Source organism: Agelaius tricolor, unplaced genomic scaffold (assembly GCF_023055355.1).
Source record: "Agelaius tricolor isolate 1412-34295 unplaced genomic scaffold, bAgeTri1.0.p SCAF_3, whole genome shotgun sequence".
Classification (NCBI taxonomy): Eukaryota; Metazoa; Chordata; class Aves; order Passeriformes; family Icteridae; genus Agelaius; species Agelaius tricolor.
The window spans coordinates 45,321,242-45,465,420 of NW_027269263.1; the positions used below are offsets into that span (position 1 = coordinate 45,321,242).

At 40.5% G+C, this 144,179-nt stretch overlaps 2 protein-coding genes and 1 long non-coding RNA gene across 4 annotated transcripts; 2 read left to right on the forward strand and 1 right to left on the reverse strand.

Annotated features, from left to right (window-relative positions):
* Positions 1-25,427: 25,427 nt before the first annotated feature.
* LOC139588715 (uncharacterized) lies at positions 25,428-65,070 on the reverse strand. 2 transcript variants are annotated; one of them, XR_011678783.1, is made up of 3 exons: positions 64,626-65,070; positions 34,653-34,791; positions 25,428-25,637 (listed from the first exon to the last, which is right to left on the reverse strand). It is a non-coding gene; the product is annotated as an uncharacterized lncRNA (long non-coding RNA). The 2 variants fall into 2 exon arrangements; XR_011678782.1 differs by lacking the exon at positions 64,626-65,070 and adding an exon at positions 37,664-38,123.
* A 749-nt stretch (positions 65,071-65,819) lies between these two features.
* On the forward strand, positions 65,820-75,661 carry CAV2 (caveolin 2). Its single transcript, XM_071423691.1, has 3 exons — positions 65,820-66,277; positions 66,416-66,603; positions 73,503-75,661. Exons 1-3 carry the CDS (start codon positions 66,125-66,127, stop codon positions 73,651-73,653), a joined length of 492 nt encoding a protein of 163 aa, XP_071279792.1. The 5' UTR covers positions 65,820-66,124; the 3' UTR covers positions 73,654-75,661.
* Positions 75,662-81,939: 6,278 nt separating this feature from the next.
* On the forward strand, positions 81,940-101,338 carry CAV1 (caveolin 1). Its single transcript, XM_071423690.1, has 3 exons — positions 81,940-82,138; positions 82,892-83,056; positions 98,990-101,338. Exons 1-3 carry the CDS (start codon positions 82,109-82,111, stop codon positions 99,329-99,331), a joined length of 537 nt encoding a protein of 178 aa, XP_071279791.1. The 5' UTR covers positions 81,940-82,108; the 3' UTR covers positions 99,332-101,338.
* Positions 101,339-144,179: the final 42,841 nt, after the last annotated feature.

A 144,179-nucleotide genomic window follows, 5' to 3' on the forward strand; every position in this document is an offset into this window, starting at 1 on the left:
GGAACAAGGAAAAAGAAGATATATCACTGAAATGCATTCTCACCCTTGAGTAATTTTCAAATAAAAGTAAACCCTAAGATCAATATGGGCATGTTGTAGGCTTCAGATTGGTTTTGTTGGGTGTTTTTTAATTTGGTGCTATTTACTGATTTCTTACCCATGGGCTTGTCCAGTTTCCTTTTAATGCTCTGTAAACTTTTACCATTCACAGAACCCTGTGGCAAGCAGTTCCCAAGCTGAACTATTTAATGAAGAACAATAATTATGCTCTTTGTTTCTCATCTATGTCCCTTAACCTAGAGACAAAAACACGGACAATTGTGGCAGTCCATTGAGATTTTTCAGAGTGACACTCATTAAGAAAGTGCTAAGCTCTGCAGCTGTTTTATCATCCTTGGGTCTTGTTTGTTTTTTTTTTACTGATGCCACTTGTGTCCCCTCCTGAGGAGTAGCTGGGGCCAGTTCCCAGCTCTCCTGCAGGCTGCCTCTTGGGTCTGTGACCTCATCTGTATAGCCAAGTGTTGAAAGTACTGGCAGTTTAATCCCTTAAGCTTAATTTCCACATTCTCAACAATAGTTTGCTTCCCCCACCCTTTGCTTATCTTGTATATATACACAGAATGGTTCACTGGAAGGGAGACTGCTTTTTTCTTAGTATACAGAGACCCCAAATCCAGAGGAAGGACAAATAAACTTTTAGATTGACTTTGAAATTGAAATACTTAAATGAAAAAGAAAAAAAATCTGTGTTCTTTCTATTCTGCATCTGGTTATGAACTCTAAAGGTCTTTCTTCACCTTATGTGGATTAGAATCTTTTTTTTATGAAGCAATAGTAGAGCCTCTCACATGGCACAAGAAAAATTGGGGAAAAGAAGGCCTGAAGAACACTAAAAATCTTGAAAGCTATAATCAAATCATGAATATCACTAACTACAATCATGTTATCTTTACAGGAAAATGGTGTGTTATTTTTCTGTTTTATTTTTGACAGTTTCTGGTCTGAGGAGGATTATGCTTCTGAGGAAAAGAAACTGGAAGAATAAAGTAAACTTATGTGTCTGCAAGTAATTTTCTCCTTGGTCTAATTGTATTCATGATCATTTTATTGCAAGATAGCTCATGCTGTGAAATTCAAAAGCATTTGCTTTGGGAGTATTTCAGGTGAAGTCACACTAAAATTGTGGTCACAGTGGTGTGTCAAGGTATTATCAGGGTCAGAGTAAAGAATCTTGGAATGTGCTCTAAGTACATTCTTCAAGATAAGCACTTTATGTCTTCTCTTAAGTCAATAACACTATAGCTTTGAGAATGAATCGGGGTCTATTCAAAGATGCACTGACTTCCAACAGAAATTAAATCAATCTTCTTTCATGTCAAATAATGCATCTCTGAATTCAGACCAACAAACATGGTTTCCATCATTTTATCTTTCCCTTAATAGTTAAAAACAAAGTGATGAAAGAGCTGTCAAGATATCCCTGACTCACCTTCCACTGAAACCACTCCCCACAGGTGATTGTTTATCCTGTCTGCAGATCCCAGTGAGGAAGAACCTGTAGCATCCCTTGGTCCTCTGATGGCACTCATTGACCATACACTGCTAAGCAAAGCACTGACAAACTCTCTCAGTTTGGTAATTTGGAGATCTGTTAATTAGGGAAGATCTTTCTTAAGAAAGAAATTGTTCATGGAAGCTCTTATTGTAATGCCTCCAACCCAGCTAAACCGATTGTCATGCTTTATTTAAAACTAATGCACATCTTTTCCCTTCTCATACTTGAAAACTTTTAATACCCTAGAAAGTGCTGATTTGAAAGAAGTGTGGGTTACTTTGGATTGTACCTTTTCAAGTACTTAGCTTGAGGAACTACTGTTTTTCTACCTTTTCTCCCTAGTATACCCTTCCTTAGCCGAGGCTCTTAATAAGCCAGCACATTTATAACCTTCACAGCGTGGCAGCACAGAAATGCAGTGAGGACAAGAAGTGTCTGCCCATGGGTGGAATGCCCACTGCCCCAGCAGCACCAGGGAGGCCAGTGTCCCCCCATGGTTAGGGCACTGCCAGCCCACCCTGCAGGGCCCCCTTGGGGCCGAGGCACCGAGGCTTTTCACGGCATGTGAAACCTTCTGCTGGCTCAATGCAGAAGGGAAAAACCTTTAGAAATAGCCAGCTTAGAAAAGTATGTAACAAATGCAGCTCTAGTGAGGAATAATGTTTGTTGGCATTCCCTGAACATATTGCAGATCATTTACAGGTCTCAGCAAAATTCCTACAGAGCGCCAGGCCCAGGAGTGAATTAGTGTGCTTCATGCTGGTGAAGCCATTTTCTTTAAACAAAATACAAAGTTTAGGAATGGCAGGAACTTTCCAAACTGTGCTTTCTCCTTATCTGGATAAGGAGCAGTAACCAATTCATAATTTCTGGTAGTTATGCTTAGCTTATTCTAATTTCTTTCAGCTCAAATATCATTGAGCAATTTCTAAATGTATTTTAGGTCTGTTACCCAAATTACTGTCCTTGAGTTGCTTACCAGAGTCCCTGACTGCCATCTGAATTTTTTTTTTCCTTGTAATTTGCATGAGATATGACTGTAATCTGGCAGGATGTACTCTATCCAATAACCAGGCATGTTGCAAAAGCCTCTTGTTATTTTTGTCCAGCTTAGTAAAGTTATTCGAGGAACTTTCAGTGCCTTAATGTTAAATGGTTATCTTGGTATCTGGTAAAAGGCAACAATGTTTCCTGACTGATTCTAAAGCATATAGATCCTACTTTATTTGTCATAAATAGCTTATTTCTGCTCATGCAAAAGAGTTCCTCAGACCAACTGCAATAATAATGTGGCATGCAGCTACAGTCCAAGCAGCCAGCCAACCAGAGCATGATTCTTTATCATAGTTTTGCATTGTTCTGCTAACTGCATGATGCCAAAAAATAATAATAATAAAGAGAAATCCTTTGTTCCCTTTCACTAACCTAGAAGGTCACAAAACAGACAGTTCCTTCTTGATTACACTAAATAAATAAAAGTCTGATTCATAGAGGGGAAACAATCATCTGCCAACTGCCAAACCCTATAAAGGGTAAATCTGTTTTTACTTTGTGAGCCAGATTGATGAGTCACCGAGGCTATGACTACTACCAGCAAGAATTAAAATGTACCCAAAAATATAACCTCCCTTTGTGCTACCCAAGGGTACCTCAGCAGCTCCAGAGCAGGGACCACCCCAGCATTTGCTCTCCACAACCAGGGGCCCTCCCTTTCACAGCTACTGACATACTTTTGCTTTATTCACAGGCATAAACTCGCCAAGGGAGATGAATAATTAGGCTCTTCATTTGGGAAATCAGCCACTATGGAAACAAACAGCCACCTCTCCTCCCTCCTGGCTGCCCTGGGCCAGCTGCCCTCAGAGCAGCCATGGCAGAGGTTCCTCCAGAGCCCAGTGACGTGCACTCAGATGCTGACAGGAGGGCTCTCAGTAGGGAAACCCTGGCAAGCTCATCCAGAGAAAGACAGAGGTAAAGACTGGGGAGATTTTTTGAATCTTCTTGCAAAGAGTACTGCCCGAGAGGCTGGAGAAAATGGGATGAAATTAACTGGTCACTTAGTATTTTGAACATTATGTAGCAAAAATGTTAAAATAATAGCAACAAGAACAAAAAGGATTTGTTCATTCATTTCATTTCTTTAAATGGGTGAATTTGCAAGTCCATTATAGTCTCTGACAAAATTCCTGTTGATGGTAACTGTGCCAGAATTTCGCCACCTGCACTTATCCCCTAAATGCATGTTTTAGTAACTTATCAAAACTAATGCTGTAAGACTCTTGTTTTTAGGTACAGCTCTTTCCACCAGGACACATCACAACTCATCAGAAAGAGTCTTCAAAGAGATAAGGTAAATCTTTGTCATTCCTTAATTCAGCTATGTTTTACTTCAAAAATTAACTCCTGCATCCTCAGTCATGCATGCTCAGGGTCCACAGATAATCCTTAGAAATTACACAAAAGAGTCACCTAAAGTAAACTAAAATGTAATGATTGAAAAACAACTCTTGCCTAGGGATGAAAGTAATTGTCAATTCTCAGGTAAACATCTGTATTGTCAGCCTGGCATTTGAGACCCTTTGCAGCAAGACCTATCATGGAAAATCATAGAAATCGTTTTGGTGAGGATGTACCAATGAGAAAAATAGAAATAATGACACTGTATCCAAACACTGAACCATTAACAAGGAAGAATGCAAATACCTGTATACTTTTTTTAGGCTTTACATGAATCTAAACAGCAGAATAGTTTCAACCTGTACCAGAGTGGAAGAGCTGCAATTGGTATTCAAAGCTGGTTAGAGCAGGTACTTTTATGTACTCTACTGCACCATAATTGAATGGTGTAACCTTTGGAGAGCAAGGTTACAAGTGCTGAACTGGAAAAGAGTACCCTATTTTTATTGAATTTTATTTTGTTTTATTTAAAATTCTATATATTATTATTTTTTTCTAATCCAACAAAGTTTTTACTTTTATTTAAATATTTTAAATTAATTTTATTTTTATTCCCACTTAAACCATGAGCCTTTTAAAGAGAGTGGGGTTTTATGATTAAATTTTGTAATTCAGCACTTAAAAAAATTCTATGCACAGCTCCATACATTTGGTAGATTCTTCTTGAGACACTTTTCGTGGGAATCCAGAAACTTAATATTAGAGCTACTTTATAATTTTTTTAGTGCTTTCATCTTTAAACTGAGGGGAATGGAGTTCCATGTGTAGATCATTCCATGTTTCTTCTACAATTTTAATCTTTCACAGTTACTATAACAGTGACAACTGGATATGTAATTAAATATAAAGAAATATGCAAAAAATAAACATATTTGGCCTATGTAGCCACAAAAAGGTAGGAGAAGTTCAGATATCAAATCCACCTGCCTTGCCAGCATCAGTTCAGATATAAATAACTACTTTTTTTTCCTGGTGGTTCCATCAGAACAAATTAGCATAAATCCCTTGGGAGAGCAGGGTTATAAACTGCAGTCATATTCCTGTCTATGAAACCTCTGAATAATACATGTAATTTGTGACTCATATGCCAAGAATCTCAATTCAATATATCAGCAGTATCTATCAGCTGTACTAACAGTTCTATTTTATTTATAAATGAATGAAATGTTATTATCTATATATATATATATATCTAAAAATGGGGGAGGAAAGCCAGTGAAATGGAAATAGGGTGGAGTCTGAAAATCCTTCCCTAACCTTGTGCAAGTGGTTAATTTTGCTGTATCTCAGTTTTCCAGACACAATAAGCTCATAATCATTCTCTGCCTTGGAGAAGTGTTGTGATGGCAAATCATGTTTATCTGAGAGGTTTATATATACAATGATGAAAGCAGCCATAAAAATAAGTAGGCTGATAAAAGTGATTCACTGACTGAAATAAAATGATGCTTGTTAAATTAATTTAAATCTTCTCATCTGTGTATAGAGCCCTATGGTATGGGAAATAAACCATGGGTTTACTGCTGAGGAACTGACCTGAAAAGCAACCTTATTCTGGTTTCCATTATTCTGTTCATCTTTCTTAATCTCAATACTTGATTTAGTTTTCCTATGTCTCTTTAGAAATTTCAAAATTGTTTCCACCTCATCCTCTCCTCCCAAACTAAATTCTGGACAGATGTGTGGGCACACATTGCTCAGAGAGCTGGGTGACAGAGCAGGATGGGGCATGACAAGGCTGTGAGTCTTTAAAGGAGCGGGGCTGTGCCCCAGACTCAGAGTGTTTGCAGGGGCAAGATCACAGATGCATAGAGGAACCTGACTTGAACTCAGAAAAGGCCTGGGAATGGGGAGAGATACTGCCCAAAATGCCAGTAACAGAGAAAGTTGTGTTCAATCTTACAGCTTTGTATGAATGGTGACACACTCCTATGTCACAGCTGAGAAGCCACAAAACACAGAGCTTCACCACACAATTTCAGAAAGCTTTAAGCATCCAACCACACAAAGCAACACCAAACCACATCAGAAGGCTCCAGGTGTCTGCCCACACAGAACCACATCACTTCAGAAGGCTGCAAATACCCATTCCTCTTGTTCTTTAGCCCAACCTTTTATAGCCCTCATGTTCATGCATTGCCCCTGTGTGCCCTCTGTTCCCTTTGGTGTTGGTCAGTGCCCCTGGGCACTCCATGGCTCTCTGCTGTCAATGCTGCTCACCTGCTGCTCACAGCTGTGCCCACTGGGGATGAGGCTGGCAGCAGCCCCACTCCCAATTACCACAAACTGTGTGCATACACTTCTATGTTATTTATAATGAGGAATAAATCATATTATTTACTTTAGATAAATAGAAATATAACTTTTTTGGCTACTACTTGTTTCAGATATCAGAAGCCTCTAAAGAGCTGCACTATAAATCCAGATAATGCACAAAGCTGGGGACCTTCAAGCTCTATGCTAAATTTGACACCTGAATAACATTGAGTTTCTGTGGCTCAGGAGCCCCCACCTTCCACCAAGAAGAAGCAAACAGAAAGCAGTACATGCAACCAATGTACAAATGAGAAGAGCAGGAGAGCAGTGTGGGTCAAGGGAAGCTGAGGAGTGATCTCTGCATCCAATAACCACAGAAGCAGCCTAAAGGGAAATATAAGCAGAATGATGGTTACTGCAGAATATATAAAGAAAAAAGGAACAAATGGGGACACACACAGACAAAAAGAAAAAAAAAAAAAAAGAACATGAAGTCCCCACTGAAATTGTGCCAAACAAAATTTAGCTAGATTAGTCTTCTCTCTGCAGAACTGCAAATTGCACCTCTGTAAGTGTGACACAGCAAGGCCCCATAAACCTTAATAAAGCCAATAATCAGAGAGGAGAGCTTGGAGTAACATTCACAGTGGTAACAGTATAAAATGTACAGCTAGCGCTGGTTTTGTCCAGGCCAAGAGAGATTGTAAAGATGACAAGCTTTTATGTTCCTCCAGCTTTATGCAGAGGTGGAATAGAGACTTTGAGAGCTGCCTCCAAGACAGAGGGCAAGGTGCAGAAGGCAGCAACAGTACTGCTATTGTGCATACAACAGCCAAAGCTGATGAGAAAATTGCTATCTTAGCATTTTGTGAATATCTCCCACAAAGTTACCAGCTCTCCCTACTGTCTGGTCTCACTTAGGAAAAGGATTAAACCAGGACAATGCCTTGAAGTTCCTTTGTCTTTTTTCTTGCCTTTGTTTCTCCCTTGCCTTTGAACAGTATGTTGAGACAAGAGGATTCTTTTGGGATGCTTAGAAAATGAAATAGGGACAAAAAGGGGGAAACATAGTGTGGCTTAAGCAAATGAAATGGAAAGGGGGACATTGGCTTTCTGAATTGTTCTGTACCACAAATTTGTGAAACTGCATGGAAATGAAAAGAAACATAACAAAATGAAGAGCTGTCACACCTTTGTTGAAGGGTCTAGCAGGAGAGAAAACCCATATGTCCTTCATGTGTTCTTAAAAAAATTAAATGCAAACTCTTTCATGAGAAGTCTCCTACATATGTAGTGAAGAACCCAGAGATCAGCATGACACCAAACTGTATCAAACTATTTCTATAAGCAGCCATTACATTCTTTTTTTTTTGTAATGTAACAGTAGTGGGATGAAAGTTAAAGAACATTTAGAGGAAAAATTGAGCTGTAGCTGTAGGCAAAGAGAGTGGAAAAGAATATGGAGTATTCAAATCACAGTCCTCATGTGAGAAAACATGAGAACTGGAAACATATTGCAAGGGCTTATTTGAACGGACACTACCAGAGACATAATGCTGAAAAAGGATTGATTAATAAGGCTCAGATTAGGCCCTGGCAGAAGGAGAGGGCAGTGGCAAGGAAAGAAAAAGGAAATTATAAAGCAAACAGAAGGAGCAGCAATAGCAGTTGAAATACTAACAATTTTCCTTGAGCAATACTCAAGAGAAAAAAATTAAATTAATTAAATTTGCCAAATTTGAATAATAGTATGACAAAGCCAATTACTAATAGAACAAAATAAACTTACATATTTCTGTTTTTATTGCTATTTTTAATTGGGCTGCCTCCTACCAACTATATTTTCCTACTTGATATTGGATTTTTGCAGATTTGATCCATACTATAATTTTCAAGTCCAGATAATAGTGGTAGGGGGAAAAGAGCAGAAGGAAGATCAGATTCTGAGCATATTTCTGCTTTTCACTCTGACAAGCACTTTTTAGAATGAAACCAGGTTCTGAACAAGGGCAAGTAACTGCTGGGGAAAGAAACCAGGTGACAGGTTTCTGCAGGGGAAACACAGCCATTGGTTATTGGAGCCATATGTGTTCAAAAACCATGTCTGTATAGCAGAAATAGCCAGCATGAGAGAGGTGAGCAAGTGAGTAGAGTGTGACATAAGGGAAAGGCCAGAAGAGGCTTCTTTTAGAAAAGTTGCACTTCAAAGAGAGAAAACTGTTCCCTCTTGTTCCTCACTGATTTCAGGATAATAGGATTTTTCATGCATTCTTTGCAACCAAACCAGATTTCCATTAGTAGGTACCTAAATTTCCAAAGGCAGTAACTAGAGAGCTCTCTAAATACATAAAGTCTGGACCAATGCAATTTATTGGCCCAAATGCTGCATGTAATCCTGGAAAACATTGTATAAACACATTAGAAGACCATCTAGATGGAATTTATTCTCTGCAAGGAACATCTTTCAGCTATGTGTGTTTTACAGTTTTAACAGTATCATGCCAGTTTTGAAGACTTATGCACAGTTTATAAACTCACGTGTGAGTGCTCAGCCTCTGCCCACTATAAACCATAGACCTATACCAAAATCAGGGTAATAATCTGGAGTTCCTGATTAATGGGAATCATATTTCAATTTTTTTTTTTCATTTGTGTAAGCCACTGGTACAAGTATGTGTAACTGCTCCAAAATAACAGAGGATGAGAGCCTGGAAAAATTATTAATGTACCAGTTCTTCAGTTTAAGGAATAAATATTTCTGGTTTTAGTTGAAAAAGACACAGGCTTATTTGCCGACATTAATCAAGGTAAGATTCATCAGCCCTGTCTGAAATCTAGTGTTCTTTGCAGAGGAGAACAACAAATCACTGGAGATGGATTATACATGAAAAGCCAGAGCCTTCAACCCATTATGAAAAGTGTTCTGAGGAATGAGCCTTGTCACAAGCACTTCACAGAAATCTCACCCTGCTGAAAAATGACACTGCCAGCCTTTTGCCACTCTTTGAAGAACTTTGTTCTCTATGTGTTTTATTTCAATAACCTCTAAATGTGAATAAAGCCATAGACAGTCAGTCTGAGGCATACATTCGCCCACATATTGTGTGGAGAAGAGAAAAATTAGGTGCTGATCAAAAAAGGCAACATGGAGAATGGAAGTAAATATTCTGCAAAGGAAGGACACTGCAGTGTGGGAATCCCAGCAACAGTTTTTATTCTTTGCCTTCATCTTCAAGTTATTATTTGATTTTTATTGGAGGAAATTTTCCCCCAGTCTCACCATGTGCTTTCTGTTCTGTTTCAGAACAAGAGAGACTCAAACCTTGGCAAAGAAGGACAAGGATAGTGCAAGAGCTTAGACAACAATGAAAACTTTTATTCTAGGACAAGAAATAGAACAGGCTCAACTGCTTTAGCATTTGTTGTAAAACTCTGGCCTAAAAGTATTTTTCCTATTAGTCCATCTGTCAGCCTTCAGTAACAGTTCCTGCCCCTTGGCTCAGCCAGCTGGGGTGAGTCAGTGACCCACAGAGCGGGAGCGCGAGCGAGGAGCACCAAGAGCACTCGGAGCCAGAACTGAACTGAAACCAGGCAGAAGAGAAAAGCTGTTCACCTAACATGGTCTTCTCCTTTCAGCACATTTAAACATCTCTGTGGGAAAAGCTCTACCTGTGAGTCAGCAAAATGCCATAAGCACAGTTCACTGGAGAAGCCCTATTTAAGTAACAACTGAAGAAATACACACAGGTATTGGAAAATTATGTATATAAGAGTGATGGTGGAAATTCTGTGTTTAGGGACACAAGATGAGTGGAGAAGTGTCGCTGTCGAGGCGGTCGCGACATAAAGTAGAGATCACAAGTAGTCTCAGTTGGCAACACTTTATTATTGAACATGGCTGATTTTTATACACTTTCTAATTGTTTATGCTTCTTCTATCTTTACTATTGGCTACAATAAATCAACATAATACTATTGGTGAGAAGTTATAGTGGCTTAACTAACTTTCTAAAAATGCTTCATCTAGCTGCAAAGTTCTATCTTTTTTCTCTCGGTCTCCTTGGTTACAGCCTTGGAGAGAGCTCTTTATCAGCTTCTTCTTACTTCTCAGCTTCTTCTCTAACAGGCCCGCTGTTAGCCCCTTCTACAGAGAAGAATGGGTTTGTTCTCCTAACTGATAGGGTTATAAGGCTGCAGCCAGCAAAGCCAGCCTTGGGATCAGTGAGGGCCCAAGCTACTGGTGGTGGACTAAATCCTGAGCTGTCTCCTGTGGTCTTTGGCTACTGATGGGACAGTCATAAAGAAAACTTCTTTCAGCTCTATCTCAGCTGTCAGATAGCGAGCTCAGTTGGCAACCTGCATCCCCTGACCATGGTTATTTGTTAAATTGTGTAGTAGTCAGACCATGTCCTCCATGAGAACTAGCTGCTGCAGCTTCATTGCTGCCACTTACAGCAGCTTGGGATATAGCACTTATTTACAAAGTACCACTACTTTCAGATATTTTAACAATCACCCCAGATGGAGTTTCAATAGAATTATAAAAATTCTCTGAGAAGATGAAAATTAATCTCAAGAGCCAAGTGTTAATGTGTGTTTCTTATGGAGAGATGCATGATTTCTTGCCAGGTGCCATAAAACTAAACTGTCCTCTAGATTGCAACATATATATTCAAATAATATAGTCTAATTCATGGCACAGAAATAAAAAAAAAAAAAAGGACAAGTAGTAACAGAGACAGATGAATTAATAAATCCCTAATTATGGGTATCAGAAAAATTCTTAAGGGAAGAAACATCCTAGCAGTCCCTGAGGCCCCTTTCTTCCTCAGGATATGGCTTACAGGGCTCTGGCAACACCTCAGGTGCCCTTCAGCCCCTCCATTTATCATGGTCAGCACAAAGGACCTGAGCACCTACTGACCAAGCCTTCCCTGAACACAGGGCAGTGCCTTCCTGGCTGGGGATTTGTGTGAGCAAAGCACTTGTGTTCTACTCCCACCCAAACCCCACCTTCAAGGACACTGGATGGAGATGGAGAGGACAAAAGAGACAGCCAGTGCCCTAAGCACATCTATAAATCCTGGTCACACCAGAGGAGAGAGAACATTTCTACTTTATCACCAAAGAGACTTGGTATTTTGAGAGATAAAAATTTTTTAAAGCTCTGAAAGGGCAAACCCTGCAACATTTTCATTTTCCTATTTTTCATTAAATCTCCTCCACTTTCTGATCACATTCCAAATTATCAGAAACAAGAAGATATTAGTAAACAATATCTTTAACCAAAATGCAATTTCCTCTCATGTCAAAATGAAAGATAATCTGTGTAACTTCAGGGATTTGGAGGCCTTTCTATCAGAAAACATCTTTTCCTCACATTAGCTAATTCAAGAGAACCTTCTAAATAGTCCTCCAGAGACAGCAGTTCCCTTTTATTGCATTCATCTGTCTTTTATGGCTTTGCTCTCATGAAAGATTAATAGCTGCAAAGGTCAAGGGTCAGTGTGAACATTTAGTCTGACCTGCATAGCATAGGCTATCAAATTTTACCCCGTAATTCTCGCACCGAATCCCATTAATTGGAGATAAAGCACCATATATCTTTTAGTAAGAAATATTTTCTTGATTTAAAGGCTGCAAATTATGAGAAGCCTGCTCCATAAATTCGTTTCATGGTTTATTTACCCTGACCTGCAAATTTTCTCTAAAGCTTATTAAGATTTTTTTCAATGAAATATTTTACACTGAAGAAATTTGGGTACTATCAAAGGAGAGTAGTCCTTGAGCTTTATCTCACCATTTTAATTCCACAAAAGAAATAAAACAGTAAACAGAAAGTGTCGTATTTCTCAACACACTAGACTCTTTGTTTTGATTTGCTTTCTGGATGATCCTTTTTCCTCAGTATCAGGACACCTGGGGAACCAGGCTACTCATGTTACCTGTGTAGTGCTAGGCAGTGGCAATGCTTCTTGTGATGTCTCAGCCAGACCAGATGATCTTGGACACACTGAGCTGGAAACCCCATCCTCATCACGTGCATGTTCCCAAACACCAGCAAAACCCCACAATTTCCATCAGTCCCGTGATCCTATTTAAAAGAGCCATAAATCCCATTTGTGCCTCCTGTGTTTGGACTGTGGCTCTTGCCTCAGGAAACTCATCCATTGCTTTCAAATAAACCACACCAAGTCAATTAATCTGGTTACAGGCTCGCAGGGGCAATCCCTTTCTCTTTCTGGAGGAGGGTTTGGTCTCAGCCTGTTGACAGATGGATGGCAAGCCTGAGAGCCTCTGGTGATGTACAGCCTGAGCTACACAGATTAGTCTGACCTGCAAAACAGTGGAACACATAGACACTGAAGTGATGATAGTACTGTCACAGGTTTGGATTACTTACATCCTTTCCCAACAGATTTCCTTTCCCATGGACTAAAATTCAGTAACAGGAATTTATCAGAGCAGCTCTGACATGGTTCTCTAACTAATTTCTTTCCTCTCTGTAATATAAGCCATAAGCTTCTAGATATAAGAAGCTGAAAGTCTTGAACAAAACTTTTTTCCAACAGATAATTTAGATTCTATAAGCTGAAGTTTCCAATAAAAAATATGTTTTGCATCAAATAATTTTCAAAAAAATAGCATAATTTCCTCTTTTAAAATAGCATAATTTGTTTGGTTTTTTTTAAGATTTTTAATTTTGTAAATATATTTTTATATATAGTCAACAATACAAAATACTTTTTTAAAGAAATATACCAAGCAGCTTTGCACTAAAACATTTTTATTGAAAATTTTTTAAAATTTCTAGTTTATGCAGCAATGTCAAAGTTCCAAATATTACAATCACAATTTCTGACCTCACTATGACGATATTTACATATTGGTAGTAGAAATCCGGACAACATAAATCTCACAAACTATATATCACTGTGGTAGAGGACAGTGGAGGCCATTTCCTCAGATTCTTGCTCAGAGACCTTTGGACAGACATGAGAACTCAAGCACACTCCCCACCTCTCCCCCTTGTACAAGGATCTCAGGGAAGATATTCTCCTTATCTTGTCACCTCTGCTCATTGGCTTAGCAGAGGGAGAATGAGCCCAGGTCCAAGTGCCCATGGTAACACAGGAAGCATCAGCAGAATGAGACACAGAACCCGTGAGTTCAGGAGCACAGGCACAAAATTAGAAAGTCCACATTTAAAAATACCAATTTTAAGCAATGCTTCATTTTGGCACTTTATGCAATATGTCTTTTTCTTCTTTCTCTGGTAATAAAATATTGGGAAACAAAAGGTTTTGTGAAGTGCTGTGAAAACATGATAAATGAAAGTACTGTGCCAAAAGTGTTCACAGCTCAATCCCATAGAGCAAAAGCAGATTACACATGATGACAGCAAGACCACAAGAGTGAGGTCTGGTGAGCCAGTAAACACATTTTGGTTACAGCCACAAACACACACAACTTGTTTAGCCTTTCAGTCACATTGGCTCCTCAGATGACTTAGAATGGGAATGTTCCTTTATGACAGAGGTGTCAATAGCAAGGAAACTATGTTCACTGTTTCTTAGATTGGAAGATAGAAGGTGATCCTTGCAGATGTCAAGCAATGGTGACCAAATAGTGAGCAAAACTGAACACGGAAATTAATTCTCTGACATGCTGAAAATTGCTGGGATAGACCTCCCATTCAGCAGCAGATTTTTCCTTTCTGTGTCTGATACTCCTAAGAGCTATTATACTGGGCACATTCTCGCAGTCCATTGTTAATTTTGAATAGTAGTTACAAACACAAGCATTTTCAAGAACTTCCTGTTTTTTGGCAGTTCATTTTTTTCCTTTTGTTAATGAGTTCTGTGGTTATTTTTACAGTGCTTATTGTCTTAACTTTTTAGCATCCTATTTGAAGACAGTAAATGGTTAGACTTCATGGCCCATTCTAAAAACTTATCATTCATGTATCTGTGCTGTGGGATCTGGAATCCATAACATTCTGTTGGAAGAGCAAAAGCCCATGTAGCTGCCATCAATTTATTGAGAAGGCAGTGTGTGGCTCAACCAGAAAAAGTCTCCTTTTGATTCTCAAAGTACCAGAGGGAAGGCTGCTTCACTCCAGAAACACAATTTTGAATCACAGTGCCTTGGCATAGGTCTTGGAGGAGGTTTAATAATGGGCACCACATGGCAATAAGACTCCAGAACCATCTCTGAATATTTCACCTTACTGACACATGGTGTTTTGCACAAATAATATCAGGGTAGCCCTGGCACAGACCTGCTGGGCACAGCTGTAGGCACACAGTTTTTGGTAATTGGGAGTGGGGCTGCTGCCCAGCCTCGTCCCCAGTGGGCACAGCTGTGAGCAGCAGGTGAGCAGCATTGACAGCCATGAGCCATGGAGTGCCCAGGTGCACTGCCCAACACCAAAGGGAACAGAGGGCACACAGGGGCAATGCATGAACATGAGGGGTATAAAAGGTTGGGCTAAAGAACAAGAAGGGCAGATGCTTGCAGCCTTCTGAAGTGATGTGGTGTTGCTCTGGATGGGCAGACACCTGAAGCCTTCTGATGTGTTTTGGTGTTACTCTGTATGGGTGAATGCTTAAAGCTTTCTGAAATTGTATGATGCTGCTCTGTGTTTTGTGGCTGTCTGGACTGCAGCTTATGCTGTGACAGATAGACTAGGGATATTGCAGCAGAGTCTGCTCTCGTTTACTCAGTTTGATTTTGGGAGCTTTTTACATCATTTCCTACAAACTTGGCTTTCTAATGTAATCCAAGAATTTGAAGCTAGGAGGTGAGGGTGCTGTTGAAATGTACTGTTTATCCATAGAAATCACTGCGTTAGTCACAAAGATGACAATTAGAAATCAAAACTAACGATTTGACTTACATATCTTACCAGTTTATTACAATTACTTAGGAGATAACTGTTTGACATTTTTTCTCTAATATCCAGATCAGTGTTTCACTTATCCTGAGTCAAATACCATTTTTGTAAGTGCAATAGTGACAGCCTATAATAAAAACACCATTTTCTTAGTCTTTCTTAATGATACTTAGACTTATACCATCCATAAGATTTTTATTTCTACGACTGCAACTTAGAGCACTAAATAGCAGCACTGGCTCAAAGCTTGATGATGCTTCTCTGTGCTGTGCCATGGACTGTTTCTATTTAAGGCTACATCACATCCTCATTGCAATTTCTTGTACAAAGAAATACTATTCAAAATTGTTCCACTCTTTTCAGTTGACTTTTAACATGTTTTTAGATCTGTAGGACTGCTTGACACTGGGTTGTTAAACACCTACATTTAAAATAATGAGGCTCCATGCAACATTTGATTTGAGAACATTGGTTGAATAGCAGAAAAAATATAAAAAACCTGTCTACTTAAACACAACAATTTTGTTTGTTTGTTCAGCCTACAGAAGACGAGGCTTCATTACTGTCTTCAGCACCTTCACAAGGTGAAGTGGAGGGGCAGGTACCAATCTCTTCACTCTCATAACCAGTGACAGGACTCAAGGAGAAGGCATGAAGCTGAGTTAGGAGAGGTTTAAATAGGATATCCACAAAAGGTTTTCACACAGAGGGTGGTTGAGTACCGGAACAGGGTGCCCAGGGAAGTGGTCACAGCCTGATGGAGCTCAGATTTGGACAATGCTCTCAGACACATGGTGTGATTCTTGGGGTTGTTCTGTGCAGGGCCAGGAGTTCAACTTTGATGATTCTTGTGAGTCCACTCCAACTCAGCATCTTCTGTGGTTCGATACATCTGACAAGCTGGCAATTTGGTCAACAGATCTGTCTTGTAGAAGGCATTTAATCTGTTTCAGTCCATGAAGACACAGGTTCTGAATGATACAGCCACTGACTGGATAATAACCACACACATCTTCTGTGTTAAATCTTTAGGGTTTAAATTTTCTAGAGCTGAAAGAAGCAGAAAGATGATTATTCATACACATGACACAGAAGGCTCCTCACAGCAGGTTAGTTCAATCCACTACAAAATTACTTATTTTCTATTTTTTTCCCTGAGAAAAACACTAGCCTTTAAAAAACAGCATGTTTTTGCCACACATGGGCATAAACATCTTACTGAAAGACATTCCTGATACTAAGAGGCCAAACACAACAAGAGCCAACAGAAGAAGGTCAGACAAGTCAAAAGAAAAATGTAGCTTTTGAAAAAAATAGTCTAAAATCAGGACACATAATTATTTAAAGAAGTCATCACATCAAGTGATAAATTATCTGTAATCAAGATTGTATCCCTTTCAGTACATGCTTCAACCAAAGACCAGCTCTAGGATCAGTAGCAAAACAATGAGACAAAACACTTCAGCCTGTGTTAAGGAGGACAGTTTTTCCAGGGCTTTCTTCTGTCCCTGAATACTTGTTATTCCTTTAAAACAGTGTTTTATTTTCTAATTTTAAACAGAAAGGTGCTTGTTCAAAACTTTGGGTACCAGCCATCACTCATAAACAATATTGCACAATAAATAAATAAAACACCCAACTTAAATGCAACCACATAAAGCTGTAAACTGTCTCATCCTTTTTTGATTTTATGAATACAGTCGTTTATTTGCCTTGTGCTCATGTCTCTTGGGTTGGTAATACAGCACTGTTTAACACCTAGCTGGTGACATGACAGTGGGATTGAGTGACTGTTCAGTAAATTTGCTGATGACATCAAGCTGTGGCTGTGTGGTGTTACTGACACACTGGAAGGAAAGGATGCTGTGCAGGGAGACCTGGATAGGCTTGAGAGGTGCTCCCATGTGAAGACCATGAAGATCAACAAGGCCAAGTGTAAGGTGTTGCACCTGGGTTGGTGCAATCCCAAGAACAAGTAAAGGCTGAGCAGAGAAGGAATTAGGAGTAGTCCTGAAGAGAAGGACTTGGGGGGTTGATGGACAAGCAGCTCAGTGTGACCCAGCAACGTGCAGGAGATCAGAATGCCAACCTTATCCTGGTCTGCATCAGAAGCATTGTGGCCAGCAGGCTGGGGATTCTGGGATTCTGTCCACTGCTCCACTCTGGTGAGAACCCACCTGGAGTGCTGTATCCACCTCTGGTCCCCCAGCTTAAAAATGACATGGACCTGTCAGAGCAAGTCCAGAGGAGGCCACAAAGATAATCAGAGGGCTGGAAAATGAAAAGAGGGCAAGAGGGTTGGGACTGTTTAGACTGAGGAAGAGAAAGCTCCAGAGAGAACTTAGAGCACTTTCCAGTATGTAAAGACAGCCTTCAGGAGCAATGGAGAGGGACTTTTTACAAGGGCATGTAGTGATTGGACAGGAGGAACGGCTTTGGACTGAAAGAGGGGGGTTTAGATTCCATATTAGGAGGAAATTCTTTACCGTGAGGGTGCTTAGGCACTGGGACAGGTTTCCAAGAGAAGTTGTGGATTCCCAATTCCTGGAAGAGTTCAAGGCCAGGCTGGTTGGGACTTTTAAGCAGCCTTGCCCAGTGAGTGGCATCCCTGCTCATGGCAGGTGGGTTGGAACTAGATGGTGCTTAAAGTCCCTTCCAACTCAAACCATTCCATGATTCTATGATAAATATTTTTTTCTATTTTCCTAACTTTCATAGGGTTTCTTCTTTATTGACTGACTTTTGCTAGTTGTAGTAAGTGGTGATTATCTCTTCCTGCTTCATTTCTGCACATGGCAGCTTCATATAGAAAGGATTCTATTCCCTTGCTATGGGACTGGCAGTATACAAGTCTTATTTGTTCTCCATCACAGCTTGCAGTTGGGAAAATCAATCCAAACTGACTTGTAACAAACTGAAAATGGGTTATTGCTCCTGACATCAGTGCTTCAATGTCAGCTTTTTTTTTTTTTTTTTTTTTTACATTTATCTGGAGAGTCCTAGCTTCCAGAACTACATAGTTTGTCCATAAGACACTGAATTCAATTTTAAGAGGAGGTTTAGGACTAGAGAGGTCTGACAACTTGACCTAAAGCCTGAAAATGCCAGCTGAAAAAAAAAAAAAAATCCAAAACAAAACAACAAACCAGCACTGCTTTAGTTTCAAGCCAGTCTGCTGCTTTTTGCTGCTTAACTCACATTTTTCTAACTCCAAGTATGGATAATACTTTACATTGTGCTTTCTGGTTAAGAACAATATCTGATTTTGCACTGGGCTCTTCTCCTTAGTGTCATTTTGACTATAGACTACACAAGTGCTTTTTGAGTGTGAAAAACATAGCTCTTTGTGGGCAGGAGGTAGATTGAAGCAATGATGAGCAAAGGATAAATTCTTGTCTTTATATATCCAGGCCATTTATGGAGAAGCAAACAGAAATGCTGAGGCATATGCAGGAACCAAGGCTGTCCTGGCTGGGAGGAGTGCTGCAAAGAGCACAGTGTACACTGCTTCCTCTGTGGAGGTGGCTGCAATCTGGGGGTGGAACAGCCCATGTCAGCCTTCCAGGACAAATCCTCCAGAAGCAGGCAGCTGTAGGCATGCTGTCCCTGCTCCTGCTGTCCCTGCTCCTGCTGGACACTGGCACAGCTGGGCAGGCACAGAATCAGCTTTCAAGTCCTGCTCGCTGAGAGGGGGTCTCTGGGCAAAGGCAGGGATGTGTTTGCCCAGCTGATCGTTGTCTTCACAGAGACAATGTGATTTTATAAACAAGGTGCATATCTGTTAGACTGTTTGTGGCAGTGAGACATTTCCTATTCCTTTTCTATTTGCTCCCCTGAACAGAGATTTTTGTTGTTGTGACTAATTGGATAGTAAGTCAGTAAATAAATATGAGCTTGTGACTCAAGCTCTACTAGCCCTCTGCAATGGGAAATAGGAGCTCTGAGCACTGAAGAGTCTATCACTCCTCCAACAGTCAGGACAGCCTCTAAGTCACAGTAACTAATGGTATTTTTGACCATAGCCCTTCTTTTTATAAATGCATCGGGGCTGTTTATCCCAGGCTAATCCCACCCTGGATCTGAGGAGTGCTGCAGTCCAGCTACATGCTGCTAATCCTCCAAGGGAAAGCGTCCCTACAAGTGTTTAAGATAACTCCTCACACTAGATTCTGACACTAGTGAGTGAGATGCTTTTAGGGAACTTTACAATGCTGTATCCCCTGGGACAGAGCAGGGACAGCCTGTGCAGGATGAATCAGCGCCATACGTCAAGCACTGTTTGTGTGTTTCAGAGTAACCAGGCAAACTCTTTTAACTTTCCATCCTACAGCCCGAGCAGTACTTTCCTGAATGTCAGCCAGGAAAATTTTGTAGATTTGGCAGTAGGACTGTGGGAAGCCTGGTTGAAGACCAGCCCAAAGTGCTGGAGCAGAGGCTTTATATAAAGAGAGAGAATCCAAACACCTTCCTTTGTTTCATGCTACAAATGAATACAAATGGAGCCCTGAGATTGCAATCAGGCTCCATTGTATAAGCACAGGCCTTTCCATTACTCCATTACAGCTTTTTGGCATGTAGAGCTTCATTATTTTTCAGCTGGAAAACTAATTAAAATGAATTCTTTCTTATTTATCGTAGTGTTAATGCTTCAGTTCTCAAGTCTCTGCTGGCTTCCAGCCATTTAATTTTGGTCCCTAGGGCAAAGCCTGACAAATTAAGATAAAGCCATTACTTAATGTTCCCCTCCTGAGAGAAAACAAGAAGTATTTCCTTTTCTTATTAGTTGCACAAAGTCAATTTCCATGGTAAAATTTCAGCGTGATCAGAGCTTTTGCACCCAACATCTCTCTCCTCCCGTGCTCCCCCCTCAGCTGCAGTGGCTGAGGCAGGGAGCGCTGTCAGGCTCCACCTGGGCTTTACTCAACACCCTGAAAACCACCAGGTGAACAAAGGCTTTGCTCAGGTGCTTGCCTTTTGACATTTGGAAACACCCTCTCCAGTACCTCCAAGGTACTTTTGTTTCAAGAGCGCTGTGCTTTACCTCCAAGGAGAACCCAGCCCTGGGGATCCTGGCCATGCCAAATGGGTTAGTCAGAGCTGTGGTATGGGCACTGCCCAGTTCAAGTGCATTCAAAGCTGCCAAAATCCGCCTTCTTTTTTTTTTTTTTCCCCAGAGTGCATATCACAAAAGTTCATGCACTTTTCCAGCAGCGTGTTGACTTAACCGGGACCTGTCCGCCCCAGCTTGGGAGCCTGGTGCAACAGGTAACAAACAGCCCCTTCCCATGGCAACACAGCTCAATGCCTGTGCACCAGGGCACAGGGGACTCCAGAGAGCAAACGAGCTGCTGAGCCTCAGCTCGGGAAAGCAGCCAGGATGATGCAAAAAGTTTGGAGGGGAAGCAGAAAAACAAACAGAAAGGAAACACAGCAAAGTATCGGCAGTTGTGAGGGGACAGGCAGAGAGCAGCAGCACTGCTGTGTTTCCTTCCCATCAGTGTCCCTGGTACACACCTCACACCCCTTGGCCACCAGAGCTTGGCCCAGCATTGCTCTTCAATGCTCCCTTTATAACATTCTTACATTTAAAGAAAGCTGACACCATTGAAGCCCAACTCCATAGCAGAAGTTCACCCAAATATTTTCATAAAGCCAGCTTGTTTAGGGAAAGACTTGGCCAGACAAGGACACAGCTTGCTGAGTGCTGTTGGATTGCAGTATCCAAGATGTGTTGCCATGTTTGGGACTGAGTAGATATTGCAAAATGTCTGTTGACTCCCTGGTACAGCACAGGGCTGGCACACTGGGCCAGGCTGTGCCAGTGCCCTGGAGGAATGAATTTATTCTGTGACTCCCTGCAGGGTTGGGACACATTGCTTCACAGGCCATGCTGGTGCAAGCCCTCACAGGAGCCAGAAGCATCTCATGCAGGTGCCAGCACACCTCTGCTGTGCTGACTGTGCCAGGGCCAGCACCTCCATGCCATGCAGGGACAGGCTCTGCCATTCAGCCTTCTCCCGTCTGAGTCAATGCCAGATCCTGCTGCCTGGCTGGAGGGGGCAGGAAAACACAGCCCTGAGATGCTCCCAGCCAGGGCCACCATGGGGGCTATCAGGTCCCCAGCGCTGAGAGCAGGAGGGGAGGCAGGGAGGAGATGGCTGTGCCACAACAGCTCGGACTCGGGAGGGGACAGCGCTGGAAGCTCCGTGCTCCCGCGTTCCTGGGGCAGGCACAAACAAAAACATCCTCGAGGGCAGATGTTTGGAAAGGAAGCAAAGCACGCAGCTCCACTTCTGCTAACTTATGCCAGACCAGGAAAGCAGCTGAGTGAGGCATGCAAGGAACAAAACCTATTCATCAAAGACCTTCACACAGCCCCAGTGAACAGCAATACACTCCCTGTTCACCTTACCCTCTCTCAAAAATCAGCTATTGTTTGCTGATTTTTTTTAAAGTGTTACTAATTAAAAATACACATAGGATTTGAAGATGTCCTTTTAACTACTTTTTTAAAACTTCAGCATTTTCACCTGAATTATTATTGTGTATTTACAGTTTTGCACAGAAATTCACTGCATAATCTCAGTTTTTCTAATCTCGGCACAAATCTCTGTTGGGTCACCTTGTCCTACCACCTATTCCTGAATTCCATACAGCTTGAACTGTGCTGGGGCACATATGCTGTTAAAGCAGCAGGCAAATTTATGAAGATTTCAAAAAATGCATCCTGATACCGTGTGAGATGATTCAATGGATTGAAACTCAGAAGTGAGCAATAGGGACAGTCTGGCACACATTTTGTGCTAAAGTGCTTTGGATAGGTTGCTACACACCATTACAGAAAAATTCATAACAGCCAGTGCTATGTGACAAACACTTCTTAAATCAACATGATTCAAGTAGTCATTTTCACTAACCATACTGAGAATGATATTAAAAAGCATTATCATTTTGAAATGTTTTTGAGGAAGATATGAGAGGCCAGTTTTGCCAATAGCTTCAGCAGATGCAGTTACTGTGCACTTTTAAGTCAATAGGGAATTGGATCCCTTTTTAATTTTCCACATGCAAGCTTTAAAGTCCCAGCTGTGGCTGTTGTCCAGGATAAGGTCAAGGGAAAATACATGTTCTCCCTATGTTAAAGAATTTTTAAAGATATTTGTATTGAGAAATTCTTTTGCTTGCTTAGTAGGAAGGAGGGACTTGAATTTAGCAGAAAGGTAAGATGTAGGATGTACTTTTTGAAGTCCCTTAGAAAATCGCTAGTACACCGTGTTACAATCCCCTGACAAATTCCATTTCCCATAAGTCCACAGAGTTTTATTGGGACTTACTGTAGTTTCTTCATTGGCTCTTTACCCTCTCAAGGTGCTCTGTAGCAAAAAGGAACTGCTCTCGTAGGTCTGGATGTGAAAGCTGTGTGCATGTTAAGATCCCACTGCTCACATGCTTGGGATCTGAAGGCAGGGTGGAAGCAGTGAGCTGATGAAAGAGAGCTGATAATGTAAGAGCAGTAATAAAGAATTATGTGAGAAGGAGAGCTGTAGTGCAGCAGGCAGGAGCAGAGACGGGCATGGGAAAATAAAGGAGGAAAGAGGGAAATGAGCTGTCAGCAAGATGACTCATCCGGAGTGCAGGAAATAGGGAAAACCTCATTTCTGGTCCTCATGGCTTCTCACACACTGTGTTGCACAGATTCTTAGTGCTTCCTCACCCCCACCCCTCTGTGCAGTAACACAGTTTAAAGAAGAAAGGTAAAATGCACTCCTGCCTTCTCCCATCTCACATAGCACATGGATTGGCTGTAAAGATGGCCTCCTGGGAGTACTCAGCAGAGAAACACCATTAGGTATTTCTCTATACATAATTCCTAATTACTCAGTCCTGAGACAAGATGCCAAGATGTTTTGCATTTGCACAGAAAGCCCCTGGGGAACCTTGGAGTAAAAAAAAATCAGCAGTCAGTGGTGTTTGGGCATCCAGAGTTTAGGCAGAGTTCAGGCAGCTGAACAGGAGAATTCAGAATCTGCTTTTCATCTTCCACATCTAGGGTCCATGTTAGAACTTCCCTGAAACTGCTCCAAGCTTCCAAGTGTTTCACTTTGCACTGCTCGCTGGTATTCCATTAACTCGGGTGTTTATATAACATTAATAGGAAACCATGCCATTTCAAGCTGAGTTTAATAAAGACAGGTATTATTAACACTGGCATTATTTTGCTTCTATTTACAGTTGTGATAAGAGAAGAGGCAAGGCCTGCTGGACTGATAAAAAGGTAAAAGCTTTTCTACCATCAAAATGCCACTTAAAGTCCCTCTTAAATATATTAATCTTATGTTTTTATTCTATTGGAAAATGAGCAAAAAAGGGTTGGGAATTCTGACGAGTACATCCAAAGTCACAAGGGAACTGGAGAAGAGACAGCACCTCTGTTTTGCAATCTTGGGAAACCTTATAGCCTCGAGGGACACAATCTTCAGTAGGATCCAACATTTTGTCAGAGGACCGGGTGTTTAAATGAATCATTTTGTCTGGATTGTTGCTAGCCATAAAAGTTGAGATAATAAAACATATGAAAAATATATCTGCCTTACAGGAATTATGGTAAGACATGTAAACTGGATCCAGTTTTCACAGGCAACCATAGGAGGAAAGACATAGTAAATACCTTTGGGTGACAGAAAATTGTTTAAGCACGTTAACATGTACTCAGCCTTGGATTCTCTTCTGTGGTTAACTGCACTTGATTTTTATAGGGAAAGACAGCTAAAAGCTTTCACCACAGGCCTCTATTTCCTCCATTTGGGGAAAGGCAGGCTCCTAACATGGACAGATGTGATGTTAAAAGTGTACAATCACACTGTAAATTGCCCTACAGATTTAAAAAAAAGCTGGCAAACAAAAACTACAACAAAAAAAACACCGAACAACACCAAAATAAAACAAATAGGCAGGCCCGATGTGCCTCTTTCTTGAAAGAGGTTAACTTACAGGAAAAGACATCTAAGGTCACAATGTGTGATTTATTGCTGAATAGTTTGTGGTCAACAGAAAAATGCACACATGAAAACATAAAGACATAAAATATGACACTGTCAAGTTCACTTTCTTAATTCATTTTGTTTCAGTACTTATTTTCCACAGGAGAGTTAGAAGTGAGTGGTTTTGTGGGTGATTTAGAACATTTAGAAATTATCTGACCACACAAACTCAGGTTTCAAATAATTTTCTCAAAGACACAGTGTTTTTCCTCATGATGCTTCTTTCTTTATGTGAGGGATGCTTCTCTTTTTTTAGGTTGTAGTGTGGAGCTTACCATGGAGCAGGATCTGCAGCAGTGACCCTGACATGTAAGGGCACTGTGAGAAGAAGGTGGGTTAAACACCTTTCTGGACCTGCCAGGTTGCTCCATGAGCAGCACAGGGTGTGCCCCCTGAGCAGAGCACGAGTACTCAGGTGATCATAGTGCTCTGTGTGTCCCAGGTATAAAACCTTCAACACTTGGACACAAGGTATAAAACCTTGTGGACACTTCTGATTTCCCAATCTTAAAAAGGTACAGCAGAATGAAAAACAAGCAAAGCAATGCAACATGTATGATCCTAGCCATAAGGAATATCTCCTGTATCAGGAATAAAGACAGTTAAACACACAAGTACAATTCACCTTGAGAACAGAGAATACTGGTGGAGATTTGATAATTGTTCTACAGTCACCAGTGATGGAGAGGATAACAGGAAAGTGCCTTCCTGAGCTATGAAAATGCTACTGCAGCTACAAGTTTTCAGGGGATTAGAAAGGAACTTGACAGATCACTGGAAGACCTCCAGAAGAAAAGGCCACCCATTTCCGAGTCCAGTCTGTCTCCATAGCTATTTTGTGCACTTCAAGTACTCCAGAAAACCCTTTTTTCTATATAGGGCCCCAAAAAGCTTTATAGGCCTTATTATTTCAACATGCAAGACAGAACTTTTCCTACTCTTTGCATCTTCCAAAGCAAGGCCAGCAGAGGAGTGTCAAGATTGTGCCCTTTTCCTTTGCTAAATGGCAAGGAGGGCAATGTGTTAACTGCAGGAGCTGCAGTAAGCATCCAAAGCAATTCAGGGAGCAGGAATTGACGACAGCTGGAAGCATCTGGGCTTGCTCCAGCTTCTAAATCCAAAACTGTACCTGCAGCTGCAGGATCCAAATACTTCAGTGGTGAATTCCTCCCTCTGGAAAATCCCCATCACATACACACAGAGGGACACACCAGCAGAGGAATGATGAGATACTCATAAATGTATTTGGAAATCTTTCTCCTTACATTTTTTAGGGGTACAATCATTTTCCTCAGAATAAACCATTTGACAGTGTCAAATCTAACTTCTACTGTATGTTGCAGCAGTGTCCATGCAGCTGCTGTCTTTGAACATTGGGTGTTTCCACAAGGGTCATATTTTCTGTCTTGTTCTTCTCTGCTTATAAAGAATCCTAGAAAAACATCACATGAGAAAGTGAGTAGGTTTTATTCCCGTGTGGGCTCTGCAATACATTTTCATGCATTTAAGCTAAATCAGGCCAGTTGATAAAATCATAGAGTGCTGATGAGAAGGATAACAGGATATTATTTTAATATTATGGATAAAATGAATGGCTGTAGAAAATGAAGGCATTTAAAAGTGTTCTTATACCTTAATTGAAATCCCAGGAAGTAGCAGAGAATAGCTGTAGTAACTCTTCCTCTAACCCTGATACTATTTTCTGAATGGTTGATTTAGATATCCACATAGCCAAACCGGGCTCTATAATCATTAAATTAAGAATAAGCACACACTCTTGAAGCAAGAGTTCATCACCCCCAAAAAGGACAAATTGGAGTGTGTTTTTGGGGTTTTTTTAATACATAATAATAATGGGTCCTTTGTTAAGATTTTAATTAATAAGTTCTATTCGTGGATCACCCTAGTGCTATAAAATTGCTCAAAGCTTGTGTGTTTGTCAAGTACAAACCCATAATGTTCTGGCACGAGCTATTTTGTCTCCAAACCAGCCCAGTATTTGCTTGAAAATCCCTACCAATGAAATGCCCCTGTCCCTCAGGGCTCACTGAACAGCTGTGTGCAGGAACAGGACACTGAGCTTCTAGGGAAAGCTCCAGCTGAATGCTCTCTGCAAAACTGAGGCAGCTTTAAAAGGAAACTGGGAAGTCCCTGGAAGGGTGATTCCCACCAGCAGCTCCTCCAAACACACAAACACAGCTTCAACAAAACTCACTCACTGCTGTCACCCCTCCAACAGTGCTGGAAGTCCTGCCATGGCTCCCACCATCCTGCAGCAGGAACCCAGGCAGAAAAATATAATTACAAATGATCACATGCATTTTAAGGGGAGCAAAAATATGAAACATAAGAAAAAGCACCTTGAAGACAGACATTTCACAGTGATGGGAAAAAATGATCGCAACCCATGAATCATTTTGAGATCTTCAGTCAGATAGATAAAATATTATTATTATTATTATTATTATTTCATGTAAGTAATGATTACATTGCATTGGAAATGGCTTTGTAATTTCCTGTCTGATGCTACCCTTAGGTCTCTTCTATATTACTGCTTTTCAATTATCTTTTATTTTTCTTCTTGAATATATATGTTTTGAATTATTTTTTCATCTGATGTATCAGCCTACTCTTCAGATTGAATCTTATTTTTATATTTCCTGCCCACATTTCTACAGTTAGGAGCTTATTGCTTTGTAAAGCTGAAAAAAAAAGGAAATAATAACAGAAATAAAATAAAATAATGTTCATGTCATGTGTTTGTATTTATATCTGAAAACACATAGTCCTTGATACAAGCACTTTTAAAATACCTTAGGGCCCCAATTCACTATTGTGCACATATCTGTGCATTCAGATTGGAAAGGAAACCAAACATACCCAGACTTTATAATCATATAATGCTGTCTAAAAACCCTTTGAATTGCAAGGCATATTCATGCAGAAAGGAGGTGGGTAAAATCCAGCTCTGCCAGGTTAAGAGATGGAGAATTTCAAGGTCAGTGTTGCTCCAGGAAAATTTTCCAGCATTGCTCTTTACTCATTGCAAAATTAAAGCACAGTTGTGGAGCACAACCATGAAGTTTAGAGGGATGAACTCGTACAAAAACCAGAAGCAAGACAAGAAACCCCTCAAGAGGAAGGTCAGACCTCAGAGCAGAATCCAGGCATGGAACAGGCAAGTGTCCCAGGTAGCACCAGCAACCAAGGGAGCTCCTGGGCCATCACCTCTCACATCATCTCGAGCAAAACCAACCTGAGTGAGCGCACGGCTTGACTGCTCTAAACCTGCAGATTCAGCACACAGGAGATTTCACCTAATGAGCTTCCCTCAGCTGCAGGACACATGACAATTATTGCATGGAAAAGCCAGGAACATCCTTACCTCTTCATGCAGCACCTTCATTTGGACTTCAGTGAGGTTGTACACAACCAAACCTGATCACAAATCTTACAGGGACTTCTCCATTGCTTGATGCACTTGGCATTGTCATCACATCATCATCAGGCTTGTGGTGTGACTCTTGGGACTGTCGTGTGCAAGGTCAGGAGTTGGACTCAATGATCTTTGTGGGTCTCTCTCAACTCAGAATATTCTATGATTCTGTGACCCTGTGGTCTATCCCTTTGGTCACTTTGCAGGCTGAGCTATACTGCTCATCTCAGCAAAAAATTAACATTTAAAAAAATCATTTCCATTTAACTGGTAGTGACTGACGGTACAGTTGTAACTTGAATTGTTTTAATATTTCTATTAGTGAAAAAGACAAACAAAAAGAATTATTTTTTTCCTCTGCACGGTTTATTTTTATCTGATTTTTTTAATTAAAACTAAAAACATGTACTATAACATTTACATAGATTTAAAAACCTTTAATTTTTCTAAAATGCATACCATTGCAAGCAGATGGTAAATAGCACTTAGGAGCAGAAAATGTATTAAATAATTTCAGAGGCTATTAAACTGACTGTCACACTCTCCTGTCTGTGCAAGGATGATGAGCTATATAATGAACTGCCTTCCTGCCTGCTTCTCAGTCATTTGAAATGAACTGAGGCTGGGATGGGCTATTTGCCTTTCCCAGGTTTATTTTTGCTTTGTTTTCATCAATCCAAAAATTTCTGTGTATTCTTCCATTTTCAAGGCCACAGGTTCCGTAAAGTAGGGTACCAATTTAGTAGCACCAGAAAGAAGTTCTAAAAATCCAACTGGCTAGCCTGGGAATCACTGTAGAAGTTTAGTAAGTCTCAGTTTTCTCTTACTAATCTAAAATAAGACTTGGCACATGATATTTGCCAGCTGTTGTACATTTACTGCCTTAAATACATTTTTTATTGTCAATGAAGTGCTATGGAGAGCCCATTCATAGCCTTATTTGGATTAAACTTTACACCATGCCATATCAGATCTCTTTTTTATTTGCATGTCTATTTGCCTTGTTCACTTACTTTTATTGGACCCAGATATGAGCAGTGTTCTTTAATCAGTACAAGTCATTATATGCCTGGAAAAATCAGATTTAGTTCTTCTGTGGTGGGAGACATTTTAGAATATTTGCAAGTCAAAATGTTGACACAAGACCACCTCCCCACCCCAAAAGAATTGCAAATCCTGTTTGTAATTAATTTCCATATCTCACAGGCTATAAAACCTGCCACACACTGCAGCTCCAGGATTTCTGAGGTGAACATTATTTGGCTTTGCATGGAAAACTTGCAGCTGCAAATCAGTCACATTTTAGCCATAAAAAATTCAACTGCTCAGCTTTATACCAGGCTAAATCCCTACCCCTTTCAGAAAGCTTTTATAACAAAACTCTGCACACTTTCCCTTGTCTTCCATCAACCTGCAGCAGATGCAGCAGCTCTGGGAGAAGCTTCCTCCTCACTTAAGGACTGAGCACCTGCCCACTCCTGGGCTGCAGTGTCCTGCTCTGCACCCTCAGCTGATGCCAATATCCTGCTTCTGCCACAAGAAGCAAGACCTCAGGCCTTGATCATGTCACTTTCCCTGATATTCATCTCCAGTAATCCACAGGAGGGGCTCAGGTGTCCTGTGTCCCCTGGGAATGGCTCCTGCCCCAGCCACCTGGAGCTGCCTGGCTGCCACTGGCATGGCACAGGGGGAGCCCAGCATCTGTTTGCCCCGCTTCTGCCAGTGTTTCAGGGGCAAAGCTGCTCATTCATGTCCTCCTCATGTTTGTTAGAAATGTCTGTGACAGTAAACCCTCAGTAACTGGGAAGACACTGGGAGCACACACTGTACAGTAGGAGGAAGAGGCTGATGTTGGAGTGTTTGTAGACTTATAAACACAACAGTCCCACAGGTCTGAACAGAAGTACCAAGGCCACCAAATCTGCAGGTTTTGAGATTCCAGGTCTAGCATCCTAGATGAGTTTCTTTCCATTAGTGATGACTGATTGATGAGTGATTAGAAGATGATGAGAAGAAAACCAAATGTGTTCTTTTAGTTCAGTTCAGATCCCAAACCATCACAGAGCAAAGGCCTAAAGAGAAGTACAGAATTCAGAGTACATTCTCCAGTGTACACAAAAATACAGTGTACACAAAAATAACATTCAACCAAAACAAAGAAGGAAGCAACTGAAAGAGTGCTTGGCGAACTTCACGGTACCATATTCTTTATTTTCAGTCTAGGGGCTTATAATTTTATAAACAAGGCTTATTCATGTGAATGCAACTGCAATTATTCATTCACAGTGAAACATCTGTAAGAACATCAGGCCTTTTCCAGAAAGGCTGCATCAGTCAAGGTAAGTGTAACATGTTGTTAATAAGAGTCAGACAAGTCCTGTTGTCCTGTGGTTGTTAGAGAATCTGGACTATGGACTAACCATATTTATTCCATACAGTTACTGTTGATCTCAGAGCACAGCGGGAAGAATGTGAGCTGCTGTAGCAGTGTGGCCTGAAATCAAAGTCAAGATGACCTGGTAAAAGACAGAGTCCTCCTCATTCCCTTGACCAAAATCCTAAGCTGGTTTGCCATTGGCCTTGCAGTGACAGTCACAGGGGAAATTCTCAGTTGCCAGCCATCTGAGGCCATCATAATATAAAAAAATTACTTTTCACAATGATCATTTCTGGTACACTCTTCCAGACCTTCCCAAGATATAAATGATATCTCCCGAGAATAAGGAATCATAAATTTTCATCTTCTCTGTCACTAAGCAGAGAATTGTTAGCAGCCCTGCCCAGCCCCCCAGCACCTGTTTTACTGGTCCCCTTGCCACCAGGTCCCATGACATCTGAGAAGGCTGATGAGAAACTGGGTGGGAAGTCCATATGTCAGCCCACCAGTCTGATGTTCCTATCAGTGCCAAATCTTATTTCCTTGAAGTTTCCTTCAGAAAGTTCAAACGGGAGAATCTGAACTATTTCTAAATTACAATTTTCTGAATCAAGGCCTGGAAAAGCAGTGACCTTTAGCATTGCTGGTTGTTGGATGTGCCTTCCTCTTCCCTTTTTGAGTGGTCTATTTGGGAATGTGACAGACCCATGGGAGATACATATGCAAAGAGCCTTTAGAAGGCAAGCTGTGAGAGCAAGGGATATGACTGATGAAGTGTCATGTGTGAAAACCAAGTAGTTCTTTAAAACTGGCTCTTTCTAACACCAGATATGATCTAAATGTAAAAAATGTAGAACAGAATCTTTCTCTTGTTGAAGGCTTTCCAAGAGATAGGATTTTAAAAGCCTACCAGTATCTTCTTCTCAAAATGTTCCAGACTGGGATCCAAGCCTAATGGCTCAATCTGATCTGCACTGTGTAAACATTTCAAACTGATTGAAACTGAGGAACAGTGATCTAGGACAGTTTAGGCAGCCTATAAAGTAGTTGTCAGATAACTCATCCTTTATAAGCTGGTAAAATGTTCCCTCACATAAGTCTTGCTTTATTCTCTTTCCTTTTCCCTTAAGTAGCAGTGACAGAATTCCAACAGCAATTCATGTCTGCAGAGTCAAAGAATTATTTGGGTTGGAAAAGGAGGAGGATTGTGGAAAGTGGTGCTGAACAGTGTGGGGCTTTAGAGGGATGGCATGTGTCTGGCCATATCAGCTGTGCATGGCAGCATGGCCACATCAGAGACCCAGCTCAGGTGGAACTGTACAGTCACCAGGGTGTGCTGAAAACACGGGGTGTAGCCCACTTGAGTTCCCATTTCCTGTCTAAGAGGAAAGAAGTATTGAAGTAAAGGGAGGGTAAAATAGCAAATTATAGATATATTTGCCAGATTAGAAGAAATTTCTTAATTTAGTAAACGCATTTGTCTATAATCCACAATTTGGGTGACTCGACAAAAATATAATACAGTATTCAAGAGCATCTGTTGTATGTTCTGCCTCTCTTTCTGGTATATTTTTTCAGAAATGCAGGTTTAAAGATGGACAGCTTAAGATATATAGTAGCATTCCCTTGGCTGCTTAGTTGTGCTTGGTACATGCAGTGTGCTATACGGAAATGCACACAAAACCAACACATGAGGCTCTCCACCATCTGCAGTCTGGCACCAATTTTTTTCATTCTTTCTCAGTATTGAAAAGGAAACTGGAAAATCTGCTCCATCTTTTTGCTCCATACAGTGACGCATGCTGATCCTTGTCGAGTATATCAGTAGAACTGGCTCAAATGATTGAGTGATTTTTGTTATTAAAACTAAGATGAAGCTTTCTAATTTTTCCTTTATCTTCCAGTTCATTAATAAAACTGGGTAAGGCTTCTTGTGGTTTTGGCAAGAAAATGAAGCACAATGAAACCTTCTATTTACTTGCAATACATTTTGCAACTAATGGTCTTGAAGCCCCAGACTGACATGAAGCTTGGATAGCAAAGGAAGGTTTTTTATTCATTCACATGGAATTCACAGTCCTAAGGATTACTCATGATTTGTAGTGCACCCCATAGAAATGAGAGCTTCAGTTGGAGCAGTATCTTCCTTTGCTTACTGCTATCACTAAACCAGTGCCATATTTTTGCCCATGCTGATAAAGGGAGTTAAAGCAAAACCTGAATGTGCTTTTAGTCCCTAGTTGCCCCTGTAGCACCCTGGAAAATTGGGCAAGCAGCCTGGAGAGGCAGCCTGCTGCCAGAGCTCAGTCATCTTGCAAAGACTTTCTCCAAATCCTCCCAGTCTGCTTATCTCAACTGCATCTTTCCTGTGCCAGGACCCCTTTCAGCCAACCAGCCAGCTAGGGACAGCCTCAGGAGAAGCATTTCAGAATTATTAAGAGTGCAAGGAAACCAAAATAATGCAGCAAACTTTCTGTGAGCTTTAAATCCAAAAATATGTTAGACCTGGTCTGGTGCTACAGATCCTTCACCTGCAATACTGCATCCAGCTCTGGGGCCCTCAACAAAACAAGGACAGGGACCTGTTGGAACAAGCTCAGAGGAGGGACACAAAGATGATCAAATGTCTCTAGAATAGGAACTCCTCTCCTATGAAGACAGGCTGAGAGAGTTGGAGCTGTTCATCCTCGAGCAGAGAAGGCTTCAGTGAGACCTTAGAGTAGACTGTCAGTCCCTAAATAGATCCTGCAAGAGAGCTGGAGAGGGACTTCCTGCAAGGGCATGTAGGGATAGGACAGGGGAGAATGGCCTAAATCTGAAAGAGGGGAAGTTTAGATTAGATATGGAGAATAAATTGTTATTTAGAAAACAGTGAGACACTGGAATAATTTGCCCAGAGAAGTTTTGGATGACCCATCACTGCAATGTTCATGGCCAGGCTCAACTGGGCTCTGAGCAACCTCCTCTAGTGGAAGGTGTCCCTGCCCATGGCAGAGGGGAACTAGATGATCTGCAAAGTCCCTTTCAACCCAAGCCATTCCATGATTCCTTGATTCCATGATTCCATGAGTGTATGATTCTATGATTTTCTGAGCAAGGCATGTAACCCCCTGTGCTTTGAGATAGATGGATGTTGCTATTCCTGATAATACTGCTTGGAGTCTTCCATAACTTTTTTTTTTTTTAATATAACTAAAACAAAGTGAGAAACCAGTAATTCTGAGCTCCTTAAGGGAAAAGAAATCATCAAACCCCCTCTGCTGCCATTGGAGTGTTTACAAGGAAGTGGTTTAAGTGAAGACTGGTATCCAGGCACACAGATGGAGCCTCCAGCCACTACTAATGACAGGGATTGTGTTGCAAGCAAGTGCACACACATTTAGCAAAAGCAAAACATTACCCTTGAGTAATACTGTACTTAGAAAATAAATGTGTCACAGGCATCACTAATTTTAAAGCAGGAAGGAATTCCATGTATTTCTCAAAATTGCAACAGAGGATCTGTGTTCATGGATACACATAGACACAGATACACATACAAGTTATGAAATGCACTTAATTCTGCCCTTACTCATTACTAGACTAAATAACACTGATATATTCGATCCACATTCAGAAAATTCTCATCCATTACCTTAACTTTTTAAAATTCACTTATTCAACTTAAAATGAAATGCAATATTTCCTCCTCCTCATTTGGCAGACATTTTGAGAGCAAACAGCTATATATAATAGGGTTATTTAATTTCTTTTGTGAGAAAATTGTAGTTTAACAGCAGTCAATGCTAAAAATGGCAATAAGTCAAAATATTAAGATGTAATGTGTGATCAGCACTCAGTGTATTAAGATTCTCCATAGAGTTTATGTGTTTTACTTTACTCTGCTTCACAGTAATGTTAACCACTAGCATTCTGCTATTGAATCTGGGACACTGACTCTGCCAGAAGAATTTCTGTTTTACACTGCTGTACAAGGAAATCATATTATCTGTTTTTTCAGCAGTTGCTATGCATGACTATATACCCCTTTCTGATAAAGCCATTCTTCAGCCAAGAATTTTTTCCCTTCTCTGCTCCAAATAATTTTTCCGATACTATTTCTGCTGATTCCTTTAAAATTTATGTTCATTGATGACAAAAATACCCGAGAGGACCTTTCCAAGAAGTTGGCCAAGAGAAAACCCAAAAATCTGCTGTGGTACAGAGGGCAGCAGCTGGAGATGTGCAGCAGCTGTGTTCTGCATGGGCTCTGCAGGGGCACTGGAAGAGTGAGCTGCTATTGCTGTTTTTGCGGTGGAATTTTGTGAAGTCTCCTTTTTAAATGGTTTTGCTAGTCACTGATGCTAAGGAAAGAAAGTTGAAACTTTCTTTAATTTACACATCTTCCCTACCAGAAAAAAGATTTTAAAGCTATGGACTAAACAGAGAGCCTCCCATTGGAAAGTAATATCTTACTGGAACAAACAGTTGTAACAGCTTATTTATTCTACTTTCATAAGGCAAACCCATTAATTAAAATCCCAAAGAGTTTAGGGAACATTTTACTGAGAAGTAGGAAGAAAGTAAATTCAGCAGCAGAATCTGTGGGCCATATTCTCAAGCAAGTACTTTGAAGCAAAAAGCATATGACTCACCTCCTGCTGAAACACTGGTCCTTCCCTCCTGGGACACCACCACCAATGTTGTTGCAGCTGCTTCCGTGTGGCATTTTCTGGACCATTGCTTTACTCCTGATAGAACAGTTCTGCTGCATTTGTGGTCAGGCTGAAGTGCCTGCAATTTAAAATGTGAGAGCAACAGAGATGAGTCTTTGCAAACTGTGTCACCCAGCCTGGGGCACCAGGAGGAATCCAGCCAGAGAACTTGGAAAGATCTCATTCATGTGTCTGGGCTGGCAGGGCAAGTGCAGGAAGACTTCTCTCCAGGAGGAGGCTCCCAGCTCTTTTTGTCCTAACACAGATTTTACCTACACACTAATTTTCTATCAATCTTACCAAGCTCAACAGATTTTTTACCAGCATCTCATGAAGAGATGCTTAAATTACCATATTTACTGCAGATAGAGAGGAAAAAGTGGAAATATTTGGATCTGTGTTGGAAGGCTGGCAATCGGCAAACTCTCGTAACTTAACAGAAGGGAAGAAAGAAATTCACCTTTCTGAGACTTGAAATGTCAGTGGAAATTGAAAATTAGTGGAAATATTGACAATTTTTGGCAACAAAATAAATTGATTTTTTAGATCCTTTTTCACTTTTTTCTTGGGGACACTAGCTGAAAGATGGATTTCCAGAAATTAAAAAGAATAATTAAAAAGAATAATTAAAAAGAAGTAATAATCATGGAATTACAGAATGGTTTGGGTTGGGAAGGGCATTAAAGATAATTGGTTCCAAACCACCTGCCATGGGCAAGGATGCCATTTACTAGTTCAGATAGCTCAGGGTCCCATCCATACTGGCCTTGAACACTTCCAGGGGTGGGGCATCCACAGCTTCTCTGGTCAACCTGTTCCTGTCTCACCACCCTCTGGGTAAAAAAACTCTTCCTTACATCTAACCTAAACCTGCCCCTTTTCAGTTTAAAACCACTGTCCCTTGTCCTGTCACCATCTGCCCATATAAAAAGTCTCTTTCCCTCCTTCCTATAAGCCCCCTCCAGGTACTGGAAGGCCACATGAGGTCTCCCTGAAGCCTTCTCTATTGCTGGCTGAACAACCCCAGCTCTTATGGTCTGTCCTCATAGAGGAGGTGCTCCAGCCCTTGGATCATCTGTGTGTCCCTCCTCTGTCTCCCAAAGTAATTAATGCATATTGTCTTTCCACCTCTAAAGTTACAGGCCTTCAGGAGAACAAATGATCAGCCCTTCCAGTTGGATTTGGAACCAGATAATGTATCACACAGCATGAGAAAAAGCTGTATTTGTTAGATGTCCTGTCTCATACATGATTGATTTGATACATTCTGCAAGACAGAATATCCAATTAAAAATTTCTGTCCTGTGAGAACAATTGCCACTGCAGGAATACAGACAGGAAAATCTGAAGACAGGCAAGATTTCTTCATTCTCACACAACATTTCTGTGCAGATGATCTGGCTGATGACACTGAGTGCTTGCTCTGCAAATCTGGAGCAGGAGACCCACAGGGTGACCAGCTGCACCTTCCTTCTGTTTGTCACAGAACGAGTGACAAAGGGTCATTTCAGATCACTTGCTGAGAGTACCAAACCAAGGCAGAAATGATGACCAAATAAAGGACTTAGGAACAGTCTGAACATGGTCCAAATATTCAGGTAAGAACATCTAGCAAATGGTTGTTACTTGAAACCCTAAAGTAATCTTTCATCTCACAGGGAAAAAAAAAATCAAAAACCCCAAAAAAATCCCAACAAACAAACAAACAAACAAACAAAACAAAAAAAAAAAAAAGAGAAAAAATATTTAAAATATTTCAATTCTTAGCAGGCACGAGCAGCAGCATACAAACCAAGAAGTCATTATTCCATCAAATTGTCAACTGCCATAAACTTATTTGGTCCCTGAAGCAACTCTATTGCCATCAACATAAGCCAACCAAGGATCTAAACTTCATTCCATGGCTTCTTTTAGCAATTTAAACTAGTAGAAGTCCCAAATATTTTACAGGATTGCATCTAAAGTGGACTTCTGAAAAATAAACTGAGATCAGACTAACAATACTACTGTTCAAGAAGGAGAAGTGCAAAGAGGAAGGTTTCCAACAAGGGTACAAGAATTTCAAACCACACCTCTGGGTTTTGCAAGGGCATAATAATTGTCACCATGAGGCTGGATTCCTCACCTTCAGGGCTTGCTTGCTGGCCACTTCAGATTATAGTAAATTTTGGCCAAAGTCCCGACTTTGCCTCCTCTTACAGCTGTGATTCAGATGGAAAATAGATAAAACCTGCTAGATTTATCTAGTCTTTGTTCATTAAGATACTGTACAACAGTCACTAATGTTTTTAAAGATATGCCTGCTGTGAAATGTTGCCAAAACAAACCTATACAGCACACAAAGGCAGGTAAATAACTCCAAATTTTATCTTGCTGATAATCAAATTAGGAAGGATGTTTAAACAGTAAATGTACCTAGAACAAATTTAAATGGCAGTGGCAGTAACACAGGAAACTTTTGTTAGATTTACAGTCTTATTTGACCCTTTATTTTCCTCAGCCAGCGGAATACTGATTCAGGTTATCTGCTGGTTAAGATAATATAAACCAAATAAATGATCAGATGAATGACGTATAATTAACCTGGGAACAAAACAAGGATTATATATTTGGGGATTTTGCTTGGCTTTGATGCTGCTTCCAAGTGATGATTACTTACACAAATGTATGGAACTCAGGTGACATTGGCTGAATGACTGGAAGGTGTTGCACTCCTCCTGCACAACATGCAAAATCCCCTGCAGGGAACTGGAAAACTGCAATTTACACATTTATATATTTATAGGAGCCATTTCTTATTCATTATAAAGATAAGATTTTTCCTGGTTGCATATTGTATTGAACAAAAGTTGACAATTTTATATAATGTCAAATGTGAATAATAAGAAGCAACTATACAAAAAAATGGCAGAAGGAAATTACTACAAATTTAGGAAACAGGTACATAATACCTATATGAGCACTAAAATCCCAGGCAGAGGTTTGCTGGCTTTATTTCATGTTTTGTCTCTTATGTGGGGAAGGAGTTGCTGCCATGAGCCACCCAGTTTCATGGAGCCTGCTGCTCATTTCCTTGTAGATGAGAATTCCCCTGCTACTTTTCAGTTTTGGTTTTGAGCTGAAGTTCCAGTCTTCTCTGCAGTCTGTGTATAGCTCCAGGTCAGGCCACACTGCTAAAATAACAAGAAAAGTGTAATGCCTATACTTTGCTACAGATGAAATGCTGTCCCCCTAAACCCCTTGGTATGGCAAAGCTTCCAGGCCACTGAGACAAACAAACAAACAAAAACTCAAGTAAAATAAACCCAGTAAACAGAAACCTGTGGGAGGAGACATATGGAACAGTCAGCTACAGAACAGAGGGAGGTAGAACGGTAAAACCACAGTTGCTGCTGTCCTTGCAGGGAACACCAGAACAGCCAGACCCTCTCAGGAGCCACATCAAAAAGAAGGGGGAAAAATATATATATTTATATAATGGTAAATAGCAGTGAGAAACCCAGGAGAAGTGTAGCTTAAGACTGTAAATAGAATTACCTATTGAGAGAGCTTAGAAGTGCAAAAAGACACGGAGCATTGCAGTTGGGCTTTTTTGTGTAAGTGTTGGCATCTTAATAAAGCTACAAACTTCACAGTAGCTCTGTAATTCTCCTGTTCTGCTTATCACCTTCATTCTGCAGTGTTTGCTCATGTCAGTGATCCTCTGAGTGTGCAGGACATGAAAGCTTCACTCATCTCTGCTCTGCTGTTAAACTTCAAAGAGTTGGCTCTGAGTATAATTTAAAATCACTTTCTGCAGTAAAGCACTGTTATTACCTCAAGCAAAGGGAATGAACATCCAGAAAAAAAAAGGAAAAAAAAAAAGGAAACCTCTCCATAACTTGGTTTAGAATCAGCAGGTTAATTTTCTCTTATATGGATTTTTTTCCCAAAAATATTTTAGGGATGTTGATGTTTTTACTAAGCTTTTCATTTGGAATGACTCACAGCTGTGGTTTCCTATAACAGAAGGGATTCCTATTTGGCCTCCCTACAAGCCACCTCCTTACCATTTACATATAAATCAGATGCAGGAAGAGATTAGCAGCGTCATTCCAGTAAGTGGGAACAGTCCAGGTTCTCTGACATTCACATTTTGCAGGTTTGTACGGAATTATGATCTGTATAAAAGTCTTGGAGAGGGGGGAAAATAGTCTGTTTACCCTTTCCAGAAAAAAAAAAGAAAAAAAAAAGAGCTGCTGCCTGAGCCAGGGGTTATGACAGAAAAACCTAGTGGAAATCCCAGAAATAAAAGCAACCTGTTTTGACTTGAAATGCAACTGTGCTAGAGGTAATGGGTGTTTCTGATTTTTCTTTTTTGGATATAAGGAAAAAAACCAAAGTCAATCTGCCAGGCTTTAATAGGAATGAGCAGCCCTATTAAAGGACTGATTTAAACCTAATAAAAGCCACTGAACTTCATGGACCAGGGTCATGCTGTTAACAATCTGGACTAGAAGGTAAACAGAACATTAATTCAGCATGGAGTAGGTGGGAGTGCTGCAAGAACAAGAAAATAACCTAGAGGACCAAGAGAGAAAAAGGGATGGGGAATAAGATTGATTTTGGAGTAACATGAACTATTATGCACATGTTAAATATTAGAGATGTTTGAAAAGCAGCCATGGCGAGCTCCCTCAGACTGGCTGGCATGGATTCGGCTCAAGGGCAGAAAATGGCTTAATTCTTTCCAAGTCTGGGCCAGGCAGGGGCAGCTGCCCCCGAGGCAGGAGGGCAGGCAGGAATCAGTGGAGTAGATCACGGGGATGGATGGATGGATGGATGGATGGATGGATGGATGGATGGATGGATGGATGGATGGATGGATGGGGTCCTGCCAGGAGCGGCAGGGCTGCGCAGCTGGACCCTGCCCCGGGGCCGGAGCACGGAGCCCGCCAGGCTGCCAGGAGAAGGGAAAACCCTCCTGAGCCCACTGCTTCCAGCTAATCTCAGCCTGGAGCCGAGCTGCCAGAAGCGAGCTTCCACACAAGATAAATGCACAGTGCTTCAACTGTATGGATATAGGATCTCTCTACATAAATCCTATATACCTCATAAACACACACAGAGTACTATATAAATACCTTATTAAACACATACACCATTACAAACACCATGATCACATTTTCTCTCCATTTCAACTCCCCAGGGACTGACTGTGTGTTCTCTGCCATTGTTGCTCATCTGGAGCCAGCAGTATAAAGCTGCTATAAATGTGCATCAGAACGAAGCTATTATAAACTGTTCCCACTGAAACATCATTTGTATTTGACTGCATAGTTTTGCTGCAAGTTTTGCTCAAAAAACTGGGGAAGCAAAAAGCTCTTCCAAAACAATTTCATTTGATTATCCTCCAAGTTATACACTCCAGCACTATAAACAAGGTTTGCTTATGAAAGTATATTTAAGTGTCTTTCCAGGAGGTCAACATTTAATACAGGTGAATTTGCAATTCAAACTTTACTTTACAGATTTTTGTCAGTATAAACATTTACAAGGCAGATATTAAGATCATTTGATCTGTTTAGGAACTGAACCTGAAAGAATGTTATTTTTAATCTGCAAATTTACTTACAGGCTCTTAACCACAAAGGCACTTGCCCCAGAGTTTTCCAAATACCCTGATGCTACCAAAATTTGCCAGAGACCTTGCCTATATAAAGATTGTTTTTTCTTGGATCATTTTCTTAGAAGGTGGGAGGAGAGATGAAGGGACACAAAATCTAGCTGGTGTTTATAGGTGTCAGACTGGTTCCACACAGTGCTTTTAGACTTTTTGTATGGCTCCCAAATGCCACCTCTGTGCTTACATTTCCCTTCTTTGGAATTAGGGTGCCACTACTCCTCACTTTCCAGGTAAGCTGCCCTGGTGAAGAGAATTTTTTCCCATGCATCAATAGTAATTCACATGCAGGGGCTTCAGGAACAGGGCAGAAGCAATGGGAGCACTCCAAAGGCAGGGGAAAGGGGCAGGTAGGAAGCATAGAGGGGCAAAAAAGGCAAAAGAATCACAGGACAAGTGAGTAAAAAAGCTGCTGAGCTGCTGGTGGTAAAAAGAGGCTTGACAATTTCAAAAATCCCACTTAATTTTAAAAAAAATATTATTTCTTTAAAAAATTAATTTGAATAGCATTTTTATGAAATGCATAATCATTCAATCTTCAATAGATTACAAAAAAATCTTACAGCTGCAGTTAAAAGGTATTTATATGCAAATCATTAATTTGCAGAAGGCAGATGTCAAAAGAAGATGAAACTGAAGGCTCATTATTTACTTCTCTGTTCTGCCTGCTGTTTTCAGGGCATTAAAAAAAAATTACCAGGTTATTAATAATTAAAATTTTAATAATCAATGGCAATCAATTGTAAAAAAAATAGAAGACTAAATAAACTAAGACAAAAATACACCAAGTTATCAAAGGGTGTAGGCTACCCTACTGGTAAAAACCCAGATAAGGCTTTTGTTTCATTTTCTGCCACAAGTCAGGGAAGGAGAAAAATGCATAAAATTCAGCCATGGACAAGGAACTTTTTGTAAATAATATCTATAACATTTAATTAATGAATAACAGAAAACTCAGCACATCTTTTTATGTGAATGAAGGATATCCAATCTGCATATTTTTTGCTTTTATATTATGAAAAGGAAACGGTAACAAATATCCAAGTTAATACCTTTCCTGTAGACAAAATGTGCCTCTTCAGGAACTGTGCAATAGGATACAATATATCATCATTCATCATCTTAGGTACTCAATACAACTTCACCCATATCACAGGGTCATTTCTTCCAATGGTCATTTAAAAAGAGACAACTTGTATTAAAAAAACCTGATGCTGGTTTCAGAAAAAAAGTGTCTTATCATAAGAGTGCTAGGTCATGGTATCTTGGGGACACTCAGATTCCTGCATTTGTCACTGCTGTCCCACGTGAATGCAAGGACTTCACAGAGAAATATTTACAGTTTTTCTTCCTCTTCGCCAAGGTCAAAGAGATTTAAAAGTGCTCAGGAACTCACAAAAGCAGGATCCTTATTTATAATCTTCTCAGTGCCAGAGCAAGTGTCAGCTGGTCTTCGATCCTGTAAACAGAAAGATCTCCCCATGCACTCATTAATAAGGGCTGGGAACTGCCATTTTTCCTGGCCCTGTGCCTTTCTGACTCAGAAAGAGCCCCAGGCTCAGCACCTACCACTGTGGTCCCTGGAGACAAAAGCTCAAAGATAACAGATATTTCAGACTGACATTACAAAACAACACTGAATTTCAGAGTTAAGTTTTTATTATTTAGTATGCATCATTTTAAAGTTACAGACTTTTCCCCCAACACATCTTGAGGTTCCATCCAGTTGTAAGAGGTACCCTGGTTTTTCAGGATAAACAGTTGACTGTGGGTGGTGCAATGGATGCAGGACCAGATGGTCTGATCTCTTTGCCTGCATGGGGCCAGAGGGAAGTAAAGACTGTGCTTGTAGAGACAAGCCCTAAAATTGAAATCTCCCAGTCCCCAGAGGAGAAAAGTAGGATGCAATTCTCATTTGGGTGGGACAGCACATTTTGAAAGTGATTGCATCAGGAACAGGAGAGCATTTGTGTGCAGAAAAATGTGTCTTACCCTCCTCAAGAACAAAAGGAGGAAATACCATCACTCCTTTCTTTGGAGGTATTTTGTCAGCATCAGATGGAATATTGTACAAGTGCATTAATACTCACAGGCACACATGCATAAACACATAGAGGCATTGAAGATGGAAGTTGCTCCATATTCTGGACTAATCACAATATCACTCCACCTCCTGCTCCACTCCAATGAGGAAGATGGAATAGAAGGGAAGAAGGACAAGGATAAAAAAAATAATAGGGATCCCAACAAATAAATTGCCTCCAAAAATGACATCCTTTTGATACTTTATTTCTCTCTTCTTCAGCATGGGTTTCCTTCATCTCATTAACTTAGAAATATGGACTTTTCAGACCCTCTGTTCTGCAATAAGCATTAAAGTGTTTTCTTTTTCACTTGCCTTAGCACTGCCCTTTACTGGCAGTCCAGAGGCTTATTACATTTCTTATATTTAAAAAATGTTTAATGCCTTTTGACATCCTTGCCAAAAAAAATTTCAACTGATTAGTCATCGCATGTTTTTGTATTATGGCCATTATTCAAAGCTTTTGCTAATTTGCTAAATGGGCCAAAATGGACATACGTATTCATCCCCCGATAACAAAGATGTATTCAGAAGAGTGCACACTGCAGATGTCACACTGAATCATTCATATCAGCCCAAAACACAGGTGGTGGCATTGCCCAGAAAACATATTACTCATTTAGAGGTAGCTTAGAATGCCCACTTCCCAAGCTGTTTTAATATTCACAGCTAATCAGAGGTTTCCCAAGCTGTTTACATGTTCACTCCCAAGAGGGAAGCCAAGTTTCCCTGCAGCTCACACGCTACAAGTCACAGGGGGGTCCTCTTGCCTGCCTGTTCTTTGGGTTCATGCTTGCTTCATCTGGACTATCAGCAGTCTTTCTGCAATAGGAAGGATGGAGTGTGACCCCATACCTGTCTAGGGAAAAGACTGGGAAATGGGAGAGGGCTGTCCCTTCCTCAGGATGTGGAGGAAACTGAATCAGATCTTCCACTTCCCAGGGAAGTGCTTTCCCCCAGGTCTCCAGAACAACATGGCCACTGCCTTTCCTTCTTCCCTTGCAGACCTGAGTGCTCAAACCACTTCTAGCAAATCAAGCCCTTTCAGATAAAAGCCCTGAACTGATTCATTTGACCACAAACAGAGGCCCTATCATCTGTTGTAATGCCACTAAAAGTATCCAAATAACTTTGGGGTCTAAGATAAGTGATGGAGTACCTACATGCTCCAACATGCTTTACATTAATTTTTACAATTAACTTTTAATTTTAACAATTAAATTTTACATTAACTAGACATTAATTGTCTAGGGAAGTCTAGTTCCTTAAAGTGGGCTTACAAAGAAACATTGCTGCCTGATTTGTGACTCTGCCATTAATTTCTTTGACTTCATCCATGTGTTGTGCAAAAGCATGAGCCTGAGCCCATATGGAATCCAGACCCAGAAATGGCTTTAAGGTAACACTTGGGGAATGCTAGAGGAGAAGGTTGGAAATCATCAGCAAAATGCATCTGCAATAGGAATCTTACCATGTGAACTTATTTTTCATGGACCACATGTAGGGTGAGAGCCTTGGTGTGCTCCAGCCTTGCTGTGGGAGCCAGTGAAGAGGCAGTGTCTCCATTAATGTTAATAGCTGGTTCACTTTCACAGAAAGCTAAAAGTAGCCACAAATTCAACTATCTTGTGATAATTTTCTAGAATTTCTGTAATCATTTACTTGCCAGATTAAATGCTAATACAGATTTCTGTGCTTATATCCCTTTCTAATTTCTAAAGGCACATTATAACAGTTTCTCTAAAAAAATATTTGTATCAAGAAGCCACACAGTTACACCAGTTTCTAGGTAGGGTGGTGTAATTGCACTGATACCAAACCTGAGGTTAAAAAGTTAAGACTACAGAGCTTTAGTTACTGACACTAACATTCCTTTCTTATCTCCTTCCAAATTTTAACCTGAGATTAAAAGCCAAGGTTGGATGGAGGTTCAGAATGTCCTGGCTCTCCTTAATCTGGGTCTTCTTAAAATTCTGAATTATCAAATATTTTCATGTAGGATCTTAATTTTCCTTTCTGAAAAAAAAAAAAACAAACAAAAAAAAAAAAAAAAAAAAAAAAACCAACTCCCTAAAGCTAAATATAAAATATCTCCTTTTTCTTCCCTGTGTTATATTAAAATATGAAAGGAAATTTTTTTCTTAATGGCAAAGTTTTTCAGTTGGTTTGGCTTTGGTTTGTTTTTGGTTTTTTTTTGTAAGGTTTGGCTTTGTGGCTTTGGTTTGTTGTTTTTTTTTTTTTTTTAATTGCAGCTCAATAGAGCTGCTGAAGCTTAGTGAATAGTATAAAGTAAATGGGACAAAAAGGATAAAAATCTGGAAGCCAGTCTAGCTTCCATTAGCATTTTCAACTAAAAATAATCTTCTCAGATATTTTTTAATTTCATTACATCACATTTTATCTTGGAAATAATTCTTCAGATCATTTCAGTCCACTCCTAATCAGAACAAAATAGTTAATGAGAAATTTCTCAACTGTTCTTTAAAAATATCTGGAAATCTAACAGAAAATAAATTTAGAATTCCATTAAAAATTAAATAGTTTCTTTTTTTTTGACTGTTTAACAAATACTGTACTAGGGATCTTTTCATTTTTTAATGACTCAGTGCTTGCAGAACATTGTATTTCATAACAAGAAGAAAACTAAGTGTAGAGAAGACTGACTCATGGTGTTTTATCCCCTTCTACACAGTAATAAAACATGTCTTCATGTCTTAGACATGGGGACTTTTCCAAGATAATGTGCTAAAAGCAAAGGATATTGCCTGTGTGTCCTTGAAGTCATTGAGTTTTTGAATTCATGTCGAGGACTGGAAAAAGAATGAAAATATTTAAATGAATTCTGTGAAGACCATATATTTAGAGGTCATTTAATTTCCATCAAGTCTTTTCTTTCTTATATCCTCGCCATCTACAGTCCTGTTTAGGCCAACCACCACTAGAAATCTAGTTATAGGTGTAAACTATGTACTTTATGTTGAATTTTTAATGTCTAAACTAGAATGCACTGTTCCCAAAGAGCAATAAAAATGTCTACATCTTAAGGGCATTTTAATATTTGCATTTGGAAGGTATTCCCCTCTTCAAAGCTGATACTCAGCCAAAAAAACAATGCACAAGCACAGCCAGCAGCTTGGAGTGGAAAGGAGCTATTTCTTTCCTTGCTATGGTCCAAGGTGTTTTCAGGATTGCAGAATACAGTTTCCTGTTTTCAGACTGTTCTTAAAAGTGGACCATTGGGGAAGCAGCTTATTCCAAAAGTTGTACTAACTTCAGAGTGATCTTGTTGGTTTCCCTAAATTAGGCCTGGTTTATGTCACCGTGGCCCAGTTTCTTTTATATTTTATGAAACAACACAAAGTAACTGGATGCACGTTGAAGTATGGATGCACCCATACTGCTGATATGCAACACTGGGAACAACTTCAGGTTTGTGAAGTCTTTGGAGTGATCAGTGCCACTGCAGGTGACACTTGAGACAGAAGTAGGTGTCCAAACATGTGTCTTCATCTTTTGTGCTGCTCCCTGTCATGCCAAGAAAGCACTCTTTAACACTTGGCAGGTGCCTTACTGCAGCACAACTTTCAGTAGACTATTGGTAAGCTCTTGGAAGCCAATTTGTTATATGCTCTTCATTGATGGCCCTTTAGTTTATTGATAGTCTTTTAGGTGCTTGTACGAAGCAGCTTTCTCAAAATATCTCAGTAAATTGAAGGATTTCTGAAAACTTACAATGCACAGGTCCCTTTAAAATGAACTCAAGACAAATATGAATATATTGCCTTATTGAAGAGTTTTAAGCAATTCTTTTCTTCAGGCAAGTATACAGCTTGAAAGAATCCTAAATCATTAAGTGATATTTATCCTCATAGTCAATATTCTGATCTCTTCAAATGTAACATGGAGTTATTATGTCCCTTTCCACATTGTTTACACAAGCATTTTGTCACTCTATATTATAGAAGTGCCCTGGGCTGGGGGGGCATAAAATTTCGTTTCTGTACTAAAACAGCCCACAGATTAACAGGACTACAGACTTCAGATTCTTTTTCAGGTACTATGCAATTTAGGGCTGAATATAGCTCCAAATGAGAGTTAGAAATCCTATTCTTGATGTTTTTCCACCTAGTTGCTTTATTTGTGGTACCACATAGCTGCTGTCACGCTTACAGGATGACATTCTTGCAGGCTCAGCACTACAGCTGGACTATAGCCCATCTTTCTTTGTGTAACTTGTACCTGAACTAGATTTTGAGTCCTTATGACTTCAGTACTGCCCAAAATTCACATAACTTCAATTGTAGCATGTCTAATCATTAATAATGACACTTGCTGTAAACAAAATCTAAGTATTATCCAGTAGATTAAACTACACAAATTATCTTGAATAATGATCAGGTTTAAATTTCACTAGACCCAGGGGAATCTCTGCTCTTTAAGATTTACTGGTGAATAAGTTTGATTCCTGTGTTTGAGACACTCTCTTGTGTCTTTATCTAGAAACCATTCTCAAAAATGTGTTTATTCACTAGGTCAACATTTATTTGGAATGTATTTTAAGACCAAACAGGGACCGATACTAGGATGTAGTATTTTTGAAAATACAATCCAAGGAAAGGTGTCCTTGAAAGATCTTGTCTCGCCTCTTTTACTCTTCAGGATACAAGAATTCATTCATAATTCAAATTTTACCTTTCCTGAAGGATTTTTTAGCATTTTAGAAATTTGTAAAATTACCAGATTGTGAAAAACTGCAGAGTAAATGTCAGTTTTCAACTATTTTTCATACTGTGTCATTTCGTTCTGTAAATACTCAGTATCTCATGGACATCTGGAGACAGTGCTGTCCCTGCAGAGATTCCCCTTTCCTGCTTTCCCTACTAACTTGTCCAAGCTTAGCAGGCTTTTTTTCCCCTGAGGAACGAGGGCTGTCTTCCTATTGACAGATCCAGAATCAGAGTGCAGAACAGCACCCTAAAAAGGATGATCAAAACATGACATTCAGAATGTCTCATGTTAACTACTTTTTTTGAGAAAAATACATAAAGTTTGCATGCATAAACATACAGATAGATAGATAGATAGATAGATAGATAGATAGATAGATACATACATACATACATACATACATACATAGGAAAAGAGTTTACTGTAGCAATGTCTGTATTTAAGAAAAGTGCACAAAGCTGAAGAGTTCAGTGTATCGGACAAGAAAAGGTTCACAAATTTATCATTAAAATGAACTATTGAGGAGATTACTGATTGAACAGCTGCTCTGCTTTAGCTGCTATCAGACTGGAAAAAATTCTAAAGTTACCTATATAAATTTGAATTATATTCTTGTCTGCTTTCAAGCACATATTTTTCTAATCACACGTCTAATCAGTGATGCCACACAAGATTTTAGGGTAAAATATATTTCCATATATGTACTAATAATCATCATTAATACTCAACACATATTTCAATTTTTTAATAATACTGTTTATTATTATTACTGTTGTTGTTGTGTAATTATGTTCTGAAAATACCATCCTAATGGTTTCTCATCCCACTTGCAGTAAAAATGTGTTTCTACTTCTGGATTGATTCTTAAAATGAGAAAACAATTATGTTACTAAGAAAAAAGTTTTTTTAAAAAAAGGGTTCATGAATAACGCTACTACCATAACACACTTTTATAAGAAAATTAATCTTTTCTTATTTTATCAATCTGTAGTTTTATAATAATAGTCTACACATCACATATTCTGAGGAAATGATAGAACTTCCTGTTCTTTTACATCTGGAACATTAGTAAGCTCAATCTCCAAAAAAATAGAGTCTAAATAATTTACCACCCTGTTTATTTCAAAGACCTCCTTCCAGAATTAAAGGAAATCTATTTGCATGTTTCTAAAGGCATTGTTCCTTCAGTCTGTGATGTTCATCAGTCAGGCTTGCTGCTTTTGTTTTTGTAATCTAAATAAATATAGTTCAATGGTTTGGAGCTCCATGGTTATCCCAGTGGATTCCTTTATATCTATTGTGTAAGGCAAAAGTAGGGGAAGCAAATGATGACTAATTTTATGAACACAAGATGATAGAAACAAGTGGAACCTCTACATTCTGCTGCAATCTGCCACTTCTTAACACTTTTCTAATGCCTAATAATCCAATAGCTCCTGAATCTCTCACAGATAAGTTTGTATTTTCCATTTTTACTCACTTCTAAAATTTTCTTTAACAAATTAATTTAATAGGTATTGCTAGAAATTTAATAAAACAGCGCTCATTTACTTGTGGTCGGTATTTTCATGCAGGTATCCACCAAAAAAATAACTCTTGAGTGTAAATTGACATCTAGTTTGCAATATTTTGTTCACAAAATCATGACCTAAATAAGAAACAAATGTTGAGGTAAGGAGAAACAACCACCAAGAAACACAGGTGGAAAAGTGAAAGCCAATGGAAATGCAACACACACTGATCGGTGTTCTAATTCAAATGGGTTACATCTTTTTTCTGATATACTCTAAATTTTAAAAGTATTTGTAAAATTGGAAGAGTTATGCAAAGCAACTACAGCTTAACTAAAGTAACCTGTACCAATTTCTGTGTCTTTACTTGCTAATGGTTTTCACAGTAAAGCAAACATTTAAGAAGGGCTTTACATTAATGAAGTTTACCATTTGGTGGAAAATCTTATAAAATGTGTTTAGAAGTGTAAACACAGACCCTTAAAATTTCCTGTTATTTCCCATGAATCAGGATGCTCCTGCATATCCAAATAAAATAGTATTAAAATTCCTTTATACTTGCTTTAAGCAAAATACAGGGGAAAAAAGATAATTTGGTTGATGCAACCTGGATTGTGACCCTCCCCCCTAGCTGCTCTTCCATTGAAATCAGGATCACACCCAGAGAACTGAGAACTGAGCTAAGGCTGTGCAGACGAAACCATGAAAGACAAGGCAAAAGTGAAAACTGCTCTACAACAGCTGGGTTTTGTTCTGAGTCTGCCCCTTACACTGTCTACAGTAAGAAGAGATAAATTAGCTGCTAAGGATATTATAACTATAAAACACACATCTAAAATAACTAGCCAAATCTCCTTGTGTAAGAGCCTCTCTTTCTGCTAACTGTAAAAGTACTAACTTAGGTTAAATGTTTAGATTATAGCATTTCCACTTTTACAATAGGCAAATTTGGAAAAGATAAATGTAGTATTGTAAAAAAAAATAAATGTATAATTCACTAATTATATTGAATTATAATGTTTTATTACTGAGTCGGAGATGGCCCAATTTTTCCCAATATATTTGTTTGAAATGGCTGTGTATATTTAAATATGTAGCTGCTGCCACCAAGAGAATCTCAGAATTTTATAATACCACTGAAAACTAAATTCTTGAGGGATTTCCAGATGATATCTGGAGTTCATTGCCATCCTGAAAACCATGTGTAGAAGACAATGTTCACAGACCCCTTGGGAACTCCTTCTCACAATGATGCCTAATGCAATACTTGTAGTTCATGGGAACTTTTTATTTACAATTAACATATGAAATGTGGTAGCACAGAGCCCCTTTGATCATCATGCATTAAAAGTCACCATCAGAGTATTCACAGACATCAGAGTGTTTCAGCTTATAGAGGAAAGGTTTGAAAGACAAAGGGCAAAGTCTGAATTGTCCTTAAGTTGTGTAGAGCACCAGCGTACAGTGAATGAGAAGGGTGGAACCATTTCCTTGAGTGAATTCATGATTTAGCCCCTGAACTTTGGACACTCTGAAGCTCTGAGACTTAAGAGCACTAAAGTGGCAGCAGAAATAGTTAAGATGGGAAGTGATTAAGTCACGAACAATGAGAGGTTGGAAAGTACTGCAACAGGCCATTGGGAAATAATGATTACAGTGTCAGCACTGAACTGCCAGATGTGTTTTCTACTGGCTAAAGTGGGACCCAGGATTTCTTCATTGCAATGCAAGACATTGATAAAAATGTAATATTTGTCTCAATCATTGAACAAATCTAAACAAAGTGGTGTTGCCACCCACCTTCTTGGTGGAGACATTTGTGCTACAGGTGCTCATGGAGAGCGGCTCATTGGTACTGGATCAATCAGCAGCCCATGTTTCTCAAAGTAATTTGCCTTGTGTACAGTGAAGCATTGGCCAAATGGTGAACACAAAACAGGATAGTGTGTCTTAGCAACTTGTTTCAAGAAGAAACATACTGAAACTTCACTGTTCAATCTACACAATATTATTAGAAACAGGGGACTCACTCAAGGGAATGTTTCTCAAGACCGAAGCTTGTGCAATCTAAAACTTGGAAAGAGGCTTTGACTGAGCAATCTGCTGACCTTTCTGAGAGATGCTCTTGGTAAATTCTTGTGTGCCAAAGGTACTGGAGCTGATTTACCGTGAAGCAAGGCAATGTCTGCTCAAGAGACATCCAAATTTCATTAAAAATATGAATTTGCTATTTTTACAGGACCCTAGGAAAGTTACACAAGCATCTCACATTGTAGAACCCCAAGGCTGTTTCCTATCGAACAATTTAAAATGTTCCATAGATACAAATTAGCATTACAGATGCTATAACCTTACCAGTGTTCAATCAGTGAACATGTCCTAGGCAAAATGTTAAATTAAATATATGCTTATAGGGAATGTTGGCTCTGGAGAGGTATCCATGTCATAGTTCTCCAGATGCTCCAGAAATCATTGCATGGAAACAGACACGCACTCTACAATAAGGGCATTTGATAAAGCCCTCTCTTTTCTCCTGTAAATGGAATTTTTATCTTTCATTTTCTCACCAGAAGACAAATTTTAAGCCACTGTTCACACTCTAGGATTCACTAGTTCAATATTTTACTTTAATGTTGTCATCTCAATAAAATTATTCTCAGATGTGGCTATGTGCATTCTTAGGGAATATCACGTATACCACCACTTGAAAATGCTTTCCTATTATTCAGGTGTCTCCAATTAAAAACTTTGCCTGGTAAAAGCAGGTTCTTTAGAATAGATAGCACCACTTAAGCACAGCCATGGCTCTTATGGTAAATCCAGACAGTTCCATCACAGGACATTTCATGAAGCAATGCACTTTTTCTTCTGAATTTTAACGCAAGCATATTACATTAAATTAGGGAATAGTCCCTGGCTTCATTTCAATGCAAGAACTCTAATTCAAACCATTTCTCTTGTTGGCCCCTATACAGGACGGAAACATCTTCACTGTCTGCATCAGCACTGCCTCCCACATAGAGTCCTGTTGTGTCCAGCTCACAAGGGTTATGTTTCATCCATGGGAGCAAGAAGAGCTTCTAAGCTGCAGGATCCACACACCCAGTGCCCACTCAGGAGGATGCTGTGGCTGCCCTGTCCCTCCCACCACAATGCTGCTCCCACGGGAAGGCAGCCTACCTAAGCTGGCTAGATAGGGGTTGCAGCACATTCCTGAGAGATCCAAGATATAAAAGATATAAACAGAATATAAGGGCAGTATAGCCCTTGTTCTATTCTCAGTTACCCAGACATTAAACAACACCTGGGCTCCATTGTGTAGGGATTGTATCTTGATGGGTACAAGAACAAAGAAATGTGTCAAAACATACAGGAATACTTCTCCTGACAGGTTCATATTTTTCAGAGTGTTAATTAAATAAGCTCAGGTGGCTTTCACTGATTGTTTACCCTTGAGGTTTTCATTGGCTTATTATTCCATAAACCCAACAACATATCTATTCATTCATAGATTTTTTTAAAATGGGTGTGCTTTGTTTCAAGGTACAGATGTTAGTATAATAAAATACTAACAGATATCCCAGTATGAATAAACAGGAATCAGTGTTTATTCATGATACAGAAGATTGTGTAGGGAGTTCTCCTCATTAAAATGGTAAACTAAGCCAAACTTAACTACAGCTTGAAAGCCAAAGGGAAGTATGTTACTATCTTATCCTGCAGGACACAAGGTATTTTAAAAAAACAGTGGCATGCCAGTGATAAAGTAAACAGAAATACAAAATCAGACTAGGCATTAGTATTTGGCATGCTTCATACCTATAGAAATCCATTTCCATTTCTAGTTATGATTTGCTGGCTTGGCTAATTTAAAAAAAAAAAAAGAAAAAAGAAAAAGATAGGTCACTTTTTAAAAGCTGTCTGTCCTAAAACACACTTCATGTACCTCTACTTTATAAAACTGGAAAACAGAATGACACACATTTAATATACATTTTTGCTGTGAGACAACAAAGTTCTAGATTGATACTCTGCAATGAAACAGAGGGAAAGTCCTTGTAAAAACAATTACGTTTTCTTCCTTCTAACAAGGAATTAGGAACAACAAGCTTTCTCTTTTTCCTTGCATGGTGATAAAAGGCTGTAAAACAAGATACTAAGAAACTGGGCAAGAGGAAATATTGGCACCCAGGTGTAAAAGTCATAGTACTGACAACTCTGCTGATACTTTGAAAGGCAGAATTTTGAACACATATTTGGTTTAGTTCATTTTTTAAATTATCATTGTTTCTGAAGATATTTCAAATCAGGAGCTGAGCAGTTTGTCTCCTGTTTTTTTAGAAGGAAGACAAATTCCCAGTCAAAGCAAATTCTTCTGCTAAATTTTTAAACAAAAAAGTATAGTAAGCTGCCTCTGTAAGTTAAAATAATGCACTATATGATTAGAATACTTTTGGTTTCTATCTTTTCCTATTCACTTATTCTCACCCAAAAATACTATTATCTGGCTTAGCTGAGCTGGTATATATCCAGCTAAAATATCCACAATTTGCAAAGTAGATATCCTTGCAGGCAGTACATATTAATAGTTCTGAGACTAGAACATGCTGCCTACCTTTGTACAATGCCACTGTGGTTAGCAGAACCACTCCATAAATAAGCTGTGGGTTCTGTGTTCTCAGCTTTTTCAGCCTCAGGCTGGAAATTAAAGCCTGAAAATCACAGGGAAATACACTAACCAGCCAACACAGGGGAAGAAGCAGGATATTGTGGTTTTTACTGGCACAAAAGACAAATAATCTTGTTGTTACCACCTCACTGAAAATTTTAAGGACACCTAGTTTTATCACAAGTATATAAGATGCCGATTTTTCACCCAAAATGGCTCAGACAAATAAAAGCAACTGGAGGTAACAAGAAACCAATATCCAAGAAGCCTGTGAGTACAGCAATCTATCAAACCCACATAAGGCAAACTTCAGGTGTGAATGGTGTCATACAATCACATGAAAAAAATAACAAACATTTTTACATTCCACAAAATGACATTTCAACCCCACCACTAAAAATAAGGGATCCCTTAAATGAGTGCAGAGGAAGCAGAAACCACAACAGCCACCCCTGAATCTGCCACTCTGATTTCCTGGCAGTGACTGAACACTTCTGTTAAGTCCTTGGAGTTAATCCTAATTAACAACCGTGCTGCAGGTCAGCATTTGGCCAGCTCCCATCCAACAACATTTACATTTACGTCTCTCTTATCTGGTCATAAATTGTTAAATTTTTATCTATTGGCATACCCAAAGCAATTACCTGCCGGTCACAAAAGTGTGCAGTGCACTGCTAGAGTCATAAAAGGGCTTCTATTCTGGTTGCAAAATTGAGCTGGTAGATGGGGTCTGTAGACAGAGGGACTGCCTTTCCTCAATGAATGGACTGAGTTCCCAATCTTGAATTCTGATCTGTGAATGGAATTGAAATTCTCAACCAACCACCCACACAGATGTTAGCGTAATTGTTATTTAACCTGAGCTCTACATCCAGAGCTCTTTAAAACCAGCAGTATCCTTGAGCAGTGAGAATAGTTAGTAGCAAGGGAACTGGACTTTGGTAGATCACTAATTCCAAAGTCCATCTACTAGACTGTTAACCTAGGTGACCTAGATTAATTGTCTCTACTAGACTATTAACCTAATTCCAAAGTGCATCTACTAGACTGTTAACCTAGGTGGGCACACTTAGGCACATTTTGATGGGAAAAGTGCTTAATGCTTTTTCCCTTTCTCCTACAGTCCAAAACCATAATTCAGTGATAGGTGTTTCTCTTGTAATGCAGGACTTCACTGCTGCCATATGCCCAGCACCCACCTGGGCTCCAGTGCCTGCTTTAGTTACCCTACATGTCTCCCTGGTTCTCCTCCATTCAAATTGTAAAGAGGTGCTGCACAGGAACAGGTATTCAATGGCTGTAATTGATGTGCTGGCAGAACTGACACCCTGCTTTGAAAGTCAGTGTGAATATAAGGAACTTTAAGCAATGACTTTCCAGCTTTTTTCACTACCAAACTCTTTTACCATTAACAGAGGAACAAATATTGTTTCAGTAGTTAACCTCAATTACTGCATTACACAACTAATAAACCACAAACAACTTCTTTCACAAAAAGCCTTTACCATATGGATCTCTACTTCAGTATCTTTAAAATCCCCCTCACAGAGAAATCAGACCAAATAAGTCTGTCTCATATAGCAAAGAATAGGGATATGTGCAATCTCTCCATTCTGCAGGCTTTCAAAAGAATGAGCCACCCTGATTTCCACCTGCAAAAGGTCAGCCCCAGAATGCAAACACTTTCTTTTGTGCTGAATGTCTCTCTTTGCTTTCCCTGAACTTGAGTTGACATGAAGTATTTGGCTTAGCTATGTGCAGACTCCAAAGGCCAGGACCCCTTCTCTCTTCCAAGTATGCTGAGACAAAAAGCACAGATAAGATTCATAGTTCCTGTAACTTCTGTACCTGGGAAACATAAAACTTGGGCAGTGCTCAACTTCTTTTTGGACATTGTGTATAAAAGCCACTGGAGATAGAGTATATAATTGGCAAACTCCTCTCCATCGAGATTGTGTTCTAAAAATTCCTGTTGTAGAGGTTTTTAGTGGAGATTTCTATGATATTCAAAGGGAAAAAGCAACACTTTCAATATGAAGCTTTTTTTCTTTTCCTTTCTTTCATTCTTACCCATTCTCTACCACTCCAGCTTGAGTTGTGCTGCTTACCTTCTTTTGCTATATTGTCAGCTTTCTTGCAGCCATCAGGACTTGGATGCCCAGAGCACAGATGCTGCCAGGGCGGATAAGAGAGAGTGAGTTTGTCAGTGGGAAGAATGGCATAGCCAGCACTGTACTCTTCTGATTCATTATTTGTTAGTCATAGTTTGCAGATGCTACAGGGACAATAACTTTGCAATATCTTCAAACATTGCACATAGAGAAGGCATGTGGCACTTCTCTGCAAACCAGGAATGTTTGGGCACTGTTACCCACTGCCAAACTGGCTTGTACAGAGCACTTACTAAGCAGCAAATTATTTTGGCTATTAAGGGCATACTTATTACAAAAACATGCTTTTGTTCATCATGTCAGGCTGCAGCTCTGTTCCTGAATTTTCTTTATTTTTTTGCCCACCGCCCACTCCTTGGTGAGCTCTGGGTTAATGCACTCATTGTCTATTGTTAATCATTCTTGCCTACATGATGACAGCTGGTTTTTGATTAGTGTCTGAACAAAACCACCTTTTCTGGATGGGTCATGAAATGGGATGGAATTTATGAGGCATCTTTCTCCATATTACATTGCCCTCAGCTATGTTCTGTCAGAGGCACTATGTACTACTGTGTAAACACATTCTCTTTCATGTCACAGTGATCTGGAAATAATGTCTCTGAATGGAACAAAATGGAAAGACATTTTCTTACAGGCCTGTCTCAAAATGGTATTTTTAAAAATATCAGAATAATCCACTGTACAACTGGCAAAAGTGAAATTCTTTTCCTTCTGACACTTCTTAGAGGCACAGTTAGACTGCACAGCCCCTGTTCTGCAACTGCATTATTTTATTTTTTGCAAAGATCCCTCCTTGTCAGCCTATCACAAGAGGTCTTCTGATGCATACCGAGCATTTTCAATGAAATACATCCCAGTCACTCTGCAGAATTCCTGGTCCTTTGGGTTTCCCTGCTATTTCTACTTTTAACAGTTCTCGGCAGGTTTGTGCTTAATCCTGTGCCCTCATTGTGGGTAGTAATGGACTCTCCCATGTCCCTTTACACATCAGCTTTCTTTTCAGCAGTGACAATTATCATAGGAAACAACTCAGCACTGAAACCAGTCATCTGCTTCCTATCAAGGGGATGGGCAGGCAGCAAGTTAGGAAAAGTGTGATGGTTTTTATGATTCCACCTATATCATTGACCTGATCAACTGCAAATCAAGGACTGGGCACAATATACCTCTAGTGGAGCAAGAGAAGAAACATCCTGCCATACTGCTTTCTCATGAGACTTTTGGTGATCTTGAACCTGTCTGTACTGTATTTTCAAACTCACTGTGTAAATACAGGTTGCATCCATTTCATCACATGCAACAAGCAGAGTCTATTTAAAACAGCTTTCACACTTCTAATAGCTTTTCCTACCAAATGTGCTGAACTGTGCTTTTCCTTATTACACATCAGTTCAAGAAGCAAACTAAGTGGCTAAAAAGATTTCATTTACTCTTCCTGAGGATTTGGATACTCATAAAATGTCACCAGGATGTGGACTATAAAATTAATTTGAGAGAAGAGTCTTTTTAAAAGTTTTGAATTTTTATGATACAGCCAGAAGTGATGTATACAATATTGTGCAGCACATGCTAACCAGATTTTCAGTGGTACACTGGGCACTTATAAAGGCAAATGAGTTCCCTGATATGCTTCACAGGATTAATAAACATGAGCTTGACAAAACTGCGTTTCATTCCCACAAAAAAAAAAAAGGTAATGAGTTAGACAGATGAAGACAATATAGCACAAAAAGCCCAGTTGTCTTGCCAGAAATTATATACAGAGAAAAACAACCCTGGTCTACCAGGTCTCAGTGTTCAGACAACCATAGTGATACTTTAATATTTATGTCAAGAGATGTCTCTTATATCAAAAGATGTACTCTTTTACTAGAACATTTGAAGTAAACTAGAAAGCTTATAATTAAGAGAGTTAAACAAATCTAAAATCTTTGGTTAAGGCACCAATATAAACCTGGAGCTGCTGAAATGGAAAACAGAATGAGTCACAATCCAAGAAGCGCCTCGGGCTTGCCATTCTCTCAGTATATGCCAATATTCTCTAATAAACCTGATATGCAAACATTCACAGTACCCAGCACGTGTTTTATACAGTTACTAACATGAAAACAAGTGTAGATATATATGCACCTTTGCTGTCCTTGTGCTTTGCTGGGACATTAGTTGTCTCTGCTTCCTGGGTGCTTCCTTAGAAGGGCCCCAGGAACATTCTCAGAGCATTTCTTGGCCCACTATGAGCAGGATTTTCTAGGAACCAGAGCTCATGTCGAGGGAATACTACCTCAAAGGGCAAGAGTGGGCTAAGCCTCAGGAGTGGCCTAGAATTCAGAGTATTGCCTGGGTTGTTTTACCATATATAGCCAGGATACAGCCTTTAAATACTTTGACATTCAAGTCTCTGATTTTGCCCTTGTTCCCAAAGGTTCTGTTGGAAAAGGTGGAGCTCTGACTTATTCCAGCTGTATTATTTACAGGTTTCCATCTGAATGATAGAGATCTTTACATGGAATTCTTTCTCAAAGAGAAAAATAAGAGAATCATAGAAAGAGTCATAGAAAAATTATAATTAGACTCAATGAACAAACAAGAACACACAGGCACACAGAGAAAACAATAAAAACAGCTATAAATTAAAATAAAAGGGGCAGACCTTCAGCTGGTATAAAGAGAAGTGCTGATTAATCTTAAAGCTATAATGAATGAGAGAGCATGCACTAATGAAATAAATGCATTGCTAGCAGTACAAATAAAACAGTTTTGAGCTGTTTTCACAAACACAACAAGACAAAAAAAAGGAAGGTTGAAATCTATCTGTAGATTACTTTATTCCCTCTGCGCCTGCCAGGAATTTTACATGCAGTTATAGCAGTCTAACTATCAAAAAAGACCGAGTGAGAAAATGGAAGGAGTCCAGAGAGTCCAGAAAACAGCAAAAATGATCAGAGAGCTGGAGAGACTGATACGTAGTGAGTGACTAAAATAGAAATGAATTTTTAAGACATTGGCTGTATGACAATTAAAGAAATACAGCAACCTACAGTCTGAAAGCACAAACACAAAAAAAGAGGGACTTTTACAGGAAAATAGAAAGGGAAATTGAATAAGAAAAAAAAGCTTTCTGGATTTCCAAAGTAGACTGAACTAGACTTCCAAGCATGGAATGTGTAAAAGATCTGCTAGTCTAGGACTAAAAATGTTCTCTTCCCCCACACCTGTCTACAGTAGGCCTCTTAAAATTTTCTTATTCCCATTCCCATTAATTCATCTGCATAGTTTAGTGTTCTTTACTACTAAAACAGAGTAGTAGCTAGCATTTTATTCAAGGACCATCTAGCCCTCATCAAAAGTTTTTGAGAACAAACCAATCCTTAATCTAGTCCCTGTTCTCTGCTATGTCTTCTACCACTGCTACCACAAGCACAACCACTGAAGGAGATTTTGAGATGCAAGCAGAGCATACATATACTTGCTTTCAGCACGTGTCGAACCCACTGGCTGCTGCTGACTCTTTAGACAAGAGTTTCCCTGTTCCCCCTGGATTTAATAAAAAGACAGAAGAGGAAGAGCACATAGCCTTGGGAGGGAGTGGCCTGCAGGGAAAAACCCCAGAAGTAGCCAATTGAAGGTTAATCACAATTTGCTAGACTTTGACTATTGAGAATGTACCTCCTCTCTAGAAAGTAACTTTGCATTCTATCTGCTCCAATCTCCTTTCCTGAGATAACCTGGACAGAACAAACACTGTAACAGACATACATTCATATATATAATGTGCATGTATATCACACATACCTGTGTTGTAATACATGGACCAGTTGTACTGACACCACAGGGGCAGGCCAAGTCATACTAGAGATGTCTTACAGAGAGAAGGAATGTAATCCAAGTGCACCTCCAAGAGTCGTACATTCTTCAACTACACCTCTTTGACTCAAAATAATTAGAAAAAAATATCGGTTGCTCACAAGGGCATTTGTGTTCTGTTGTCATCTCTTCTCAGTGGAGTTTTCCAAGTAGAAATTTTTTAAATTGCATGCCCTTTGAAAAAGTATCCTGCAAATTCTGCTTTTCTCAGAGAAGCATCCTTTTTCATAAAGGAAGGATTTTACCTCAGAGATTACCTTACTTACCTAAAGAAGTTAAGATTTAACCAAACTATCAGATTATAAAAAGATAATAAAGTTAAGTTTAAGGGAAAAACATCCAAAGAATAGCATATGTGTGGCACTCCTTGGGCAAGTGAAAGTCAGACCCTTACAAGTCCCAAGTGTAGGAATGGCCAAATCTTGGAAAAGAAAAATTCTTCATTCTGTGTTCAGCTGACTTATACATATTTCTGGCTTTCCAGTAAGATATTTGAAAACTATATGATGAATAAGAATGGAAAATATTTTTTCTACATTACAGGAACAAGAAATAAAAAATTTTGTTGTCTACTTTATGGATGAGAATGTACTAAACACCTCAGAGATTTTCTGGGTCATTAACATACTGCAATCAGACCAAAAATGCAGTCTTAGCAAAAGTAGTTTATCAGACCCTAAGTATTTTTGTAAAGGAACTACAGCAAAGAATGACAAAATTCAAGCATAATATGTTCAGTATTCCTCTCCTGTACACATAGCATGAAAAGAGCAGAAACTGTTGAAAAGATCAAAGAGATTTTCACATAGAGAGTTGTTAAACAGCAAGTTGCAGAAAACATCTGGAAAACTTAGTGGCAGCAAACCCCTGAAATGTAGCTTAGTCTATGAAATGCAAATGAACCAGTCCTAGTCTCAATCTAGAGACTTTCACATTTTTCCAGATAGATGGCTTTTAAAAACAGACCGAAGAAGTATTTGATTCATCTGCTGAATGGATAAAAATCTGCATCTTCATTTAAAAAAAGGGTTTTTTAATATCAAAAGCACCTAAGCTTGTGGTAACTATTGAAAACAAGAGTTTGATTTTTATCTTTATAGAAGCCATCAGTCAATGACAGCACACTGCTTCACATCCCCAGTCGTCACCTGCTTCCCACCAGACATAGTTTCCTGCAAAGCAACACTTCATCGACAGAAGAAAGAAAAAACAACCATTAGCAGAGTCCTAATTAAAAGGGAACATTCAGCAATCTCCAAAAAATACAGTGTGGTCCAAGGTAAAGGATCCTCCATCACTGACGACTAATGACAGAACATTTGCCACAAAAACCATCCAAGAAGAGTTACTGCTTTTATAATGATTTTTCATCAGAATCTGGTTTAACTTGGATGCTCATAGAGAAATCACCTGGTCCTTCCTGCAAATCCCGCAAGCACCCAAGCTGTTTCCATATTTCTTCCACAATATCCCTTTTCCTTTCAGAGGACAAAGAGACCAAGCTCTGAAGCTCTGATGAGCTTCTAGGTTCTGATTTCATGCTACACTGCTTTAATGCCTTTCTTTACTCTGTTTATTTAAGTAAACAGCCATAAACACTGGAGTTACACATTTTAACAAGCTGCCACCAGTCAGCTGAACAGTAGCAGCTGTTGGACCATGATGCTGCGAGGCTAAAGCAGATAGTTCTGCTCCCCAGCTCTGGCAGGGCTGGGGCATGAACAGGCTCAGGAGTTGCCACTCAGTGCTGAGTCGCTTTCCATACCCTACATCCCTTTCTCAACCTTTCATAACATTCAGCTGGCCCACTGAGCAGGAGCCTCATTGGGGAGTCTTATACTTTGCTTAAGTCTTATGCTTAAACAGAGAGGAAACATTGATTATATCAGCCCCTGTAATGCTGTAAACATTGAAGTGGCCAGCAGATCTGGGAAAGTGATTGTCCTGTACTCGGCACTGGTGAGGCCACACCTCAAGTTCTGTGTCCAGTTCTGGGCCCCTCATTACAAGAAGAACATTGAGGTGCTGGAAGATGTCCAAAGAAGGAAAACAAAGCTGGTGAGAGGTCTTGAGAGTAAGTCCTTTGTGGAGCAGCTGTGGGATCTGGGTGGTTTAGCCTTACCACTCTTTGCAACCATCAGGAAGGAGGCTGTGGCCAGGTGAGGGTCAGCCTCTTCTCCCAGGCAACCAGAGACAGAACAAGAGGAAATGGCCTCAAGCTGCACCCAGGGAGGGTTCATATTGGGCATCAGGAAGAATTTCTTCCCTGAAAATGTGGTCCAGCACTGGAACAGGCTACCCAGGGAGGTGGTGGAATTACCATCCCTGGAAGTGTTCAAGAAATGACTGGATGTGGCACTAAGTGCTATAGTGTAGTTAACATGGTGGTGATCAGTCAAAGGCTGGACTTGATCTTGGGGGTCTTTCCAACCTTAATGATTCTATGATTTAATACATGCCATACATACAGATAGCCTCCTAATCCCAACCTGGGAACTTTTCACTAGATCACCACTGCTTTCAGCATTCAAATCCAAGTCTCAGGGAATCATTGTGAGTTTCACCCTGTAACACATGCTGACATATTAATAACAGCTCTGATGATGCACCCTATAAACTGCTGGTAGAAGCAAAATTTTTAAAAAACTGAAAGCTCACAAGAATGAATTATGAAAACACACTGAAAACATTTCCAAACTTCTGTTGGTGGGAGAAAAGAAAAAAGAAGTAGCTAAAACTGTCTGAGCCCAGCCCCTTTGCTGCTCCCTGGGCTCTCTATCTGCTCACTAGGAACCATATTCCCACTGTTGGTATTAAACAGCAAACTCTCTCATCCCTCAGTGGAGACTATTTGAGCACTATTAAATCCTCAAAACAGCAACTCAGAAGACCTCATGGGAGTACTTGCTTTCTTCCTTTCTCATATTAGAAATCAGAAGCTATTCTGAAAGCTACTATAAACATATCAATTGCCACTAACTTTGCTTGGCTAAAAAAGATCCAGAAAGTCCTAAAATAATTTCCACAACCAGTTTTTGGCCTGAACATATTCATCATGTCAACTCTATTCTGCTCTCAAAGCAGCTTTCACCTCAACACATAGAAAATCTTCATCGAAGCATTTGGCTAAATTTAGCAGCAATGGATATAATTCAGCAAATTAAATATAAATGTTTTTATTTTAAATAAATGGCTTACATTTATTTGCGTTGATTGGCCATTAAAAACACTGAATTTCACACTCCACAGGACAAAAAATGACAAGAAAAGCATAAGAGAGTTTCCATACACAGAGACAGGATCTCATTATCCTTTTAATGGACCAAGTCAAAGGTCACCACTTCAGTAGTAACAAAGTAGGATACATATGATTTGCACATTTTTCCAAAAGTCTCCCATCAGGTTTTCCTATGCAAACTCCTCAAACATGCAATTTATTTTACTTTTTAATTTTTTTTTTTTAGCTTATAAAGATATGGCTATATCAAGACAATGTGTTAGCATTTGCAGTTTAAACCTCTCTGTGTATCAAATCTGAATATTTAAACTGCCCACTGTGTAAATAAGAAAATGTAGCTTCTAATCAATATCTTTAATTTGTAAGGCCCTTCAGGGTTGGTTTCATTTTAACACATCTCACCTATCCCTGAATGCCACACAATTTTTTTGGTTCTCTACAACTGCTTCCTTCAAATGGATTTACATCCAAGCATAAATTTATTTTCCATAGAAGGAAAATTGGGAAAAGAAGCTGCAACTTTTCCACTAACACTGCCTGGTTCACTTCTTGAAATCTCAGCAGTGAAGCTGACTCTCCCCTACACCCATGCTGCAGGGCCAGGGGACAGCTGCAACCACTGTTTTACACCTCATTTCTAATGTAAACAAATATTGAGAGCCCATCTGACCTTTTGTATCCCAGTATACTGCCTGTCTGTGAAATGGTAGTAACAGAAATTCCTCGGGTATGTCATAGAGATATGAGGGTAAAATAAAAGATTATTTCCACAGCTCCTCTGAAATAATTACATTTTTCAATACTGATCTTGAAAAGAAAATAACATATTTGAAGTACACATCTGTAAAAATCCCAGTAAAACCATAAGAGAAATTAATAGGACTCCTGGTGATTTATGTCTTTGAAAACATGAAGTTTTTTTTGTATTATAATCATTATATGATACTTTTAGATTAAAATACAAATATTTTTAAAAGGGAAAAGAGAGAGAAAACAGGAAAAGGATACCCTGAGAGCTGAACTCATCCTGACAAGCAAAATAGAATGGATGAGGCCCAACTGGCCATTGCCTATGGTCTTGTTGCAAATACAGGCACTTTTCTCAAATGCTAAATAAAACTGTGAAAGCTGTTGCCAAAAGATATATAACTGACATGCCTGCCCTGGTCAAGAAAGAAGGTTTGTATCTGTTTATAAAATGCTACAATAATCAAAGTAATACTCAAAGCTTAAACAGGAACATCCTTATAAAACAAATATAGAATTAAATGAACACCACATTTTTCAATAAAATGACACATTAATTAGAGTCTAAATGTAACATTTTTTTTTCAAGGACAGATATGAAAACTTTTTTGCCAAGATCTTCACTCTCCAAAAATCTGTTTGTGAACTGAGATGTTTCTCCTTATGCTGCACTTCACACCTCAGAGGAATTGCAGTGAACATGCAAGACAATCCTTCTCCAAACCAGTTTGTAAAAGTGCTTTTCCAACAATGTGTATGAAAACAGTAATAAAACTATTGAGCCTACCACAGCCTTGCTTGCTTTTTTGGATACCCCATCTATATGTCTGCATCCATTGTTCATCCCTGGACCTGTACTTTTGATTACAAGCTTTTGGGGAGACTGTTTGTTCAATAGCTATGTAGTCTGTACCACAATACATTCTGAGACTCTTCTAATACAAAGAATTCATAATAATGAACAATGTCACCATTTCACTTGTTAAAAACATAGCAGCAAAAGGGGTCATGGTTAGAAAATGTAGATATATTTCTTCAACAGCTGATGTTACCTTCAAGCAGAAGTTTAGCACATAAAAAACTACACCTGGGCCAAAGCATAGAAACACTCACATACATATGTATTTCATGTCACATGATAGAATTCCTTGGCTGCTTACCAACACAGAAATTAAAAAAAAAAAATCTGTCCAAAGGTTATTAGAGAATATCATGTAAGATTGGAGAAGATTTGTACCTGGTTAATGGTCCTTTTTCTCTGCTCTTACTTTTGTACTTCAAAGTGTTCTCTCCAGCAGTGGAGAAAAAGCAGAAAGCTGAGCCTGGTGTCCCTGAACATGGACACTGGAAAAATCCCCCTTATTCAACATGGTATATACCTCCTCTTATTCTGGGCATTAGCCAGGGATTATAACTTGATGCTGCTCTGACTTTACTCTCACCTCACTTGATAAGTCATATATGAATATTTTCCAAAATAACTACCAAAGTTATTGAAGACAGCATGATTTAATAACCAACATCCTCAGTCATATGCAGACTTGAGCTTTTATTACTGTTTCTTTGCTTGCCTTTGAACCTATTGTAAACTTGGGTTTGCAGGCTTTTTAGACCTAGTCCAAAACATTTACGTGAGTATCACTAAGCTCACTAATATGGGAGGGAAAAGCTCATCAATACGAATTACACATTGATGCAAAGCTTTTCTGCAGAAGTTTCCAACAAGAACAATGCAATATGAACCAGAGCATTGGAACAGGTGATATCCTACCCAAATTTTGAATACTTGTTTTTATATCACTTTCTTGTGGGATTTTTAAAGCTTAAAGTTCTCCATAACTTAATGTAGCAGCGAAAATTAAAGGAAGTTAAAATTAGCAACTTCCTCTGTAATTTAACAGGTCTGGACGAGAAGTAATATCACTTCTCTCTGAGACTGACAGGTGACTGTGGTTATTGAATGCAGCAAGAAAGAACTCCTGGCAGCTCATGAGATCACTCTGCGTATCAATATTATCAGGTACTTTTAGCAGTCATTATAATAGCTTTGTGACTTTATACAGATCACTCTTAGGTTTAAAACATGTTCTCAAATAAAATAGAGGAAATAATTTGTATGGACTGAAGCTAAAACCCAAAGAAGGCATGAAAATACTGTATTTGTATTGTAATGGCAGATGCAGTATTTTATTGCAGCAAAAGTTAGGCAGTTTAAGCAGCACAAGTCAAGTCAATCCCGCTGGAGTGTGACGGGCCAGTGGGGCCGGGCACGGGAACCCCGGCGGGCAGTGGCGACCCACCCCTCCTTCCCCCTTCTGTCCCTTTTCCCCTACAGCTGCAGAGGGGCACGGACACGGCCCAGCACGGCCCAGAGCGCAATCCCCTCCGCTTTTTGTTTCTACTGCCTGTGGTTGCGATGCCACAAGCACTGACAAAGGCCAGCCGGGCGGGAGCCCGCGGTGACAGCCGGGCACCGCACACGGACGGGGGGACACCCAGCGCGGCCGGGCCGGCTCAGCGCCCACCGAGCGGCTGCCGAGCCGAGGGCAGGGGCTGCCGGCGGGGGCACACCCCGAGCCCGGCCCGCGGGTCCCCAGGGCCCGGTAGGGCTCCCGCCGCCGGCGCGGCCCGCGGGGCGTGTCCCGGGCAGCCCCGCTCCGCCCCGGCCCGGCCCGGCGGGGCAGCGGCGGCGGACGGGGCAGGGCCGGGCCGGAGCCGCGCAGCGGCGGCAGCGCCATGGGGCTGGAGACGGAGAAAGTGGACACCCGCATCTTCATGGACGACGACGACAACTTCCCGCGGAGCGGCGGCCCCGCGCTGTCGGACGCGGAGAAGTGCGCGGAGGACGAGCTGGACCGCGACCCCCACGGGCTGAACTCCCACCTGCAGGTGCGGGCCGGGCCGGGCCGGGCCGGGGGCGGGCGGGGCCGGGGCCGGGGCCGGTGCTCGGGTGCCCGGCGAGGGGGGTCCCCCGCGGGGTCCCCGCGTCCCTGCTCCCCGTGACGGTAGAGCCTCCTCTTGTTCCAGCTGGGGTTCGAGGATGTGATCGCGGAGCCCGAGCTCACCCACTCCTTCGACAAGGTGTGGATCTGCAGCCACGCTCTGTTTGAGCTCAGCAAGTACGTGATCTACAAGGTCCTGACTCTGGTCCTCGCCATTCCGATGGCCCTGGTTGTGGGGATCGTCTTCGCCACGCTCAGCTGCCTCCACATCTGGTAAGGGCGAGCTATGTCCGGGCTCTGCCGACAGCTCCGCAGAACTCCTCTCCTCTAGCTTTCATTATTGCCCAACCACCGGGCGCCGACTTTACACAGCTAGCCAGATATGTTAATATTAACTGCTTTATTTCTAAAGGGACAGAAAAGGAAACAGTGCTTTCTCTGTGATTCAGTTCCCTGCCTTGGTTTTACTAGCGGTCTGCTTGGACAGCACCTACAGCAGTGCATTCCAACCTTGGCTGGCTTCTGGAGTGATAATGGTGACAGAATTTGTTTTTTAAAGTGAAGTGCAGAATTTGTTCAAACGTGTATTTTAAATGAATTATCTAGGCAGAAGTATTACTAACACCTGAAGTTATTACTAACTTTTTAGTACCGTTGCCTCTTTCATTTTTTCCTCACAGACTGAAGAAAGCTTTTGAGGCCCAAGCTGGCTCTGTGTTACTGACATAGAATGTAACACCAGTGCCTTGCATCTGGTGCATAACCATCTCTAGATGCAGTGCTCCAAAGCCCTTCCACCTAAGCAAAAAACCCTGCTGAGCTCAGGAAAGCTGCTTCTGGCCATGGCACAAGTTCACAGGCAGATACACTGGCCATCCAAGTCACAGCAAACCTGTGTACTTTAAGCATAATATGATCACAAAATACTAGGAAGAGTACTTTGAGACCAGAAAGGGAGATGATGGTGGAGAAGGGGGAAAGGTGGGGAGTATAATGAGGTTGAGGAAAGAACTGACAAATCCAAAAGGCTGTAGAGGAAGACATGAATGCAGATTATTGACATATTTCTGCAAACCAAGATTTTCCGTATGCATGAGTTTTGGGCAAAGTCTAATTTGATTTGGGTAACACTGGAATCCTTTTCCTTTTATCAAGGAAAACAGAATACAGAAACTGGAAGTGAACTCAAAACCCTAGGAATACACTGATTATCTGAACTTATGGTGGCAATCTCATGGGTGCAGATTTCAGTTTTTGAAAGTACAATGGAAGCTTGTGTTGGTGACATTGTCAAGCCCCTTTGAAAACTGATTAACTTGAATTGTGGAACATAGTGTTTGCATAATATCCAAAGGAGTTGCAGTGCATTTCAGGGAGGCCCACTTGCTGTATCTCTTGTTCCCAAATTGTTACAAACAAACAGTTCATAGGCATAGTGTTGCCCAGATTTTTAGATTTGTCAGCTGTCACTCCACCATAGTGTGCAGTGTGACTGCAAAAGGGTATAGTGAGTATATATAGATTTCCAGTAGTGAAATATCTGTGGAAAAATTCATCAGTGCCAAATTTATTAAAACTGTAGTATTTTTCTTGTCCTTCACAAGGATCTTGTATCTGGATTTCACAGACTGGATACAGGGTTTCACTGATCCAGGACTCAGAGGTCAGTTACTATTTATGCACGTAGTCCCTAGTGACTGTCTCAGGAACTGTGGGTTCTCAGTACATGTGAAATAGGACTGTCTGAATGTAGCACTTCACTTGAAAAGTTTCTCTCGATTTTCTATGAACACACTTGCTTCCCCAACAAATCAGTTCCTTGCCCAGGTTCATTGTCACAATAGAAATGATCTTTCATTTTGATCTTCCTTGCACCTGGGATGGATGTGAAAGAATCACGTAACCCAGTAGTGCTATCTGCATCCCCTTGGACTCCATCCAGTGTTACCATCCAAAGGCAATACTGCCTCTTATTCCCACAGACTTCAGCTGGGTTTGTTCCAACACAAAGGTGGAACACACTGAGACTAATTTGGCATCTCAAAGTTGGCACCTCTTCATGTTCCAGATGCCATGCGAGTGAGGAGTTCAACGTTGCTGCATTTGAGAGGGTGGTGCAAAAGCAGTGCATGTGTAAAGGCTGTAAATACAGGGTACAAGGTAGTTCCCTGGTAGGCCCACTCGGTCTGAAAAAAAAGTAACTCCTTGTTTTGTACATGAAAGAAAGGCAATTCCATTATAACTCTGTCTTCAGCTGTTTAAATGTCATGGGAAGACCCTGGGGCAAACCCACCCAGAAGTCTGCCACTAAGAGTCTCTGTGCTTCACATTTATCATCCAAACCAGTGAGGTGATGATGTTGATATGTTGTAAGGGAGTCTTTTCTGGGGCTAAATTCAAAAATGTTTCAACAACTTCTGGAGGTGCTCAAGCAGAAAGGTCTGTTGATGTCACACATGTTGTTGCAGTTTTATCAGCATGTTAAAAATCCACATAAGTCTAACTCAGCATTTCTCATGCCCAAGAGCATCTTGTGAATTGCACAATCACACCCCATCACACCTGAGAGTAAATGTTGTCTTTCACCTGTAAAAAGAAAGCTAAGTAAGAAATATATAGTAATACACCTCATTTTCATTTTTAACCGTAAAGATGGAGCATATTGTGTGCCCCAACCAGCTGCTTGAGCCAAAATCTGGTTTCATACTACCTGGTAAAAGATACTGATGGGCTGAACCTGGGCCAGCTAGCAGGCTGGTGATCCACATTCAAGCCAGTTCAAGGAAGTCAACTTCACCTTTTTTCTGTACTGATGACTGTCATTCTCACCAGAGTACACAGGCCACACTGAGTTGTGATATCTTTCTGTGAAATTAGCAAGCTTTTAAATATGTCCTCAGATTGTAGCTCTTAAGGTTGTTGATTTTTGAACATGAACAGAACACTTCTGGTTTTACACACAGCTCATGCAAAATTGTTGTATTTCTTGTAGATCAGTGACTGATTCTTGTTCCAAGCCACATGTTTGCAACCTCTTGGAAATTAACACTTAAATTGCATGTATGGTGTTTTGTAGTTTTATCAGAATAGCCTTCTGGTACATTGCATATTTACACTAAGAATCCATAATTTGTGGATTATTGTGATCCATAATATGAGTCTTGGATCTGAGATGGGCTCACTCAGCTCTATAAATCATAGGCTAAAGCAGTAGGTATTCACAGCACTTCTCTGCTTGAGTTTCCATTCACAGTGCTAAGACAGAGCCATGGACTTACATGAAAAGCAGATATGGACATGCATTATTTCTTACCTTTTTTTATTCCACAACTTCATTTACAAAACTGCTGCTATCACACTCAACCCTAAAACTGTGTCCCTACTGACTGCTTGAAATCTAAATAAATTACACTACAGCTAGGAAGGCCTACCTTGTAATCTGGTGGTGCTGTCTTGATGCCTCTTCTTTGATGTCCAGTACATATTGGTTTAGAAAAAAAAGTATGTGGATGTTGCCTTGCTTCTTTTGTAGTAGTTTTGTCATTTCCAGTCTATGCAGGTCCTGGAATACATAATACTTGATTTTAATGCACTTCAAATACTGTGTATGAGATGTGAAAGACTTTGGTGGTTATCCATTGCCTCACTTGTCCCAATGGTTAATGGCATGCAACAAGCTGTAGAACTGCTAGGTAATTTTTAGCTTTTTCACAATGCTTGCTGGTATTGTAGAGCTATACAAGACTTTTCATTCACAATCATGATATAGTACGTGGAGTTAGATAATTTAAGCACAGAAACATAGAGCATTTGAAAAATAGTATTAAGACATTTCTGAGATTCTATTTTGAAAAACATTACAGGAGAAGGCATGATTCTTCACTTTGAAGCCAGAATCTCAATTAATGGTGCATGACTGCTCCAACATTGTTGCCTATGTCTGTAAAAAGTTGACTCTCATTATCAGTGGGAATTAAACTGTGCTCTGCCATTTCCAAGAGGTGTTTGCTTCTTGACAGTGTTCGTTCAGGGCTTAGCAAGAAGAAAAAGTAACATGAGCAAACGTGAGAAACGTTGAGGGGTATAATTTTGTAGATGCCGTGCCTTGAACAGCATAAAGAGAAAATAGGATAGGAGGGAAAAAATGGGGCAACTGGCGCTTTTCAGTTCAACAGTTCCCAAAAGACACAATTCATCCCATTTGGTCAAAGGAGGGGTATTTTATAATACATATTCATAGCAAGATACAGTGAGAGGTCATATAGGTAGCTGTTTTCAGCTTAGATGACAAATTCAACAGACCTTTCATTTTCTTCCCAATGTGGTACTACATGGTAACACTAGTAGTACCAATATGGCACCAGTGTTGATATCCTTGGGATATGCTACTTTAATTTTACTGTTAGACATTACTCAAGCTACTTTAATTTTACTGTTAGACATTACTCAAGCAGCTACCTACCATGTCTGTGTACAAAAGTGCAGACCGGGCTAAATCCACAGCAAAGGATGGGTTTGTTATATTTGTCAGGTCACAAAAATGAATACATGGCTTCTCATGGCATTTGATGATTAATTTTTAAGTGTGACTGGTCACTCCATGGAACGCACATTGCAGCCTCTGATAATCTGGAAGTATTGCACTGTCAGATGATATCCTGTGCAGCACAGGATGCAGGCTGGTACACATGTAAATACACATGTAATTTAAAACTTAGAAAATACCTTTTATGACTCTCCTTGGTGTAAAGGATTTTCTTCTCTGAGGAAGGAGGTTTGAGTAATTGTTCTATGAGTAGATGGACTTTTATTTTAAAATTGAAAGTTATTTATATTAATTAGCTTTGGTTGCTATTATGTTTCATGTATCCTCCTATGAGTTCAGCCTACATTGGGTTTTGCATGCATTTACCAGAAATTAAAAAATTTAATAAGTGTGTAAAGATTATAAAACATTACCAAAACATTTTAATGTTTATTTTCCATAAGATTATCAAAATAGGTTGAGTTCCAGTACTGTGTGAATGACCTCTACAGCAATTTCAAGTACTATGATCACTGTTTTTCCAGCCTTCTACATCTTTCTGTGAATCTTCTGCATACTGTGATACTTGTTTCATTTGTACTTTGTGTGATCCTGTCAACAAAGAGTCCAAAAGAAATGTCTTTTCTGCTTCTCTCCAGTTCAGTTAGGTTTTAAAAAAATGGGTCAAATTAATTATAGGTGGCATCAAAGAAACAATTACATTGTCCTTATAAACTATCTGAAATGGGAAAGTGGTGAAGTCAGCACAAACAAAATAGCCATTTCGGGTGCGTTCCCTGTATTGCTTGAAAAATAGCAAATTTTTTTTTCCCTTTGCATTATTGATGTTTATCAGCTGTATTCTAACAGCTTAAGGCCTAGTTTTTTATTCTATAAATGATATATTCTATATGCAGTGATATTATAGGTGGTTATAAACACATAGTTTACAGGGTTCAGTTTAAAACTAGAGGCACAACTTTCCAGTAATGCTCACAGTCCTATATGGGCTGTTTCAGCAGAGACAAAAGAGAAGGTTTTAGAAAAACTATTCTTGTTTAAATCCATCTGGGCTAGCTTTGAGTAGAGCATTGATGTATTAGTATATGGCTTGCATTGTACGACAAAAGCTGTTAGATAAACACTGAAAGTAATTAATTGTGATTCTGTACATTTCTAACCTTCAAAATTTTTTAAACGTGGTAGGTATTTTCTACTTTGTTAATATGAGGAGTATGCATTGTAAATACACAGCAACTTTTTTTCAGACTTAGGATGAAATATTAAATTAGGTATTTTCTGTCATTCCAGTCAGAGTGAATATTCTGCAGTGGAATTATGCAAATGCAAGACTGGGAATTAAATTTTGAATCCAACAGTAAATTAGGACAGAGTTTTTTATCATTGACAAAAGAATCTATAACTTCTTTTACCTAATTTAGGAAGTAAACACATTCAGTATGGCAGAGAGATTTTTTTAAAACCTTGCACTAGTAGAACTTCAGTATTATTTATGTATACATTTAGTTTGTCTGCACCCAAGTAAGAACAGCTTAGTGAAATGACCAGAGGTTTAGGCCAGTAAATGATTAAGGAAGGAGAATAACTTAAAATATTGTGGTCAGTTGTCATGTATGCCCTGGCCCTCGTGAGCTGCCCGTATGTGCACTTCTGGCTCTCCTCCACTGTTAGCATGCTTGGCTCAAGACACCAGTAATGACATTGCTTTGGAATTGGCACACATGGAGAGCAATCCCCAGATGCTTACCAAAGCTCAGGAGATGAAAGCACAATACTTTCTAGTATGCACCCTGAGTGAATAGAAAGATCTTATCCCCTGACAACCATATTCTAATGTTAATTTCTTACTCACAAATTAAGAACTTCACAGGATCAGCCCATTTTTCTGAGATGTGGCATGTACCTGTATTGTAACAATCTGATGTAACTGGATATTGCCTCCCCATTTCCGGTCTACTGTAGCATCTTGGAACAGGGATGGGTAGGAATGAGACACCAATGGTGTGATGTGCATGCGTGTCTGTGCACTTGTGTGTGCCTGTGAGACAGACAGGTAAAAGAAACACCAGAAGAGGCAGCAGAGCAACAACAGATTGTAAAGGCTGTTTCCAGTAAATCAAACTGGGGAACATAGTGTTTCTGTCAACCCCTAAAGACCCACATTCAGATATGACCACAGCACAAGTGAGTCCTTAGGGGATGACTGCTCTTCAGCCATGGTGAGTGGCAGCAGGGCTATGGCAGATCATGTACACCAGCCCTGCCAGGAGTAGGGAGACACAGCAAAAGTTCAGCATTCTAAATGGCATGTAAACAAATTGCCAGTTAATAAACAGAGACACAACAAAAAGAAAGATGGTGTCTACACTCCCATGTTGCGTACAAATGATACTGGCCAGAGGACCACATGCCTATGCAGGTGTGAGGCCTTGAACAAACAAAATTGATGGAGAATGACTGCAAGAGTCAACTTGCTTGAATATTTATGTTTATGTTTATATTATGAAGTTGTAAAAGGTGAGGAGCCACTGCTCTTCCATAAGATGTCACGCCTGTGTTTCGCTGTCCTGATTTCCCTGTGCTGTAGCAGCACCAATCTTCAAATTGTTCATTTTCTCTTTTGCAGGGTTGTGGTGCCTTTTGTGAAAACCTGTCTCATGGTCCTGCCTTCAGTGCAAACTGTATGGAAGAGCCTGACAGAGGTTTTTGTTGTACCATTCTTTCAGAGCCTAGGCCGGTGCTTTGCCATGGTTAATATACGCCTGGACCAAGAGTAAACATCAGAGATGTGACACTGCTGTAGTTGTAGCTGGTGTTATACTTCTTTGCTAACCTAACGTACAAGCACTTACCATTCATTCCAAACTTAAATTACAATGACTGGTTTAAGTGGGAACATGCTGTTTTTATTAAAACTCATTTATTATCAGGGAGATCCATTTAAGAATTAGTAGGCAATTTTCATAGCTCACTATTTTAACAACAGAGTGATCGTGGAGTATATTGGCAACACTTTATTTTAATGGTAGATTGATTGGTAGATTATGGGAGAATTCTCATGGAGGACTAAAAGCCACCACAGTGATAATGATTGGTGTTATTGCTTTAAATAAATAAATGAATAGGCTGTGATACCTTAGACAAAACTGATCTCTAGGGTTTCACACTGACTTTAGTGCAGTTCCACCAGGGATCATTTTTGGCCTTGCTATGCAGAATGATAAACCCAGTGCTCTGTTATCAGCAGTTAAAGTGAACGTGACTCATTGCATAAACATACAGGGAAAGGAACTGTTGTGTAATTCTCCTATATTGGGGGGGAGAGAAGAAGCTCCCTAGAAGTTTATCCCTTAAAATAAGGTGTTAGTTAATGATCTGTAACATTAGCTAATCTGTATATTTTATTTAATGAGAGATTAACTTTGCTGTATATTTTGTACCTTTGTAAATGACAGTTGATCAGGTTTCTATGAAGCATAGTTTCTCTAGTATTTGAATTCTAACCAACTTATTAAGCAGCAAGAGTGAGACACTGCAAAAATTCTTTTAGATAACTAAAATTTCCTTTTCTAAATTAAATAGATTTTGAGTGTTGCTGTGCAATTCTAATATATTAATTATATATGATTGTGTGTAAAAGCAAAGATTATAAGTGTTTTTATACACAATTATGCAAAAGACTTGGAAATATCTGTTTATGAGAAATGGTTTTTATTAAAAATTGGGTGTAATAAATGCTACCCTGCCTATTTCTGTATATTATTGGTGTGAACATTGTGATATTTAAAGCAATAGACATTATGCTAGCACTTTAACTAGGTAGCAAGCTCTTATAGAAGGCAAGTGAGTGTACTTGGTATCCTTGTCTAATTCTCCTAACCTATTGACTTGACTCTCTCTGCTGCTTTTTTACTATTTCAAAACCTAACCCCTGAAAAAGACCTTTCTTTCTTCTGCACCTAATATGACTTTTTAAACCAGAATAACAGAAAATGTGCAGAGGTACATTAAAATTACATTTGCCTTCTGGTGGGCTTATGCTGCTGTTTTATTTAAATACAGATGGTAAATTGCAATTGTAAAATGTTTGTATGATTTAGAATGTTATTTTCTAAAATGTATCAAATTTCTTATCAAACAAGAGGTATCTAATAAAACAATAAAATGTCAGCTGTTTCCCATTTTCAACTTCATTTCTTTTCAGATTTTTCAGCTTCTAAACAAACTCTTAAAATGCCAAATTGCATAGAATACTATGCAGTTCTTCCAAATATCTGAGAGGTAAAGAAATGGATGAGTATTGATACAGATCCCCTATTATCAACTGCATTTAGTGTATTTGTAGTAGAAAATGACATATCTCTGTGTGCAGTTAAGCCCATACAGAATGATTGCTATCTCTGAAGTATGTGTCTCTGCAGAATTTCGGCAACATTCAAAATAATGCTTAATTCTTTTTACAGGCGCACGCTTTCTTTACAGATGAGCTGCAGAATTTTCCTTTTCTTGTCTGTTGGCCTATTAAAGATACCTGGATATTCTTTGTGCATTAGGAACATCTTTGTATAGCAAAAGTATTTTTAGCATTTGGGCCATTTAGAGAGGGATTCATATAGTTTTAAAAAACTGGATCTTAATGATTAGTGCCCATGGAAACTGCTCTTGTTCTTTTTTATTCTGCAAGAAGTTAGCTTGTTTTTCAGATGTGTTCTTCAAAATACCTTTCTTGTGTTAAAAATGGAAATAACTCTTTTGAAAATAAAAATTGGCCAGGCTAGGCTTGAACTCTTTTGAGAGTTATTTTCTTTTACAGCGTCCAAGGACTTTTACAAAGATATTTTCCACTGAAAAATATCCCCTTGATGAATTCATTTAAAAGAGAAAAAGAAAATAAATCAATCAGTACTAGTTCTTGTGTCTAAAAGGAGTCTTATAAAAGCCTAAGCTTTAAAGGAACCCAAGTCTGCAATTCAAGTTTTGAGAATGAGACCATTCCCCAGAGAAAGATGTATAATTTTATGGTATGCATTCCTGGATATATTCACTCTTAAATAGCTTACTAAAGTCAACCGGCTCTAGCTACCACAATTAAGTAGAGTGGTTTGGTTTGTTCTTATTTTGATTTAGACTTGTCATTGATTAGTTCTTTTCTCCATTTCTCTAGCTGCTACAAGACTCAAGAAAGCTTGTAATTAAAGCTCTTAGTTTCTTAGATATTTACAGCAATATCTTTCTCTGTAACAGGTGTACCTTTACTATAAGAAAATAAAAAGTGCACTCTCAGACTTGGGAAAATATTAGAAGCTTGGCATATACTCTTACTTTGTCCATAAAAGGAGTGGAAGGAAGTAGAAATATTTACAGACTCTTCAATACTCAGGTGTGAATCTGCCCCAGGCAACTCTGGCTGGCAAGTATTCTCAGGGTTTTATGGTTCTGACATACATCCTGAAGGTCTGGCACAGCATATACCGTGAATACCTCGCAGCACTGTTGGACAGTGGACTGAATAGGAGCTGGCTCTGAACTGTGTTCTTCGATGTAGGAGCAGGTCTGTCTCCAATTTGTTTGAAATGTGGACAAACCGTTCCAGCTAATCCCTTAAAAGCAACTTACAAATGAGAATTTAGGCAAAGGAGTCCAGAAATTGAGTCTCATTGTCTACAACAAATGCAAGAAAATTTACGCCCGATTGAGATTGCTTTGATGCATCTTCGTGTCCATGGAATGGGGAAAATGTTACTGCTCATAACAAGAGTAGATTTTCCATCATCATGGTGGAGCCATTACAAATAACAAGTGTGACGTGTTACGATTCCAGCCTGTCTCTTGTTACTGCAGACCTTAGGTCTACAACCATGAGCTGGAAACTCAGTTCTGACTTGCAAAATATTTCAGCATCTTGTTTTTCCTGAAGATCACAGCTAACATACAGAGCTCACCCTGGATTTGTGTTTATGGACTTCTTAATTTTAATTCACAGAGAAGTTTAACCTACCTACTTACAAGAGCTGTTTCCTAAAATGCTCCTAATCTGATTCTGAAACTTTTATATTTGTATCTTATCTTTCACCACTGTAGTAGTTCACCATATAAATTGAAAGAAATTCTTAACAGAATCTTTGATGTATTAGTAAATGAAAAGTCTGTTCCCACCTATCCAAAAAGTTCACTTAAGCACTCACTAAAAAGTTCAGAACATCCCTGCAGCTCTGGGACCTCAGACCACACACTTGTATAAAGTGGAAGCCAAAGAATGGTAAGTCCTTTATTTTTACAGGGTGTGATCATTCCCCTGCATTCTCCTGCAGAGATAAAACTATTGCTGTTATTACCTCTTTATAAAAAAAAAAACATGGAAAAGTACATCTGTTTGGTTTTTTTAAAGAAATAAAAATGCAAATGGAACAAGGTCAAACACCAGACACTTCACCAGTGTTGTCTATTGTCTATGCTCGTGAAATTTAGAGTTGAAGGCCTCCAGAGATACTCAATCAGCAGTTAGGCATTAAAATTGGAGGTTCTTTCTTCATGCAGGGATTTACAAATTAGGCTAATTAATAAAGGCTAACTGTAGCTTGGTGACACTAATCTTCGTAAGCTTATTGTAAAAAAGGAAAACATCTTCTGAGAGGCAATTCAGAGGAGCTAATCATTTGAATCATCCTCTAGAGAAAAGAGTCTGTACTGATGAGTGTAAAATATTGGGCTGGGCTTGGCTTGTCTTCTTTGCTCTGCTACATAAAAAGTTGTATTTGCTGCAGAAATTGGGAAGGCTGATGGAAGCAACTAGAGTTTCAGAAAAGTAGTGAGGCAGGTTCTTCTCTACACCCTTCTCTTACAACTTGATGCCAGGGGTGAGTGTCACCTGTGTTAGATGTTCAGTTTTGGCTGTTGTATAGCTTCCCCTTCCAACTGCAAGTGGGAGAAAGGACTCCTTCACATAGAACTGAATCAGACCCTACTTAAGACACTCAGATGGAATAAAATATAGAGATTGACTTTTATTTCAAACCCTGAGGAAAGTTTCTCTATTTTTTCAACTGTCTTAGCTCAATAAGAGCTGCCTTTTCACCCCATGTATCTGGTTTTGCTTTTATATTTTACACTATTAGAGTTATCACAATGATACACTATCAGCAAGGGTTTACTAAGCAATGCTTAGGTAGAGGAGCATTGTAGAGAAGTAGAAGTGACAAAAGAGAACTGACAAAAGAGAAGTGACAAAAAGCCCATCCTACATAAGCCTTAAGGAGTGGGTATTTAAGTCCCATTAAAGAGACAAGTTCTCATAGTCTGGTATTTTCTATAAAACACATGAACATTTAATAATGCAGTAGAACTGGAAGAATGGTACAGAACAGCATTGACATAGACCACTGTTCATGGTCCAGCTCAGTTTTCAAGGTATCTGATACTGCAAAGGATACCAAAAGAGGGATTTGGTTTGCACCAGGTCTTGCAGAATTAAAGCTTTCAATCTGTTTGCCTCTCCAGTCAAGGCAGTTACAACCTATCTTGATAAAGACCTACAGGAGCTAGCTCTAATAAAAGATATACACACCTACTACAGGACTGAGATGAGGAAAAGTAATGCATTTTGATCCAAAACTGTAATCCCTGCCCAGCTGCCACCCACCAGGAACATGTCTGAACTCAGAAGGCGCCTCCCTTTCCCATAATCCCTCACAATACCTACAGTTTTACCTTTGTCATGCCCAGAACTGCCCTTATTTGAGCAACTTGGCATCTTACTCATATCTAGGCCCAGTCAGAACCCCAAAAGAAGGGGGGCCTTAGACTTCTCAAAAGATACTTAACTGCATATCAGCAGACTAAGGTACTTCCCAAAATACACTTTCCCAGGAGTCAAAATGCAGTGGCACACCTCTGGCAAAAATTGATTTCAGGTTTCTGAGGTGTTGGTTTGAGTTTTCTAGCCCTTAGGCTATTGTGAAATGTTTTATGGCAACATCACTTTCACATAAAATGAAATCACTCCTGTCTAGAAGTTGTGAGAAGGAAGGAATGTCTGTATACTATTTCTCCTGGTATAACTAATCCTTGGATTCAAGGCACAAACAGGCCAAATACCAAATGTGTATGTGAACCTGCAGCCTTGTATGCTGGGGCGAGGAGAACCTATCTCTATGGAAAAATTCTGCTCCAGTGACTTACATTTTAAAATACAGAAACCCCCCAGAGAGTGGGGACAGGATGACCACCATGAACCCTGCCAGGACTACAAGTCTTTAAATAATGGAATGAGGAAAACCTTGGCCTGCATGTTTACCCTATCCTAATGCTTGTTATCATACAACAGGGTGAGAACAGTAGCATGACTGCTAAAAATTCAATACCAACAGTTTTGGCAGCTAAGGCTTTCGTCCAGCAAAGCATACAAAACTCCATATAAAATGATGTGGTAAAGCAATTGAACAGTAGACACACAAAAAAGCAATGATCTTTCAGTCCTAAGCCTCAGGTTTTTAAGTGCTCTGCATAAGGCAGGCTGCTCATGGACAGCCTCTGTTACCTGCCTTGTTGGTGTTGACACGACACATAAAGAAAACAGTTTCCCAGGGCTGATTTTGATCTTGCTGACACTGGAATATATCAGGAGTATTGCTAATACCATAACTGGAATAACTACACAAGCTTAAAATGAAAAGGGGGGTGAGGAGTGGAGGAAGGAGGAGTGTTTGATACCAGAAAAAGACACTCAGTGAGTAGTCATCCACATTCAGTTCAGTTTCATGACTCATTTTCTGACAGTTTTTGAGGGATATTTTGTCCATTCTTCCCCCCCCCCCCCCCCCCCCCACTGTTTCTGGGAATCCTACCCTTAACAAAATCATAAATTGAACATTATTTGCTCCAGGTTTACAGCAAGTTTTCAACTAAGGTAATGCTGAGGTTTGAAATTTCAGTTAAGGCAAGATTTTGGAGCAATAAAAACTTTTTAAAATTAGGTATGAAATGCCTAAGGCTGGTGTGAGGAAGAAAGGCAGTGAGGCAACCAACCAAGGTGGCATGTAGTCCTACCTAGCAACTGACCTGCACTACAAAAGACACAGCTAAGCTCCATGAGAAGACTGGGTGGCATTTCCAAGGCCAGCTTGAGTGTCTACAATTTCTGGTAATTTCTGGCCACCCCTGGATAATCCATTCATAGTAACTGAGAAGGGGAATGGAGCCTTTGCACTTTCAGAAGATTTCTGCAGGCTTTTACCTGGCCCTTTCCCATTGAGCTATTACTCTTCCTCTGAGTGTAACAGGAGATCCTTGCAGAACTCCTGGGTGCATCCATGCCAGATCTCTGGCTGTTGAGTTTGTGTGCATTTCTCATACAGCACTGCTAGAGGCCATGGCTCCATCCCTCTCCATCTCTGCAGATGTAACTTGCTCACTCTTGCTGCTTGGTAGTACCCATGCCTTTTTCTGACTAGGCTGTTTTCTTGGTATTCCAGCTCAAGAAAGCACTGCTAATGTTCATTCCGTTTTGCGTGCAGCCTATTCTGGAATTCATCTCATAAAACTTTTAAATTCCACTAGTTTATGATATTATTCTAGCTGCAGTAGTGTTGTGTGATTCAGAAATATTTTTTAAAGGGGACTGTGGTTCTGAAAAACTATTCCAGGATCAAGTCAGCATATCAAATGGACAAGTATCTCTCTTTTTTAAGTCATTCTTGAGATAGAGAGTCATATTGAATGATGGATCAACATGTTCTGATTCATGTGGAGGATAGTGACTAATTCAAAAATTTTCCTAGATGTGAATACAAAGAACTGTCTTGGAGATTTTTTCAGATGGACAGAAAAATTGCAGTCTATGTCCTTTGATACACTCATTTGGCTCCATATTCACACTCAAAAGCTTGGACAGGCAAAAATATTCTAATGATGGCGTAAGTGAATTATTGCATCAATAAAAATGTTACTTTCATAAATTACAACTAACTTGGAAAGTTGGAAATCTTCCATCCAAGGCATTTGTTCTAAAGTTTACGAGTATAAAGTAAAAAAGTTGACTGCTAACCACTGTATCAGCAACACACATCCATGTGGACTGCATTTTCAACAGGTACAGTTATTTACATCTGTGGTGCCTACATCCATCTTAGCCAGGGGCTTCTCTGAGGTCATTTCTCTGCTATATACTGTAGTCAGGAACTTTCTACTTCTGGGGCTGCAATTCTGTGCTAAATGGCATAACACTAAGGTCACAGTTTTTCTGTTAATGTTATAAATCTTTCACCATAGTCTGATTTCCTAACACAAAACTAATGGCTGCAAACACATGCACACAAAAAAGTGAAATATACATTTTTTAAATGTATAGTGATGCTGCAACCCTAAGCCATCTTGAATACAGTGATGAATTTTTATATTTATACCGTTTACACCTACATATGCCCCTGAGCTTACAAAAAAGCCTTGAGAACAGAGCATGGCAAGACGGTGTCGCACCATTCCCCTTTAAAAGTTAATCCCAGTGGTTAATATGCATGGCAGACATGCATGGATCAATCTCCTCTCAGGAAAAATAGAGCAGTGTTAAAGTGCAGAACTGTTAAATATTTGCATAGTTTTGAAATGAACCAGTTGAGAAAAATCTCTTTTTCTTCATCCCAAGGATATCCAAGTTTCCACAATTGTTCCTGGAGCAGCGATGCTTCTGTGTAAACTATTGTCAATGCCGGGAGGGGGGAGACCAGCAAACGCCTCGCTCGCTCTGGAGGCTGAACACAACTAAAGTTTTCCATCTCCTCACTGCTTCCTTGCTCCCCCCGCATCTTGCCCAGGTGGCTCCGCCGCACGCAGCCACTGTCGCCCCGGCACCCAGCGGCACGGACCCACTGACCCGGGGGTCGTGGGCAGCCGGGACAGGGCGGACGACGCGGACGGGACCCTGCACCTCGCCCTGTCGAGCCCCTTTCTCCGCCCGGCGTGGCACAAGCATCCGGGACGGGGCCCGCCAGCTCCCAGGTTGCCGGGGCAGGGCTATTTTCCCCTCCCACCCCCGGCCGCCCTGCCATGTGCGGGGCCGTCCCGCGCTGTCATCCACCCCAGCCGGAGGCAGGGAGCCGCCCTGGCCAGCCGCCAGCCCTCTCCGCGCAGCTACCTCCCCCGGCCGGCCGCTCCGCAGAGCGGAATCTTCCTGCCTCCGCTCCTGCAAGTCACAGGGCAAAGTAACTCGCGGCAGAGCCGTCAGCAGCCCGCGGCAGCATGTCCGGCACCAAATACGTAGACTCGGAGGTAGGACCGCCGGGGCATGGGGCCGGGATGCTGCCCCGCCGCCGGCTGCCTGCAGCGGCCACCTGCAAGCCCCCTGAGCCGTCGGAGGAGCGGGGCGAGGGGCGGCTCGGCGGCACGAGGGCGGACGGCCGGGCACCTGCGGGCAGGGACAGCGGGCAGGGGGAGCCGGGGCGCTCGTCCCCAGCGGAGCGCGGTCTGGGGGGCTGCTGGCTGCCGTGCGGCAAGAGCGGTGTATGGAGAGCCCATAGAGCACTGGGATGGAGAGGGTACGGTGATGGCCCTGCATGAAGGGCGGTATAAGGAGGGGGGCAAGTGTAGTGAGGACAGGGCGGTGCGGGCGCCGTGCTCAGGTCCGCGCAGTGGGGGCGGTAGGGCGAGGGCGCTGTGAGGAGGGCGCTGCGCGGGGAGCCCCGGACGGTCCCTGCCGTGCCCGCGGGGCCACACCCGCGAGTGGGGCCACTCGCTCCGCCCCGGGGCAATGCCGTGGGGCCGGGGCCGCCTGGCGGCGGGAGCGGGAGCCGGCGCCTGGCACGACGGGGGTGTGGTGCGCGCCCCGCGGCCGCGGTTAAATAGCCGGGCGAGGCCGCCCCGCAGCCTGCATCCCGCTGCCCGCGGGACCGGGGCCGCCTCCCCAGCCCCAGCCCCAGCCCCAGCCCCAGCCCGCCCTCCTGCGCGGCGCGGACCGGCCCTGCCCTGCCCTCCCCGCCTCACTGGGCTCTCCCCGCCCGCCCGCGCTCCCTCTGCTCCCCGCAGGGTTTTCTGTACACGGCGCCCGTCCGGGAGCAGGGCAACATCTACAAGCCCAACAACAAGATGATGGCAGATGAGCTGAGCGAAAAGGCGGTGCACGACGTGCACACCAAAGAGATCGACCTGGTCAACCGAGACCCCAAGCACCTCAACGATGACGTGGTTAAGGTGAGGGGCCGAGGCGGGACGTCGCGGGGGGCGATACCAAGTCCTGCCGAGGCAGGATACGCGGGCACTGTCAGGGAGGCTGATGCCGCGAACCACATCCCTCCACCTGCTGCAGGAGGGAACGGGCCAGGGGCTGATGGGGTTTTTGGGTTTTTTTAAGAAAAGGCGGAGTGGGCAGGAGAGAGGCGGGCAGCGGCCAGGACAGCCCTGCGGAGCTCCTCGCTCGGGCGCGGAGCGGGGCCGGCCCCGTGTCGGGCTGGGCGCGCTGTCCCGCGGGGCGGCCGGGCGGGGGTCCCGCCGCGCTGGGTGCCGCAGCCCGAGCTGCAGCCGGGACGTCCCGCCCGGGAGCGCGGGGATGAGTGCGTGACCTTGTGTAACACCGTCGGAAAGATTTTCCTTCCCCGAGGCACGCACAGAGGCAGGGCGGGGAGATGTCACAAACCAGATCGCCCTCCCTAAGCCTGGCGGGTGCAAAATCAGAGATTCTGGTGGCGGATTTGTGTCCTTGTTCTTTTTTGTTCTCTTTGGTGCTTTTCCTTCCTTCAAAAGACGATAAGCTAAGCAAAATCTAACTGTGCCCTTGCCTAGATTTTCTTGTTTGGGTTTATAAATCAGTTTGACTGTTTTGACAGGTCAGGGTTGATGGAGATTTTTGCTTGAAGTCACTTTGGTCAAAAATATCACAGAAATATGGTTTTTTGTAGAAAAAGAATTTATACAGCCAAATTTGTACAATCCACGTGTGTTACGAACGAGAGTGTTTGAGATCACTTAAAAAATCATTGGCAAGGGTATGAGCAAAAGTCAGATTTAATATTAAGTAAGTGGCAAAGCATGACAAGTTCATTGGCAAGATTCACTCTGCTACTTACAGGACAGCCAAGGCACAACAAGGGAATACAAACAACAACAAAACCAAACAAAATCCAGGCAATCAAAACAGAAATGAACTGAGAACTATCTAGGGGTGTGTGTGTGTGTGTGCTTAGGTGCGTGTGTGTGACAAAAGACAGTGCGGGCAAGGATAAAAAGGAGCAGGGCCTGAAAGCTTAACAACACTCCAACCTAACATTGTTAGGCTTAACTTATACCTTAAGCCTAACAATTTAACATAGGAAGAACACTTATACCTAACTTACAGCTTAAATTTAATTTATGACTTAACCTAACCGTAGCAATTTACTGAAAATAAAATAGCATTTAACCTATTTATAACTTTGAAGTTAGCAACTCAACAAAAGAACAACACTTAGCAACACTTAGCTTATAACTTATGTTTAACAATTTAGCATTTAAGTAAGTTTATAACCATAACCTAACCTTACTCACTAGCTTAATTTACTTAGATACCCAAGGTACTTAGACATCTAAGAAAGCAGTATTTCTCTCAGATTTGCTGTAGCATATGTGCAGGGGCATGCACACAGACAGGAAAGCCAGTGCAAGCAAGGTGCCTGTGAAGAATTCCCCCCAGAGATCAATGAAATACTCACTTTGGATGCTTTTGCACTTCCTAATGGGCAAAGGATTGGGCCTTGAGGAGTCTGCAGATTGGCCCAGGATACAGCTTGTTTCAGTGATCCTCCATACATGAGGCTCTGAGAGGCATCTCCCTCAGAGGGAGGTTGCTGGTAATAGCTTGGTGTAGTCCAGGAGGGCTCAAAGGCCCTTTTTGGGTTGCTGTTTATAGGCTTGTAGGAGAGCGGGCTTTAGTCATAACAATGTTTCATCCTGGCCGCACTTTGGGTCCACGCTTTCTCCGAAGGTGTGAGAACAGGAATGTTGTGCCATTCAGGCAGGAGGAATATTTTCCAAGGGTGGTCATAAGGAAAACAGCAGATTTTTAGTAATTCCTGGGAGTAGACAGTGTTTCTGGTAAGCTTGAAAAGAGCTGAGCCCAGGTGGTGTTTCCGAAGCCAAGGCCTAACAAGCATTTCTCAGATCGCTCTGCAGCCTGGAAAGATGGAGAGGGAATACACCACTGCAATGTGAAAATTGAGGGTGCTGTCATCTGGGTTGGTCAGACCCTAGGAAAAATGGGAGCTGCCCAGTCCTGGTAGGTGACTAAGCCACTAAATGGCTTGCTTAGTGGCCAGCAGTGTCAGAGTGTGTGCCATTCACCATGTTTGTTGTAATGAAGACCATTCTTGTAAAGGAAAAATACTGTATTGTTTCCAGAGAATCAAAAGGTGAACTCTGGATCCTGAATGTGTATCTATAAAATGATCCATGCTATGTGTGGACAATTTAACAAGGTCTTGATTCAAATTCCAGACTTCAACACAATTTGAAGGTGCTGAATATGACAAGCCATGGTCATATTGCTGGATCCATACTAAGAATTATCACAGCAGCCTGTATCTTTAAGGAGCCATATAAAAATGAAAAGGCATAAAATTATTATTTGTTTAGAAAAAATAATCTGTGTACCTAATGGTACAAAACTGCCTTTAAAATGGATGATTTTAAAGAGGAGAGAGCAATTATTTTTTCTTCTACCCATGGAGGAGCAGCTGAGTAGACAGGGAATGCCAGAGCTCATGAACAGCCCTGCATCACAGTTTATTGCATATGTCAACAGGAGAAGTCCCCAAAGCAACCAGACCTTCTGAGGATGAGTCATTGCTCCCAAGCAAGTCAGAATTCTGGTGTCCACAACCTAACCCAATGAAAGAAAGACCCTGATGGGAAAAGAGACCACTGACAGAAAAAAACCATAATAGGCTTAAAAGAAGCTGAAACCTACAAAGCCTATCCTGCCCTCTCTGCCTCCCACAGAGACAAGGATTAAGGAAGTTTGTTACATTCCGTCTTCTAAAATAAACTTGGCGAATAATAAGTGTAGGAATGGAAAAACAAGCTTTTCAGTTTGTCCTTTTGAAGTAATCGTGGTTCAACGCATTCACCGAAAAACTGCAAACAGTCAGAATACCAATACTGCCTCTGTCACCAAGTGAGCTCCTGGTGTTGAAGATAGTCACATCAAGACATAGGAATATACCAAAATGAATTTGATGTTAACCAGGCATGATCCATTTTACATCATAAAAACAGCAGTATGTGTACAAAATGGCATTGTAAATTAACATTTTCTGGCTTGTTACAAAGATAAATAAGAAAAACTTTTATTTTAAGTATTTCATAGATAGACCAACTTGCAGAGTAGAGAGAGGATTTTTGCCACAATTTGCATTTATATGGACCACAGGGTTCACATTCAGTCTATTAGACGTAGCAATAAAATTCACACCCAGTACATAGGGGACAAGCTTGGGTTGGGGTGAAAATACACAGATTCAGTCCCTGCCTTAGCCATCAGTCTGTAGTTCCCTTCTGACATGCATCTACCATTCTTACTTTGGCTGTAAAACTTCCAGGCAGAATGTTAAACTAACTGAAGGAGACCCCAGTCTTAAGTACTGAAAGTTAGAGAAAAAAAAAGTGTAGGAGTCCTGTAATGCCAGAAGTATGAGTCTGAGCTCAATTTTGTTCAAAGCCCTAGCATTTTTCTAGATTCAAAACTTTCTGCTTTTTACCCACTATTTTATGCATTTCTTCCCCCTTGATTATGAGGCACAACAGCATGGAAACTGGGGACAAATCAGTCAGCCATGAAATAGAAATGATTAGACAGAGAGTGAGGAATCTGCTCTGTAAGCAGCTCTCTAAAAGGCCTCAGTGTTGTCTGTATTCAAATACTTCCCATAGCACATTTTAAAAATAACCTTCTCTTGTGAGAAGCAAGAGACACGTTCCCTTGATTTGGAGCAGAGCATCTGCCCAGCTTCCCCTGCAGCAGATGTGTGGTGCAGGCAGCTTTAGGGTTGGGATCCAGGCAAGGGGCAGAAACCCTTTTATGGAAACTCAAAATCCTTTTATGAAAACTAGACACATGGAGCAGCTTTGCATCAATGCTGTTGGTGACTTTGCTTATGGTCTGTCTTTGCATTACCTACCAAGTGGAAGCGTAGTGCTGAGAAGTTTCCAGAAAAATGGGGCAAGTGACTGGATTTATGTTGAGAGGGATGTGAACAAGGCCTTATGGAACCTGAGGTATGAAGACAGTGGAAGTAACAGCTCTGAACAGGGGGAAGCACAAGCTAGTTAAAATCACCAGAACTTCCTTTTTTTTCCTCAATTTTTTCTCTGGAGACCAGAAAGGAAAGATTTTTCTTCCTCACACAACTGTCTTCATACTTCATACCTAGACAGAGAGAGAATGTGCACTAGTGGTTCCCTTGTTTCAGGCACTGGCTTGTGAAGGTGGCTTACTCAGGCAGGGGGCAAGGAGGGAATCTAGTAAGGGAGAAACAGCCTCTGTGCATGTGGGAGCTCTCCAGGAGTCATGCTGGTGATTGTACAGGTGGTTTGCCATAGTTTTATCTGTTTCATATGTCCCTCACCAGACAGTTCTGCTCTTGGACTTGTGTCCCGCAGGTTTTCTTTGTGATGAGACACAACAAACAGGGTGGAAAGCTTATTGCTTTTTTCTCTCATTCATTCCCCAATGACCCAGGACTCACATGAAGGTGCCTGAAGTTCAGGCTTTGCTCTTCTTGTTTCCCAACACAGTATTTGTGTTTTTCGAGTGCGGCTAAATTGCAGCCTTCGAGTTTTTGAGTTCAAACTTTCTCAACATATCTGTGGTCAGGTCTGCACAGAGTTTACTGAATTTGGAAAACACAGAGGAGGGAGCCAGCTCTCCTACAGATTACTCTTCTCACTAACTTCCTTGCTTCTTGCTCAGAATGGGCACAGACCTTGCAGCCAACTCTACAAAGTCTAATCCTCACTTTACTAGTGAGGACCAACTGTGCAGTCACATCTGCAGACAGTTTGCCATTTTTTCCTACAGTGCTGTGCCAGGAAGAGAGGCCTGTGGCTGGTCTACCATCTAGAACATAATTATTATTTTATTGTAAACAAGTGGTGTCTATCTGCTCTTGGTTGTATAGGAGTCCTTTTTGCTCTGGAAAAAAAAATAAATCTAGTACTTGGCTACAGAATGTGAGGATGCAGAGCTTTTGTACCAAGTTTCAAAAAGTTATGTATTCCTGCCTTCCACTTAAAACTAGTGCAGTTGAGAGCAATTCAGCTTACTGCAAGGAAAAGTCTGGAATTTTTAGTCAGATGTTGACAAATACTGTAATACCCTTATGTACTCATTAGGGAGGAAAGTATTACTCAGGCATGCTTTTAAAGGTATTTAAAATTTCTGTCTCATAATAAAAAGAGAGGGTTTTTCAAAAGCGGTTTACATTTTATGTAATTTTTCATGATTAAGGTCCCTCCCTGTTGTGCTGAGCATGGTGTAAGATGCACAGAGAGATGCCTGGTCAGAGCACTTCCCATTCCCACCCCTGAGAACCTCCTGGAGGGAAAGCAGGTGTCACCCCATGCTCTGTTTGAATGGGAGACCTAAGGTGGGCTGTCACTCAGATGTGAGAATAAATGTCAACCTGAGAGGAACACAATTCTGCTCTTTAACATAGTAAAATGAGAAAAAACAGAGTGCAATCAGGTGCTATTTCTGAAGTAAGTAATTAAGTGAAATATAATGCAGACCCTTTTTCTTTGTTTTTAGAAATTGTTAAAAGTCATGAGATCTAAACATAGATAAATGTTTAAGTTTAAAAACATGCATATAAATACTTAGATACACAAATATATGTGTATGTGTTCCAATCCAAGCTTGTCACCTGAGCTCTTGAGATTGGCAGTGACCAAAGTGATGCCTCTGGAGGCAGATTCGCAGTGTTTAACCACAGGACAGGAGAAGCAGTGCTTTCAGAGGGCATGCTTGTCTCAACTGCTGATACTTGTAGTTTAGACATGGCCCCTTACTTGTGCAAAGCAATTAATTAAATGAAATGGTTCTGTAATGCTGTGTCCTATTAACAAGCTGTGGGGTTTAGATATAAAATGCGAGCAGAGTCAAATGTTTGACTTTGGCTGACCACGTGATTCAGTTGTTTCAAATATTTCTTCCAAGGCTGGTCTAGGAGTATGAGATTAAAGACTTGAGTCATTATGAATGCCAGCTTATACAAGGTCTGAGCGAGGTTTTAAGAGTTCTGAAAAATAGTTTGCTTGCACATTAATTAGGAGTTCTCAGGCATGGAATTTCTGAATGTCCATAAGAGTACAGCTAATAATGGCATCTGTTCTAATGAAAGCTTCTTTCTCTAAAAACTGTGTTCACATTTAAACTCATGGTATTATTAAAGCCTTATGCACAGCCTTCTTGCTTGGCATGATGAACATGACTCATAACTCCATAGAAAAATTTGATGGCCATGGGGACAGAGCAAATGATTCAGCATGGCTGTTTCTTTTGTTAGAATTTATTGGACACTATCTCAGATTCAAAAGAGGCAAATACTTTCAATTCTGATAACTTCAACAATCATATGTTAGAAAATATTAAGAACAATTTGAATTTATTGTAGAATTTTTAGCCCACTATGTGGATAGAAACACTCTCTTCTTGCATGAATATCAAAAACAAACAAACAAAGAATATTGAAATGCAAAACTCTCCAGGGGAAAAAGGGATAATTGTGTACAGTAGAAGGGTCTACCAATGAGGTCCCCAGTGAGGAAATTTTATCTTGGTTGTATTTTAGGCAACAGAAAGAAGAAAATACAAATGAACTTGGGTGATTCTGAAACACTTATGATCTCTGGAAAACAGAAGAGAGATACAGTTCTAAACTAAGATAAGTTTGTGTTTCCCACAGCTCTCAAATACCCTGCTCATAGACAGCAGGATGAAGTCTGGTGAAAAAAAGTCTGGTGAAAATCAGTAACTGATTTTCTGAGCTTTTTGATCCAGAACTACCATATTTATTTTCTAGACAAATGACAGTTATAAAACCCATCTTGGACTTTAAAAGGGTTGCCTATTTTGAATGTGAAAGAGAAATTATGCCATTTAATTTCATTTGATTTACTGGGGAGGCATGTTTTACACCATTAATCTCTTTATATTTTCATTACAGATTTCTTAAGAAAATGCCTTTTGATTAAAAAAATTTCCAAAATACTTGAAAAAGTTTCAAAAAAAATTTGAACTTAATGCAATATCATTCCTGTCAGAAATTGTTACTAGATTAGCAATCAAAAGAAAAATAATTTCAGTGCCACTGTCCCATTTTAATGAGTTCATGAATTGATAAAATATGATTTTATTCAAGATGTAGGAGCTATGTTCTAGATGTTAGTGGGGCTGTACAAGGGTGGAGTTTGTTTGTAGTTAAACAAATAGGAACTGATAAATTCAACTTCATAGATAAGAAGTGAGAAGACATTCTCACAGCTGAAGGTGAAAGCATCACATTCTCTGTCTGAACTCCTGCTGTGCTGAATTTATATTCTGAGTTCCAAAAAAGCCTAAGGGAGTCTCATAGATGGATTGCAACATTTCCTTTTTCAACTTTGAAATCCCTTACTGGAATTCAAACAGATGCTACAAAAAATAATCAGTTTTCCTCAAGATCAGGGATCTATCTCCTGTAGAGCTCAGCCATAAAATCATCAACTGTTTTATGAATTCCAAGTTCATGAAAGGTTTGGGTTAGAAGGGACCTTAAAGATGATGCAGCTCCAGCCCCCGCCATGGGCTGGGATGCCATTCACGAGGTCAGGTTGCTCAAAGCCCCCTCATCCTGGCCTTGAACACTTCCAGGAATGGGGCATCCACAGCTTCTCTGGGAAACCCATTCCAGTGCCTGTCCTAAGAATTTCTTCCTAATATCTCATCTAAACCTACTCTGTTTCAGTTTAAAGCCATTCCCCCTTGTCCTGTCACTACATGCCCTTGTAAAAAGTCCCTCTATAGCCCACTTTATTTACTCCTGCGAGAGCCTTCTCTTCTCCAGACTGAGCAGCCACAAGTCTTTCAGCCTGTCTTCACAGAGGGTGTGCTCCAGCCCTCTAATCATCTTCTTGGCTCTCTGGACTTGCTCCAACAGGCCCATGTTCTCATCTTGGAGGCCCAGAGCTGGACACAGTACTCCAGGTGGGGTCTCATGAGAGCAGAGTGGGAGAATCACCTTCCTCAACCTGTTTCTTTTGGTGCAGCCCAGGGTGCTGTCAGCTTTCTGGGCTGCAAGCCAGATTGTATGAGCTGCTTATCAGCCAACATCCCCAAGTCCTTCTCTGCAGGGCTGCTCTCAGTCTACTACCACCCAGCCTGTATTTGTGCTTGAGACTGCCCTGATGCAAGTGTAGGACCTTTCACTTGGCCTTGTTGAACTTCATGAGGCTCAGAGGTGCCTAGCTCTCAGGCCTGTCAAGGCATCCCCTTTCCTCCAGTGTGTCAGCCTCACCACACAGCTTGCACTTGTTCCCATTGCTGTTCTCATGCAGTTTATGACAGGAGCAGAACTATAAAATATCTTGATTTTTATGAAATATTAAAGAAATACCTTATATTTAAGGATCAGTAACTTAAGCTCTTCCATAAGAAAGACAACATTCTAACAGTACAAATGCAGGGTCAAGTTTATTTTTAAAGGAAAAGAGAGGCAGCTGGGCATCACTGCACACCCACTGTCAGCAATAAGCATGGTTCAGGTAGAAATGAGGGGAAAAGGTGAAAACAAGTTATACAGATTTGCAAAAAAAAAAGGAATGGCAGCAGCTAACCAAGAGTGTGTTTATTGATATTATATGTAATCAAGAGTCTCCTCTCCTTAGACTCCCTTTACAAACTATAAAGAGAAAATAGTGTTTTCCAGGTCTAAAACAACCTCCAAGGATCACTGTCTCTCCATGCACTACTAAAGAGTCTGAGGTCACTACATTTCCACTTCCCATTAGTGCCTAAATTTAGGAATGATAAAGTTAGACCAAGTTCTAAAAACTTATGCTTAATAGCAGTTTATTACCTTAATAGTATATAAGCATAATAAAATAGAAATATGTCATATTTTTGTTTATTAAATATAATTTAAAATATGAAATCAGTTTACACGATGTCTTTTAATAAGGCTTTTGGATTCAGTTTAACTCCAGGCATCAGTGAAATAAAAGAAAAAATTTCTTTTATGTTTAGTGTAGTCAAAACTTCACACTGGTGTTCATGTTCATAAATATACCTCTTTAAATATATGGATGGACAGACATATATGAATATACATACATGTATTAGGGTTCTTTGCTAAAATAGCTGTATCAAACAAGGAACTGTGGAACATGAACCAAGTGATAAAAACAAAGAAAGCTTCTTAAGGGTTTCTCTTTGGGAAAGCTGCAATAAACTCCCAGCAGCCCAGTTTCCAGGGAGGAAAACAGTAATTTTATTTTCTGTCTGCTTACTCCAACAACATCAAGACATTTGTCAAGGAACTTGCTGACACGGTATCCCCACCTGCACAGGAAGTTTTGCTGTGGTAGAGTGCAGATCTTTCCTTGAAACTGCTTGTCTTCCCTTCTGCCAGCCTGTATTGGAACAGGACAGGCAAGTGCTTCAGGAGATCTCTGGGGAGCAGCTGTTTGCTGCAGAGCTGACCCATTGGCATAAACTGCATTTTATTCACGAGTACTTCCGCAGGTTTTGGTGAGCCTGCCCATCTGATGGAACAAAGACCATCAGCAGGGCTTTTCTGGTTTGTAATCAGCACAGGCAGGGAGCAGGACGTTGTTCTCTCAGTAAATAGAAGCCAAATTTTTATTTTTTTTGCTTTTTTCTATGATTTTCAGTTTGTGAAATGGTGATCTACAATTACCATTTGCCATGGCATTGCTTACACATTTTCATAATGCATTTGAGTATTTGTTATGCATGCAGCAGGAGTCACTCCTGACCAGACTGGTTTTCTTCTCTGGCTAGGAGAGTGCAGTCCTTCAATTCCACTTTCCAACATGAATATCCTTGTTTGTTAAAGCATTGTTTGCTTTTCTGGCATACTCTGTAGCACTCAGGAAAGATTCACTGTTTCCATTAAGAGATCTGCCAGTGGAACTTTTCGTGCCATACTGTGGGAAGCAAGCACAGGGAGACAGGAAAGGTAGAGCAAATTCTTTGGTCAGTTTGTGCAAGTAACTGGGGTGCAACAGTTCTGTTTGCTTGTTTAGGCTCTCGTTCACTTTGGAAATACTTGTTTGTAATTTTTCTGCACTCAACAAGCCTTACACAACAGCTCTGATCCTAGCCATCTGCAGTCATGGCATCTTTTTTTTTTTTTTTTTTTTGCAAAGAAGCAACTGTTGTGCCTTGTGATCTGGCCAGTCCCCAGAAGAACAGTGTGCTCTGAAGACCGAGTTTGAGATTGACAGGCAAAGCCTAATCATGCTGCAGCCCAGCCTGGAGGGACTCTTGGGGTTCCCTTGTTAGATGCTTGCCACCAGTACCAAGATTGAAGGTGATTTCCTGTCTTGTGAGGGAACAGAACAGTGCTAGATGTGTACATTTTGTAGTCACCCTTTTGCTCGAGGTTTGTGTGAATAGTGTGGAACAGAATGAGTTTTTGCTTTAGTGAACCCCTGAGATCAACTAATGTTTGCTGTTGAGACCTGAGTAGTGAGGAAGTAGACCATCTAGGAATCATGAAGCTCTGTGTGTTCAGGAGCAAAGTGCCAGCTTTCCTACATAACTACAGGTTTGCCAGATGGAGATAACACAGTGCTCTTAAAAGGGTGAATGAGTCTGGGTGTCTGGAGGGAAGGGAGAAGAGCAACTTTCTCCTGTAAGTCCCAACAACTCCCTGTCCTCTTTCCTGTGGATTCAGTAGAAAGAGTATAAACTTTTTCATCATTTTCTGTTAAACTGTGGCAGCAGTCAGGACAAGCAGTCAAGACAAGCATCATATGTGGTAATGTGGTATTCCAAAGGATCAAGGAAATACATAAATTCTTAACTGGCATCAGTGATTTAACAGAAAGCTTGTGAGTTTATTGTTTAACTTTTTTTTCAGCTGCTGTGATGTCTTTTTTCTTCAGGCACTGTAACTGGGAATTTTTAATTCCAAATAGCATGTGGAAATGCTAAAGGAATAATAATCTCATATGCTCACACATTTTCTTATTTTTAACAATACACATCACAACCTTCTCCAACATAAGAACAGTGTTGCATCTGTCCTTAACATCACTTCCCAAATGTGACCCATGCCATAGAAAGGCTTGTCATTTTGTGATATTTTATACATATTCTTATGTTAATGTTTCTTTAAAGAACATTGAATATATTTGGTAATTTTACAAATTGCATTTATTACAACAGAAAAAAAAAACATATCTTCCTCATGCCTTGCCAGGACATGTTTTAATACAGTGAAACAATATTATACTTATGGTCTTGGAATCAGGGAAAACCTATTTAAAAACAGCCCAGGTAAGCAGTAAAGACAGTTTCCACACTCTGGACATAAAAATGTAAAGAAAACTAGCTTATGACTCTTTCCTGTGTACATTCAGCCTAGACTTTAGCCCTGGTCTAGCAGAGTGTGTAAGCATATTGACATCAGTGGGACAGTTCACATTTTCCTGATGTGTACATATTTAAGTGTTCTGCCTGCCTGGACATATTAGTGATCAATCAATAGAGATACAGTAAGGATCTAAGCTTCCTCTTACTGACTCTAAGAGACAGTGAAAGCACACCAAAATTTAGGCATTCTCAGCACTTGTTTGGGTTCCTCTGGAGTGGAATAGAGGTGGTGCCTGGCTGTGTGAACTGTGTGCTGCAACTACAGTGGCAGCATGCAGGTACAACACACACAAAGGTATAAATTATGATAGTTACAGTCACAGAAATGAAGGTCAAAGCCTAATGCTGGTGGTCTTAATATTTTTTTTCTGATCGACCAAGCACAGCAATTTTTTCTATGTGATGAATATTACAAACATCAAAGAACAAACTTTAGAGAAGCACAGCTGGTAAGTAGGTGATTTGAGCCTGGCATTTAATATTCCTTTCCAGCTGGCCAGCTTCTGATACATAGGGACTTGAAGTGACAAGGTCAGCAGGTCAACTGATTTCATACATGTAGCATATGTTATTGAGTCAGATGATAACTTTACACTGTTCTTTACACTGTTAAGCTTTTTTGATTAATAGTACTGATCTTTAAATAAACATTTTGCCTGTCTTGTAAATAAATCTTTTAAATAAATCCCATACCATTTCCCTTTCTTGTAAATAAATCTATTTTAGAATCAAAGCAGGTTCCTCAGTTTCCTGATAGGGGTTTAATAAACAAGTGCAGAGCAAAAGAAGCTGCATTAATTCTCATAGCAGAATCAGACAAAAGCTTCAAGCAATGTAAAAACTGGCTTTACCAAACTGAATAGTAGGAAACAAAGAATAGCTGAAGTCAGGAAGTGCATTGTAGGCATGGAGCAGGAGTTGATAGTGTTTAATAGTTTGGTCTAAAACAGAAGGCTAGAGCAAGTTATTAGCATCCTTTAGAGGGTCAAACACATTTCCTGTACTTCTGTCACAAGTGAACATGCATGTATTTTCACTAGCTTGGCAATTGCCTCTGTGATTTCACAGCACATCCTGACAGCTCTGGAGGAACAAACTACACAAGGAACATGCAATCTACTAAAAAAGACCTGTGCACAGCCTAAGAAAATCTTTATGTAGATAAAATGAGAGTTCACAGATCTACATGCACATGATGCTTTGACAAAAGTAACCTTGAGAACAATACCCTAAAAATGTTGTCTTATACTTACAAGAAAGTTAGATTCATTACCAGAAATGACAGCATCTGTCTTCTGTTGGATCATATTTCTGGGCACTTCCCTTTCTCCTGTCAGTCCTATTTTTACTTTCCTTACTTCAGTTGGACACCCTTTATCAGTCTGATGACACTCACTGTCAGTGAGTGCTACTGAACTAAAAACCAGAGGAGAGTAGTAGGAGGGACTAAGGAGGGAGTGAGTAATCTGAGTGACGTAAGTGTAATCTATAGCAAGGCAAAATGCATCCAGTCACCTGTTCCTCCTGCAGCCTGAGGAGAACAAGTTAAAATCAGGATCCATCATGGGAGTGGTTTAGTGCAGGAAGAAGCTGAGTGATATCTCAGTTCCTGCAGCATAAGGACTTATCTGTACTGCTTGAAGAGTGAAATAAATAGTGTTTCCCAGGCAGTGTTCTCTTAGCACATGAGTAGAAAAGCCCAGATTACCTCAACTCCTTGCCTGTCTTTATTTAGACATTGCTGCAGGTAAGTCTGGTTTTGGACAGCACCGCAGAGGTTCGTGTGCCAGCCATAAATTCTTGGCATGTACATAATGTTCTTATGTTTCATAATGTTCTTACAGCTTTTGGGAAGATAACAGCTTCATTTTAACACTGTATTCAGCTAAGAGTTTAAGTTGTCAGGCCATTTTTGTCTTTTCACTCACTCCCTTATTCAAACTGGAGAAATGTGAAATGGAATTTGAGGAATAATGAAATGGGCAGACACAGTAGTCAGTAGTGTGACATCAGCTACCATTCCTACAGGGCCATCTCTTCTACTTCTCTGCATTGTTAGAAACATTCTGAGAGCTGTTGAAATTGCTCCAAGAAGCTAACCTCTTGATAATTACTGGTGTCGTGAATACATCGCTGTTATCTCACAGACAGATCCATTCCTGAGTGTTTTAGGACAACAATGTATGACTTGAGCTGGGAAATCCTGACCAAAGATATATCATAAATGTTCTAATATTAGCATCATCTCCTGGAAGCAGTACAGGGCTGTCCATCTGGAAATGTTATATGCCATGATTCTTCTGTCAGCTCCCCAGCTCTCCACGGACATTTTGTTGAACACAACAGGCTAAAAATATTAGTTACTGAGAATCACAATTACAGAAAGTTTACTATTTGATTTGAAAACCAGTGAGTTTATTGGCTTCCATTTGCCATTTCATTACAAGGAATTACTTCGAAAGTAATCAAATTATGGGCTAATTTTACTATATATTTTTTAAAATCTAAAAAATTCACATTCAACTGTGACTTCATTTTGCTTGCCAAAATAATGCATTTCTGATAAAAATAGGTCTCACTTGGCTAAAATAAAGATGCAACCATGAAAAGGCTGATGGAGTTCAATGCAAACTTTTTTTCCTTATGAGATCTAATATTTCCCTTCTCTGCCAGTTGAAATAATACAAGATGGTATTTCCACTACAACTGAAATTAATGAAAAGACTTTAGATATGACACTGACTAGCCCTCCATGCTTTGAACCTCTGTGATGGCTGTGTTACCTTTACCAAGGATTACAGCAACAGCTGAGGGGAAGCATGCAATAAGTTGACTAAAGTTTTAGAATAAGAGGGCTATGCTGAACCATGTAGTCCTTATGTAGTAATATTTTTTGAGAAGCAGCTTTTTTTTACTATTGTCATCCTGGGTTTTGCCATCATATGGATATTTTTATTATCTGATTTCAAGGAAAATTTTGATAAAAAGCCAAGAACACCCATTCACTTTGAAAGCGAGCTAACATGAGATGTGGCTACAATGAAAAGTTTGCTTTTGAATAGCTGCAGAAGCAGATTGTATGTCTGCTTGCCTATGTATGCTAAAAAGAAAACCTACTCTGCCAGTGCAGAGTCTGACATAGGTCTCCGTGAAGATCAAGTTTCAACTCAAATGCTACCTTTAAGTGTGATGGTGATGATGATAATTAATATCCATCCCAAAGAATGACTTTCAGATCACTAGAACATAGTTCAGAGTAGCAGAAAAAGAGGAGGTTTATAATTTGAATGACAGGATGTCTAGAGAGGAGCACTGGCATAGAGAGCAATGTGAATATGTTCAATTAAGCCAGCCTGGTGTTAGGCATTCAAGGTGTTGGATATCACAGATAATTCAGAAATTTCCTCTCTAAGGCTTACCAGCCATTCACATAGATTGCACCTAGACTGTACACTTCTGCTTGTAATTATCTTTTTTCTCTAAGAAGCTGGAAAGTCCAGTGGCATTATAATATTTGTCCCTTTGCTAGTAACTTATGTCTGGGGTGATAAAAGTTTCAGCAGGAGCAAAGAACAAGTACTTTTCAATTGTTATTTATATTTTAGACTAAAAGAAGTGATTGTGAGCCTTTTCTTACAGTGTAAGCAGTATTTACACAGAGCATATGTATATTCACCTTCTTCTTCCAGCATGCTAAGGTACAATTGCCTGAGTTTCTGAGGCTGCTGGCCCCTGTCATACTTACCTTGCTCCTGTAAATCTTCACTTTTGGCAGAATTATAATCTCGCTTCGGGATCCAGTCCCAGGAATGCAAATTTTTTTTTCTTTCATCTGATTTAAACAGCCATTTATTTCCTTGCAGAGGAATAGTGTTGTGATGTTCTCTTTCCTGTTGTTAGCAGTGCCTATACAATTGGTTGTGCTGACTAAATTAAATATCCTGTATTGTGGGTTATATCAAACATGTCTGTGTGACATGGAGCTGAACCATCATTGCAATTCTGTTAATATTCTTATAGAAATGTTATGACAATTAAGCTTCCTGAACAACTCAGTATTTCAACAGAGAGTGCTAAAATATGCATGTTGGAATGCACTGTTTCCTTCGGTGGCTTTTTGAGTGACTTGTGAATAGTCAAAACAATGAAATATGATTTTATTCACCTGTTTCGTACCTTAAGTAGACCAGAAGGGCACTGCATACCTTAGGGCTGTAGGAGGTGTGGAAGATATATTCTGTTTTGTGGAAAACTCCATCTAGAAGTTAGATGTCTAATTTTGAGCTAATCATCGAGGCTCCCTGGTAGTCACTGGGTAAAGGTTACTGAAGATTCATGACTTAAATCATGGGTTATAATAGATTGAATCACATGAGGGTGTAGGAAGTACGTGCTTGGTGTTTTCCTGCAGGGGACCATAGCTCTCCAGGAAAGGTGTTTCTGGAATACACCCTTGATGCGAATGTCTGACTGACCTGACTTTGTGTTCTTTGCTGCAGATCGATTTTGAAGATGTGATTGCTGAGCCAGAGGGAACACACAGCTTTGATGGGATTTGGAAGGCCAGTTTTACCACCTTCACTGTAACGAAATACTGGTTTTACCGTTTACTGTCAGCAATCTTTGGTATTCCTATGGCTCTCATCTGGGGCATCTACTTTGCCATTTTGTCATTCCTGCACATCTGGGCGGTGGTGCCGTGCATAAGGAGCTACCTGATTGAGATCCAGTGCATTAGCCGTGTCTATTCCATCTGCATCCACACGTTCTGTGACCCGCTCTTTGAGGCCATAGGCAGAGTGTTCAGCAGCATCCGAGCCACAGTACGGAAAGAGATCTGAGGGACAATTCAAGGAGAGCCATCAGCCTAGGAAGGGGGTGAAGGTTTTGTGTTTTTTGGAGTGTTTTGGTGCCAGTTTTGTGTTTCCCAAAGCAACATACAGCAACTGGTGGTGGACTGGCCCAAAACAAAGAATCACTTGCTCAGTTTCTTTTTCTACTGTTCATTCTTACTGGATTACTTGCCCTTTTTTTTTTTTTTCCCTTTCTTTTGCCTTCCCCCCCCACCCACTTTGGTCTGCATTTTAAACTAACCTTAAAGGGCTATTCTTCCATGCCAGCTGCATATTATTTTGCTGGCTGTTCAATTCAGAGATTTGAAGTGTTGTTGGATGCCTTTTTATCTTACCCTTCATTCCTTGTGAGATAAATCCACAGTGATACTGAAGAATGACAAAAATGCTTTCCAACACTATAAAGCCATTCATTTTATTGTGGCTAAAGAGTGCAGAGCTATCACAGCAGAATGAACGTGACCAGCTGGCAGGTTTTAGCAGAATGTTCTTTTTCAATTGGATTGTCAGTTGACTGCAGCTATTTACAGTCGTGGTCAGATATTGTGCAGTATGATAAATTAGTTAAGTAAACATATTACTGAACTAGCATATGTCCTGAAAATTTAACATTTTGTCAGGCTGGAGACATTGACATGTAAAAGCTTTGGTCGGTGCCTTTCTGTCTCATTCTGTCTCAGAAGTTTGCATCCAGTCATTTCTCAACCTTTGCTAGGATTGCAGAAACAAACTGCAGTTGAGAGCTAAAACTGGTCATTACAGAGATGTTTTCCTGACTGTGACTTATGACACATCCCTTAGCAAGCATTTAGGTGCTTATCTCATTGGCATCTGGGATATTTTTGCAAAGTATTAATATAAATGCATAGTGCAGGTATGCCAGAGATAATCCTGAGTTAAAAGGAAAATGAAGGAGTGCCAAACAAGCCACGGGAGGCCAGGGAGGAGCTGCCCCTGCCAGAAACTTTTCTACAGCTTTCAAAACTTCCCTATCAGCAGAGGTCAGCCTGCCACTAGCACACAGATCGTTTTCAGGATGCTTTGCTGAGTCTAAATTTATCCATCACAAGAGATGCTTTAGAATCTTCACATTTGTGTGTTGCTTTGTTCATTTTTAGCTGAGTTTCCACATCAGGAAGTCTTAAACAGAGGGTGTTGTGTGAAACTAGCGTGTTGCAAAGTGGAAGGCCTCAGCAGAGGGGCCTTTGCGACATGTTCTGATGCTGTGACCTGCAAGAGCTTTTTGCCCTCATGACAGTACTGTGTTCAGAGATGCTCTCTGCATCCTCATTGGTTTGTGTGAAGCATTTGTAAAAATAGTTGTGAGGATAATCAGCTTTATTGTAAACCAAGCTGGGGTCTGAGCCTGCTCCAGCTGGAATCTCTAGCAAACCAGTTCGTGACACGCAGGAGTGCAAACTTCATCCCTTGGGATGAACATGGAGCTGTCTGGTACACCTACAGCTTTTTTTATTTAGTGCTGATATTTCACGTATTGCTTTACCTAACATGGAAGTGCCTTCCATTCTCTTTCTGCCAAAGCATTGAAAACTTTAGGAAATGCTGCATTTTAAAGTGGGGGTGGGGGAGGGAAAATGGGGGTGGGAGAGGGTGCACAAAAATTTACAAAGCTATTAACTACTATTTGCATTTAAAACAGACACTGGTATGGATATAGTTTTATGTTTTTCTATGTACATAATGAAGAGTGTACTATTATAGATTTTTTTCAGTATTAAAAACAACCAAGATTGTAAACAAGAAATATTTTATCTTTTTATGAGGAAAATCACTCCAAAGAAAACCTTCTTGATTACCATATAAACTGTATATCCTGAAAGATGTCTGTTCACATAGATTTCTTAGTCCCTGATCCAAATACATTGCTGATCCAAACATTTACATTATTGTTATAAGCTTACAGATATAACTGACACCTTTTTTAAAAATTCTGCATGTACATTAAAGACTACAATAAAAAGATGCTTAATGGTAGATCCTGTCTGACTTCTTTTTCCTTGAAAGTCACGTGGACAAAAATGGTTTAAAGCTTTCTTTGTCAGTCCAGTAGAAACAGGATTTTTCCTAATAAAAGCTCATTAACCTTAGCATTTAATGTATGGAAATAGGGGAATGACAGCTTTTATTCAGCCGTGTATGGACGTAACTTGTGACAGGACAGTTCATTTCTATGGGTGTTCTGCACAATACCTGTCACACTGTTACAGAAAAGCCCAACAAAACATGCTATTATGAATGGTCTACAAATCTGTTAGCTGTATTATAATGTTCAAATGGCAGATACCAAATAAATGTAGTCCATCATATCTTTTCCAATAGCAGAATGGTGTATTTAGCAGTACTCAATAGGCTCGTGGTAGCAATTAGTATGTTGAATTGGACTATGTGGGAAAATGTAACATATTTTAAAAGGAAAAGGGAGGTTGTAATGTGAAAGAAAAGCAAGCACACCTTCGGTATCCAAAAACATCTTGTTTTTGCAAAGAGCCTGATTTATTCAGGCTTAACTGTTTCTAATATCACGACTCCAGGACTCTTCCTGGGAGAGATGTGCAGATTGACACTATGATTGCACTGCCCCTGGCACTGGGCAATCATGGGGCTGTGCTGAGGCTGGATCTCATATCCATGCTCCTGCCATAACACTGAGGCCACAGCCAAGGTACACCCCTTGGCAAGATCCAGGTTTGTCAAGTAGAGGATTAGACATTAGGTGTTGGACAGGGCCACCAGGCAATTTCTTGGCTTGGCTGTAAATGTGCCAGCCTCACTCTGCTAGATACAAGTCAGTGTCATAAACTGCCTCAAGACCTGTGCGTTCAGGTGGGCTCAATATAGTTTTTCCTCTTACCAGAAAAGTTTTGTGACTGTCATTGGTCACTCTTTTCATCCTCTGAGTCACCAGTTCCTAGATTTTGCCATGTAGTTTGAACTGTGTTTCCTGTGTTTCTTCTTACGGGAGAGCTGGGCACTTCAAACAAGGTGAAGTACCCAAGTGCTGAGAGCATGTGAACTGTCTCACTGTGTGGTTGATCTGTGGAATTTGACTGAGAACTAAATACATATTATTTCTTTAAAATGTACTTATTGAAATGAAGTTGCAACAAAATACAAAGACAAACCTTAGGCTTTTAATAATGATGAGGAATTTCCATATCTGCACCCAAGCTACCTTTTAACCCTCACTTAGGTCTAACTGGAGCTGCTCTCTTCACTTGTTTGCTTTCATTGCCTTGTGTCTGCTGCATCCTTTTGTTTCTTTATGTCCTGAGGAGGAGGAAAGAAGCACAGAATAAAAGTCTTTGCTAAGATAGAACACCTTTGTTATCCTCATTTATGTCTTACAAACCCTGACTTTTTCATTTCATGTTATCTGACACTGGGACTCCGTGTGACACGGGTTTTTTATTTCTGTCTTTTTCTCTTCTGTAGAACTTTTAATTAAAATTTCAATCATATAGTACAACTAGCACATCCTGTCTCCAAGATGCTTTACTCTGTTAGGGGCTTCTGAAGAGACAGTGGTAAAATGTACATTTGATAACTGTGAAAATATAAATGCACAGTATTCTCACTAAATTTGTAACTGCTATTACTAAGCAGTCTATATATAAAAAATAGCCAGCAGAACTAGGGAAACGATTGCCCCTCTGTACTCAACACTGGTGAGGCCACACCTCGAGTGTTGTGCCCAGTTTTGGGTCCCTCACTGCATGAAAGACATTGAGGGGCTGGAGTGAGTCCAGAGAAGGGCAGTGAAGCTGGTGAAGCACCTAGAGACTGAGTCCTGTGAGGAACAGCTGAGGGAGCTGGGTTTGTTTATTCAGGAGAAAAGGAGGCTCAGGAGAGACCTTAGCTCTCTCTGCAACCACCTGAAAGGAGGCTGTAGCCAGGGTTCAGCCTCTTCTCCCAGGGAACCAGAGACAGGACAAGAGGAAACGGCCTCAAGCTGCACTAGGGGAGGCTCAGGTTCGACAGCAGGAGGACTTTCTTCCTAAAAGGGTGGTCAAGCATTGGAACAGGCTGCCAAAGTAGATGGTAGAGTCACCATTCTTGGAAGTGTTCAAGAAATGACTGAATGTGGCACTTAGTGCTATGGTCTGGTTGATGTGGTGGTGTTTGGTCAGTGGTTGGACTCAAGAATCATTATTCTTGAGGTCTTTTCCAGCTTTAATGATTCTGTGATTCTAAGGACAGCACAAGTGGGCAGACGGTGATTATACTCATTACAAGCCTGTGCCTTCTCTCATTGTCAAAGCAAATTTTACTGTTGATTCAAGACACAATCCACAGTGCCTAGGCTCAATTGTAGTAGGTGGTTTGCTTTTTTTTTCTGAGAAGCTGAATTTCCTTGGCCCATTATTGTCATTAAAATTCACTGAAAGGGTGCTCAGGTTACACATACACACTGCAGGGAGGTATTAAGGAGGTGCTACTCTATCTGACCCTCTCCTGTAGGAGCTGGAGATCATAAATGCTCTCAGGAACCCTAACAAGTGCTGGGAAATAATGTCTCCTGAGGCTTGTAATCTAACATCTCACTCCTTAAGATAGGAGATTTAAACTCCTCTCACTGCACTCCCAGGTGTAAATTTCAGCTGCTTACCACTCAGTTTGCTGACTACTATGAATCCAGTTTTTATAAGACCACTGGTGTGCTCTGAAGGAACTAACCATAGACACCTGATGTGGCATGATGGCTTCCAACAGGAGCCAGGCCACCATTGTTGATCTAAAGTCTTAAGATTTTCCTTTCTATCAAGTTGTTATCAGTGGTTATCAGAGGGGAATAGAGGCATTATGGTCTCCAGTTCCAGCACTTCTAGAGATAACAGTTTTCCAGCTTGAAACACTAGCAGTCCAGGCTAAAGGCTGTTCTGCAGACTGCCAGAAGTTCTCAAGAGTTTTGTTGGCACCCAGGGACTAACTTAGATATAAGCCTGTCATAACTGTGACCTTCTCAGTTGATCATATCTCTGAACCTTTATCCAGGGTGTGGAGTACCCCTGCAGTGCATCTGGGCATTGACAGCCTTTTCCTGGCTATTTATTCCAAGAAAGCCAGGAAATGAAAATGTTTTACACCAGAGGATTCACTCAGAGTAGCCTTAAAGTATGAAGGACTCTAGAGTTGTATAACTTTTTGGCAACTATCAGAATATAGGCATTCATCAGTGACTATTAGTCATCAAAACATTCAGCCTGCTGATCTCCAGGAACCAAAGCTCCAGATGTAGCTTGCCCAGATGTACATGTTGCCAGAAATCCTACTGGCAGGAAATCCCAAGTGAAAAAACTGACATGGAAACAAACTAGTTGGTGCAATAAAAAAAAATCTGATCAAAAGGAGCTGGCATATTCTATACAAAGAGCAAGTAGATGAGAGATCTCAGATCTGCCTTTAATATTCAAGGAATGACACAAAGCTGTGCACAGTGGACACACTTCCATCTGAAAGGGATGGATGGAGATTTCTGAAATGAAAAGAAGGAATGGGATGACTTTTCATACCTTTTTTCAGTTCCTACCTCTAACTTATCTCTTTACTTCATGATGTTTATGCTCCCATTCAAATGGTATGCATAATTGTCAAGTCAGCTGTCTTAACAAAAGCAGGTGTTCTTACTCTCTGCTAGACAATGATTGATTCAACTACATTTGGAAGCAGCTAGAATTGTGCCAGTTTCATTCTATTTGTGCTGAAACAGTCCAAAGAAACCCATGAAATAAAGATGGTTAGAGATGAAAAACTGGGACAGTTTTTTGTTATATTTTAGCAGGATTTTGGTCTGAACCTGAGTGTGTTTAGAGCATCATCTCTGTAGCTATAAAAATTCCTTTGTATGTGCCTAAAAATATCCTTTGAAGGAGACCACCATCTGAAAATACAGATTTACTCCTCTAGGTTGCAGAGTTGTCTTAGCAAATACCAGTATTCAGCAGAGAGAGAGAGGTTAAAGAGAGAGGTTAAATAAAGTATATTGAGGAAAGCCTTCCTGTTGCAGAGTTCCCAAAAAACTTGGACTTTTCCATGTATCAGTTAACTCCTTCCTGGCTGAGAGACTAAAAAATTTACAGTTGAAACTGTGCTGGTGGATACTCATCCAAAATTAATTTTAAAAAATAAAACAAACATCATTATAGATTATTGAGAACTGAAACTCACAGAAACCCTGTTGCTGATGGCAACTAGGCAAAATGTAGAGGGATTCCTCTTAGCAATAGCAAAAAAGGATTCAGTCTGAATCCTCAGCTTGAATTGTAGGGATGCTGAACCCTGACTCTCTTGATAAGAAAAATTTCTCATTTAGAACACTAAGCCTTTGTAGACACAAGGAAAAGTAAAACAAAACTGGGAAGAATTAACAAAGATGAATTAATCATTTATTTGTATCAACAAAAATTAAAGGCTCTATCTTTATTTCTTTGCACTAAACATTTTACTTAGTTTCACAGCCATCACAGCCATGGTACTGCCATTTTGTGGTCACTACTGTGATTCCAGCTAGCCCTTCTCCCTATTTCACCATCAGTATTACACCACCCCAACATCTGTGAATTCCTTCATTCACACAGACATGTCGCTGGCTGATAGGAATGCTCAGCCTTACCCCACTTGTTTCATGACACTTACAGAGAATTCACAGAGCCATGCTTCTCTGTTCAGCAGCTTCAGCTCAAGGTATTTCTTTTCCTCCAAAGTCACCTCCATATTTGCTCATCAAATCTTGAAGGAGGTCTGCAATTTGCAGGAGTCTTTAAAAAGTCCTTTCTCTGTTTCTGTTCCAGTCTCTGTTCTAGTCTGCCTCCATTTCAGCAGGAGCTTCCAGCAGTTATGTACGACCTCGAGGATTACTGGCTCCAACCTTTGATCACACATCACCATATCAACCAAACCATAGCACTAAGTGCCACATTCAGTCATCTCTTGGAGACTTCTAGGGATGGTGACTCCACCTCCCTGGGCAGCCTGTTCCAATGCTTGACCACCCTTTTAGGAAGAAAGTCCTCCTGCTGTCGAACCTGAGCCTCCCCTAGTGCAGCTTGAGGCCGTTTCCTCTTGTCCTGTCTCTGGTTCCCTGGGAGAAGAGGCCGATCCCCCTGGCTACAGCCTGCTTTCAGGTGGTTGTAGGCAGCAGCAAGGTCCTCCCTGAGCCTTCTCCTCTCCAGGACAAACAACCCCAGCTCCTTCAGCCATTCCTGTTCCTCATTTGACTCACTCTCTAGACCCTTCACCAGCTCTGTTTCCCCTCTTTTCCAGCATCTCAAAATCCTTCCTCTCATGAGAGGCCCAGAGCTGAAGCCCCACTCGAGGTGTGACCTCACCTATGCCAAGTGCAGGGGTAATAAAAGCACTCTGTTCTTCTCCCTGTTCAATAATACTTCATAAGCTTCTCATAGCTTGCATTCATTTTGGTCTCCATTTACAAACGTCAACTAGAAGCAAGTTTCCTTTACTTCTTCAAGGAAACCAGATAAAATGTGACTTAAAAAGTAACAGATAACCATTCTATTGCTCTGTATTGAGTTCTGGGACTGTTTTTCTAAATTCCAATCAGGTAATGGCTATGTGATCAGATAACAATGTATTAGATACAGTTTATTCAGTATATGGTGCTACTTGCCATGGCTCCAAGAGTCACATCCAATGAAAATTTTAAATTGCTTCTCAAAACTAAGCTGTCCTTCTGGGTTAACAAACACTTCCATCTATGAAAATCTGTTAAAAAATGACACTTTTATCTTATATGGATATAGAAACACCAGATTATTTGTCAGTCAAGGATAGGTGGGTAGTTGAGGCCCAGATGAGCAGTCATGCTGATTGATTTTCATGGCACACACTATCAAATTTCATATGTATAAACACCAAATAATTTTCAGAGGCAGAACATAAGTCCCTTAGGAACTTTACAGTCAGTGACTTAATTTTGCATAAAGAATGTAACAGGTGCAAATACTTGGCATAAGGCATGTCTGAATATTTCTAAAGCCAGTTCAATAATCTTGGAAAGGGGCATGAAATGGAATAGTTCTCACAAAAAGAGCTGTCTGCTTCCAGAACAAATATTGGTACACATGACAGAAGTAGAAACACTTTCATTTTGCCCTGCAGGATTGCCTATCCTAGGTCTCTTCAAAGGGCTGGTTCTCATGGTAAAGAAATAAGATGCAGGAATTTTTTTTTGCATAGCCAGATGTGAATTCAAACTTTGTGGTTCTCTATTGTGTGGTATTTCTTGTGGGAATGAGCTGTATTTATTGAATTAGAGTAATTTATTTTTCATTTCTTCTACTGGTAACGATTTTGTAGTTAAACACAACAAAATGCAGAAAAGGCATAAGTGTAATTTAAAATGTTTGGCTGAAAAAAATGGTATAACATACTCCTAGTTCAATGGTTCTAATCCATGTAGTCACCACAGCTATTGCAAAACATTGGGTTTTGTTTCTAGTAGAAATACTACAGCAAGCCACAAAGTCTCATGGAGGTTATACAGGGTAAAAGTAATGAATCAGGTAACAAAATATCTCCTGACCAAATGGTAATCCAGGCTGACCATAATCCTGTTTTAACCAAGTCTGGTCTCATATAATTTCCTGGGAGAATTTATAAATTTGACACTATGTAAAAGCTTTGCTAAAAACAGGCCTAATTCATAGAAATCTTTGGTCATGGTGCTGTTACTATTCTGTACTGAATCCTGAATGGAAGTTGAAGGTGGGAAGTGGGACCTACACAGACATCAGCTCTCCACTGTGGATAAATTGCAGTTTGTGTCTCCAGGCAGCACAGAATAGCTTAGACGATGAAAGGAGAGCATGGAGCCCTTAAGGAAGTCAAAACTGAGCCCAGAGTCTAAGATCAAACCCCCTGCCACTCCCCCAGGGATCTGTAAAGCACCTGGGGCTGGCTGGGAGGGCCCTGGGAGAGCTGGTGGGACAGGGGCAGTGCTTTGTGGGGCTGTGTCTGGGGTCACAGCAGTGCACAGCTGGGACACCCCAGTACCCGTGTTCACTGTGCCTCCACAGCCACGCTTGCTGAGCAGTCCCAAGCAGGGGCTGAACATCCTTACTGGAACCTAAAAATGGCACTGTCAGGCTGATGAACCTCCATAGTGAAATGTGGTATAATTTAGGATGTATTTTTCTGACTTCCATGACATCAGAACCCTTCCAATGTTGTATATAATTATAAAAATGTCTCTCTGAGTTGTTGCTGAAAATACATGGGCTGTTTTGTTTTCAAAAAAACAACATGTTCTTTCCCTCATGTTTGTCTATTTTTGGCAGGTTCTGTCATGAAAACTGTGGTGATTATCACAGCTGAAAGCTCAAGTAAGACTGAAGATTACACCCTCTAGCCTGAAGTTTTATAAAGGTATTGAGCTTTTAGCTTTCCTCCCAGGATTACTACAGATTCTCTTTATGTAGTACTCCAAGCAGATGAAATACACTACTTTTTCATAACTGGTGCTGTCTAAGATCTTACTAGCAGTATCCACAGAGTAAACTATCACTGCAGAGGGAGATATGCAGCAGCAGAAAGGGAGTAGGCACTGAAATACACCATGCAGAAGCCTGAGTAATGGGCAAAAAATGGGAGTGTAACCCTATGACCATATTTAGTTTCCACATGTGAATCTTGGCTGGCTGAATCCTACCCCAAATGCCAGTGAGGCCTGAGAAGCTGGAAATCTTTTGCTCTGTGCATACAAGCAGAGTCATGACTCATGCAGAAGAGAAACAGTTTTCTTTTGCAAGAGGAACATTTTTCCTTATTGACCAGGGAGACACCCGAAAATAGCTTTGCTTTCTGAGTGATTCTATCAATTCACAGCAGCACTGTGGAGGTAAGAAAAATCAAGAAAAGCATTTACAGCTCCAGGAATTTGCTAATTAGAAGTGGAAATCTCTGTTTAAAGACAGCCAATCATAATCACTATATAAGTCAACTCACTGAAGACAGTGAATTAAATTGAGTGTAACTTGGACTGTTCAATAAATTTCAAATGTCAGGCAAAGAAATGAAATTAAAGACCAAATAATAATAATAATGCAAGATATTTAAAATGTGCAATTTAATGAGTAGGGAGCTCAGTGTATAATCACATTTGCACTGGGTATTATTTCTGGTGTGGTACATTTTCAGCATTAAAAGTGATGCATTAAGGTTCTGCAGATGATAGAGCTCTCTCCATCACAGAAGGATTATGTTTCTTGGAAAGGAAGGACACTTCAGAGAATCTCAGATTATGGGAATTTGTTTCCACCAAAGCTGTTGGAATTTTCCGAGTTACTTCAATGGAAAGTGAAGTAAGCCAATGAAAATCCACCCCACAGTGAGAGAGAATATCATTAAAAGGTGTTAGCGATCAGAGAGCAAAGCAAACAGGACCCATTTTAGTGCTTTCTCTTTTTCTCTCCTGATTTGCTCCAGTGACCCTCTTCTTCCTACACTTACGAAGGACTTAAGAAGTCAGAAGAGACCTTAAAGATAATATAGCTCCAACTGCCCTGCCCCAGATGGAAGCCAGCTCCTCATGGGCCACCCCGAGCTCCCCAAGCCCGGCGCTCCCCCCGCGGCTCCCTCGCTGCCATCCCGCTTTCCTCTCCCCGAGAGCGGCCGCAGGAACCGCCCGGGCAGCCAGGCAAGGCCTTTCCCTGACAATACCCCTTCGGTTCTCCTTTAAATCCATGGCAACGCAGTGTTTTATTTTTGTGTCTAAGGAGGGGGAGCGCCCGGAGCCGAGGCGGCTCTGCCGGGCCGAGGCTGCCACCTCCCGGCCCTCCCGGCCCTCCCGGCCTGCAGCCCGGCCGGGGCCGCCTCTGGAGTTCCCAGGGGAAATCACTGGGTGCTGCTGCTGAAGCCCTTCTTCTATGGATCAAAACACCCCGCTGTACACCATCTAGCTGCAGTGCTCTGCTTGCTCTCTCGAACTTACGAGGCAGTAAGGAAGCATTTAAAATTATCCATCACTTTACAGTATGTCTGGGATAAAAATGCTACAGGAAAAATCCTAATGTGAGAAATCAATTCTAAATAAGAGAAAGCAAAAGAAATGGACTGTAACATAGCAGCTTATGGAGACAGCTTGGTAAAAGCACGTTGGTAAAATTACTTCCATTTATATTTCATCTGATAAAGTTTGTCAACCAGTTTGTGGGTAGAAACATACCCTCTGCTCTCATGTTAATAGGACTGCTTCAAAAAGTCATCTGTTACAGCAGATGTAGAGGGAAAAGTAATTGGAAATAACCCCAACATAAGAAACACACGATGCAAGTCCTGAGGAGGGTCATGAAGGCAGTCAGAGGGCTGGAGCACCTCTCCTATGAAGGCAGGCCAAGAGACTCACAGGTGTTCCACCTTGAGAAGAGAAGACTCCATGGAGACCTTAGAGCAGCCTTCCTGTACATGAAGGGGGCCTACAAGAGAGCTGGAGAGGGACTTTTGACAAGGTCATGTAGTGACTGGACAAGGGGGAATGCTTTAAAGTGAAAGAGGAAGGTTTACATTAGATATTAGGAAGGAATTATTTACTGTGAGGGTGGTGAGACACTCGAACAGGTTGCCCAGAGAGGTTGTGGATGCCCCATCCCTGGCAGTGTTCTTTGGGTGAGGCTTTGTCTAATAGAAGTTGTCCCTACCCATGGCAGGGCAGTTGGAGCTATATTATCTTTAAGGTCTCTTCTGACTCAAGACATTCTGGGATTCTATGATTTTATGGAAAGACTCCCTTGAGAACAGCAAAAATGAATCAAGCAGTGTGAAACACGGATTGACTGAAATCAGTAGCAGGGTTTCCACACCAGGAAAGTGTAACCAAAAACAAAATAGGGAAGGCACAAATTTACATACCTGTTAATCATTCATAGCAGTGAGATAAAGCTAGAGCAAGACTGAAAAAACATTTTTTTTTTTCCCCTGCCTGTCTTTCCTGAAAATCTTTGTTGAGACTGAACTGAGCTAGAGGCTCCAAAAATGCCAGGTAGTGCTGTAGTAAAGCTAATGCATCAGGTGAACCTTTTAATGCTGTGCTGTGCTTCTGAGACTATAGGGGGTTAACCCTGGCTGGGTGCCAGGTACCCACCCAGCCTCTCTACCTCTCTCCTTCTCTGCTAGAGAGTCAAAATACAACAAAAGGCTCACAGGTCAGGATAAGGACAGGGAAAGATCACCCATTACTGTCATGGGCAAAACAAACTCACCTTGGGGAAATTAACTGAATTTCTTACCAGTCAAATCAGAGCAGGAATATAAGAAATAAAACTAATTTTTAAAACACATTCCTGCCACTCCTTCCTATTCTTGGGTACAACTTGATTCCTGAATTCCTGACTCCTATCCCCAGGCATCACAGGCAAATGGGGAATGAGAGCTGTGGTCAGGTCATCACATGTTGCGCCTGCCACTCCTTCCTCCTCTGCTGAGAGGACTCCTCACACTCTTCCTCTCCTCCAGCATGGGCTTCTCTCTCCACAGGGCCACAGGTCCTGCCAGGAGCCTGCTACAGCACAAAATTCCCATGGGATCCTGTGGAGTAGATAAAATATATTTCCCATGGGAGATGATAGTTTTACCTGTAACTGCTACTTTTTGCAAGCATATGAGCTCCTTTAGGGTAACAGCAGTGTTCTGAGAAGCCCAGCCCTCTGCACCAGAAGCACTGGTGCTGCTGGTGGCACTCCCATGTTTGCTCTAGTTTTAGAGGAATAATGGGCAGGAAAACACCAAGCTTGAGTAGTTGCTGGTTAACATCTGGCTGTTTGCTTCTCCTTCCAATATCACAAAACAGCCCTAGGCCTCAACTCACCAGCTGGGTTCAATCAAGCAAGCAGATCCTCTGTTCTCAAAGCCACACTAGGCACCAGGAGCAGATTGGTGACTCTGGCACAATATGTATTAATAAATTAAAGCATCAGGCTTTGCATTTGAATAGGCCCTTTTCTTTGGCAGATCTCGAAATAATTTCTAAGGAAGGGCAGGCGTTATTATCTCCATTATGGGGCTATGTTATATGACAGCTCTCAGTTGGGGACTGGGCAAGATCTTGGCTCTCCAACAAGGAACAGCTGCTCCCCCTGGTTAAATGCCACACACCAGCAGCCCTGAAAGCTTTCAGGTTCTGGCCAAGCACACAGAGTGCCTCAGCCAGATGGGCAAGAGCAACTGCTGGAAGGCTGGTCCTGTTACCCAGTCAATACTTGAGGTAACTAAAACTTCACAGAAGACTTGTCCAGAATTCTAGACAAGCAGCACTAGTTTTTAACATGACTTACCTATTTAAGTTTCTTTCCTCCCCTATAATCAGTTTTGAAATGATCCTCACTTCTCCTTAGTTTTCAAACTAACCTGCTGTCCAGAAGACATACACTATTTTATTTGAAAATGTTCTGTTAGGGAAAGTTTTAAACCTGTTTCCATTTTGGGGGTTTGCTACAGGCTTTAGAATGTTTCTATAATGCTTGAAAAGATGGTGTCTTTGCAGAAGGACTATCCTGCAGGGAGCCTGCTTCCCCTGCATGCTTCCTATGTGAACACACATCATAGCTGATGCTTTAGCCATTGGGTCATGTTATATGTTAAACCAAGGATTTATCACAGTCCTTTTTGGTTCTTAGTTAAAATGCCAAGTTGGCTTCTCTCCCGGTTCCCTTTGCAAAATATAAATAATGTGTATTTCCAGTTAATAGTTCATTAAATTACTTTGAGTCTTACACATTAACTTGGTCTTTTAACTAATGAGCCAGAGCAATGCAAGCTATGGTTTGCAGACCACAGCACAGGTTATAAGCACCTTTACATGAGCATCCATTAGCAAGGAGAAGAGCTGCTTCCCAGCACAGAGGCAGTTCAGAAGTTACACGTGCACAATACAAACAAGCACACACAACAAAAACAGACTCCTGCTGTTGGATATTGGCATTTGTTGTCTCTGACAGCTGCTCTGAACCAGATGGGAAACAGCCATTCCAGTTCTGCTGAAAGCCACATCCCAACACCAGCATCACTGCTACTCCCAGGCTGGCATCTCAACTGAAGGGCAGCACAGCAAGTGAGCAACGGAGCCAAATCCCCTCTCCCCGGGGCCAGTGTCATCTCTCCAGGAAAAAACTGAGGCATATTTGATGTGGAGAGGAAAGAAGCAGAGAGAAGTAGGCTTTTAGATGCTGTACTTGGAAAGATATGACCACATTTGTTCTGAGCACAAAGAATGTCTGGGTCCAGTGTTGACAATCTGGCAGTGACTGAATGCTGTGGAGTTCACTCGGACGTGATAAACAGAAGGGGGAAAAAAAGTAACAAGTCATCACCAAAAGCAGTACTGTCCAACCCATGAGTCAAGCCCTCTTAGTGAGGCATGACAGCATTAAAGATAAGATATAAAAGAGAGAGCAGAGGTACTGCTGACACTCAAGAACAGAAGAGAGAGAATTGTTAGGTTATGTTTCTTTACTTCGTTTTACCCTCTCAGGTCCAAGTCTCAGAGCAAAAGATGCAGCTTGGTAGGAAGGAAATAGAGTGCTATAGATCTCTGAGGACAAGGACACCAAGGAATCAAGGGTCATGGGATGTTGGAGGAGGGGAGGAACAAAGAACACAATGAAAAGCTACAGCTATAAGGCATCCTAACACCAATCAACCATTACTGCCCTGGAAAAAAGTAATAATCTGAAACATTTCTACATTTTTGATAGTAAAACCAGTGAAATCCAATACAGTATAACTAAAACAGTCGGGTTCAGCTCCACCCAAGTCCAGTGACATTCTAAAAAAAAGATTAATAAATTCTCAGCCATTTAAATTAGGTGTTGGCAGTTATTTTTTTTTCTTCAAATTCTATCATTCTGGGACCCTGCACAGAGGTAAGCTTACAGAGATAAGCTGTAAACTGATCACGCATTAAAAAACCCACTTAAGAGGAGAGGTTTGGAACATAGAAGCCCACTTCTGTAAATTTTATGTATATCAGCAACCTGATACTCATAAAAAACCTTTCTGTTCTATAAATAAGTGTGCTTCCCTAGGTCCATCAAATTACTGATTGTCTCAAGAGTATCAAAGCCAAAAAAGAGAAAGCTCATATCTTTTCCTTTTGTTCAAATTTGAGTATGTTATTATATTTCTGAGACCCTTTTGATGTTCCAGTTCCACTGCATAACAGACATCTTGTAGTTTTGTTAAGTTCAAATCTGTGTCTGTTTTATGTTTTAATAGCTACAAAATGCAGCAGGTTTTACCGTGAATTTTTATCTTTCCCCAGTCCTCTTGGAGAAGTCATCCAAAATTGGGTATTAATTGATCATTGACTGGATTGTACTGTTTTCACTCAGCATCTTCAAGCCTCTTTGGGGATAGCTCCTATAAATTCCATGTCAGTCTCAGCAATGCTGTAGTACTGATGACCTGTTTGACCAGCAGAAACAGTGTAATACAAACATTAGCTGTTGGTCTTGACCTTCGCTAAAATTCAGATGATTTCTACATTTGGAAGATAATCATCATTTACCTGTGGGTTGATACTCCAGCTCATAAATTCGAGGGGTTTGGTTTTCATTAGCTTTGGGGTTAGTCTAGGATCTATGCTTTTAAATGCCTTTGCTGTTTATAGGTTACATATTCTAGTCCACTCCCTTTAATGCCTTTCATCCAGTGTGGGTCATGTCTAGACTTGAAAAACCTGCTAGCAAGAACAACTGTAGTCATGAAACATATAAAAACTGACCCATTCAGTTCAGCTGGTTGCTTTTCTGGAGTCCCAGGATTCACCTCATCAGACAAAGATGGGAGTAAAGCTCTCCTCCTACATGAGCAATGCAAACCCCAGCAAGTTTTGATGGGCTGCTACAAACACCTGCCCCTGGGCAGGGGTCCTCTCACAGCTTTAGACATCTGTTGTATGGATGGGCTGTCTACAGAGGGAATCTATACATCTGTATGGTTTTTTTCACTGACTGCAGAAGGAGCCATGATGATGAGCTTGGAGTATCCTGACTTTGCAATGGCCATCAACAGGGGAGGTGGATCCATCCCCACTGGATCCAGAGATGTTCTTTAATACAGCAGGAGCAGAATACTGCTCCCAATATGAGTAAATAGCTTAGTCAAGTGGACTACTTTTTTCCCCTTTCATAATGGTGGAGAATCATCCTGAAATAATTTCTGAAAATGGAAACCTAAAATAAATATTCTCCACTGGGCAGCAGTGCTGACTTCCTTCCCTAATACATGATTAAATCATCAGGGTGCAGAGAAATATTAACATGCAGACAGAGATGTGCTGCGTGCAGAAGAATAAACCACAGCATTGGCTCATCTTGGTGAAACACAGACAGGAGCATGCTGCACATAGAAGAAGACATGAATAAAATAAGTTGCTTGCATGCACACAGACCCACACACCATGCTTGTACAGGGCTGAATGATAACACCCTCAACATGCAAACCAATATACACAAAGTTAACACATGGGCCAGATGGGAATGAACAAATAATAAAAATGGCAACTGCATACTCATACACACAAAAGACACATATATAAATAATAAGCTATAATAATTTTAAATGCTAAGAATTAAAAAAAAACCCAACTGTTCACAAACACAGAAAATACCCAGTGAAATTTTCTGTGCCCTTGTGACTGATGTGGTCACACTTTAGGTCCCAGCAGGTGGAATTATAGAGGAGGAATCAACAAATGGCATAGGAAAATGCACTTCTCAAAGGTATCAATTTGATGAGTATTAGGCAAAATGAAATATGACAGCCATGCACTGACCGAAAACCTTGGGAGGCTTCTTCTGCCTCAGAAGCCATAAGAGCAAAAAGGGTGCTGGAATAGCAGCCCTGGCAGGGCAGAGGCACAGAGCAACCTTCCCCAGGCTGCAGCTGGGTCATGGGACTTGTGTCAGGTAGGAAAATTATTGCTTACACTGCTGGAACTGTCAGATACAGAGACTAGAGACACCATGCAGAGAAAAGAAAAATCAGGAAATCATTAGCCATGATATTACACCCACAGCTTCTGGGGCAGGTGCAGGTGTTTGGCTCCCCACTGCTGGGGGGAGCTCAGCTCCTGTGGCACCAGGAGAGGAGGGGCAGGGGGCAATAAAAACAGGGGTGATAAAATCAGAAAACAAAGCTCTGCTCAACAAGCTATGCTGACAATTTACTTTCCTCTGGAAAATATGCACACACTGGGAGGAGCAGGCTGCAGACCTGCTGTGCTCTCAAGAAGGATGCTCGCCCTGGGGTAGTGCTGCTGCAGTGAATGCAATGGGAACCCTAGCAAGGGGTCCCCCAAAGCTGTAGGAAAAGATCACTTTGTTCTGAGAAAATGAGTGACCACAGTAAGCTGTGTTTGTGCAAAAGTTTTGTACTCAAAGCTGAGGTGTGGGGAAAGTGCTGTGAACCAGTGTTAGTTTAACCACTCAAAGTTCAATTAACACTGGCACAGGTTGCCCAGAGAGGTGATAGGTGTCCCATCCTGGGATATTTTCAAGGTCAGGTTGAACCTGGAGATGTCCCTGCTCAGGGTTAGACCAGATGACCTTGGACAGTCCCTTTCAAACCAAAGTATGCTATGATTTATATGGAAAAACAACTCCATCCCACAAAATAACCATGGATGGGATTTCTAGGCCCAGAACAAAGAAAGCTTAAGGAGATTTGTCAGGGAAAAGTGACATATGTTTGTGGACAAAAAGCAATGAAGAAGTAATATTTTCCACATCAATAATAAAGGACTTTTACTTGGTGCTTTTACCTGAACGGATCAATGAAGGTTACAAATGTTATGGATAAAGCAATATATTCACTGTTCAAAATGCCAAGAGTTTAGGCAGAGAGCCAGGTTTAATAAAAATGAAATAGAAGCCGTGGTTTGACTAAATCATTCTTTTGGATTTCTAGACAACATTATGAAGTGTTAGCGGCTGCGGTAAAGAGCACTTTGAGGGCATGATTCATGGCTGCTTTACTCCAGTTGTACACTGGCTGAACACCCCTGGGCTCAGTAAGCACCCTAGTGAATCAGATATGAAAGCTGTCAAGAGAAAGGAAATACAGAATGCAATGATCTTTATCACTAATCTGGTTATTATTGTGGAACACTGATCCCAAAGTCACGAGAAGGGTCTTTGTGTCAGGCACATTGCCACCAGCCTTGAGCTCTGATTGTGACTTTTGTTTTCCTTGCTGCTCTTCCTTTAAGCTCTCAGGTGCTCAAGTCAGATGATTAAATAAAAACTGTTGGCTTTGTGTTATTTTTTAAAAGGGGCTTTCTGGCCCTCACAGGGCTGCTGGAAGGACCTGAATAATAAAGTCCAGAGGTTCAAGACACAAATAAAAAAGGAACTATATTTTCACTGTCACTGTTTTCAAATACTTCTGATTTTAAGCTACTGTACTCCTGGAAGGTCTTTCTACATCATTTTTTAGAGCCTGGAGCACTCATTTGGCATAGGTATCATCCAGATTTAACATTTCAGAATTAGATATCATTTATTAGACTCTGAAACAGTTAAAAGGTAAGGGAGAATGACCTAAATAAAGGTAGCAGAGGTCAGCATAGAAAATAACAAGACAAACCAGTAGCACTGATCTACCTTGAAGTTTTAAAATCTCACTTTGCAGGATTTATTGTTGAGGCCATTAACTGCTGTGCCCAACTACAAAAACTAATGAGACCATTAAGGGGAAAATTAATGAAAGGCAGAAATTACTTCTTTTGTAACTTACTGCTTGTAACTAGATTCTTAAATTGTTAGCATTGCTATTTAGTACACATTTACTGGATTTAGGTAACCACATTGACAGGATTTTGGAGGTATTAATACAAGGTAATGGAGGGATCTGCTAGTTAACACAGCAGAGAACTCAGTCTGCTTGTGAGAAATAAGAGCCTGATCCCTTTGATAAGAACTGCACTAAAGGCCATATTTCCAATGTTGAAAGAAATCATAGGAAACATTTAACTAAATAAATTCAGATCAGTGAGCTATGAACTGACAGTTTTGGATGTTGTGTTGTTTGTTGTTAAGTGTAAAACACGTTTAACAAATAGTTGTCATCAGCACTGTTTCATGATGCAGCCTGCAACTTGTGACCAGCCCTTTTTCTCATAATGTCCTCACCTTCCCCAGGTATAAGATGTTCTGCAATATCAGACCTGAAACAGTTCAATGCAAATTGTAGTTTTCAGGATGGGCTCATGCTTAGAGGATTTTCAGTGATGCTGTCCATAAGACATAAGACATCTGCTGGAAACACCAGCAATCTGGGGCCCTGGAGACTCTGCAGGTGCTTTAAGAGACTGGTGATTCTGAAAAGATTTGCAAAATGGGTGCCACAGAGAGAAAACACTTTCTGTTTTATTCATTTAATTCAGTTACACGACCAGGGATGTTTTCAGTGCAAACATTGTACACTCAGCCCACACATTAGTGTGTGTGAAGTAGCATCAGTATTCTCACATGAGGCAAGATACCAGTTTTAATGTCTTCTTATATATTTTTTCAGATTAATTTTAAAGCCACTCCTAAGTCCAAAGCTATGTCTGTAAGCTTCAGATAAGACTCATTTTGGACTTGCTGGCAGCAAAAAGTGGCATAGTAAGTAGTTCTGTGCTAGGTTTCCTCCTTTGTTAATTAGGAGTGGGATTTGGAAACATTACAATGAAGCTTCCAATCATCAGGTGTGTAATGATTCTTTTCAACTAAGCAAAAATAAGGGCTTCAGGTAATAAGATATAATCATCTCAGAAGAACTTAACACAAGATGTGGATGTTGAAGAGGGAAGGAGTGGGCACGGACCTGGGGCAGACTTCCTCTGGCACATCCAGCTGTGCCTGCTGGTTCAGAGCCTGCAGTTTGGGTGCCTGCTCACCAGTGTAGCCAGCAGTGTACAACAGCAGTGAGCAATGCTGGAAGCTGCCCAGTCCCATATTCCCCCCACAGCTGAATCCATTGGTGCTGTTCTGGTACAATGAGTGTACAATGTGTCAAATAAAAATCTTGCCTGTATGGCTCCAATTTTTTTAAGAACTGAGTTCCAAATTCTTGTTTCAATGACAACAGCTTTATTAGTATCCTCTATAGTGTATTGGTAGAATAGCAATGAAATGGCCAGGCCCTGTCAAACACTCAGAAGACATCCTCTCTAGATCTTCTCTCTTTACTTTTGGTCTTTGAGCTGCAAAGATGAGATGTGACAGGAGCAGCTGTCACTTTTGGTTGACAGTGCTTTGTCAAGTCAGCAGCTTCCAGCTCACTGGGATCTCAGGCTCTGTGGGTGCCGTGGGCAAAGTCAGGGCCCTTCACTGTCTCATCCCATCTCTTCATTAGAGCAGGGGTCAATTGCTCTGGTGGATTTTTCCTGCATTTGGATCAATGTCTGCATACTCTTAAGGGTAATTCCATCTCCTGGTGTCAGTGGGAGCTGTGGACCTCCTGTAGCCAAAGGAAATACATTTCATTGCAATTGTGCCGTGGCTGTGTTACGAAGATCAACGTGATCAGTTTCTGGGACAGGCACATCGTATTTTTAGCTCCTGTTTAACACAATCCAATGTTGTTTTGTTGTTGATACAACTGGCAGACCTTCAAAATGTGTTGGGCAAAATAGAAAACTTTCAAGAAAAGCTTCTTTCCATGAGGCTTGCAAAGAAACATTTTGCTTCTGTGTTTCATTAAAAGATAAGCATTCAGAAAACAATCCATGTAGATGGGAAAAGCCACATGTACTTTAGAGACAAGAGAAGCAGAAGTTTTGAAAGGAAGGCCCCCTCTAAGTTACTTATCACCTGTATCACCATAGCTGACTAGGAAGAAGTGGGTTGTTTGATCTTTAATATTCCACAGTCTGTAAGTCTGTAGATGTCCCTTATGTTCAGTTACTTTCTTCGGGTCATTGTAGAAATTCACAGCCTTCAACCACTCAAAAAAAGAAAAAAAAGAAAAGGGACCAGCTCTGGCCCACATTTCACATTTTTAAATTCCATAGAATTCAGTAGGTTAATAGCAAAGCACATAGACCTTTAGAACCCAAACAATTTTCATAAAGCAGAAAAATCCATGTTACTTATTACCTTCAGAATCCTCAAAAGCTATTTCAGGTTAACAGGTAACACATTTGTAAATCAAGCTGGATAAACTAGAGCTTTTCAGCAGTGCTTCACATACAGATTCCTGGCAAATAAAGTTTTCATTCTGGACTTTATTTGCTTGCTACCAATGCACATCAAGCACCTACAATTAAAACTTTTTTTTTTCTCTTCTTTTGTTCAAGTATTTATACCCTGTGGCTACATGGTAGCCCAGTAAATCCTGTTTACCTTTGTAAACAGATTTTTTTTTCCAAGCAATTAATGAAGGAAACATTACTGGGTAATCACAACATTCTTTCTGCCACATGAAATCCTCTTTCCTTATCATCTTCTTCCTATTGCAAGAACTGATTATGTGAAGCTGAGAAAAATCCATGGTGAAGTGTTTTATTTACATGTAAAGAGGAGCCTTACAGCCTCTAAATTGGGTGCTTGCATTTACAGGCTGTCTTTCCTAGGCTCCCTGCCAGGAGCAGAAGGGCTCAACTGGAGGACAATGCTATGCACCGGAGCTGAACTGTCCTTCTGCACTGCTGTGTGCATCACCTGCACCCAAAAAAGCCCCCTTGAAAAAGGTATTCTTAAAAGAGTGGTTCAAAATCACATAACCTCAAAAAATCAACAGCAGGATTCAGCATTTCAATTGCTATAGTATTTTTCCAGTTGGAAGCAGAGTTTCAGATAAATCAAAATATTCAGCAGCAACTTATTAATTTCACTGGAACTGCGAATTAAAAATCTTGTTGCGAATTAGTTTCTACAATGTTGAAAAATTCACTGTTAACATTTCAACTTTTCTGTCTCATGGAACACATGTTCTCAAATGTTTCACTAGGAACAGTCAAGTAAGAATATATTAATTCCTACAGAGCAGGATTTCCCTTTTCTAGCCTGCTTTAGAGCTGGCTTTAAATACATATAGAATAGAAAGGAAATCTTTGCACAGATCCCTGTGTCCATAAGGCACTTCTTTGGGTAATCTTGTGTGAACAGCACTAACATCTACTAGGACTGCAAACAAACAAACAAACAAAAACACTGGAAAACTGTATATTTTTTGTGTATTTATGAAGTTCTGGTTGTCATAATTCCACCAATTTTGACCAGAGCAGCCTTAAACCTTATCTGAGCATATTGTCAACACCTGATGCCCAGACTGAGCATTCCTCCACAAGGCACTAAGCACTACCTTCAGGGATCATTGTCAAGAAAAGTTTAGAGTATCCTACAAAAAATATTTGAATCTGTCTGGAAGAGACCTCACCTCTGAATATGCAGATAGGTCTTTGGAAAACTTCAGTCATGTAGCAAATCTTTAAAATCTCCACAATTCTGAAGTGGACAAACTGCAGGTGCTGTGTGTGGTCATCAAGTCATTGTGGGGAGCTACTGGCAGCCCTGTGCATGGAGATGGATAAAAATCAGAGACAAAGCTGTGTTATAAAGGATTTAATTACAGAATCTCTATCAGTGTCAGAATTTTAATTGGCTTGTCAATGGAAAAAACAAAATTATTGCTACAGAATTAATGCAGTTTTAATTAGAAATAATGCTTAAATTAAAATTTATTATAAATTCCTTATTGTAAAGATGCCATGATGGTTATTCTCTGTCAAAGTATTTGCATTTGTAAGTGAATAAATAATATTATAATAGTACTTGTTTTTCACCTTTCATTACTAGATCTCATTAGTGTGAACCTCTATGAATAGGATGATCTTAGATAAGTATTTGAAAGTGTTTATGAAACATTAATGAGTTCTGTCCACAACCCTTGGGGGGGGAAATATGCTCTTATAACAATTTAACAGTTGGATAAACTAAGGCAGGTGGTTTATGCAAATTACTAGAGGTCAACACAGAAAAATAGCACCTCTCACATCCTGAATGCTCTTATCCTCCATTAACAGTTTCTGCGCTTTTTCTGTTTCTATTTATTTTATTTAATTACAATTTAAAAGACTCTTCTAAAAGGCTGCTGCCATAGCTGCAGGCAAGGTAGAATCTGGAAAAACACACAGTACCCTGATTAAATATAAATACATTCAAACAGACAAAATATGAGGCAGGCATCACAATGCTGTAAGTCCATATTCAGAGCCACTGTAGATTGTACATAGGTTTTAAAAGGTAGATTAGCTGGTGATAAAAAGAAAATTCAGTTCCACATCCACCTCCTTATTTCTTCCCATGTTCCATCTTCTGTTGTTTGCATAAGAAAAAAATCAACATATTAATGGAAAAGAATAGTCTGTCTCCTGAGCTTAAATGGGAGGGGGTTAGTGGAAATCTACTGCCCAATCTATTGCATCTGGAATCTGACTATACATCAGAGCCACATTGGCAGTTGTACCATTTTGCTGTTGTACAACAGTACAGACAGGAAAGGCTTTTCAGATTACTACTTTTGCAATAAATAGTAAGAGGCAGAGTGTGTGGATGCCTATGTATTTCCCTAACTGGAAGAAGCCCTCTCTGAGGAGGAGCTCAGTAGAGTACTGTCACTCCTGGCAGAGGCATGGAGGGGCTGCAGGGGGGGAATTGCATGGGATCCACTGCTCCTCCTCATTTTATTGAGAGCATGCCTGTGCCTCATTTATTGATTTGTAAAATCACCCTGACAGAAATTTAAAATCTCTTCTGATCTGTAAATGAAGTTCTATTTTGAAGCCACTATTTAAGCTGACCTAACAAGCCATGTTGCTATCAGCTGGTTTGTAAACATGCTGAAGAATCATTTGACAAGCAGGAGTGATGACATTTCTGAAAGATTGTCACAACATTAGTTATTTAATACTGTACTGAAGTCAAAGACATTTGCCTGTGTGGGGGAAAGTTTCTGTCACAGATCCAACATACTAAGCACTGAGTATTGGCTAGATTACTAACAGTTCAAAGTAAGAATTAATGTATGCCTTGAGGACTGAAGTAGTAGTCTAGAAATAAAGTCTTACTGATATTTTGTTGAATATTCAGTTGTAGATGCTAAGCCTGGAACATAACCAACAAGTGATTAAAGAGATAAATACTGTTCAATTATAGTCTCAGCAGTTATGTTTTCTGGTTATTTTAAAATTAACTTTAGGAGTAAAGATACATGTTGTGATTTTGAAACACAGTTTAATTAAACCTAAATTGATTAATTTTAATGCTCATGAAGCTTTAGGTAGTTGTTTGGAAAAGATGAAATAAACATGTAAAATATCTGGAGACTTGCAATCACTGCAGTCCTCTTTTCTGGGAAGCAAAAATCAACATTCATATCTATGTTGGACAGAACAAGCTAATAAATGAAAACCATCAGAAAGGTTCATTTGCTCTCCAAACTGTGACTGCACAGCAACCAAGGATTTTCATACAGAAGGTGCTGTGGTCCTTTAGTAGATGGATACCTGCTTATTTTCTAGTCACAGTAAGCATTTACTGCTTTTTAATCCATGTGGTTCTGCAGAACCATTATAGGCACTTACAGGGATGCCCAGCTGCCACAGCGCTGTCAGACAGGTGACACAGGCACAATCCACACAGGGAGAGGGAAACCTGACTTGCCCATGCAGAGGAAACACCTCTAGGCCCTTAAAAATAGCATCTCTGAATCTGAGACTTGGCCACATCCCAAAGAGTTAGCCAACATGGGAGCCAATGGTGCAGTTCAAGTGCTGACATTTTGGAGTAAAACTGCCAGTTTAGTTTCTTCCTCTCAGGCAATTCAAACTCTTTGAATGAAAGGTAGATCTTACATGATATAGTCATGTTTATCAAAGGAAGCAAACTGACTGCATGATAGGTAAATATGTTTTCATATCAGATTATCAATCAAAATTAATATTTTAGAAGAGCAGCCTCCAGAAATGTCCTGAAGACATTTTTTTTCCTAGCCACAATATAATTATAGAATACCATTATGAGAAAGACTGTCGTTGTGTTAAAATTATCTTGGTAGCTGTAGATTTGCTACAGTAGCCTTATTAAAGCAATCAGAAAATACAACAAGTAATCTTGAAAGCTCATAAGCATATTTGGCTGTGACTTTCATCCCATTGACATCAAAGGAGTCAGTCAATGAATCATGCCTGCTCCATGAGTCTCACAGGAGCAGGAGAGAGGGAGACGAAAGACACAAGGTGTCTTGGAAGATACAATAGTTTGTTTTCAGGATAATAATCAACTAATGTGCCTAAATAACACCAATTTTTGTGAATCCACTGTTCTTCAGTGATTTCTACTTTTGAAAGAATATAAAAAGTCTTTAATTAGCCTGAAAGAGTGAGCATATTTGCTTGACTCCCAGTACCCAAAGAAGAATTGTTTAGCTGCTGTGTGGTTAAAAAGGTGTCAGAAGAATGGACATAGAAAGAATTGAACACAGGGAAGCCAGAAAATGAGAACATCTCACCGAGCAGTTCACTGACAAGAAAAACACAGGTTTAAAACAGATCATAAACGCCAAAAGCTTTTGAGACAAAGCCATAAGGACCAGCAAATAATTCTGTTGTCAGTGGAAAATTGTCAATTCTCACAAAGAAAGCAAACTTCACACTGAGTATACTATAAACTACTGGATTTGTATCCACCGTTTGGATAGAAGGAAACTTCTCCCCAACTTCATTTAGTGCTGCAAAACCTGTCTGAGGCACCCCATTGCAATAAAAAGAGAAAGAAAACCTTCAGACGTACTCAGGCAACTCCGAGACCCACGACAGAGGACAAAAGCATGAGAAAGGCCCAGTTGTGCAAACAGCAAAGCGAGGGAAGTGAAGAGATGGCTGAAACAGGAGAGGAGAGTGTCTGAGAACATAAGGACAAGACCTGCTGCCACCATAGGACAGCCAAAACAAAAAGCCATATTCTGAATTAAAAAGACAATATATTTACTTTCCAGAAGATCTAAGACCATATAGTAAAAATGAGAACACAGACAGGAAAACAGATGACATTCAAGAAGCAGTCATGCCAAACCTTAACAAATCAGTACCCAAGAAATTTTAAAAACCTCCCTTGCAAAACTTTCTGGTCCAAATACCTCGAAAATCAGCCTGCAATAATTTGAAAGCAGTTGTAGGTAATGTAGAACGCTCAGTATTTTTAGATGCTACAGTTTGTTATGCAGTGGGAGAGTTTAATCCCTCAAGCACAGATGGTCAGTTATGTTTCCTAGTTTCCCTTGAGTTCAGTGCTTTCTGATAGTACATCTCAAGTGCAGCCATTTGCAATTTCATCAGACATATGTCTTATAAACCTCCCTCTGGTGCAGCACAGATCTGCTCTCTGGCAGAAACATCATTATTATTTAAAAAGGGAAAACAGATAATTATTTGCAAGTTCTTTTTATCACAGTGTTTTCTAGTAAGTTTTCAGCTAAATGAAGTTCTTAGTGAGAACTAGCCATTTGCCAGACAGTTTCATCTTTTTCAAAAAGCAGATGTATTAGGTTTGCATGACCAGGTTTTGGTAGCAAGGGGGCTACGTGGGTGGCTTCTTTGAGAAGCTGCCAGAAGATTTCCCTACATCTGATGAAGCCAACACCAGCTCAAAGATGGACCCTCCACTGGTCAAGGCCAAGTTCATCAGCAACAGTGACAGCACCTCCAGGATCATGTATGTAAGAAGGGGAAAAAGAAATTGAGCAGCCAGAAGGAAGAGTGAGACTATGTGAGAGCAGCAGCTCTGCAGACACTCAGGTCAGTGAAGAAGGAAGGGGATGAGGGGCTCTGGGCCCTGAGGCAGAGATCCACCTGCAGCCCAAGGAGGACCTCACACCAGGTGGATGCCTGTAGGAAGCTGTGATCCTGTGGGAAGAAGAAGCAGGCTCCTGGCAGGACCTATGGCCATGTGCAGAGAGGAGGCCATGCTAGAGCAGGCTCCTGGCAGGACTTACAACCCTGTGGGGAACCCAGGCTGGAGCAGCCTGTTCCTGAAGGACTGCACCCCATGGAGGAGACCACACTGGAGCAGTTCATAGAGGACTACAGCCTGTGGCAAAGGCTCCCATTGGCAATGTTCATGGAGCATTGTTTCCTATGGGAGGGACACAAATGGGAGCAGGGGGAGTGTATGAGGAGTCCTCTTCCTGAGGAGGAAGGAGATGTGCGATGAACTGACCACACCCCCTTTCCCTATCCCCCTGTACCACCGGGGTGGGGAGGGAGAGAGAAAGGCAGGAGTGAATTTGAGTCCAGGAAGAGAAGGGTGGAGGGAAGATTTATAAGATTTGGATTTATTTCTCATTACCTTGCTCTGACTTGCTTTGTGAAAAATTCAAATAATATCCCAAAGTCAAGTCTGTTTGGCTGGTGACAGTAATCGGTGAGTGATCTCTCCCTGTCCTTGCCTCAACCCATGAGCTTTTCATTGTATTTTCTCCCCCCGTCCAGCTGAGGAGGGGAATGATAAAGAGGCTTTAGTGAAAACCTGGCATCCAGCCAAGGCCAAGCCCTCACAACAAATTGCCAGAAATCTAAATAATCTAATTTATTTTTTTCTGGCTTTTTGTTTGTGTTTTTTTTAGTTGTCATTGTGTTGGCTTTTTTTTCTTTAAAAATCAGGATTGTCCCTGTGGTAGTTCATGAAAGCTGTAGCTGTCTCCATTCCCCTGTGTTGCCCAGCTTTTCTAGCTGGTTTAGATATCCCATGACAAGTCCTACAGCTGGGAACTCACAGGGCAGGTCAAGGGAGGAGCAGTTTGTTTAAGAAGCCCCCACAGCTGAAGGCTTTGGAATATGAAGCATGCAGACTACTGCTCCCATGAGACGCTTGAGGTATCAAAACAAAACCATTTCCAGTTGAAAGCATGAGCTTCATTTTTCATCATAAAACATAATTTTCATTAAGAAAAATAATTTCTGAGCAGCTCCAAAAACAACAGTCGAGTGGCACACACAGTTCAATGGCTTATTAAAACCAAAGTGGGGAATTTGCATGTAATAAAATTGAGGCACAGCCAGAATATTCTCGGAAAAAAAAAGAACCAGGAGACCTTTGCGAATTATTAACAGTCACAGATGCCAGTGAAAACACATTATCCAAAACCCGTTACCTCCAAAGTCCTGCACCTCCCTAAGACTCTGTGAAGGAAGTAATCAGGAAGGATTTGGGAAAATTTAGCAACTAATAAATGCCTACTTTTGCCAAAGTTGAGTAAAACTCCTTTCTTTTGCCAACAAGTGAATGATTCAACATGTGTACCTCTTTCACCATCTGTATTAAAATGGAATGGTCTTTCCTGTATTTGATTGCTGGGATTATTAGAAATACCAAATCTACAGACAGGATGCATATTACCTAGAAAAGCCTCTGACATTTTCAGCACAAACTGATGCAAATCCCCCCAAGTGCATCTTCAATAACCAAAGTGTGGCATGGCAAGTCCAGGCTATTTCAGAGTACTAAACAGCTCTTGTTTACCTGGCCTTGTTTGCCACTTTGGGATTTATTGGCAGCTGTGAACTTGTAAAGGCTCTCAGAAAGTGGGCACTGCCTTAAGGTCACATTGCAACAACTTAAGAAGCTTTCCCAGCAAAATACATTTGCCCAATGGCTCTAACAGTCAGGACCTTTCTTTTCTCTCAGTGATTTTTCTGTGCTCTCAGACACTATGTGAGAGGCAGGAAGAAAGCAATGGCAGAGCTGTTAGGAGCATCACCAGAAGCTGTGTGACTCCCAGCAGCAAGCTCCAGCCCTGCAGGCTGGCACCCTACCCCAGTGCTGCCTTTGCAGGGGGAGCAAAGGACAGGCAGCCACGATGGACAGACAGCCACAAAGCAGCTGTGGAGTTCGTCCATAATTGCTACAGCTGTCCTAGTGCTTCAGCAGCCCTGGAATGGAGGAAGGGTGGTGGAGGTAGATTGAGAAAGGTTAGGCAATAAAGACAGGGGTTTGCCAAGAGTAGAAGAGCCCAATCTGAGAAGGAAAGCTACAATAGCTAGTCAAATCTATAGATTATAGGTCAAAAATCTGCAGGGGAAATCCACCATTAAGATTGTAGTGGAAGAGCTTCCTAAAAAGGGGGAATATTTGAATATTGTTCTTTGCTACAAAGTTCATATTACTTTTTCTAGGCTCATATTACCTCTCAAGACAGCATTTTTTGTTCAGGCTTCTGTTTTTCATTCTGTACTTACAAAAAAGAAAAAGGAAAAAATCAAATGAGAATAGGTGCAAAAAAACCCATTAGAATGATCAATGGTTCATTACAAGGTGTCTAGTGTTTCCTGACTAGCATTTTTTAAGCAGATTTTAGAAAGAGATTAATGTATAGTTTATAGTGCTTAGTCCTGTCTTTCTATATTCATTCTGCCTTGGACTCTAAAACATCTGTTGGAGTCAGACTCCTTTCCTAAAAATTTTAATCTTTACTGACTTACATTTCCAATGTTTCTTCAAATAAAAGCAACTCCTGAAATACAACCGTTTATCTCCAAAGCTACATTTGAAACTATATCTGCACACTGTTCCTTAAATCTGTTTTGTAAATTTTCAGTCCTATAATTTAGTTATTTGCCAATGGATAGGAAAACCATCAAACTGCATGCTATTTATGAATTCATAAAGTGGTATTTGACCTCTTCTTATGCTGTGAGGCTTGCGGACAAGCACAAGGACATTAAGCATCCTGTCCCGCTTTCCATCCATACATATCCCTGCCTAACAGTTTCCCTCAAAGCACCTGAGCTTAGGGCAACCCATAAAAAAGCTCCAGCTGGAGTCCAGCCTCCCCCACACTCATCTGTTGAAGTCATCCAGGAGAGAGCAGGTGCCATGACAGTGACCAGACCCAGACTTTCCTCCCCAGGTGTACACCAAATACCTGCCTGAGCCCACAGCAAAGCACATACCAGCTCATAGAGAACGTGGAGGCTGGGCGTCAGCAAGGGCTTGAAATAAAAATATCGGGTTAGACATGTCAACAGTGCTGCTTCTACACATGGCTGCAGAAGTGTATTGCATGACACTCATTCATGCCGACAATTACAGGAGCAGAACTCTGTAAAATTCTCTTTATTTGTACATGTATATGAAAAAGATCAGTCAGTCCCAGCAGAGAAAGGTATTACTTAGATGCAGACCGTTGCTTGTATCTGCTGATAACAACAATAAAAAATACAACTCTTAGGTGAAATTGCCAACTCTCTAGTCTTTTGTTTTTTAAATATATTATTGATGCTGGTGTTAGATCTTGCCTGATTTACTTTCATTTGATCCAGGCCTCTACAGAAATCTGTTGCCTAGGTAACAAATGCTGTGCACCATAATAAGGCAAATTGCTGTTGAAATAAATAGTGATTATGGCCCTGGTTTTAAAAATATTATCTTTCTCTTTGTTTTAAAGTATCCTTGGGTACAACTGTGATCCCTGGCTTTGTTCACTTGCATCGTCTCCTTGCACGCAGCTGGGGAAGAGAGAGTGCCCACTCATCTCTGTGTCCTCCACCTCTGCTCCCTGAGCAACACTAAGTGTGTTTGTATGGATATTTTCAAATGCTATTAAATTCATCAGGGGTGCATCAATACAAAGTGCAAAATTCCCATCAGAAAGAGCAGGGTTTGATGTTATTCTTGTTCAACATCTCCTACAAGGACTGCTTATGTGTGAGTGCCGTCTCACAGTCAATTCCACATGCCCTGCCCTCACCTGGGGCCTTGCAAGCCCATTCATATCAATCAGGTGCTGGATTTGTTCAGCATACGTCACTCTTCATCTAACAGTTTGGTGATTCAGAAACAAGTATGGGCTTGAAGGAATCAATAACAATATCATGCCTAACATTCCTGAATTTGTATTCATAAAGTATTTGCACTGGAAAAACAAATGTGGAGGGGAATAGTGACGGCTTCTTCCACTTATTGCCTTATTCATCAGTTTTTGGTAGAGTCTGGTGGTCTCAGCTCTCATGTGCAATGACCACCTCTAGGGAAGCTTCCCTGTGGGTGCACTGAACTAGTCATGAGAGAGCACTGACTGTGGGGAGTACTCATTCCCCTCTCTCTGGGTGTTCCAGTCACAGTCAACTGCAGCACACAGCTGAGACAAATTTCCACACTTCACGTTTTTGCATAGTAATCAGGTCCCAGAGCAAGGAAAACTATTGCTAAGCCGATATGTGAGGAGCAAGATGCAATGAAACCACTTGAGAGACTGTAACTCCATTGCACACGAGAGCCATCAGCCAACCCCTCTGCAGGAAAGGAGCACACAGCCTCCCTACTTGGTCCAGCCACCCGTGCAGTGGAAGGAGGATGCTCAGGTTATCACTCCACATGACAGCTCCTCTGGGTGCACCCCACGTTTCCCCCTGCAGGAAGTGGGGTGCAGAAGACAAATTTATTCAGATGTAAAAGACATCTGTCTGTAAAGAGTGACTGCAATTCTATCCCTAGATATACTTTCCATTGACACCAGATTTACTGGATTGTAATGAACTAAAAAAGCTAAGTGATGGTCCTCCTCTGGATCAGCAGACCTCAGGAGTGGTGGCACTGTCTTTAAATCATTCTCCATCTTAATGATTTTCTTGTGATTTCCCTTATGTTTCTACCTCTGTAACACCTTTGCATACCAGAGCCTTTAGGCATTCTGCCTGATAAACTATCATAGATCCCAATTCAATAACATAGATGTGACAGCAGCTAGAGATGTGAGAGGATATCGATAAATGTTCAAAATAGCATTTTACTCAGGAAAATTACTTCCTCCCATTAGGAGAAGGCTTGGGGTGAAGGCAGGCTTGGTTTTGAACAGGAGTAAGGCTGGTCCTCCTCTTGGCTTCACTTCACTTGTCAGAAGGAGCTGCAGCTCATGGGGACACATCTGCATAATCACATCATCACATCAGGTTTTTGCATGGCTCAATTTGGTTTAAATGGAGTCAGGATTACACTGTGGGTATCCTTAGACACCTGCTGCTGGTAAGGTTTGTGTACCTTTTTCAAAATGCAATAGGAGCTGAAGCATCAGCAGTCAGCTGATGTAAGTGATGCTGATGTGAGCTCTAGACACTGCCCTGGCAGTGGAGGTTTAGGCAGGCTTTAAAAGCTCCATGCTGAGCACAAAATGTTCAGCAATGGGAAGTGAATTTTCACCTATTTTGGCTACTTTTTGATACTTCAAAAAAATTTCAGAACATGGATTCATTGCCCCATTGAGAAAGAATAAGGGGGTGGGAAAGAATATGGGCCTGGTTTCTTTAAAAGAGCCCTGAAACCACTTAAAAAGAGTAAAAAGAGAGTGTGTGTGTGTGTGTGTGTGTGTGTGTGTTTGTGTGTAAGTGTGTGTGTGTACATGTATGTACTGGGGGGTAAGGAGGCAGAGGGAGTCAAAGATATTTTATTAACATAACCAGTTCTTTACAGAGTTTGACACACACAGTCTTATCTAATTATTGAGAATATTTAACATCACCTAACTCCAGATAAAAATCTCTTCCCTTCTCCCCTGCCCCCTCTTTGCTGAAACTTAATACACAGAGACTAATACGGCACAAACCGTCTCACTGAGCTTTAAAATGCAAGAGGACAATTTGTCACCTTTGCCATTGATTGCCAGCCAAGTTACACATGGCTCAGGGGCTCGGTGGCCACCATTTGTCACCGTGCTGACAGTGAAATACAGCTCAGCCTATTGTTCTGCAGAAGCACCCTCAGCCCAGCAAAGTTTGCAGGATGTTGTCCTGTGTTCCCTGGGAGACCCTGCAGTGCTTCATTCCCTGGATGATCCAAGGGGTTTGAAACAAGTCACAGCCATCAGGGCAATGAGAGAGCTATTCCTTGGAACAGCTTTGGAAACTAGGGGTTACAGCATTGCCAGCCTGGAAAGGGTGAACAAACATCGTGCTTTGGGGAAGATCATTATATCTTGGATGATAAAAGGAAAAAAAAATCACCTTCCTTGACAACACAGTGTATTTCTACAGTAAGCTGCTGTTTGTGAATACTGTGCTCTGCACACTGGGGGCTGCTTTCCCTCTACGCACATTTCATTTAGGCAAGGAAAAAACCTGAATCAGACTGTTTACTTGGGTGTAGCTACTCTCCCACCGTGCTGGCCAAATTTGCCTTGTAGGCTTAGAAAAATAGCTATGGGCCAAGTAGGCTGTCAGACAGCTATTCTTTACAATTTGATGCCCACAACTGCATGGGTACAATTGTGAGGCACTTTGCATTATGTAAAATACACACTCACACAATCCAAGTAACTGAGCACTCAATATGTATGAAAAAGCTCTTTGCCTCCAATTTCCACCTTCACAACAGGAACTAAGTTTTCCAGCTGACTCCTGAAGTCCCAAATTAACATCTTTAAAACCTCAATTTAACACTAGAGATAGACACAAAAAAAATCTTCCTGCTTTCTACATTTCTGCATGTGAGTATCCCAGAACCATCTGCATTTTGGCAGCACTGTTTGAGCACATATCTTTCATTTCAATCTTAGCAGCACTGCTTCATACCCTGCACCACAATAATGTGGCCTTTGCCCATCCTTTGAGAGCTAACCTGGTAATCAAAATGCATTTAATCCTAAACCCATGCTGTGATAAAGATGTTGCTATTCTAATTAGTGTTCTAATTAAGTACCTATTTTGTACCTATTTGGGTTGGCAGGGGTGCTTTCCTGTCAACAGAAGTAAAACTGCAAGACAGCCATATGCAGCCAGATCAATGGTCCAGTTCCATCAGTATTCCCCCCAGCAGCAGCAGCAGCCTCTGACCTTCCAACTTTATCAACCAGACTGCTGGATCATCTACATAAAGGCACCCTCAGTTCCTCCCATCTGAGGATGCTTCTGATCACATGCATAAATCATTCAGAGAAGAGAAATACTTTCTTTCCTACATGAAAGCTCAAAATGTTGCTCCTACAGTGATAAATATATATTTGATGCCAAAAGGAAGCAAAAGCACAATAAGGAAATGGGCAGAAATACCTTGGAAATGGGAGATCTGAATCCCATCCCACCGGGCAAGTGGAAGGATCCAAGTGCTGACCCACTCCCTCAAGTGAGCCCCTGGACTGCCAAGCTGCCAAAGAAAAAGAGAAGGAAAGATATTCAGATTGGTTACAGGAAACAAGATGTTGGGACCTCAGCTCTTAGCACTGTCAAGGGTTCCAGACTTCCAGCCCACAGGTTTGGAAGTATCCTGGACATGGAATCTTCCTATCTTCTAGCATCCTATGCTGCCACATTGATCACATATGTGATTCTATATTTTAAAATGTAGCAGCACATAAGCTTTGGTGAAAGAATACAAGCTTTAATTCTAAGAGCAAATATTTGTACTTCTGCTTCTAAGCACTATGGTATTTGACATTGTTCAAATTAAAGCTCCAAATGTTAATCTGAGGCTCTAGTTGGAGTACAATGAATACAAGCCTTCTTCTTTGCTTGCCCAGTGACCTTAGCTATTCTCTCCAAAAACAAAAATTCTTCCCTAGGATGTGCCCGTGATTTCTGGCTCATCACATAAGTATTGCTGTTATAAATCCAGTAGGAACTTGCTTGACATGTGTAAAAAGACTGACCATTTCTCTTTCTTGTGTTTAGCTATACATCATTTCAGAGTAAGGAGAAAGGGAGTTTGGTGGGGTTTTTTTTTATTCTGATCACTGATCTTTTATTGTGAAAAAACCCATAATTGTTAATTATGCTGGGTTTTGTTATTCATGCTGGTATTTTCAAATTCTAAAAGTTAGCTTAATTGGATTAGGCTTCCTAAGGGAGGATTCAAATAATTTAACAGCAGAGTTGCAATCACAAGAGTCCAGTAAAGGCTCTAGCATGTCAGATAGATGGGTCCACTCTGCCCAGTACTATATCTAAGAACAAGCTGACTTCAGAGGCCTGTGAAAGGATGCTGAAACAGGGTAAGCACCTTGTAATACCCCCTCAGCCTCCAACATTTTGCAGATGCTGAGCTTCAGTTTGCATATAATAAATACACCTTGGCAGGTCTTTTTCCTTGGGCTTTTTAGAAGAGAAAAGTCAGGCTAAGACTGGAAAATACACTGAGGAAATGAGATAAATATCAGAGCTCTGCTAAAATCAATAGATTTACATTTGAATAAAGCCAGTAGTAGAGAAAAAAATAAAGGTACATTTTAAAGTAGGCTATGGATAAGCAGAGGAAATCATCTTAACTGATTAAAGAAACAACAGGAATATGCCCTGGTATTGTTTTATTCATCTTCAGCTTGACTCCCAGCTTCAAAATGTAAACCCCAAGTACTCTATAATTTTTGTTCACACTGCTGAACATCTATACTGTTCCTTCATTTCTGCACACGTGGCATTATTCTAATCATATAAATAGTAAGATCCATAGCAGTACAATTTGCAGTTATATTCTCTTTGAAATCAAGCAACTACCTCTTGGATATGATGCACATCCTATTAAAAAATGCTGCCATATATATATATATATATATATGTATATATATATATATATATAGTAGAAATTATAGCAGAATAAGCCAAAACATCTCAATGTATGTATCCAAGGACTTTTGCCTCCTATCTACACAGGGATGCACCAACAGTGTGTAACACCCCTAGCAAGTTGTTTACATAAATCAGTGTTCTGGCCACTTCTGAAAAGGGGGTGTGATGGTGCTGCTGTGTCCACCCTCCATTCCCTACTCCCAGCAAGTAGGGAAGCAGTGAGTGTGCATGGTTTGTAACTCAGTCTTGGGTGCATTGTAGCAGTTTGGAGGAGAAAGCAAGAAGCCTGGCAGCCAGGATGAGACAATCTGGGAAAAGCCCTCAGAGTACTGGCAAGGTCTTTGTCAAATACTGTGCTATGGGTCTGGAGGATTCTCTGCAGTCTGTCTCCCTTTGATGATACAATTGATTCTTATCTTTTTTTTTTGAGAATTATATGAAGCAGAGCTGTAACCAGAAAAAACAAAGGATCACATTAGGATGGATATGATCCCAGGAAAGTGATGGAGCCACCATTCCTGGGTCTATTTAAAAGTGTAGCAGTGGTACTCAGGCATGTGGCTCAGTGGTGCACTTGGTAGTGCCTGGTTAATGGCTGGACTCAATGAAATTAAAGGTCTTTTCCAACATAAATGATTCTATGGTGCAGAAATGAATGTTTTCACTGTCACAATACAAGACCAAACTTTATTGTCCTCCTAAAACTCTTTGTTTAACTTTGATCAAGCTAAAAAAGCATCCTGGGAAAGAAGAAAATTTGAATTCTGAATATCTTGGAAATGCTATAATCCTAGGATTTGCTTTCAGTATATTCCTTGTGTTTCCAGTTCTGAGAGGTGTTTCCAAGCTAGATTTGGCTTAGTTGTACTGAGTACTGACAACAGAGCTAAGGAGGCGTGGACATGGACAGGTCAAAATACTTAATGTTCCTGGCAATCTTAAATTCATAATGAAGCTTGTTACAAGAAGGGCAGTTCCTTACTGCCAAGAATACTGGTAATTAACTTGTTTGGTGGAAAACACGAAGATGTTCAGTCCTGGAACAATTCATCAACTGCTGTCTTCTGAAACCATTTCAAGAGTCTTGGCCCAGTTTCCATTGAACATGTTCAGACCAGAAACACTGTCACACCTTGTACCTTCTCATATCTCCCTTGACCAGTTCCAGAAGGGTCATCCTTCTGCTACAAGAAATTTCTGTCAGAGCACCTCACTTTATTGGTGCAACAGTGTTAGGGAAAATGTAATTCTTCATTAGGATAAGTTCATACTTAGTCACATAGCTTCAGGGAGAAAAGTTTAAAATAACCCCTCCCTGAATGAAGATAACAAATAACTAAAATTTCTAAACTTTCTATGCTATGACTGTCTGAAATAATTCATGTTCACATCCCATCTTTCTTGAAGAAAAAAGAAAAATGCTTCTGTAAAAAACAAGACAGAATAGGGAATCAGAAAAAGTTCTATCCATGAACTTAAATACATCACTACAGCTGAAACTTAATCAGAATTTTAGCTGTACAAAAAGCCAAGAAATAATAATGGCAGGGGTAGATTATGTACCTATATAACATACAAAGTTCTCTAGTCTTCATGTTCAAAGCCAAGCTACTTAAGCAGCCATATAGCAAAATCCCTTCCCCTCATCAGGGAAAAATGTACATATATATGTGTATGTGAGTGTTTGGAGAACTAAGCATAAAGGTAACTTCATATAATGAAGTATTGTCTTGTTAATGTGCTGATGACAATGCCCCTCGTCCCATGCCGTGGCTTATAACACTCTCTGTGAAACAATGTATTGTGGTAGTTTGTTCAGTTTATTTGGGTGCTGCATTAACCAGTGTATTTCTGTTTTGCAGTGCTGGGAGCAGCTAGCCTTGAGATGCAGGGCCACTGCCCAAAGGAGCAGTCAGCCCCACACAGACTGTTCCCCACGCTGTGCCACCTCACCTTGCAGCACAGCCACGCAGCCTCTGAGTGCCCTGGACCAAACCTGCTCCTGGGCAGGTGAGGTGTGCTCCTGGGGGAAGGTATTGGAAATGGTGGAACCTTCTGAGGGTGCTGTTATTGGCACCTCACTCCATCCTGCCTGCCTGCCTGGGAGGTCAGCCTTACCAGAGCACAGGTCCATGCATCCACCCACAGAGCTGCTGGGAAGCAAATACATGCCAGTTCTGAGAAATGCCAAGGAAAGCTGAAGCTGCAAGACAACAGTGCTGTGAGCAATGTTTGATATCTGCTCTCAGATGATTACTGCTGAATTAATCTCTTCAATTAACACCTTTGTGGGAGGTACCTTTTTTAGGACTTTGAGTAATGACTCAAAGTCATTACATCCTTCCACTCCTGGATTTTGTGCTTCGAGCAAGAAGTGCAGCCACAAGCTGATTCCAGCTGCCTTGAGAAAAATAATGGGACCAGTCAGGTTATCTGGCAGGTTTCCCCTTGGGTTCCTTATCTGCTGTTCCTTTTATATGTAAGTTTGTTTTCCATTTGAGTATCAGTCCACGTGGCTCTCAGGATGGGATTCACCTAGCAAGAATGCTAAATTTCTGCTGAGAACATGCTAAAAAGGAGAGTCTGAAGAAGGCAAAATAGTTGCTCTCCAAAAGGCCCCATCTCTCTTCATTGACTACAAAGAGTATTTGGCTAGTTTATATTACACACCAGGCTTTTGCACTCTCAGAATTAGGTGAGGTAAATTTCATTTTCATCAATTACAGGAGCTTGAGCTATATGTTTTGAATTCTGAGGTGATGAGCTCTATGAGAAGCAGCTTATCAATGAAATTTGGGAACTTGTGTCAGCTTAAAAACTCTGGTGGGTATCAACAGGAGGCAGATCCAAGTCCCTAGTTTCTTCTGAGCCCCCTGCTCTGTTCAGAGGCATTGACCATTAGCTTCTGTCATTATTCCAGGTTTTAATCTGAGCATGTACTGGGCAATCTTCTCACTAATAACTATTTCAGCAAATAGTAAGCACATAAAGGATAATAATAGTAAACTTTTCAGAAGGTTAATAAAATGTTTACCAGAATATCCTGTGAAACCACAGTGGTATAAACCAAAGCTCTTATTCAAATTTTAACCCTCAAGTCCACCTACACAAACCAACAAAAAAAAATTACCCTCCTTTGGAAGTACTTTGAGAGCAAGTAAATAATCCAACTGAATACTGCAGTTAGACCTGTTTTGTTTTTCTTAAGCCAGTATTTTGCAGTGGGGATGCTGACTAACTCAGTCAAAATCTGATAGTCTGCTACTATTTTCCCATCATTTCCCTTGAGGGATAAACAGATTTTTTTCCAAATTGACTGGGAAAGCACAAGAGTTAGGAACTTCACAGTCAAATACCTGCAATAAATTTTAAAAACAATTAAGGAAGCACTGTGCACATGTGGGTGTGCAGTTCACAACCAGCTTGAATTAATTTGTCTTCTGAGACCTGAGTGACCAACTCTCAGGCTAGCTTTGAACAAAAACAAACTCCAAAAGAAATTAGCACATTCTCAAAATCTGAAATATTATTTTAATTTTAAGAAAAATTAATTGGTTTTTAAAATATTTGTTCTTATGGACTTCTGGGACTGACATTAAGATATGGTGGAACCACACAAATGTTTTGAATACACTAACAAGGATGATGTTCCAAAAAGAGACTAACCAGATTAGGATTTGCCAACTTGAAAAAATGACAACCAGAGGAAAATGTAAGGCTTACAAAGAAATCAAAGTATTACAGGGGGAAAAGATGTAGAGAAAAGAATATTTATTGTTTCTTAAAATACAGGAGAAGAAAACAAATGGAATTACAAGGCAGAGAGGTTAAAATATACAGGAGGAAGTGTTGAAGGGTTTTTTTCCACACAGATTTTAGTTAAATAGTGGAACTCATTGGCAGAGGACACTGAAGGCCATGTGTGTATGCAAATACAAAAGAGGACAGGAAAAGCAGATGGAAGAAATGTCCATCAAGAGCAATGAAACAAAACTCTGAGGAATCAGAAACTGGCTCAGGAAGACTTCTGGGTGCAGACTGTTGGGAATTTATTAGGAAAACAGGGAAAATTGTCTTTGTATGTTTGCCTCATTCTTGTGCTTTTCCCCAAAACATATGTTTTGGGTGACTCAGAAGTTTGACAGGTTTCTTGGACTTCTCTCCTGTTCCAGTGTAGCAATTTTTATACACTTATGTTGTCAGTGTCTCTCCCTCAATCTCCTTCATTCTTATGACTACAAACACTTTCTAAAATTTCCCAGTGAAACCATAGCTTCCAAGTGCCTTTTGTCAAAGCTGGTGAATTTTATAATACATCCCAGGTCCATTCTTCTCAAGTTATCTATCAGGCCTTTGTCTCCACAAATTTGGTCACATTGAGAACACTGATCTATGTTTCTTGATACAAGCTTTGGATATAAGGAGACTTTCCCTTCACATGTGTTCTTTCTTAAACACTATCAAAACAAAATCTTTTTTTAACAAATAGAGAAAATGTGTCTAGTGACATTCTTCTAATATCAAACAATCAAACTGCAGTAATGAGCATGCATTTTGTGAATAACAAGTATGGTGAAAGCAATTATTAAAATGAAACAGAAAGCTCCTTTTAGAGATTTTAAAACCATATTTGATGGAATGCATTTTCTAACTAGCCAGAAGTGTGAGTATGAGAAAGATGCAAGAGTTAAAGCCAGAACAATAAGTGAGTGTTCAGCCTTAGAGGTGAAGGAAGTATGAGCAACTTAAAAAGAAACTGAGAGCTGGTAAATAGGAAAAAATAATAAATGCAAATAAATCACAGCTGCAGAGGGAATTAAAGAAAGTTAAATGTTTGATGATGTGAAATCTAAGTAGTTTAATTCTAAGTGTTAATTATTTCAAGTGCCTTTTGCAGCATGCTGAGTTTAGTGAAACAGTATGAATCACTGTCTAGCCTTAAATATGAACCATAATGGAGTTTATTTCAGTGATGGTGTCTGTTTTCTGATTTTTCTACTACAGCAATCCCCAGGCATTGTTTATTTGGGGGGTTGAAAGCCCTTTCCCTAGCTTCTGTACAGCACAACAACTCATCTTTCACAAATGTTTTCATACCTGAGGTTAAATAGGCAGAAGTGCTATTTTTCATTCCCTAAGGGGAAGAGCTGCCTTGACACAAATATTGATATCACTGTTATTTCAGCTGCCAAGAGTTTGGTCTCAGAATGGATCCATGCTGCACATCAAGCTGCAGCAATGTTTCACTGGAGCTCTGCGTCAAATATTGGCTCCTACATGTATGGGATTTGAGATCCTGGTGCTGTTCTTGGTAAACTCAAAAAGCAAAGACATCTCTGAAGTTGCCATAATATGCCTGGGGTTTTTTTCCCATGCCTTGACTCATTAGGGAGTCATTGCTGATGTGCTGAAGGAATTATTCAGATCCTTCAGGAAAAAAAGAGAGTCTTTGGCTTTTTTCACTTTTCATTGATTCATTGATTCATTGGATCCAGTAGAATAGAGCACTTCAGAGTCCACATTCAGGAGAACACAAGATAAAAGATTCCCCTGATGCATATACCCAGACTTTCTCAGAGGTGAAATTCAGTTTATATCACAGTGAAAAATCACATATGGAGTTTTTCATTCCTTATAATAGCAGCCTTCAATAATTTAAGAAAAACTAAAATCCAGGAATAATTTGCAAGTATCACTACATCTCAATTCACCATTAGTTTTTGTGGATGCTACAGAGGGAAGAATTGTCAAGTTTAGACTATGACACTGCTCATGTGAGAATGTCTCCTAACTTTCAAACAGAAAGGAAGCCTTAGGAACTTATGGAGTTGTTTACATGAATCAGAGTAAGATCATGTCTACATCAATAGAAGTTTAAATGTTAACAAAAATTCTGTGGTAAGAAATGAGCTAATTTTTGCCATGAAGTACAACACATACTTATGCCACTATGTAAATAAGGATGATAAAATATGATCTAGATATTATCTCAGAATCCACGAGGTGGCAGTGTCATAGTTTTCTTAGTATTGCATGCTAAAACATTAATATTATTTTTAAAAACATTATATTTTATGATATCACATATCATTATAATATTAAGCACCTCTGACTGAAAAATTTGGGGAATTCTTTGACACATCTCCTTCATTTCTAAAACCTGTCAAGGAAAAAATTATTTTCCTAAGAAAAGGCAGAAACTGTTGTATAAAGACATGGAGCAGACCTCCTGTGAGGCATCTGTCATGGTCTTGGGTGTTCAGTGTTGGGGTGTCTACAGAAGCTTGTGAAGGATTCTGAATTCAGATGTGATCATATCCTGCAACCAGAACATCACATCCAAAAATCAGCCAGTCTTCCAAACCAACTTTTCTTTACAGTGATAAAAGTAAAGTAAAAAACAAATGGCAATTTCTCCCTATTTCATTTTTATTAGGAAAACATTGACTTTGTTATTTAGCAAAAATATGAAACATTACGCCTATTTTTGCTCATATCAGATCTCTTTAACAAAAAGCTCCTTATCTGGAAAACACAAAATATGTCCCTATGTACATGTAAATATATCTGCATTATGTTTTTTAAATAATAAGGCTGCAGAACTGCTAGGAATATCTAAAGGGAGAAATGTGCTTGTCCTATTCTACTCTTCCCCGGGAAACACCACATCCCTATTGTAAATGAAGGAAAAGGTCATGAAGAATTTAGCAAGTGGTTTCCTTTGAATTCCCTGGCTCGCAGTGCCTTTGCACCCGCAGTTTGCAGGCTGGTGTGTCAGTCCCCAGGGCTGGGGCTGTGGCCATCTCCCAGCTGCTGGCCCCGTGCCCAGTGGAGCCGGGTGGCCCGCGCGGAGCTGCCGGCGCTTTGAGGAGATTAATGTGATTGGGTAGATCACATCCATCAGGATCCGTCAGATTCCCAGGAGGATGATTAATTAGTGTCATCTTATTTAAACTCAGGATGTCAATTTCAATCTTTTCTACATCCAACATGAGCTTTCCTCCCTTCTTCTAGTGAGCCCTTCAATAAACACCAGGCTGTGTGGGGCCATGAATACACAGAGCTGTTATCAGCAGAGCTGGTGCTGGGATTTCCTAACTGCTGGGATTTCCTAGCTGCTGGCATTTCTAGCTGCCTCTCAGAGCAAGAGCTGCACAGTTGGCTAACTCAACCTGTCACCACCTTCCAAAACAACTGGTTAGGCTCTGTGGCAGCTTTAGTGCTCTTCTTAAAAATTCGTGGCTGTGACTGTACCTCTTCCTTCTCTCCTGACCACTCCTCTGTGTCATCTCCACCTCTCTGTCTCCAACTCTCCACATGGCTCTGACTCTTAGTCCCTTTCACTGTTCTCTCTCCTGGGATAATCTTGCCCACACTTAAGATCTCAGCTGTGGTCCCAGTTCTTTTGCCATTCCATACTAAGTTGCATGATGAGGATGACCACCTTGAGGTGCCCACTTACAGGTGTCCACGTGTGAGCTGGCTACTCAGGTCACACTGTGTGGTGGTGTCATTTATACCAGCAGCCAGGTCAGGAAACAGGCAGACATCTGGAGTCCCAGCACACATAAGGCACACTTTACCCTTCTGAGTCAGTCTTTCATCTTCTCTGAACATCTTCCATCTCCAGCAGCTCAGGTCAAACCTGGTTAAGACAGAGCTTTCAGCCTTCCTCAAAGCTTTGTCACCTGTGTCCTGCTGCCACCTCAGACCTACCTGCAGATGCCCACACCTGGCCAGTCTGTAAATCACAAGTTCTGTCTGAGGGAGATCTCTGTAGCCTTTCAAACCCATCTGTAGCCATTCAGAGCAGTGGCACTCCAGCTCTAATACTGGGCAGAGGATCAGGCAGAACCAGTTCTGCATCCCCTCAAAAGGCATGGAGGCAGCTTCCCATCCAGGACAAAAGCATGCAAGGTTTACACTCAAGATGAGGAAAAATACATTAAGATTTGATTAGGCAGTCCCTTACCCTTTAACTTACAGATTTAAATAGCCCCCTGCTCCACACAAAGTAAATGTTTATAGGCTGTTGGAATTACCAGGATGGGAACAGTAGAAGAGAAACAAAGTGTTCAGTGATCAAAATGTCTGCAATTTCTTTGTGTCCTTTTAAGGACTATCTTCAAAGCTACCATGACAGAAGCAGATCGGGAGGTCAGCTAGGTCAGGTATTTCATTAGCCATATATTAAATGAAATTTTAATAAAACTGTTAATTTGCACAACTAGTAAAATTTTTCCTGTATATTTTGCTGCACTTTTAATCTTAACAAAAAGACAGAATTCTACTGTGTGGTCTAATGCTACCTTTCATAATGAGAAAAAAACCCAGAAGTCTAGAGTCAAGAAATTTAGGATAAATTTAGGAGCTTTGTAAGCGTTGGGTTTTTATGTTTTTACCTGTGGATTTTGTTTGCTTTCTTTCTCAAAAGCAAAGTGGTCTGGTACAAAATATCTTGGACAACACTGGAGATAACTCAGCAGGAATATTTCCATTGAGAGTTGATCTAAATTAATTAGTTTTGAAAATTCCATCTTTTGCATTTTCCTAGGTATTTCCCTCATAGCACTTCAGGCAAAAAACAGCTGGGTTCTTTTTGTCTGACTACCTGTCTATAACTGAGATCTAGATAGGAAGATGTCCTACATTTTGAATCAAGTGTATGAACAAAAATAAAGTGATTCATATTTTAGATGCATTGATTTAAATTCTCAGAGGTTTTTCTCTCTGTTTTCTCTCTGTTGCTGTTTACTATAAAAGGAGACTGAGATCCTTGGGCATCTCACAGGGCACATGAAGTGATCTGGGTCTTGCCTGGGTGAGAGGATGGCTGAGAGCCCACCTCTGACACAGAGGCCACCCCACAGTGGTGTGATGGGGCTGGAGATCTTCCTTTCCTTCCTAGAAAGCAGCAGCCTTTCCTTTTTATCTCCAGTCACACCTCCACCCCAGCCACTCCCCTGACATGTTTGGGCTGAGATTAAGCTTGTCTCCTGATTAATGCCAATAGGATGTGTGCAATGAGACACATCACAGCCTTCTAAGATAATGTTAACAGTTATTACATCATAATTGTCATTAAAGAGCACTAACACATACCAGCAAAATGTTTGCAATACATTTTAGCCCTCAGAAAAGCATTAAAAGCTACTTTAAGATGTAAAAGATCTGTCTAGCTTGCACATTCAAAGGAAATTGAAAACCTCCAACAAATGGCCATTCCCACTTCTGAGAGTTTCTCAGCCCTGTTCCTGTGTTTCTCTGGGG

Excerpts from the sequence above, each read along its gene's own strand:
- CAV2 (XM_071423691.1), top strand. The coding sequence starts at position 66,125 with ATGGGGCTGGAGACGGAGAAAGTGGACACCCGCATCTTCATGGACGAC. Across the intron at positions 66,278-66,415 it reads GGCTGAACTCCCACCTGCAG|CTGGGGTTCGAGGATGTGAT; the intron begins GTGCGGGCCGGG and ends CTCTTGTTCCAG. Across the intron at positions 66,604-73,502 it reads CTCAGCTGCCTCCACATCTG|GGTTGTGGTGCCTTTTGTGA; the intron begins GTAAGGGCGAGC and ends TCTCTTTTGCAG.
- CAV1 (XM_071423690.1), top strand. The coding sequence starts at position 82,109 with ATGTCCGGCACCAAATACGTAGACTCGGAG. Across the intron at positions 82,139-82,891 it reads CCAAATACGTAGACTCGGAG|GGTTTTCTGTACACGGCGCC; the intron begins GTAGGACCGCCG and ends TGCTCCCCGCAG. Across the intron at positions 83,057-98,989 it reads TCAACGATGACGTGGTTAAG|ATCGATTTTGAAGATGTGAT; the intron begins GTGAGGGGCCGA and ends TCTTTGCTGCAG.